This window comes from Pogona vitticeps, chromosome 5 (genome assembly GCF_051106095.1).
Source record: "Pogona vitticeps strain Pit_001003342236 chromosome 5, PviZW2.1, whole genome shotgun sequence".
Classification (NCBI taxonomy): Eukaryota; Metazoa; Chordata; class Lepidosauria; order Squamata; family Agamidae; genus Pogona; species Pogona vitticeps.
Window position 1 is genome coordinate 15,332,501 of NC_135787.1, and position 124,054 is coordinate 15,456,554.

General features: G+C 41.6%; 1 protein-coding gene across 1 annotated transcript; it reads left to right on the forward strand.

Annotated features, from left to right (window-relative positions):
• The first annotated feature begins 18,623 nt into the window (after positions 1 to 18,623).
• Positions 18,624 to 94,142, forward strand: MMRN1 (multimerin 1). Its single transcript, XM_073001959.2, has 8 exons — positions 18,624 to 19,509; positions 34,262 to 34,381; positions 41,733 to 41,839; positions 59,153 to 59,269; positions 61,558 to 61,731; positions 72,993 to 74,966; positions 84,133 to 84,279; positions 89,829 to 94,142. Exons 1-8 carry the CDS (start codon positions 18,962 to 18,964, stop codon positions 90,248 to 90,250), a joined length of 3,609 nt encoding a protein of 1,202 aa, XP_072858060.2. The 5' UTR covers positions 18,624 to 18,961; the 3' UTR covers positions 90,251 to 94,142.
• The last annotated feature ends 29,912 nt before the right edge of the window (positions 94,143 to 124,054 follow it).

The following is a 124,054-nucleotide window of genomic DNA, read 5'->3' on the forward strand; positions in this document are numbered from 1 at the left end:
GGGACAGACTGTATTTGTCTTCAGCATGGAAGGAAATGTCACTATCAAATTGGTCTTCTCAGCAACACTAGATGCTGTACCAAGTCCTCTATTCAGAGCACATTACCATATTCTCTCAAGACTGAAGAATGCCTAATCTAAATCATTACTTCCCCAGTTAAAGTAAACATGCTTACAGGGAAAGGACTGGTCCCTCCCTTGTCTTGGTGAAATCAGATGGTGAAATAAAGATCACACAGGAAAGAGTCCCTTCCAAAGTGTGCTGCTTCCATAGTACAGTCTGAAAAGGGACCCTTTAAAGTGATCCTTCCCTCTAGTTCCCATTGCATCAAAGGAAGGAAGGAAGGAAGGAAGGAAGGAAGGAAGGAAGGAAGGAAGGAAGGAAGGAAGGAAGGAAGGAAGGAAGGAAGGAAGGAAGGAAGGAAGGAAGGAAGGAAGGAAGGAAGGAAGGAAGGAAGGAAGGAAGGAAAGCAGCCTTGACCAAAAAGGTCAAGATGAAGCAAGAACTACTTTGTGACCATTATCTGGTCAACATCAAATAGAACAAACGAGAGAGCACTAGCTGTTCTCCAAAATGTGATCTAAAGCAGTGTTCCCCAACCTTGGGCCTCCAGATGTTCTTGGACTACAACTTCCAAAAGCCTTCACCACCACCTCTGCTGGCTAGGATTCTGGGAGTTGAAGTCTAAGAACATCTGGAGGCCCAAGGTTGAGGACCACTGATCTAAAGTATTGTCTGATCCTTAGTAGTTGCTTTCTCTACCTGGACAGTGCTTGTATCTGAAAAGGATAAATCTCCTGCGTGTGTGAACAAAAACCCTGGAAAAATTAGAGGTTTGTTTGTTCGAAGCCAAAGCCGCCTAGAGTGGTCGAAATGACTAGATAGGCGGGGTATAAATACAATAAATAAATAAATAAATAAAAATAAATAAAGTGTGCTGCTTATATACTATCCCATAGCGCTTAAAACACTCTCTGGATGGTTTACAATTTAACTATGCAGGCTACACATTGTCACTCCCCCCGCCCCCAATGAGCTGGGTATTTAGTTTGCTGACCTCAGAGGGATGGAAGTCGGAGTCAATCTTGAGCTGTTCTTCAGGTAGAGAAAGCAATGAAGGGGAGATGGGGCTGTCTATTTCTCTCTAAACAAATTAATTAAAACCAGACAGATAATAACTAACTAGGGCTTTCATATTCTTATAATAACACCACTCAGACCAACAGGTGAATTTTGAAAGCATTTTTTTCATCTTAAAGAAACCTCAGCTAGTTCTTCTCCATCCTTGACAAAGTAAAAAAAAAAATGAAAAGAAAAGCTTTCAATCAGAAGTAAAATATTGATGGAAAGGTTTTGTTTTCATTTCCCTTTTTCTTTTTGACATGGGAATTTCCTACATAGATCTTTCCATTTGTGAAGCTCTGGCTAAGAGATATGCCACAGGGCTTCCCAAAAGCAGACTCACAAGTGAGGCACTTCAAGGGAATTGCTAACCACTGAAAACTTCCCCCAGGGAAGTTTTAAAATCGAGTCATTTAAGGCTGGTATTGATTCGGTAAGAAGGGCAATAGTAAACCACCTGATTTTAAACACTTCAAAAATAGTGAAGTCATAAAAGCCAAGATTGTTGGCTTTTCTATTTTTCTTACAGTCTTTTAAGGATTATGGGCTATTAGGACTATGTGGTTAAGGGCCAAAATAAATGTGACAGGTAGGGTTGTCAGGTCAAGAGCATCTGATTCCCTGAGAGTTTAAAGGCGATGCCCTGAGACTAGACAATGGTCTTTTTGATTTCACAAGAATGTGCAGGCAAGGGTTTGACGAAAGGTTGAGACAACAACAACAAAAAGCTCCCGGATCAGCTGTTTTTGTATGAGATGCCTTTCAAGCCCATTTCTGTCTGTTCCTAGCTGGTTCCAGGGCTCACTGGTACAGCTTGAAGGTGATTTAAGGTATGTTGCATTCACAGAATATGGCCCACCAAAAAGTCAGAAATTAGGGGAGATGACCAAAGAGAGAGAGGTGTCTGTTGCATGTGTCTGGAGACATCTGAGGCATCTGGAGCAAGGCAGACAAGAGGAGCTTTGTGAGTTGTGAGCCACCCTGTTGCACAAACTCTAATGGTGCAAAGCCTGGGAAAAAACTCCTTGTTGTCTGACAATGATGTTTCCACCAGCCTTAGCTGGAAAAGACATGGAAGAAGCCCACTCATGCAATATGTATTGTAGGTAAGACAGAAAGAAATAGAAGCTGTAGCAGTAACTGTTTGGATTTTGTTTGCAACCTCACGTGCTGTCTGTGGGTTGTGTGACGGGGAGGGACTTTTCTGCGCTGGGATTTATTGTCTCTCCAGCACTAATTGTTCCTTCCAGCCTCTGAATTCAAAGAGAGCCCCACCCCTTGACTGAGGTTTCTATCCCTCCTTGAGTTTTCTATCCCTTGGTAGCAGTGGTTTGTTTGCTGTTGATCTGTTCAGTCAGTTGCTAGGTATGAGTGCAGTAAAGAAAGCAGGACACTCAAGCTTGTAGTTTCACACAACTGTAAGTAAAGAATGTCCTTTATTCATTCTCCAGAAATGTCTCAAGAGTAAGTTAATGGGAGTTTAAGGTAATGAAAAGGGGGAACTTGTACCTATTCTCCTCTGTAGATCTCTGTACTTGTACTGTGAGGGAAAGGGGAATTTTTAGCAGAAATTCAAAATTCTGCAACAGTAATAGGACAATCACTGCAGTTACTGGGTACATTTTGCTACCTAGGTAGCCATTGAACTCCCCCTGTCTTGGTCTGACTGCTAAATTAAACAGTTAGTTTTATTTGGATCCTCAGCCCATTCACTTGAATTCCCCTCATGCTTGGTTCCACAACTGGCTGATCCAGAAACAGATCTGGTCCTCTTCCTAGCTCTTGTCTGCCCTGCCTTTCTGACATCACCAGCTCTTGCCTGCCCCTTCTTGTGACGTTGATAGGCCCCACCTCCTGGTGCAGGGCGTGGCCATGAAATCTCAGCAAATCAGTTGTGGCTGATATGGTAATCCTAGGAAGATCTAGCAGTAGGAGCACAGCTCATTGTCCCTCATTGCAAAGTTTCAGGGATGCTTCCGCTTCGCTCTACATCACCTATGCCTACCAGGATCATTCTCCTCCAGCCATGAAGCTGAGATAATTATAATTCAGAAGATCCACCTTTCACCAATGGACAGGGCCTTATTGCTGTGTGCTGCTGAGATTGTGACACCAACATTTTTTTCATTCACTTGTTCTGTGTCAGCTGTTTTAAATAGTCCGCATTAAATTGTAAAGCACAGCCCTATGCTGCCTTGAAGGTTCAAAAATGTACTTAATTCGAAAGCAGTTTTCTAGGAATGGCTACCTCATTTTTGTTAGTTTGTTTCACCCTCAATGCGTGTGCGCCTTCCGCAGCTTTATGTGGCAAGTAGAAATTCAAGAAGAGAAGCCTTCCACCCATCAGTCACAACTGCCCTCTTGATTCTCTGCTTCTCAGATGGCTCGTAAAGGCACGAGACATCTCACTGAGCATGCAAGTGATGGGGAAACGCGTGCAGAGTGCGGGCGACATACAAGTCAAATAAATAAATAAATAAATAAATAAATAAATAAATAAATAAATAAATAGTGGCAATCGTATCTGCTCACTGCCTCGTGCACAGCTCTGCTCCACAGCTCCACAGAACGGCTGACCATACTGTGCAGGGAGCTCAGCTTTGTCCCATTACTGCCACTGTGGTGGAGTAAAATGACCCGCACACCTCTAGCAAAATGAGCGTTTGTTCCAGCCGCCTCCGGCATCCCGTTGCCTTCTTTGCACCGCAATGCAAGCTGACAGGTCAAAGTAAGCATTCAAGAGCTGGTTGTCAGCCAGCCTGGCAGAAAAGGAAAACTGGGAGGAAGGCAGAGAAGTTAATGTTGTCTTTGATGCTAATGACGGTGGTCATACAATTATCTTCTGCACAGTGGCCGCAGCTCGACACCGTGTTAGCAGCATTTAACCCCATTGAGATCAGTGAGTTTCGCTGCAAGTGCTGAGTTGGACTATTATTGATAGGGCATTTTGGAGGTCATGCTTTCATTGGGTCAGCATGAGTTGAGGGTGATTTGATCACATGTAACAACAATTGCATTTCTATCCATGTCTGCTCAGCAGGAAACCCCACTGAGTTCACTGGGACATACTGTCAGGTAAGTGGGTCTCACTGCCAGATAAACATGCATAATATTGTGCTCTGAATCTTGGTTGGATTACGGTTACATTATAGGCTAGCATGTATGACTCTGGCCACATTCTTTCAAAATGGATCAGGAAATATCCCTGGAAATGCTGTGAAGTTGTCTTCTATCATTGCTTCCAGGTGCTATATACAAACAAGAAAAATATGGTTTTCCCATAGAAGCTCAGAAGGACACCCAGGTTTGCAGACTGCAGCAAAATATGGCGCTTGGGTGAGCTTCCAGAAACCCTTAAGCACTTAGCATGAACACTGGCTATGTCAAGGGCTTCCTCTCTGTATGAAAGTTCTCCTTTTGCATAAAGCATTTCACTATCCCACACTATCCCACTCTCAGAAGTTTATTAAACATGGCCAGCAGAGGGCAACAAAGATTGTTTGGGTCCTGGAAGCAGAATCCTACAGTATAAGGCAGGGATCCCCAACCTTTTCCAAACCGCAGACCGGTTGGGGGTGGGGTCTATGCGTGAGTTGGGGGTGGGGTCCATGCGTGAGATGGGTGGGGCACACACGTCCCATGCTCGTGGAGGGTGATGTGCATGCTCGTGGATGGGCAGAGCACGGTCATGTACATGCGTGGATGGGCAGGGCATGCATGCGTGTGGGTGGGCGGTCCATGCGGGTGGGCATGCATGGAGGGAGTGGGGGGGGGGAGAACTCTCTCCACGGCCTGGTCCTGCCAAGGCCATGGCCTGATATTGGGCCACGAATCGGGGGTTGGGGACCCGTGCAATAAGGGCAGCTTTAAGGAATGGGGATGTTTAGGCTGGAGAAGAAATGGTTAAGAAGCAATATGATGGCCACCTTTAAATATTTAGATGGTTAGCTGATAGAACAAATGAGTTGTTTGTTGTCCCAAAATGGAGAAAATGAGCCAGGAGGCTCAAATTGCAAGAAGAGGGAGTTTCAGTTAAATAGCAGGAAGAGATTCCTGTTACTGGAACTTGTTTGACCGTGGAATAAACAGTCTCCAAAAGTTTTAAGCTCTTCTTTGTCAGAGTTTTCCAAATAGAATTTGGATGGCCACCTATTAATAGCTGAAATGTGTAATTAGGCAAATGGCATCATTTTTGGAATTGAATTGCTGTTAGGAAATTTTCTGTTGCATATTGATTTACATGACTTAGTGTGCAACAGATAAGGTCTATGGAGATTTCTTAACAGCAACCTGTTTCCAAAATTTTGGCCATTTGTGTAACTGTATAACAAGATTTCGGCCAGTGAAGATGTAATAATGGGTTTCCTGAACTGGCAAGGTGTTTGGGGTAGGTTACCTGTTGAGGTAACTTTGTGATTCTGTCTCATAACTTTCTATCATGAGGTGAAGACGTTTTAAAAACATCTGTTCAGCCCTTTGATTCTCCATTTCATCCATGTTTCTTTTAGCTTGTGCTGCTGTTTCAATTCTTGTATAAAAGCTTGATTTTGTCATTAACAACCTCTCCCCATGGAATATTGAATATGTGCCCTGGAAAGTGCTGCTTTAACTGAAAGGATGGACACCAGGTATTTTAAATGATTTTTTTGTTGTTGTGTCCCATCAAGTCGCCTTTGATGTATGGCAGCCCTATCAATGAGCGATCTCCAAAATGTTTTGTCCTCAACTGCCCTGCTCAGCTCTTGCAAGCTCAAGCCTGTGGCATCCTTTAGAGAGTCACTCCATCTCCTATATGGTCTTCCTCTTTTCCTAGGTTTGTAGAATCTCATTTCTTTCTCAGTACTGATCCAGTTAATCACCTTTTTGTTGTTTTTATCTTATTTACATCACAAAGAAAAGATCAATAACACCAATAACAGATTCTAGCAGCGACTTGATTCCTAAAATTACCAAAGAGTTCTTTCTTTTCTCTTCACACATTAGGTACACATATCTGGCGGACATCTTTCTGAGGAACGTGGATCAGTTTTGCCTCATAACTTTGGCTCTTGAGCATGATTTCCACTTTGAAAAATCTATGCTCAAAACTCATTAATTCCTTAGCACCGTTATGAATCCACCTAAGTATTTCATGTGTTAGAATGAAAGAAAATTGGTTCTGTGGCTTTGAGAGCTGTTCAAGCCACTTATCCCTGAACTAGAAGCTGGCAAACGCAAATGGTTTTGTTGCTGTTTGATGACTCTTAGTGTCATTTGTGAGTCTGTTGTCTGCAACAGCAAATTAGAAGGCTCTTTGGAAAGACTATAAGGACCAAGTCAACAGGGGATGAACAGGACATGGAAAAAAATATTTCTTCTACTATGAATTCATGCAAATCACCTTCATTTTGTTTTTATGCCAGTATGAGTAACCTAAAGATGAAGGATAATTTCATTTGGTCCACATTCAAAGGGAACCCATTTAATTTTAACTTCTTCAATTAATCTGTGGAGCTTTGAGTGTGTGAATTTTGCAATACAGCTCTCAGCTCAGATGCTGCAAACAAAACCCAGTGATGTTAGGTGGAGGATGTCTACAAAATGCTTATGTTATGGGAAAAGTATGTAGGAAAAGAAATGTGAGGTTTTGTGCCATTTAAAAAAATACTGCTAAAGGATGGATAAATGAAATCTGTAGTAACCATGGATCCCCAAATGTTCTTGGACTGTAATTCCAAGAAGCCTTTGTCAGCACAGCTAGTGGCTAAGGCTTCTAGGAGCTGAAGTCCAAAGATTGGAGAACCAAAGATTGGGAGCCACTGAATTAGATGAAATGGACATAATTAAGTACCTCTGAACTTGGCCAGAAATCTGTTGATCTCTCAATGGACCAGGAGTAACAAGGAAGACTTTTAATGTCAGGTAGGACTGCAAAACTATTTTTGGTCAGGTACTGTTTATTTGTTTGAGCTGAAATGAATTAGTGGGGTGGGTGGATAATTACTACATCACCAGTGAAAGAATATAGGATTGAACAATATACCTTGACTATGCCCAGTAAACATTGAGTAATGAGACCATGCATTTCCCATCACTTAGCTGGCATGATTCTGTCAATTTCAACATCTTTGGATGTCCAGCCTTTCAAAGCCTTAGTCTTTAAAAAAGAACATTCAATCCCATGCTTGGGTAGGTTCAGATAGCTCTGTTTTATTTGGGTTATCAACCATACAATCTTGCAAATGCACATTGGATTTTATGCATGCATATTCTTGAACTATCACTCCCATACTCAAACATCTCTAGGAGAAGGAAAACTCTGATTTCAAACCCCCTTGAGGTGCTGCCATTGCTGTCCATGCCATGAGGGAACAGGCCAGGTAGGGGGGACTCATTCAGCCCTGGAAGGCAGTCCATCTAGGAGAAGGAAAACTCCAATTTCAAACCTCCACTGCCTTGTGGCTATATCCACTGATGGAAAAGGCTTCAGGAGTTAACCACGAGGCAAAATCCAGAGCCAGAACCCCAGAGACAGTTCCTGTCATTCTGGCAACTCCTGCGACGTCGCTGAAACCAGTTGTATTGGCTCTTGCCTTTCCATTGGACTATTTCAGTGACATGGAGAGGGGGGTTTTGCCAGTTGGGTAAGAGCCTATCCTCCACATTATTTTACCCAGGCTTTGTGCCCTGGAGAGGACACTCCAGCTTCGCGTACAACGTCAAAACACTAGACGCTCTTCCAAGTCCTCCATACAGAGCAGGTTACCATAGTCTCTTGAGACTGAAGGATGCCAATGACTCAAACATCAGAGTTCATGCTCTGGTGATATCAGAGATGAACAGTATACTACCAGGCCAGCGAGCAGAAGATTCTATATCTTATGTAAAAGATCAGATGCAATTGGTGTGGCAAACATTATTGTCTTTACCACTGTTGCTCTGCCAACCTCTTCAGCCACTTTTCACTTTTGGCATATTTGGGAACCTGTGGTGGATTTCATATAATTGTAATAATTGCATGCTTTTCGGTCTATTCCAACTTTTGGTGACCTTTCTTAGGGTTTTCTGGGTGTAAAGTACTCAGAAGTAGTTTACCATTTCCTTCCTCAGAAGGCATTCTGGAACCATATCGCTTGCCCAAGGCCACACATGCTGGTTGTTTTTTTGCAAGAGACACAGTAAAGAATACACATTTATATCCTCTGTGTTGTCTTCTCTGTAAACATGCACACAAGACTTGCTTTCTCACACAGAAATGACAGTGTGGGTTTCTAGATTTATGGCTGCCACCAAACAACTCGTTTCAGCTTTAGACACATTTGTTTGGGTTGGGTTCTCATCAGTAAAATGAATGTACAAGTTTTTTTTAGTGTGTTACTTAAACAACAGCCGGTTCATTATTATTCTCTAATTATTCGGTCCAATTTAAATTACTGTTAGTTTCCCTGAATTTCCAGGCCAAGGTAAGAGATAGTTAAGTACTAAAATGTAAGGAGATAGTTACCATTTCCCCATCTTTGAAGACAATTTGCACTTCTACAATGATAAAATTGTGACTCATTTGTTTATATACAGTATACTATTGATTCTGCTCTATAGTTCTAATAGGGAACTACTAAATTAGCTATTATTAAATTAAAAGTAAAACTATAAATTATCCAGTCAATTAGCACAAACCATTTAATATGTAATCTAAAATACAGTTTTCATGTCATTAATATGTATATTATATATTGTTAGTTCCCTTTTTGAAGTAGTTCAGTCAAATAACTTTGAATTTGTAAAGTTTCAGTAGTAGTTGTTAGCTCCTACAAATATATGCTTACATTTTAAATGCTTGGTGTATTGCAGTTTATAAGGTTGACATTTTGAGACATTTTGATTATCTGCCGTTTCCCCTACCCCAGATAATTAACTCCATCTTCAGCTTAGCTGCAATCTTCAGAGCATCTTTGCAATCTTTCTTTCTCTGTTTGTGTGGGCGCTTGTAATTGCCTTATCATCAACAATATATTGCTGTGAGCTATCCTTAAAGTATGGGGGGATTTTTTGATCATAAATCACAATTAAGATCCCTTGCCTTTACAAAACACGTACCTGCTCCTGGTGGAGATAGAAACTATTGGTACCGGTTTATTGATGAGGACGAAAACATACGTCTGGTTTTTTTTAAAATTGTTCTTGAAAATAGTAGCTGTCCTCATGAGCACCTGGCCTTCCAAAATTAGCACTACACCAGTGAATTCACATATTATGCTATGCTGTGACAGTTATTGTTAAAATGCCTGATGCATTTTGACATAATACTTGTGGCGATTTCCTCTGAAGCCCCTATTCCCCCAGGCCTTCATGAGGTTCTCTCTTCTTCTTCTTTCTTCGCTGCCACCAGGTATTACTGCCTTAATACCATTTAATCATGGAAATATGTGTGCTTTAAAAACTAGATAGGGAAGTTAATATATGATTAATATTCAGTAGGTAAATCACAGGTTGCTAATCACTTGTATTTGAATCAATTCTACTTTAACTTTAAAACTCTATTAACTCTCTCTTCCATTCAGCGTTCTTACAGATCTCTAACTCACTCTTAGTTCACTTTTAAGTTTCACACACTCTCTCTCAGAATCACCCTTCATACTCCATACACCAGCCTTTATATCCAACCCCTCCCCCCTTAGCTCCGCCTTCTGCCCACTCATAGGCTCCTTCTTCACTGTTCATCCGTGACGGACAGGTGAGGGCGGGGCTGTTGGCTACAACAGTGGTCCTCAACCTTGGGCCTTCAGATGTTCTTGGACTTCAACTCCCAGAAATCCTGGCCAGAAGAGGTGGTGGTGTAGGCTTCTGGGAGTTGTAGTCCAAGAACATCTGGAGGCCCAAGGTTGGGGACCACTGCGCTACAATACTATTTTGAGAACTCTTTTTTCTGGCTGCAATAAGTAAGAGTCAACATATAAATATATGTACTCAAACATCACGAGACAGAATTATTGTGTGATATGGATCAAACCTGTCTGGGCGCCCACCCCTCTTTTAACCCTGAATATGGCTATAGATTCTTGCATGTTGGGGTTCTCCTTGTGGACATGGTGGACCACCTGTGCATCAAAGCCAACCACTCTACCACCGAATTCATGTATTAATCTGTGAAGTGTGAATTGGGTCACTTGGCCTAAAATGCAAATGGAACAAAATCCTTGGCCATCTCTTTCCTTCATCAAAAGCAAAACCTGGGGAAAGTACTGTAATTGCTTAGTTGCCAGATGCCCTGTTGAGAATTCAAGTTCCCCTGTTCCATCATCCTTTTTTTCTCCAGTAACATCCACACACTGTCACCCCTCCCTTGATATGTTCTCTCCTTAAAACTCAGGACAACACAGCTTATAAATGGTTGTGAATGTATATCACACGCCAGTTGCCATAACAACCTAATGCGGCACATTTTGACTCCTTGATCTCACTTATAGTGTCTTTTCAAAACTGATTACCCAGTTTAAGTAATAAATGAGGAGATCTGAGCTGCTGGTTGCTTTTATGTCTGCAGCATTATTCAGCTTGATTGTAAAAGGCCGTCTTTTCATGTTCTCCTAATTAAATTGAAGGTGATACTCGAAAGAGCCAATTCATATTGGATTTCCAGGCTTGCACATGGCTACGTTTACAGGTGAGACAATGTGTTAAGTTGCAGAAGTGCTGAACTGGGGGGGAAAAGCCATCTGTATTAGCTCATTTCACAGATAGGCCCCTGGGTTGGCTGTTGAGGTTTGATGAGTGAATTTGGAGTTGACCATAATTGTGATAAACTGGGCATTAAAATGGAGTCATGTAGTAGGCGAGAATTTCAGTTCTATTTCAATAAAAAAATCTACCAAAATTCACAAATGTGTTCGCATTCAGGATGAGACGAATGTGAAAGCTCTATGAAAAGCTAAAAATGAAATAAACTAACTGACAGAATTCTATGCTTCAAATTATAAGAAAGGAAATTTCAACAAAATATTAAGAAACATAATGTTCAAAGCCTGTTGAACAATGGAGTGGATGCTTTGGAAAGTGGTCAGAAGCACCACAGTACAATTAATAAATATATCAGGTTTCCCCCCTCAGAAATAGGCAATGTCAAGAGCATCCTTTGGAGCCAAGAAGGGAGGATAAAAATTGTACAAATAAGCAGACCTGCTATGATGGCAAAATTCAAGAATTGCTTGTTTGCAAAGAGAATTATATGTGAGTGGGTTGTTTTTATCTGTTGTAGACTGTAAAGAAAGAGAGAGTAGACCCATGAAATAAAATGGGAAGCTCTGGTAATTTTCCTAAGAAGGTGGAGTTAAGAAGAATCCTCTCACATGGCATACATACCTTTGTTTCCACATTTACCAGAAGAGGGTTAAAAATACTCAGTACAAAGAACATTTAGTAAGTTTCTGTTGCCATTAGTTTATCACAGCTCTGATCCTAACTAAGCATATTTGTTCCTTTAGAGCAGCCATTCTCAACGGGGGGCATATTGCAGCACGTTTGAAAGGGGTGACAGACTAGAAACAATTCTTCACACACCATCTTATAAGGTTCATTATGTGACTTATACAATCTTGATTCAGCCTATTTTCTCTCATATTGTGTTTACGGCTGTGGCCAAAACAAGATCAAGAACAGCTGCTTTAGATTTCACAAGATGTGGAACTTTAGTAGGAATGGAGAAAATGTATGGTGCAGGCCATGGGAGACTATTTTGCTTTCATCTTGAATTTGCCATTCCGTGTTTAAATTGTTTTATTACAGCAGCTCACTTGGCGAAGAAAAGAGTTTTACTGGGTCCTTTTTGATAATCCAGGCCATTACAGCTAGAGAGAGAGAGGCAATGAATTTAGGACATCTGACAGCATTCACAGTCTGACGATTGTTTTGCTAAAATAAGGTCCCTTCAAAAACAAAAATCTATGGGCTGTACTTGTGAGGTGGTTGCCATGGGACCACTATGAGAAGTGCTCCACAAATCCAATTCTTTGGGTGTATGCTGTACAACATACGTCTCAGACTCCAGACTACATGATTTATTTATTGTATGATTTATGTCCCATAAAACCGGGACTTGATTACAAGGTTGAAACAGAGATAAAATAATAAGTTCAGGTAAAAAATATAACAAGCAGGTCATGTTGGTATTGTACAAACATGAAATAGAAATCACATAAGTTGCCATGGTTAATTGATGAGGCTCTGAAGCATGCTGGTTGTGCGCCCAGTCACTCTCCCTACTGTGTGCCCAAGGGGCAACAAAACCATACCAGGCACCTTCTCCAGTAGGTATAGCTAGCTTCCCTGTCTTCTTGCATGTAAAATCCCAACAGGATTTTGGGCACCAAAGATTATGCTTCCTCAAATGCAATTAAGTTAATGAAGAGCCAGTTAGTTATGAGAAGCTGTTGGAATAAAGTCTTGACCTGCTGGTGGAAGAACAGTAGGGACGGTGACAATCAACTTCCTTTGGACAGCAGTTCTAGAACCTCAGAAGGTCTTCTCTTACTTCCCCACCAGATATGCCCATGAGGCAGCCAGACCCAACGAAGGACCTCGTCCAAAGATCTCAGAGCAAAGGGAGGCTTCTATGGGAGAATATGATTCTTCAGATAGTCTGTATTCCAACAATGTTGATCTTTCCTTAACAGCACCAAATATTTGTGCCGACAATTTGTGGAGCTGTAGTGACAGACCATGCGGCGGCTGATTTAATGCCACATTTTCTTTTGCACATACCCCACAAAGGCAGTTTTCCGATATCTTCTACTGGGCAGCCCAACTGCAAGGAACAGTTCAGATTTCTATATGCAGCATCCAGTGTTCAACAGCCCAGCAGAACCAGCCTCTATAAAAGTCGAATGATGAAATGCTATTGGGTTAGGACTGCGCCACTCCAGATTACAAGAGGGAGGTGGGTAGACTTGCTAGTATTAGTAGATCAAGCAGCAGCTAAGTAAATTTGTGAGTTAAGTCTGTGAGAATCAGAAAGGTTAGCAGAGTATGCTTCCCCTTTTGCAAAGAAATCATATGCATAATTATTCCGAGAAAAGAAGAAACTCAGTGCTTATTAGAGAAATACATTAACAGAGGAAAGATAACAGGAATCCTAATTTTAGTTGACCATGGTGGAGATGCAGGGAGCTATGCCTGCCCTCTCATTTCTTGAGAATAAAGGGAAGATGCAAAAATTGTGTAATTACATTGGGTAATTATGGTGCTCAATGTGCTTCAGGCTTTTGCCCCTCATCAGAGGCAGCCACATCTTTTAATTTATGGCCTAAAAATGCATTGACTTCAAAATAGATGCTCTTTGAGTATGGGAAGAGAAAATGTTCCAAGTTTCAAAGAGGATTAAGAAAATACAAAATGGAAATCTCACATGGAAGCAAAGTACAAGGGAATGGATTTTTGACTCTCTTTAAAACTAGATCTTTCCAATCTGATGTCCTACAGAAATGTGGGACTACAACTCCCATGCCATACTGTCTGGGTGATGGTTGGAGTTGAGGTTCAACAGATCTGGAGAATATATCCCTGCTGAAGGTTGATTCGAGCTATTTTCAATTAACGTTCATTTCTGCTTTTTAAGGAGACCCAACTGAAATATATATATTCTCAATATATATATTCTCATTAGGCAGCTTATTTGGGATTTTCTGATGCCCAGCTGGCTGTCCAGCTGGCTGGATAGCTCAGGGATTTAGGTATCTGGCTGCGGAGCCAGAAGTTGGGAATTTTATTTCCCACTGTGCGTCCTTCAAGGAGAGCCAGTCTATGTAGCTTTGGGCAAGCTGGAAGAAGGGAATGATAAACCACTTTTGAGTATTCTCTACCTGGAAAACCATGAAAAGGGTTGCCATAAGTCAGAAATGACTTTATGGTACATCATCATCATTGTTGTTCTTGTTGTTCTTAATCAGGCTGTCCATCTTGTGCAGAATAAGCACAATTCGAGAACTGGGGTGATATTAACTTGAAGCACAGGATGTTTCACAAAAGATGCATTTGTTGTACCAACATAGATACAAGTTGGCATTTACCAGACAAATAAATTATGGCCAAAAGCCATCCTACAGAAGCACTCTAAGATGCCATTTATCTTTGCCTGATGCTTTTCAGGCCCATTCTCAGGTGGGGAAAGGGGCTATAAAAGTCAATATTTGGGGGCTGCTGCAGAACCTTAGTTACTTTTTATTTACTAGCTTTGTCAAATGCCACCAACCTAAGAGGATGAGCAGATATGAAGACATTCTGTCAATGTTATCAAAGAACATGCCTCTGCCCTGAACTGAGCACCCTTCATCTAATGATGAATATTGGAACAGATGTTTGACACATCTAATGTTTTTCTTCTCAGAGCTAAAAAAATGATGAAAAATAGCAAATTGCTGGAAGAACCGTCTTTCCACTTGAGAGGCACTCGATCGATAGTGCCTGAAGACTAACAGAAAAAGTTTCTGTGATGGTTTATTCATTACCCTCATCTAATAGTTGTCTCTGACAGAGTTTAAAGCAGCTTAGATGGGACACCCACTGGTTTCCCAGGCCATATCTTCCTATCTTTTATAAAGCAAAATTAACAAGTACTTTGCAGTCATTGCACTCATTTCACAGGCTAGCAAGGTTATGCTCAAAATCCTACAAGGAAGACTTCAGCAGTATGTGGACCGAGAACTCCCAGAAGTACAAGCTGGATTCTGAAGGGGCAGAGGAACTAGAGACCAAACTGCTAACATGCGCTGGATTATGGAGAAAGCCAGAGAGTTCCAGAAAAATATCTACTTCTGCTTCAATGATTACGCAAGGGTCTTTGACTGTGTGGACCACAGCAAACAATGGCAAGTCCTTAAAGAAATGGGAGTACCTCACCACCTTATCTATCTCCTGAGAAACCTATACGTGGGACAGGAAACAACAGTTAGAGCTGGATATGGAACAACTGAGTGGTTCAAAATTGGGAAAAGAATACGACAAGGCTGTATATTGTCCCCTGGCTTATTTAACTTATATGCAGAATACATCGTGCGAAAGGTGGGACTGGATGAATCCCAAACTGGAATTAAGACTGCTGGAAGAAATATCAACAACCTTAGATATGCAGATGATACCACTCTGATGGCAGAAAGTGAGGAGGAATTAAAGAACCTTGTAATGAGGGTGAAAGAGGAGAGTGCAAAAAATGGTCTGAAACTCAACATCAAAAAAACTAAGATCATGGCCACTGGTCCCATCACCTCCTAGCAAATAGAAGGGGAAGATATGGAGGCAGTGACAGATTTCACTTTCTTGGGCTCCATGATCACTGCAGATGGCGACAGCAGCCCCGAAATTAAAAGACGCCTGCTTCTTGGGAGGAAAGCGATGGCAAACCTCGACAGCATCTGAAAAAGCAGAGACATCACCTTGCCAACAAAAGTCCTCATAGTCAAAGCTATGGCTTTTCCTGTAGTGATGTACGGAAGTGAGAGATGGACCATAAAGAAAGCTGACCGCCGAAGAACTGATGCATTTGAATTGTGGTGCTGGAGGAGGCTCTTGAGAGTCCCCTGGATTGCAAGGAGAACAAACCTATCCATTCTAAAGGAAATCAACCCTGAGTGCTCACTGGAAGGACAGATCCTGAAGCTGAGGCTCCAATATTTTGGCCATCTCATGAGAAGACTCCCTGGAAAAGATGCTGTTTTTGGGAAAGTGTGAAGGCAGGAGGAGAAGGGGACAACAGAGAATGAGATGTTTGGACAGTGTCATCAAAGCGACCAACATGAATTTAACCCAACTCCGGGAGGCAGTGGAAGACAGGAGGGCCTGGCGTGCTCTGGTCCATGGGGTCACGAAGAGTCGGACATGACTAAACGACTAAACAACAACAACAACAACCATAAGGAGATGCATTGCATCTTTATTACAGTTCAGAGCACATTGTTCCTAAATGTGCATTTATACCTAAAAATTAGCCCATGCAAATACAATGCCAGCCTCTGTTCTCTTTTGTCCTTTCTTCTGATGACATATTTCCTTTGTTTTGGCAAATACATAAATGAGGAACTCTGGGCGTGAGAGGGATGATGAGTTTATATCTGGAGATGGGTAGGGATGTGATAGATTTCAGCCATGTAAATTTTTCAGTTTTATGAAAAGGGAAGTAAGACACATTCTATCTGGTTCTTGTGGTTGGGGAAAATGTGTTATTACTGAAACCACTGGAACATTCAAAGGGTTTTTAAAAAAGAGAGAGATACAGAATTTCTTAATAAAAGAGTTGCGTATTGAAAAGGGAAGTAATGGCCTAATTTCCAGGAAGAAATGGTGCAAAAAGCTTCTGTAAAGTATTTTGTGCTTCCTGTCTTCCCAGGGACAGTTTGGAGGAAATCTCAGATGTGGTGAAATATGGAGGAACATACATACATACATACATACATACATACATACATACATACATACATACATACATACATACATACATACATACATACATACATACATACATACATACATACATACATACATACATACATACATACATACATACATACATACATACATTGCTGGAGTTTCTTTACAGTCTCACATGTTGCCTGGAGAAGGTGTGACTCCTGTAATTAAATCTAAGCCTATGATTGCTATCACATCTGGTTGAAATGTGCTTGAGATGAAGGGTAATTGATTCAGACCTCAAAACGCTAGTCTGGGCTCTGACTCTGCTGTTTTATCTCAGTCTGGTCTTCCCTTTCATGACTGCAAAGAGGGGCAAACCTGCTCCTGGTACCTACCTAGCAATTACCTGTTGGTGGAAGTGTCTTCCAGGCTCACAAAAAGTGAGCACTCTTGAGAGCGAACATCAGCATAAACACAAGGGATCTGATATGGCTGGCTTGGCTGAGATTGCATTGGCTTCCTTCCTGTTCTGCCCAGCACATTATTGATTGCTAGAGCTGTAACTTAGCATAGCCGCTGTGTTTGGCTAATCGGAGGTGCTTATATCATTGGCAACACTCCCAAGGAGCCCAGCTAATGAGATGCTGTCGGCTACAGTGTTGTGGTGAACCTTTATGGTAACTGCAGATTAATCAGGAGACCACTTCAGCAGCTGTCCAGGTGTACTCAGAGGAGATGACCGCCTTTCAGTTGCATGTAGTCAGTTGCTGCAGTTTTTGGCAGGTGTAAATGCACACATAGAACCACACACCTATTTCACCTTTGCAGTTCTCAGGAACATTGTACCAGCTTTTGATGGGTTAGCTTCCGTTATAATCAGCTGAAGGCAAGGTATTGCCCAAAGTGGAAAATCAAGATAGTACTTAACCACTTAGTATACATACCTGTTTTCCAGACCTTGGGAAAGTACCTTTTAGACTGGAACTCCTAGAATCAAGGAACTAGCATGGCTAGTTTCCATGGTGGCAGAGGGGTTCTGATAGTTTGAACCAATGAAGAGAAACAACAACAAGAAAACAACCATCCTCCAAAAAGTTATTTTTTTCAAAGGTTGCAAGATCATCCATCACAACAGAACATCACTTCAAACCAACCGGAACAAATTATCCAGCAAGTTACCATGGGTTCAGGCTGTGGTTTGTGACTGGTTATCAGAACAACGCTTGTTAGTATAATCTAACAAGACAAATTAAAAAAAAACACCCAACATTCTCTCTCTCTCTCTCTCTCTCTCTCTCTCTCTCTCTCTCTCTCTCTCTCTCTCTCTCTCTCTCTCTCTCTATCTATCTATCTATCTATCTATCTATCTATCTATCTATCTATCTATCTATCTATCTATCTATCTATCTATCTATCTATGTCTCTCTCTCTCTCTCTCTCTCTCTCTCTCTCTCTCTATCTATCTATCTATCTATCTATCTATCTATCTATCTATCTATCTATCTATCTATCTATCTATCTATCTATCTATCTATCTATCTATCTATCTATCTATCTATCTATCATCTATCTATTTACCGACCATCTGTCAGCCAAGGCCACTCTGGGAGGTTTACAACAAGTAATAACAAAGTCACAACATAGCAAATAGCAACATTAAAACATAGGGGCGAAAATCAAAAATCATAAAGTGCAGTGATGACTACGGTCCGAGTGCCAAAGAGGTGCTCGTACAACGGTATGACCCAATGTTGTTATGCAACATGGGCACTGAAGGAGATGGGACCCAATAAAAAGAGTTTGTAGTAGAGGGAGTGCTTTTCAGTGCCAAGCAGAGACCCTACAAGAAGATTCAGATTCCATTTTGGCAACCTCAAATAGCATGGAACCATTTCTCAAGCTAAAATATGGGTAGGGCCACATTTAGACAACTGTGAGAAAGAGATAACAGATCGCATCAAATAGATAAGTAACAATACATAGTGCTCCAGAGTAGTAAACACAATACTCTAAACGTTGTGACAGTATCCAAATGACACACTTGACATGTCCTGCAGCTGATTGATGTGAAAAGGAAGTTACTCAGCAATTCTTACTCTCCACCCATCCCTCTTCTAATGACTTTTACTGACACGTTGTTTCCATGTTCACGTTGTCCATTATTCCTCATCCTGTACCTTCCAAAAGACAATTCCTTTAGCAGTTCCCTAAGGGTTCCTCACTCCATAGTTCCAAGAGGCCAGGGGTTGCTGGGGAATCCACAGAAACAGGAAACGAAGCTTCCTCCATCCAGTTTCAAATGTTTAAAATCTGTTTCCTTTCTCTACCGCAAATAACATCCCCAGATGGGTGTCTGTGCAGGTTCATTGTGAAAGTGGCCGCTTGAAAGAGAAGAGGCAGAAGGAGTCTCCTGTGCAGAGGTCTATCTTAGGGAACCCGGTGAAGTTCTTATAAGGCAACAGGATGAAGAAGATATTATTGATATTGGTTTTACTATCCTTAGAGAAGAGCAGCACTGAAGCCAACTCAACTGCCGTGGTTTCGGTAACACTTGTGGATAACAAAGTGGAGACCACTTATTCTGGCTTGACTTTGGGTGAAACACAGAGCCTGAGAAATGGGTTGATCACACCCCTGCCTCCTGCTTTGGAGAGGTCAAAAGCTGTGCTGAACACAAGCCAAAAAGTGGCCGTAAAAGCCAGTTCTCCTCCAGTTACAGAAGGGATAAAAGGATTGCAAACTCCAGCAGTGACACAGCAGAAGAAATCCGTACTCTCCATAAGCAGCAGTGGCCCCAACAACAGCGTCAACAGCTCACCAAACGTGAAGTCACCGTTCCTCTCTAACAGCACAAGGATTCCGGCACAGATCAGTCCGAGAAGAAGTCCTCTTCAAAGAGAAGTTCCTAAAGGAGCAACTGTGAGCAGGTCTTCCAGACAATCGGGTTATGGCAGCATCAGCAAGCCGAATGCGGATCCCAAAAAGCCCAGCTTTGAAACGACCAGGGGAAAGTAAGCAGAAACGTTTTCTTTTTTCCAAAAATCTGTAATTTTTAGTCTGCTCAGTGTGTCCGTCTTGCAATGCAAATAGGAGTAAATTTGTTGGAAGTGAACATACTTCTGCTTGGCTTATGAAAGCAAGGAGAATATTATGGTTTTGTTATGGGATCTCTTTGAAAACTCCTCCTGATATTAAATATTAACAAGAAATGGTCAGTGGAAGGAACATGTTTTTAACTAAAGAGAGCTGGACACACTGAATGGCTAGAGCACAGTGATGGTGATAGCAATTGCAGTCTTGTAAATAGTTAAACAGTGGGACTCCCCTTTATTGGGAAGAAAATTAAACTGTCTATGTGCACAGTTAAGAGAATCTATAGTGAAATTGGTCCTATTTTTTAACAATAAACTAGCACAGAAGCAATGTATTTACACGCCAGCTTCACAGTCAACAGCCTGATAGTATAACTCCTCTCCAGAGATAAATTCCTTCAGAGCTCCATGTCTGAGTAATCAGATTGGCAAATGAAGCCTGTGCTAACTTCTTGATGACACATCACAGAGCAAAAGCAAGCTGGTCTATAAAGCGGAGAATTGAGGTAAGAATATCCAGGGATCTAAAGGTTCTAATGAAGTGATAGCTATATTATCTAGTTTGACCAATAACACTTTTAAATCTCCAGATGATGAAACTAGAGACAAAAGACTTGGTTCTTCTTGCATCTTCCCTTCTGCTCTTTTTAAAAATAAAACATTCCATCTTTGGTGTAAGATTCCATATACAAGCACAGATTGGATGGATGAAAGAACTAGGAATGAAAAAGGCAGGAGGTCTTACTGCTGACATTTCTTTCCTAACATCATTAGCCATTTAATGTCCAAGAGCCAACCTTTAATCATATTCATTTCTCTTTCTGTTTGTCCCAAGCTTCAGTGAGTAACAATGGGCCAAGTGAGATGTGCTGTACAAGAGATGTCACCAGGTCTCACAATGTCTCCCTCTGAAACAGATAATGCATCTATATAAACACAGTTATAGCAGTTTGATGCCATGTTACCTGCCATGCATCTATTCTATGAAATCCTGGTATTTGTAGCTTGGTAAGGAACACAGAATTTTCTTTTGTAGTTCAAGGGAGGGCAGGATTGCTAACTTCCTTGCCAAACTCAAAAATCTCAAGATCCCACAGGATGGAGCTATAACAATCAAAGTGATCTCAAACAGCTATAACTGTAGCATGCGGATACACTAAAGTAAGACAAAAGCAAGCATAATACTTATTGGGAGTTGCCAGGCAGGGCTGCGTCATATTCCGAGAATATATAGAGGACTACAAATTGCCCATCCTTGCATTCACTTCTACACTACATCATTTGTGTACTAGTTCAAGTAAGAAAAACCGGTGGTTTTTAACTATTGCCACAAGACTGTGATTCTAGACAAATTTGCCATGGAATAACAACAAATAGTTACATGTCATCAAGTGATTTCTGAGTTATGGAGAATCTTTAGAGATTTTCCAGGTAGAGAGTACTCAGAAGTGGTTAACCATTCCCTTCTTCTGGGGGAGTCCTGGAACTGCACAGCTTGCCCAAGGCTACATAGGCTGGTTCTTCTCCCAGGAGAAACAATGGGGAATTCAATTCCCACTCATTGGCTCCACAATTAGCTACCTAAACCACTGAGCTGTCCAGCCAGCTATACTCCATTACACAGACCGAGATTTACTTCACATAAACATTCATATAATCAGGCTATAAAACATACCGTTCCCACAAACAGATAAAACAATCTACCTTAAAAATCCAGCTTTTAATAATTTTTTTCTGAATGCATTGCTGAAAATAACATGAGTAACAGCAGCAGAATTAAGCTCTTTGTTCATGTGGCATTTGGAGGGACAATTTGTACAAATAATAAGAGCACTGAAATTCCCAGTGTTCCCCTTCTGTTTTTTTCATGCCGAAATAATAGCAATTGGCATTATATTGCAGAGATAAATTTAACATTATGAACCAAAGTGAGGTTTAGAGGATGGGAGGGAGAGAAGAATAAGCCTGGAGATACGTCCAACTGTTCCCAGAAATATTAAAGTTTCCCAGAAAGCAATATTAAAATGCCTTTTTAGAATATACCTCCCCACTAAGATGCATATTTTCTAGATTCAGGCTACAAAATGCAGAACTGATACAGCCAATTTAAAGAAGATTATTAAGGGGGAGGTGCAGAACTACCATCATTCGGGGGTGGGGAGCTATTGTTGCTACGTCTTCCTTAGACTCCATCTGGAAAAAGCTTGGTTGAGGTAATATTTGTCTATATCCTCCTCTGCTGAGCTCAAGGCAACATACATGGCTCTCTTCTTCCCACTGTATCTTCCTAACAACCCTGTGAGGCAGGCCAGACTGAGAGAGTGACTAGCCCAAAGTGAGTTTCATGGCTCAGTCAAGACCAAAACCCAGATCTCCCAAGTCTCAGTCACCTTAACAACCACACCACACAGCTTTTCCTCTCAGAGAAATAGATCTGTATTTCATGGGTAGCCAGAATCAGCAAATTAATTGCTGATGTTTCAGTAAATCAGCCAACCATGGACACTCTTCTGATTAGGCAGAAGAATGAGATGCTCCCCTCAGGCTGCAGAACACCAGGCCCCTCATCACACGGAAGGACCCTGTTAACAACACTCTTGGTCTCCAGAGCTCTTCAGGCTCAAATGGCATTGCTCTCAGGGGTCTCCAGAGCAAGCATTGTGGGCAGGGTACTCTGAGAGATCATGGGACAGAAATTCCAAACACTGTGTGTTGGGAGCAGGCAGCAAAAGTGCTGAATATCTGATGGCATAGTGGTTACATTGCAGTACTGCAGTCAAGACTCTGCTCACAACCTGAGTTTGATCCTGATAGGTTCAGGTAACTGGTTCAGGGTTTATTCAGCTTTCCATCCTTCCAAGATTAGTAAATTGAGTCCCCAGCTCATGGAGGGGGGGGAAGTATTCATTTCTTAATTATGTTGTAAACCTCAAAGAGAGTGCTCTAAGCACTATGGGACTTAGGGTGCTCTAAGTCAAAACAATGAACAAACAGACAGACGGACAGTCAGACAGACAGATGAAATAAGCAATTTGTAGGAGTAAGTGTCAGTTGACTGAAAGGGCACCTCTACTGGGTCATTTTGCAGAAGACAGAGTTTTATGTCTAGTCCAACTCCGTTTTAGAGGCAAAGAGTCCTAAAAAGGGGGAGAGAGGATGGACCAGTCACTTTGTCACAATCACCTGGTCACTATCTTTCTCACAAGGGTGAGCTGTTGCATTGCAACTCTATTTTGATTATTTTAGTTGTTATTTCAAAATCTGCATTTATGAATTCACAAAATACAATCAGAAATCTCTTTTCTGCTTGCCCTTCTTTTTGGGTGATGCTTATAAAGCCATCTCAAACTTCATTCATATCCGCAAGACTGCACCCGTACCAAAGCATAGCCATCTTGTGATTGGTCAGGGGCAACCTCCCAGAAATTTGGGGTGACCCACTCCAACATTCTGCTCCACAAACAGTGCCTACCTACACGAATGTTGCCAATCCAGAAGATTTGCACTTTGCCCACCCCTAATGTAGAAGGTGAGCTCTGTATCAGATCTGAGTTAATTGCTGTGTATAAGAACCTTGTTTCTGAAGCTTAGTTCTTATACAGAAACAATAATGTAGGAAGATCTACCAAAGCAGTATAGTCCAGCATTCCGTCAATACCGTGGCCAGTCAACTGTGCATGGGAAACATGCATGTGGAACAAAAGTAGCTAATTCTGGTACCAATTTCCAATTTATTATGCATTGTATGAAGATGTTACTTCCCTGTATCAGTACTGCTTCTCCCACTATTGAGCTTTAGCAAGTCTAGTCACCAGAAGAGGGGGGAAAGGCTTATCTCTATCAAATTTCTCCAAATTATGCATCCTTTTATACAGTTCTGTGTCTTCTGATTCACATTTTCCCACTAGTCAAACCATCATAAATGTTGTAACTGTTCCTCAATGGGGATCTGCTCTAGCCCCTTCATTTTCTTACAAAGCTCAAAATGGCTCTTTGAGCCTCGCTGAAATGTTGGTCTTTAAAATAAAGCCGTCAAATAGGGCCTTATGAATATTCTAAGGCTATTTGGAACCCTTAAATTAAACTGGCCCTAGTTCACACAGAATTGTAGCTGCAAACGCTCAAGAAATTTGTGGTCCAGGTAACATTTAACCTCCTCCTTTTCCACCGCCCTGTCTCCCTCAGCATGCAGAAAGAAGGAGCTATTATATAATCTGCAGCTGCTGAAGTCTAAGCTTTAAATAAAAATGTGGATTGCTGAAAACATACACAGTTGCTTACATCCTGCCCCCCTCCTGCAAAAACAACTAGAATTAAGTACAGGTTTTCCAAACCTCCCTCATGGGGAGAAGATTATTGGGTTTCATCAAGACATTGTGCACTTGTTTAACAAAGGGGGGAACTGTATGAAGAAGTCTAATTTGTCTCTCAGGAATCCTTTTGCTGCTACACTGAAGCTACCATGAGATTATAATTATAGGGGGAAATTATGCCTCGCTCATTTGAGTTCTTTGGTAAACTGTCTCGCTGTAACATTTTCAATATACTCCAAAGAGTATCCTCTTCTGGATGTTTGCATAAAACATTTTCATCTCAAATATGGGCCTCATTTCTCTGAAAGCATCCTTTATGTGTTTATCGTTGACAGTCCTCTTGACATTCCTGTCACACTTACCGGTGCAAACTGCACATCTTCAAGGCTTATTATATATTTCAACTTGAACGAATTAACTGGATGCTAATGAAGACAAAGGCCGGTGTTTCAAATCGCTCAGCTTAGGGATGTTGTGTATAGCCTTTTTGCCATGTTTTGTGCAAGACGCACCTGCTGCATCGTGTTCCACTTGCTCCCAGATGGAAATTTTATTAACACTCCAGGCAAGGTACAGGAAAATGCTGTGATGAATACCGCCAGTAAAATAGGAAATTCAACAAGGTACCTCTTCATTTTCTTAGAAGGAGCTCCCTAGCTTGCCACCTGTTGGGAATTGAGAAACAGTCTACATGGTGGCAAGAAACACATTCTACTAGTTTACTTTGCTGTGGATATAAATATTTGAGAGATGAGCTGAACACCTGAATATCTTTATTGGTTCAAAAGCAAATATGTCAAGAGTGGCAAAAGGTTCACAATATCACACCCACTTCCACTTCTTTCCCCCCTTGTTGCACCCACTTGCTTCTTTTATGATCTTCTCAGTGACTTCTGATGCTGCATGTGGCTTCTCTCACACAAAAATGTCTCACTCTTTTTTTTTTCAAATATCCAAGGTTGAAGCAAAAATGTCAAGACCCAGACGTGAAGGTTAGAAACATTCAATGGCATTGTGTGGGTAGCCAGCACTCGGAACAAGGCAACGATTGCGCCCCCTCGAGGTCACCTTGGGAAGCGGCTGGGGAGGGGGCTCAATGCCAGCAGAGCCCTTTACCCACACAGCCCCTTCCACAGGGCCTGCCCCCCAACTTTGTTTACACTGGGGGAGGGAGGCTGGGCTGCTCTAGGCCACCCTTCACCCTCCAGGCTACCTTCTCCAAGGAGGTGGATCCACTTGGCCATCTCCAAACCTGGCGACTGCCGCTATCCGCCCAGAGAGGAGAACAGAGCAAGTGAGGCAGCTGCTACCAAAAGAGGAGAGGAAAGGGGAGAGGAGGCTTTCACACCTTCTTGCCCACTGTCAGCTCTGCATCACCCAATGGCTCCGTTGCAGGGCTGAAATTTTGCACCCCTAAGAAATTTGCACCCAGGGCAACCACCCCTGTAGCTTTGCTCACACTGCACCACTGGAAGCATTACTTTTCAGCAACAGATATGGGGAGGAGACTTTAAGGAAGGATGTAGAAGAGCATTATCTCTACACTAAATGAATTCCAAAGTATGATACAATTCAGAGATACAGAAAGATAATTATTTTCATGGTCATATGCTGTCAAGGGACGTGGTGGTGCTGCGGGCTAAACCGCAGAAGCCTGTGCTGCAGGGTCAGAAGACCAAGCAGTCGTAAGATCGAATCCACACAACGGAGTGAGCTCCCGTCACTTGTCCCAGCTCCCGCCAACCTAGCAGTTTGAAAGCATGCAAATGCGAGTAGATAAATAGGGACCACCTCGGTGGGAAGGTAACAGCGTTCCGTGTCTAAGTCGCGCACTGGCCATGTGACCACGGAAGATTGTCTTCGGACAAACGCTGGCTCTATGGCTTGGAAATGGGGATGAGCACCGCCCCCTAGAGTCGAACACGACTGGACAAAAATTGTCAAGGGGAACCTTTACCTTTACCATATGCTGTCAAGTCAATTCTGACTTATGGCAACCTCTTTCAGGGTTTTCTGATTAAAGAATATGCAGAAGTGGTTTCCCATTGCATTCTTCTGATCGCACCCTGTGACTGTGCAGCTTCCTCAAGGCCACACAGGCTGGATTTACTCACAGGGGGCACCATGAGGAATAGAATTCCCAAACTCTGACTCCACAGCCAGATTCCTAACTCACTGAGTTACAAAGGACGGATAAATAGAAGCATCGTGGCATCGTGCAATAAGCTGCATACTCACATACAACAGAAATTTCTGTTCTCCCCATTTTAAAAATGAAAAAAAAAATGAACATGTTCTTTAAAGCTACACACACCTTATTTGTAGTGCTTGAAATGTTTTAGGTCTCTAGTTGCAGAGCCAGAGGCTTGGAGTTCAATTCCCCACTGTGCCTCCTTCACAGGGGCTGGACTCAATGAGCCATAGCATCCCTTCAAGCTCTGCAATTCGATGATGATGTTAATGAAATCTTGATATTCCCACCTCTGGGTGGGGGCATGGAGAGGAATGTGGTTGTTGAATAGAAGGAGGAAATAGTGTCACAGATTAGGTTATAAGGACAGAAGAGGAAAAAAGAAAGCTAGGCATGTTTGTCAAAGGCTCTATGGTCCAAAGTTGATTGTGGCTGTAAGTGTCACAGGAAGTGAATGATGATAGCAGAACAAGCGTTTGTGGCTAGGTAGTACAAAGTGTCAAGGCCTCAAATCCTGATGAAAACAGGGATGGTTTTTTCCCTATTAGTCATCTAGTACAACCTGTTACGGAGAAGCAAAACAGAGTTTTGGCTTCCATCCCTCTAAAGTGAGCAATACATCACAGCTATTTTTTTTTCCTGGCCTACCCCTTCATATGTAAAGAACCACATTTGAAGGGGCAGGCCAGGAAAAAAAAATTAGTTGTGATGTGTTGCTCACTTCAGAGGGATGGAAGCCAAAACTCTGTTTTGCTTCTCCGTAACAGGTAAGAAGCAATAAATAAAGGCATGCATAAAATAACAGCCATTCTAACATTTTCATTTGGAGGGGGGGGGTTGGATGCCACAGGAGTGAAACTGCTAATTGCTATTTTTTGTTCTGATGGTGTCAGCAGTGTGTTGCCACAGCTGGGTTGTTCCTCCATCTGAGGTGGAGCTGCTCCATTCCAGGGTTTGACGCATTTCCCCCCTTCACTGAAGCCATTTTTAAAACTGCACACCAGCTAAATTGCCTACTAAGGAATGTCTTCTTAGCATTAAGAAATTATTTTAAAAGAAACATGGGTGCGGAGAGAGATGGAGATAGTTTATGAGGCCACTGTGTACCACTCATAGTACTTGTGGTGTTGTTGTTGTTTAGTCGTTAAGTCATGTCTGACTCTTCATGACCCCATGGACCAGACCACGCCAGGCCCTCCTGTCTTCCACTGCCTCCCCGTGTTTGGTCAAACATTATTGCTTGTAAGGTCCTCTAATCCAGTGGTTCTCAACCTTGGGTTACGCAGGTGTTTTTGAACTGCAACTCCCAGAAACCTCAGCCAGCTCAGCTGGTGGTGAAGGCTTCTGGAAGTTGCAGTCCAAAAACACCTGAGTACCCCAAGGTTAAGAACCACTGCTCCAATCCAGGGTATGACTCGCAGTGTTAGTAGGACTCCAGCTCTTTATCACATCACAGATAGGTGGGTGGTGGAAAACACACAGTTGTTGTTACTATATTCAGACAGCAATCTCAGAAACATTGGGCAAGGCCCCTAGAAATCAGGGCTGCCACATCATCAGCATCCTGTTCTTTCAGATTTCAGAGCGAAAGTCTGAGACCTAAGAGCAGGCCCTCATGACGCCATGGGGGCCAAACCTTCAGTAAGAATTGCAAAATGGTGTCTGAGATGAAGCAATGTAGACATTCAGTGAAGTGTTTAGGATCCTATGAAGTCCAGAAGGAGCAGCACCTCAAGGACATATCAGGTGAAAACAAAAGAAAAACAAAAATAACGAAGAGAAAATCATTGTGGCACCTTAAAGATGAACTGCTATATTTTAATGTGAATATTTGTGGATAAGTGCACTTTTCCACGAAAGCTTACATTAAAATATAGCAGCCAGCAGTTAGTGAGGTGGGGAACATCTGATTCCCTGAAATTTAAGGTCCAAAGGGGGTCAAAGGCTCAGAACTGGCAACTCTACCGGCAATACTTCTGCCTAGATTTTCTGCCACAAATAATTGTAGAGAAACCATGGTGATGAAGGAAAAATGGAGACTTATTCCTCTCCATCACCTCTCTACACAACCCCTTGATGTTAATAAACAGGAGTGTGAAGCACCAATATCTCCACAGTGGTATGCTGAGTTGTGTGCATGGGGATATGTGAGCATATGATATTTGGGGGGGGGGGTGGTGTCTCCTTTTATATATCCACTTTTATATTGGGTGTATGCAAAGTCCTACTGACACTGGATCTGATAATGTCAGACTCTAGAAAGACTGTGCACCTCTGTCTTAACTGATGAAACCTCATGCAGTAAGGTAATTAACATTTTGCAAATATATCAGAAATAGGTTTGGAATCACTTGTGTGTTGGATAAGGTTGCCATCTGCTGACAAACAGTGGTAATTCATGAAGCCTAAGATCATGTACCAGAGTACTATACTCTCTCTCTCTCTCTCTCTCTCTCTCTCTCTCTCTCTCTCTCTCTCTCTCTCTCTCTCAAACTTTACCTCATGAACCAACTCACAGCATTTGGGTGAATGGTGGGGAAGAAACATCTTCGATTTGTTTCCTGTATGTGGAGCTCTTGATAAAGGCTAAAGAGAAAGCAAAAAAAGCAAACAAAAACGGACAAATATATTTATATGTTTCCCCTCCAGAACAATCAGACTTGCAAAGTACATTTGCTTTTATCTCCCAACAATGAATCACAGAATGATGCACAACTAAATGCAAGATATGGAATAAGTTGGGACAAACATATGTGTTTCACCGTTTAAGGGAGTACCTCTTCCGAATAGCTGCTAAGCATATTATCTACTTGGACCGCAATATTCCTGGAACCCATTTCATTTTCCTGCATAGTCATTTCAGCGTTCTCCCTAGCATATAGTGTAGCAACCTAAGTAATTCTCTGTCTCAAATGGAATTCTTATAATAATACCTAATTCTTTGTTAGTCCTAAGCTTATTCAACCCCCTTCTTTTCTTTGGTAATGATGCTCATGACATAACATTGTTCCGTCATCCAAAACGTCATAAATGGCATTGTAGAAGGAATGAAAAACAAAGCCAGCTGCCATTCTGACAGGGGGAGAAGGGCTTCAATTAGAACTAGGGCAGCTAAAGCCACTCCTCGCAAGAATCTGACACAAACTGCTGAAATTCTCACTGACTTCTTTACTCCCAACTCTCTCCTGCCACATCACGGAATTTTATTTTAATAATGATTATAAATGCAGACCCCTCCACACACATACCTCAGACATGCAAAACAATACAACAAGATTTCCAAGGAAATGCATTCCCTGAACAGACTGGAATCTATTGGTAAATTGCTTGTTGATAATATGAAATTAACAAGGATTGCTGACTCTCAGTGTGTTAATTCAGTAACTAAAGGGTGTGCTCTCCTATCCAGTATGCACAAATTATATATACGTATAGGCATCTATATTTGACTGGAATTTCCTTTGAAGTCCTCTTGAAGGACTTTCATCAAGGAAATACTGTAAGAGGGAATCACTCTGCCTTTCTTTTCTTTCTTTCTTTCTTTCCTTCTTTCTTTCTTTCTTTCTTTCTTTCTTTCTTTCTTTCTTTCTTTCTTTCTTTCTTTCTTTCTTTCTTTCTTTCTTTCTTTCTTCTTTTGGCCTTTCATAATTGGGATTTTTCTGCCTGCTGTATTTGACTATAGTGTGTCCATTCACTTATGTTGGATGAACTTGGACAGCAGTGTTTTATTCCATCACCTAAACAAAAACCCCAAAAGAAAAGGGATCAAAATCTGCAAGTTGAAGATAATCCTAATTTCTTGCCTACCTCACAGGTGCAGAAGGGAACTCGTCCCTGTCCAAAATGTTTGGTCTTAGCCAAAGAAAACTGGCATGTGATTCTCTCATTTCGTATTCATCCATCTCCACATGACTGGCAGAGGGATGGGGAAAATGAAAAGGAGGGAGCCTGGAGCAACCGAGGTGGTTCAGAGAATGCATGTGGAGACTGGCTGCTCTAAAACACATCAGCATGCCACCCACTCGTACCTCTGCTGCCAACCTCACCATATGCACGGAAGGGACAGGAGTCTAGCCAACCTCTCAAGCCAACTGATGTAGCTTTCTTTGGATTCCCTTATCGCAGCCAAGACACTGAATATTCTCTTGCTAATGAGTATTCAGTGTATCTCATTCTCTATTTCTGCAAGGATTTGTTCTCCATTGCCTTGGTTGCTTTCCCACACCATCATAGTTACTAACCATCAGAGAAGGCTCCGGAGAACAATGGGACTGAGACATTTGCCAAGTTCTCAACACTGACTGGTCCAAAATACCTCAGTGTCAGCACGTAACTGATGAATGCCTGCATTGCCAATTATGGCATATGTTTAAAGGTCTAGCCAATCTAAAGGGTTCACCATTAGAAGCTGTATTCTAATGTTACGCAGGGCACATTGAAGCACCAATATATATATCAAGACAGATTCCATTACTTACTGCTTCTGGTGAATAAAGTGTCAGACTTGGGAAAGAGTTCTGGGTTCCGATCCAAACTCAGCCCTAAGCTCCCAGCCAATCATGAGACCAATCACTACATTTCAACCTGAGCAGTCTCACAGAATCATAAACTATTTGAGTTGGAAGGGGCCTATAAGACCATCAAGTCCAACCCCTCTGCTCAATGCAGGAATCCAAATCAAAGCAGAGCTGATAGATGGTTGTCCAATTTTCTTTTGTTTGTTAATAATGATTTGTTAATAATGGAATAGGCTATTAGGCTATGAATGACTTCAGTTGTCAATTATCTTCAAGGTAAAATAGCATAATTGACACAAGGGGGCAAACTGCTGACTTCCAGTTTGCCCCCTTGTGTCAGCTATGCTATAAGTCACCTTGTAGAGTGACAACTGAAATTATCCACAGCATAGTAGCCTATTCCTTTACTAATGAACCATTGTCACTATGTCCATGATCTACATCCCAGCTTGGACCTGGGACCATTTATAAATATGGCTGTCATACAGCCTCACTCTTATGTCTGAGGAAGTGGAATTCATCCACAAAAGCTCACATTAAAATACAGCAGTTAGTCTTTAAGGTGTCACCGCTTTTTGTCTGTTTTGGGTTTTTTGTTTCATTGGTTGTTTCATTTTCTGATATACTTGTACTTAATATGGTTTGCCACACTGAGCCGTGGCTTGTGATGTCCGATAGTACGAAAGTATTTTCCACATGTGAGCGATGATGACAAGCTGGGAGGCCAAATACCAGCTGTGGGGCAGAGGAAAACATCAAGGATAGCAACGGATTCTTTTTTTGTGGTATTTTCAAAATCACATGGACTGCCACGGTGGGAGACAGGATTCCAAATCAGGAGGTCCTTTCTCTGATTTAGCCATGATTGTTGAATTTCAGAAGGGGGATTATTGTTGTTGTTTTTTAAATTCCAGTTCAAATTGACCTGACTCTCAACTTCTGAATCAGAATCAGATCCCAGCTATCAGAATTTATGTAGACCTACCTAAATATCCCAGCACTTTTGTTCTCTGCTCATAAAATGTTTTGGAGAACATTTACACACTTGTGTTCTGACTACAGTGGTGTCTCGCATAGCGACGTTAATCCGTGCAAGAAAAATTGCTGCTAAGCGATTTCGTTGCTATGCGATTTTAAAAAGCCCATAGAAACGCATTGAAACCTGTTTAATGTGTTCCTGTGGGCAAAAAACTGACCTTAAAGCGAAGATCCTCCATACAGTGGCCATTTTCGCTGCCTCTAAAGCGAGGAATCGGCGCGAAAACACAGCAGGCAGCCATTTTTTTCCTGGTGGCCATTTTGGAACCACCGATCAGCTGTTAAAAAATCATCACTTTGCAATGATCCGTAAGCGAAACAGGGAACCGATCATAGCAAAGCGAAAAAAACCGCATAGGAAACATTGCAATGCGATCGCTTTGCGATTGCAAAAAGTTCGTCGCTATGCAGTTTCGTCGCTAAACGGAGCGCCCGTTAAGCGAGGCACCACTGTATTCTGAAAGAAAATAGGTTTAGAGATGAAAATGTACATAAAAGAAAATAGCATTACTAAATGTGTATTATGACTTAAAATTCATTTCAAAATGCATATTTAAATACATACTGAAATGCAGATTAGATGCTTTTTTTTTAACAACACAGCTTCATATAAACAAGACAAAGTGCCCTTATGAGTAAACAAATGTGGAGGTGACAGAATGGATTGTTACTTAATTAGATCCAGCACAGATGAGAGGAGGAGGAGGAGGTGGTGGTTCTATAATAACAAATCATCATCATCATCTTTGATTTGGTTCACTTTTTTTTTCCTTACGTGGCTATATAGGAAAAAAGTATAACATCAAATCTAGTACACAAGCTTATTTAGGAAAAGGATGTAAACAAAGCTTCATACGGGAATATCGATTTCTATATATATTTACCAATTAAAAAGACTGTCCTGCTGCAAACCCCCTGGGGCTGCTGCATACACACAAAGAAAAATACAAAGGTGGGGAGGAAAACCATATCAAAATATATTAAATAGGAGATTTCTTGTACCTGGAATTAATTCTTCAATAGCTGCTCAACAACATGTATATGAAATAAATGCATAGAAATAGCCTTCCATTCCAGAGACAAACACAGATAGCAGTTTAGGTGGGAACATATTCACATCCACCAGTGCATAACTAACTCCTTATATTTGCATATAACTGCAGCACCACCATTTCCTGAATCAGTCTTTTTCTGATGATCTCGGCCTTCTCATGGTTTCTCCTGCCCATCACTGCAAGACACTGGGAAAGCAAATGGCTACTTCAAAGCGGAGGTGTTATGGACTTCTGTTGCTCAGTTAGGCTTTTATTCGGGATGTGCCATTCCCTTTCTCTTAAATTCCACCTCCCAGAATTCTCCCTGAATTTCCAGGCAGAATTCTGGGTGTTGCAGCCCACCCATCCACACATACAGATGCTAGCAATTCGTTCATCAGGAACAGGGCCTCGTACCTCCAAGTCTCTATAGCTGCTTTGGGTCTTGTTTCTTATTATTAACATACAAAAAAGTTATTGCTTGGGAATCATAGTCTCAGAAGTCTTTATGCTCCATAGAAGGTACCTCCTAAAGATTGACAAACGCAAAAAGCAAAGCATGGTGCTTATATACTGCCCCCAGGTGCTTAAAACACTCTCTGGGTGGTTTACAATTTAATTATGCAGGTTACACATTCCCCCCCCCCCCAACAATTTACTTCCCTAAGTTTGAGTCAACCTGGAGCTGGGTACCTGGGATTAAACCCAGGTTGTGAGCAGAGTTTGGGCTGCAGTACTGCAGTTTAACCACTGTGTCCCAAGGCTCAACTACAACTCCCAGGAATCATCATGTCAGTTTCTCCCCCCCCTTTTTTTTTTTTAATTAAAGGAAGCAAAGCCTGAGACAACCATGCAGCCTTAGAGATATGCCCTACTTCAGATGAGCGAAGTGTAGGTGTGTGTTTGTGAGCTGCAATTCCAGAATTCTGCCTGGGGAATTATTGGAGAAGACTGGAATTTGGAGTACAAACAAACAAACAAACAATAAATAAATAATAAATAAATAAAATAAAGCACCTCCCAAGCAATTGCTTCTATTATGTAGGTCAAAAACTGCAAATGAAAAAAAAAAAAAAGAAGAAAAAAAAACTGCAAAACAATGAGGGCCAGCAACTTGCCCAAGATATTTTAAGAAAGGAATGTGAAAACAGATTTCCGTTGGCTTGGTCTTCACTTAATTCCTACTATTTCCGCTTTATCAGGACTGCCGCAAAAAGTATGTCACCTCAATATTATTAAAGCAGGAGGGGAAATCCGTCCTGGACAAGATCCATTTTATGTTATCAGTGGAGGTGGTCGACATTATGGAACAAGTAGCTAGTTTTCTTGGGTCAATTGTTAGAGGGCGAAGCCCTGACCTTGAATGAATGTATTTGTTTCACATTCCCTGTTAATCCAGAAATCTAACAAACTAGCTTGACTATGTTTATTTTATATGCCAATAAAGGTTTGTTTTATTATTATTATTATTATTATTATTATTATTATTATTATTATTATTATTATTATTATTATTATTATTATTATTATTATTATTATTATTATTATTATTATTATTATTATTTTCTGTTTTCATAGGAACTGGTGCGCCTATGTCCACACAAGACTACAGCCCACTATAGTGGTTGACAATGTAGAAAGCTACACATCAGGAAGGAACAAGCAATGCACCTGGCTTACGGGACACTGTGGCGCAAGGTATGTAACACAGCTTGAACTGTCTGGGTGTGTTTTAATTAAGACCTATTAAATTAATGAAAAAGAGAGAATAGAAGGCCTGAAACATCCCAAAGAGACCTAAATCCTCCAGAAGATCAGTTAAATTAATGAAAAAAAAGAGAGAAAATAGAAAACTCTGAATCATTCTAAAGAGCCCTAAATTCTCCTCACAGAATTTCTTCCATCATCTTCCATTTTACAACAACAAGGCTGAGCCCACTGTGACAGAAGAACAATCAGATATCACGAATTACTCCATTCCAAAGAGAGGAGTAAGGAAAAGGGATTAAAAATTGTGGCTTTGCTTTAGGTGCTGGAAGAATTGAAAAATTCTGGGAGGTTTTAGGGCAGTGATGAAATCCAGGACTAGACTGTTACTGGTGCCTTTGCTCTTCTTCATGCTTTTCTGTTTCCGTTTATATACCACTTTTTCATGCAATGTGCTCACAGCAGCTTGCAACACAACAAGAAGAATACAAAAGCAAAAATCCATGTCAAAACAAGATTGCAACAATGCATCATTACGAGAACAACAATAAAACATTTCTGTAATGATAACATTTTAACACTCACAACACTATGAAACAGAAAATGCCAATCATTATTCTGTTCATATTGTTTATCAATAATTCATAACTCCTAACCCAAGGACAAATATGACAGACATCCTACAGCGATGCATTAACAGGGTCAACAAGCGGCCTGTTCCCCTTAAAGTACTGTACCAAGTTTTTAAAAATTGTGACCAGATGTTTGCAGCCTCCAATACAGTGATTTCGAACCTTGGGTTCCCCAAATGTTCTTGGACTACAACTCCCAGAAATTTTGGCCAGCACAGCTAGTGGTGAAGGCTTCTGGGAGTTTTACTCCAAGAACTGCTGGTGACTCAAGGCTGGGAAACCCTGGTACAACAAATGATTTGCCTCCTTTTGTTCTGGGGAAATTCTTACAGCTCCAAAATGATCCAAGACATTTTAGCATTGCGGAGTAAATCGCCACTTTAAATGCTTCTGTCTTTTTTTTATAGTTGCCGGTGTTAAAAGTCCATGATTCTGAGTTGTACGATAGAACTGAGAACATCCTACAATGTGTACTCTCAATGCCAGATTTAAGTTTTTGCTGCATGTTACATTCTTCATCTTAACAGCTCTGGGTCATCTCTATTCTGACTTTTATCACATAGCTATATGCTCCCACTGTTCATTCAACTAATTTCAAAGGTATTATATTTATCCACATGCTCTGCCTTTTCCTGTTAGATCTTTAAATCTTTATGCACTGATTACAAATTCTGTCAGTTGGTTTACCTTAAGTCTTCTCTCTGGCCAAGTGTGAGAACTGCAAGGACTGGTTTTCTTGACCCTTATAGTAGCAACAAGAATAGAAAGAACTGACATCATTCATCTAACATGTTTACCCCTTGGCTATGTCAAATGACTGATTACCTCACAGATTTTTTTCACCCTTTCCCCACAACATCTCTGGTGTATAAAACAAAGGAAAGGTTCCACCGTTATTTTGAAATTGCCTAGATATCAAAACAAAACAAAACCTTCCTCACCTTTGGCACCAAATGCTCCCCCCCCCTTCAAACAAACAAAACAGCACTAGTATATTGTCTTTATGGGGGAGCCTCTGATAATCAAGATGCAGTTTGATAATTTGGCTCTGCAGTTTGGCTAGCAGCAGCATGGGATTGTGTGTATACATTAGGAATACTGCAGCAAAACAGGTTTTTTCTTTTTTTGCATACATACTATCAATGCATTTTCACCTCAGGGTCTCATTTTTGTTGTGTTTTGTCCATGTGCTGTCAACCACTCAAAACATATAGGCGTTTTTCCTAATACCTTTCTGGTAAACTTGCAAATATTGAGTTGGCTCTAAACTGAACTGGGGATGGACCATACTAACATATGGCTGAAAATGGGGGAAGCCAGGCAAGAGGGGTTCAGTTCAGGCCTCTGCTCCACACAGACAACCCCCAGCCAAACCAAACGAGGCCTTTACCACTCACTGTCTTGTGCAGGGTTGCCAAGCCAATAGCACCACACACTCAGAAATGTCAAGGACAAAACCTGAGCATGGACAGGGTTCCTACTCCAGTCCTCTGAAGATGCTGACCACAGAGACTGGTGAAACATCAGGAAGAACAACCTTCAGAACACGTCTGAAGAGCTCAAAAAACCCACAACAACCAACAAAACCTGAATTTGGGAGCAGGCTCTTGTGATGTCACAGAGGCAGGACCTTCATGTTGTCACAGTGGATGGTTTATTGTATAGCAATTACCAAATAGTGTGGGTAGGTGGGTGTAAGATGCTCTTGTGCACCAAAGGTTGGGACAAAGTAGCCTCCTTTTTAGCCCTGTGTAGACACCAGAAAATGTGTTGGATACTCACTTGCCTCTCTATCCTCACATCAATTGCTATTCTGTATGTGGAGGGACATAGAGTCTCTACAAATGATCTGGGACCCTGGAAAATTGGGTTCATGTTGCTCCAAGTGGCTCTCTCCTCAGTCCTCTCTTCATGGAGCTTTTAAAAAATATCTCATGGATACTTGGGGACAGAATCCACATATGATGACAAAGAACGCACATATGAAAGCAACACAGGGTGCAATAAATTCTGCCTTAGAATAATTAGAAATGTAAAAACCTAGGGTCAGCTGAGATGTGGCTGGACTTTGAGGGTTGAACTCAAGTACCATCTCCTTCTAATCCAATGGAAGCATGGTGAGATTTTTGCAAGCGTAGTGAGAATTTTGCAGGACTTTCCAGACCGGTTTCATTCATTTTGCTGTTTTCCACTAGGTGGCAGGTTTGCATACCTATTAAGACATGACTGATGTCTAGGAACAATTTAAAATCTAGTCCATCTCCTCTTATAAAACTCAAAACCTGTTCAATTTTCAAGTCCCTTCTGCACAGGCTGAGATATTATCCAACCGAGATTAAGAGGAGGGAAAAATTGATTCCAGAAACATTTTGTATTTGAAATGTGAATGGATGTGTTTTCTTGCAGCCTTTTTATTCTTTGAGACAAGTCCAGCAGCATTATTTAGAGTTAGTTCAAATTTTAACTTATCATATTGGGTATAATAGAATCTCAGTCCTTGGCAATCTGAACAGTATATTATTTCCTGCTAGACTGGATATATGGATGAGGAATTTAGATGATGACAAGGAAAATCTCTAAAATATTGAGCTAGTTAGTAGAGGACTTAACTATTTTTTGCTTACTCAATAGCAGATGGTAGCCAGCAACATGCAAAAAAGAGCATTAGCACTGTATTCAGGATGTTATTTCTTGCATATTATCTTAGTGAAAGGTCTTTGTGGGTTTTGGTTCCACTGTGGACTACTTTGGTTTGGGGTGAATATTCATACAAACATGAATTCCATGAGAAATTTAAACTTTATTTGGGTATTCACAATACGGTTAAACTGAACACATGAGGAAGGGTAAGTGCTTGGGAGTTGGAAATAGCAGTCTGGCTGGGCAGGTCTCTGCTGTGTAGATGGGTTCCCCATGCATTCCTGAATCCCCCAAAAATCAGGATCCATGCTGATTTCAAGATTCCAGAAACCACTGTTGAAAAAAGTAATTTTTCAAGCTGTATTCTTCAGCCAACTGTTCTATTTTCCAATAGACTGCCCTTCCCTCTTACTTTACCTGGCCAATTAATTCTCTCCTTTCAAACACAGTCAAATCTGATATCCTGTGTACTCTAGGGAGATGAACTATTGTTTGGCTAAATGCCAAAACATTAAGTGATTTAGGGTCATTTGTGTGTCTCACTGGAGACCGTAGGAAGGAACAAAGAGCCTGGGGTACTCACTCATGCTATATAGCAGTACTCTACAGATCCCTTGTGTTAAATCTGGCATTTGTGCAATAAGACAATACTGAGATTTTTTTAAAATGCCATCTGATTTAAAGTGGGGTAAAGGAAACTGACCGCATCAGTACCTTATAATGAAGATGCTGGCCCCAGAAGAGAAGGAAACGGACAGCTTCATTCTCCAAAGAACCTAAGAGTCTCCTGGGGCTTAACAGTCATTGAGGTGGTAGGAAGGGTCTCAGAGAGGTCACCAGGCTGGGGCAGCATGGAGCTATGTCCACGATGTTTTAGCATTTGTACACTCTCCTTCCTCCACTCCCCAGCTTAGTTACATTTGTACGACTGAGCGTGTTTGTGTGCATAGACGTCAGAACTTAACCTTAAGATTTTAGGGCCTGGTTTGCTCCTTGCCCCTTCCTTTGGTTCTTCCTTTTTGTTAGTATGGGGATATATTTCATAATAGCTGTTTCCTGTTTCTCTTTATCTTGTATTATCTGGGCTGCAGATGAGCAAACCATTCTGACACAAACAATTCTGTTGAGGCCATGTAACTCCACTCTGCCAAAGTTATAATCATTTGTGGTTTCTCATTTACCAGAAGGGTTTTTCCCTCTTCTCATTGAGATCCAAAAATGCAGAAATTCTGACAGGGACACAGGCAAGGGTCTGAAGGAATATCCCCAGAATGACAATGGGCATCTCGGGAGTCAATCTCAGGCACACACCAGCTCAGAGGAACCAATGCATATCCCTCGTATATTCTCTCCAATTAATCCGTTTTCCCTCCAGCAATGAGATTTTCGCCGAATTGCATGCTTCAGCAATCAGCCTCGCAAATTAAGCCTGTATTTACCTTCCTGTGACCAATCACACACCAAAACTATTTAAGATAACAGAGATTAGGGAATTCCCATGCTATGACACAGCGCATCTAAATATGAGGTCTAGTTTAACCCACAGTGACAATCCAGCATGCAGTTCATTACTGCCCCTAATTTGGTCATCATTCCTTCATGCACTGTCCTAATGCACAGAGAGAAGAGTAGAGTTTCTGATGGAACAGCCTAGTCTTATCGTAACATCCCCATGTATATTGGCTCCCTCTTGACTTTTGTACTTTGGTGGGAAGGTCTAAAGGGCAATTGCAAATTCAGCTGAACACATTTAGAATTCTCTTCTCTGCGAGGAACCGTGGATTGTGAGGTTCTTAATTACATGAGAGTTTTTAATGCATGTCGTTCAGAGCACTTGGGCATATGCTGTTGTTGCCTCACTGTGACAACCAGCTTAAGTAGATATTTATCACTAATAAATAGGTCACAGATATGAATACATTTTGGAAAGCAATCTTCATGTTAAAAACACGTTTGTAGCAAACCGGGAAGATTTCTATAGACATACTCAAGCAGAAGCTTTGAGTGGTTGTGCATCTTTTGGGACCCAATTTCAAATTCTTAATGGCACACATTTGTATAGCTGGTTATTCACGGTCATGCTGAAGCTGAAGACATAATATTAGCTACTTAAATATGAATATTTACCCAATTTTCTTTCAGCCCACAGAACTCCGGTGCATTCACCTACCTATACCAATGTTGGGAACAGCAATTCAAACAGAAACCTCTATTGAAAGAACTCCAAATATGATGACTTTTTATGTGATTTGCTTTTTAATTTAAATTGTCATTTCTCTCCTTGAGTTTTTAATGAGATCATTCTGCAATAAGAAGCCAGCGTCACCCCTTCCTGTGTCATTTCTCATGTTTTTTGCCCCTTGTTTCTATTGAATCATCTGCATCTCTTTGGAAAGAGAGAGACACAATCCCCTTTAGCAGTTGGTCCCAAGTGTTATAACACAACATACATTTTGCTGACTGTGCCCTATGAAAGGAAGAACTACAAGGAGTGTGTCCGGGTTTGAACATATTCTTGATAATGACCTCTTTGATGGAGTCCGGCAGTGTGGCAAGCATTGGCATTGCTCTAAGAAGCCCTGGGCACCACCAGTTTGATTTTTCACAATGCCCCTGCACAATACTGTTCTAGGGGCATGATAGGAAATTAAAATGGAACACCCAGCAGGAAAACTGACAGTAAACACTGGCCATTCATTATGCAAAGTTTATGGGCTCTTGAGAATCCCCTGGACTGCAAGGAGAACAAACCTATCAATTCTAAAGGAAATCAACCCTAAGTGCTCACTGGAAGGCCAGATCCTGAATCTGAGGCTCCAATACTTTGGACATCTCATGAGAAGAGAAGATTCCCTGGAAAAGACCCTGAAGTTCGGAAAGTGTGAAGGCAAGAGGAGAAGGGAACAGCAGAGGATGAGATGGCTAGACAGTGTCTGCGAAGCTACCAACATGAATTTGACACAACTCCAGGAGGCAGTGGAAGATAGGAGAGCCTGGCGTGCTCTGGTCCATGGGGTCACGAAGAGTCGGACACGACTAAACGACTAAACGACAACGACGAATTTAAAAGATTAAAAAGAAAAGCCTAGTGGGACAATGTCTGGGTACGAATCTTTGGAGGAAACTTCTTGATTGGTCTGTTCACATGTTTTTGAAGTGTTGACTTCTGTTAATTCTATCAGGTGTCATCCACGTACATCCAATTGATCCGTTTTCCCTCCAGCAATGAGATTTTCTAAGAATTGCATTCTTCAGCAATCAGCCTCTCAAATTAAACCTGTACAGTATTTACCTTCCTGTGACCAATCACCCACCAAAACTATTTGGTGTGTGACAGTCAAATTCTAGGTTCCAGTTTGGACTCTTGGACTTTTCTTTGATCCATGAACCTGCCTGGGGTGTTGAGATCTGCCTTGTGCACTGAGTCCATCTCCTCTTCTAAGAGAGGTGGGTGGCAACAGGGTCCTTCCAGTTCTACCACCCCATTGCAGGAATTGTCTCCCCAGAAACAATTTGCCTAGTGCCACTTTTGTCTTCCTTTGAGCACCTAGAATTCTTTTATTTGTCCGGACTTTTTAGTAGTTTGATGCGCGGCTGGTGGCCTTATGCAACCAATATAGAAAACCGCCAAACTTACTAGAAGCGCTGAGCAAGTAAAAGTTTTGCTTTTCCTCAGAAGAAATCAAAGGTAGCGCAGGCAAATGTGATCCTTTACTGATCTTTATTGCATCATATTTGTTGTGAATCGGCTGTGCAATTAATGTTCAATCATCTGTGTTCATAAGTCTCTCTGAGAGCAGCTAAGAAGTCTATAAAACAAATACACAGAGAAATAAATGCAACGGTCTCTCCTGCTAATTTCAGCGGTGCTCCTGAAGTCTTTATTTGCACTAGCTTTGACATGAGGCTGTTCTGTGAAAAGCATTCACTTCTGGTCTTGCCCAGGATACAATCAATAGACTTCAAAAAAATAATCCCTCTGTGGCCTATTACTGATGTATCATCCTGTATCATGTCCATTCATCTGAGACAGACCCCTACTAACATTGGCTTTCCAAATCACCTTGTAGCTCCCAGTCAAGGACTCAACAAGCTTACAGGATCAAACATATGATAGTGACATCACTGGAATGGAAGTGCTGTCCTGGATACAGTGGAGCAACGTGCCAGCCCAAAGGTAGGAGGAATGGAAATATTAAGCCTTTCAAATGAATATTCTGAATCTGCCTACAAAATGGCTGCAATGGAAGCCATGTGTGATAGCTGGTAATGGAGGTCCTCCTAGATCAGAGCTAGGCAGATCTAAGGCTTATAGGATTTCTTGTATTTTCTACTGGAACCCCTGCGGTCCACCAACTGCAGGTAAAGGAACATAGTTGCTCAGGAAGGCAGACATTGTGTTTTAGCCTTGGTTAATAATCCTAATCCTAATTTTAGAACTGCAGATCTGGAATGCACCCTATGGATTATCGATTCAAGCCTCTTTTAATTAACATTGAAAGCCCTGATTTTAGAGAAGCAATGTAATATAGTGGTTAGTTACATGCCGGATTTAGGATTAGAACAGTGAAACCTAAATTCAAATCAGATCTGTAAGTGCCAGAAATAAAGTAAGGTGATTGTCACCTATTTATGCTACAGGTCAATGGTTGAAAATAGGATGAATTCCTTCTCAAGTAGGTATAAAGATATACCAGAAGAACAAAGAAAAATACAATAGACTAAGGAGCATGTTAAGAACCAAACCAAACCAAGCCCAGTTCTACCCAATTTTATCTACTTGATTGTTTGTGGGTTTCATTTGGTTTCTTTTTTTGGAGATTCTAGAATCTGGATTTTTTTTTTTAGAGTAGTGAGTATTGGGGAAAGAAACAATGGTTGCATAATATCATGGTGACGTCATCTCAGGCACTCTTGAGTATCTGCCTTTGGCCAACTGCAACAGTTCAAGTAAATGGAAAGACTAAGAACTGAAGAAAGAAGGCTTTGCTGTGTCAACTGAATGAGCAATGCTGTTAACAGTCCAGAAACATATACTATGGAGTGGGCAAAACTGAAAGCAGTGCATTGTATGATTTGGGCCAATTTAAAGCAGTGGTTCCACACCCTGGGTCCCTAAATGTTCCTTGGGACATCCAGAGACCTTCACCACTAGGTGTGCCAAGATTTCTGGGAGTTGTAGTCCAAGAACATTGGGGAACTCAAGGCTGGTGACCACCGTATTAAAGCAACTTGGATGAATGGGTTAAAGATCTTTGTGGACGGTTGTGTGCAGCTTCTACTGACCTTGATCTGGAATGAGAGGTGGAGCGAACTTCTATGAAAAACATGTTTTCACTGCTGGGAGAATGGGCTAGAGAGCATAAAACTACGTTTGAAGGATATTTATTTATTTAGCCTTAAATTGACTAATTCTGCCATTTTAAATAAATAAATAATCTTCATTGCTTTCCAGGCTACAGCCTTAAGGGGCTCACCATAAATAGCACCAAATTTTTTAAAAAATATGTGTCTCTATATTTGTTTTTTTGCTTCCACTGGAAGTGGCTGGAGATCCTGGAGTTTCCAGCCCAAGACTGTAATTGTTCTAAGCATTAGTGAACAGCATGAAACCTGGCTGATTCTGAAAAATATTCTCTGACAAATCGGCCAGAGCCAGGGAGTGAATCTGGCAATGAATTAATCTTCAGCATAGCTAGGATACTGGTTATTCAACTCTGGCAGAGAAAACTGCCTAGTTCAAGGCATCATTTCATAAAGTAATTACTCAGAGATATTAAATCATGGCCTCCTGAATGCCTCTTGTTTAAAAATTAATTCACCTATAGTAGTTTGACCTGCCTGACTTTTTAAGGTATGCTGTCTCCGAATATATTCCAGCCAGAGGGCATACGTTTAGCCACTCAATCCTATTCCCATTGAAGTCAAAGGAAATTTATATCCCAGGTTTCATTTGGATTAAGATTGAGGCAGATGGCAAAATGCCACATGGTTGATTGTACCAGCCACATGTAAAACATCCTTTATTTGAGAGGAGTCCTGTATTTTTTACAATTGCCCCAGTGATCAAATGCATGGCAAATGAGCTACAGTTTAACAGGCATATGACTGCTATCGCTTGCTTCTGGTCCTGTACAAGCTCCCCTTGAAAAATAAGATATGGCACCCACATACATATTTTAAATGGATGAATATTACAAGAAATGCCATTAGCTGCGGTAGGGAACTCAATCACTGGCAGTAGGGAAGAGACTGTGATTAAAAATTTATGTACAGAAATGTAGAGAAGTCACTGCTGTTCGCGTTCAAGAGCGGAAAGTCTTAATATTGGAAGTAGCAGAATCCCCCGTGGAAACAAGAGTGTCTCTCACACATGAAGGAGAGGAGACAGACGTTTAGGATAAACAAAAGCCAGCTCTGTTCATTCACTGTGGTTTTATCTCCAAAATCCCAGCCACGATGTGTCTGAAAACATTTTAAAGGTTTTTTTATAGTCACTGTGTTTTTTAAAAAATTATAAAACAGATAAACAGAAGGATGACTAATGTGAATGGAGTAGGTTAAAATGTACGTCGGATTGGATACCATGTTCCATGAGCACTTCCTGTAGTGGCCCAAGTTGTCCTAATTCCTGAGGCATGGAGGAAAAGGTTGCTGTCACCCCACTCCTCGCTCATTACAGCTGCTCACCCTCTGTGGAGAGTAGCAATGTAGTAATGCAGTTCATAACATTTTCTACAGTGCCAGCAAGAGCCCAAAGGCTTTGCTCTGAGGGACCTTTTCTTAGAGCCAGGCATTGCATTCCTCAGGATACCACAAGGTATCCTGAGGAAGGAGCCCTCAGAGGCAACGCATTTGGGCTCTGGCTCAAATGAGGCTCTACAGAACAGTGGCAATGGGAGTCATGCCAGGAACCAAAATGGTGTACTCGTCATGCCTTACTTCGGAGGATAAAGCTGAGGATGACCTACCTCAGCAGGAGAAGATGAGAAAAAGGCTAGATCTTTCAGCAGCCTGTGGAAGTTCCAGTCCTTGCCAGAGAATACCCATCTCTCCTGGAGATTATGATAGCACGTGTGACTCCAGATATGAGAACAAGAGGCAGCACGGATCTTCTCAATGTCAGACACAGGCAGCAAATAACAAATTAGAGCCAGATGAAGAAAGGAGGACTCCCAAGCCAAGATAAATACCAGTGCTCCAATTCAATCCCAGATTTCTGGAAGCAGCCTTTGTAATCACATTCTGCTCTATCCTTCCATGTATTGCATTGGCCCAAATTTCCTTTTTTGAGTTAGACATTTGTAGCTTTGCTCCTCTTTGCTTCCCTTTTGGTCCTGTTGGATCAGTATGTATGTGATATACAGCTTGACTACTGACACTTATCTTTGATTCTGTTCTTGCATGTTCCTTGAACCTTGGTTCTGAGTATTTTATGGTTGACCTGAACTGAGTCTTGACTTCCTCTTAGTCCTGTTTATAGATACAGTAGGACTGCTGTATCTCTGGGTGATTGATTCCAACCTTCCCGGCATGGATGTCAAAAATGCTGAAGTATCAAATGCTATACATTGCATGGTCTTGGGCTCTTTCTAGTGGCCAGGTTTGGTAAATACACCCTGAAATTACATATTCCCATGTTATGCAAAAGAAATGGAGAGGGGAGCGATTTCTGCTTTCCCCCTCCATTTTCTTTGCAAAATATGGCGGGGGAAAGCTGCTTTTTGCAATGAAAATGGAGGCAGAAAGCAGAAATCGCTTTCCCCCTCCATTTTCTTTGCAAAATATGGCGGGGGAAAGCTGCTTTTTGCAATGAAAATGGAGGCAGAAAGCAGAAATCGCTTTCCCCCTCCATTTTCTTTGCAAAACGTCAAGGGGGAAACTGCTTTTTTGCAACAAAAATATAGATGGAAAGTAGGAATCATTTCCCCCCCCCATTTTTTTTTTTTTTGCAAAACATGTAGGGGGAAAGCAGGGATCAAAGCGCTTTGATCCCTCCCCCCCTTACTTCCAAGTATAAAATGACCCTCAGTTTTTCTTTTAATTATTTTAGGAAAATGTGTCATTTTATACACGGAAAAATATGGTATTTCTAGTTTTTTTTATATATAGTATTTTCAGGAAGTGGATAAGTGAATCAGCAGATAGTGATCCTGCGGATAGGGGGTCATACTGTATTTACTTCCTTAGAACATGACAACACTTCACCAGTTCTGGTGTTGTATTACATGAATTAGCTAATTTTGTGTAAATGAAGGACTAGAGATATAAATCTCAATTTGATCAGTCTTTGCAGGTTAAATGGAACAGCACATGATTTTTTCCCCATCCCTATAACATAGCAAGATTTTCTGAAGTTAGTCTCAGAGAGATTTTGCAATTTCATTGATACAATTTTTTCCTGCACATTTTCTATAAATGCACAAACGTTAAAGTTGTGATAATTTGTGCCTTGTTACATGGATGGTTGAAAGTAGTAAGATCAAATGGATTGTTTGTGCCTTTTTGATCCAGCTTATTTGACCTTTTGATCAATGAGCTCATCCATTTATGTCTTCTGTGTGGATGCTGAACTACTAAGGATGCACAGTAGGACCATTGTATGTGTGGGATCAGTACCTGTGGTTGCAGATATCTACTGCCTGAAAATATTAAACAACATGCCCCCCCAGAAATAGATATTTACAGGGTGTATTACCAGAACTGGCCAGTAGAGGGAACCAGAGACTATGCTATATACAGGGATGCATATCCGTGGGTTTTCAGCATCCACACGGGGAGGGGCTCAGAAACTATCCCTCACGGATACACTGTTCCTACTGTAATGCATGCTCACTAAGTTTCTTGTCATTGATTAAAAGTGGAATATTGTTTCATCAAGACACCTGCTGAAAAAGAGATCAGCTGCTGCCAGTTTTTTGCTCCTGCTCCTGTCTGAGTGTACAGACCAGGACTCCCCCGCCCCCCATTAGCAACTTTAATGTTCACACATGCCCGCATCCGAAAGTTTTTCTTCACAGAAAGAATGCTTCTGCAATATGGATAGATCAGCTGTTGTCTTTGTGTGCTGAAAGCAATCATGGTGGGTGGCAGGATTAGTGCGCAGCCCTCATGTCATGCTAATGACTCAGTAGGGTAGTATGAAAGCTTAAACACGACAATTAGAGGGAAAGCATGAATACACATAATACATATATGAAATGATGTCTATACAGTTCTATATGGTTAACTTTAAGAACTCATCCAGGTTCCCTTACAAATGGGCCTGTTTTTGTTCTTACTTTCAGTCTTAACTGTTGCTGAGAAAAAACTATAGTTATAGTCGTTTCCCAGTAGATGGCTGTGCAGTGTTCGCAATAAAAAGAGAGACCACCTGTGGTATATAGAGCAGCACAGAAAGGAGAAAGAAAAAAAACACCTATACTAATTCCAGTGGGGCTTTGCTACAAGCTGTATGTTTGCTTTCTGTTATAAGTTCCTGTTATGTGAAAACAAAGAAAATGTGAAATCATCAGTTTTTCCGACACATTTTTTTTTTGGTGCACGATCCAGCCAAAGTTTAAATGGAATGCATTTGAAGCCCACGGGTTTCAATAGACTGTGTCCTTAAACCAACAGGCCCTAAACATATAGCACTTTAGATTAGAGATGGGGATATTCGTATACAAATACGAATATCTCCTCACAGGTGGAAATAACAAGAGTCCGGCCCCATGGGGCTGGACTTTCCATCCACTCATGATTTTGCCACTGCCACTGGCTCCATGGAGGCTTCCTATCACGCTGTTGCCCACAATCGATTAGCCAGTCCTGGCAGGAGGCGGGATGACAAGCCTCTCTGCTAGGTCGGAGAGTAGCTAATCTTTTGCTGAGAACAGCGCATTAGGAAGCCTCTGCGGACAGTCCAGCGAAATTGTGAGTGGACAGTTATTTCCACCTGTGCGGGGATATTTGTATTCATGTACAAATACGAATACCCCCATCTCTGCTTTGGATCATGACTGGGCTGGTCCTATCATTGGGCAATATGATGCAAGCATCCCAGGAGACAGAGCAGCAGCACTCCAGAGGTTCAACTTGAATCCATTCCCTCAGCCATTCCCTTTTTTTTGGAGGACAGAGCTCTATGTGCACCTGTCCTGCCCCCCTGTATTTAGCCTACCTTCCTCAGGTATGGTGAAGGAGCCTATCCCATTGGCAGTCTTGAAGTCAGATGCCAACCTAGTCATATGTGCATGGAAAAGAGAAAGCACCATCTTATCTTTTACTTTCGCAAACAAGATGCCTTGAGCTGGGTCCCCGGATCATGTTGTAGGTGGATTTTGACCCTAGACCAGAAGCCAGCCAATTCCAGGTCAGGCATGCGGAGTTGGTCAGGCCCAAAACCAGACCTCAGGATACTCCCTGGAATTCAAGGCTCACAAAGTCAGCAGGAGGTTGAAGCATCAAAAGCTGAATACGTTTTGCTTCTCAAGCTAGGATGGGATTAAGCCAATGGTGAGCCATGAGTTTTTGTTCCATAGTAAACCCTGTATTCTTCACCATCTCATATACATATATAATATTGTATTTGCGTGTGCATTTGTGCACATACCGCACGCAGACACTTAAACAGAAAATAGTGTCATGCAGAGCTTCAGGGTAATAAATCAGAAACAATGCTGTTAGCTGTAATTGGTTATTTTTCAGGCTAATGAGGAAGGAATGAACTTACATTTCAAAATTAATGCAATGAGTAGGAACAGCATTGCTTCCTCAATATAATAAATAACATATCCTAAGTACTTTCAGAAGTTACTTTTTAAATAAAAGAAAAAAGATGTTTTATCGTACGTGTAACTACAGCAGCAAGAATTTTATATGCCAAATACTGGGGGGAAAAGAGGAGACTCCAGTCCAGGAGTTAATAGAAAAAAAATTCTCAAAGCAGCAGAGATGGATATTTTAACGGAAGTATTAGAAGACAAAGAAATTGTTGAGGCTAGAAAAACTGGGGACCTTTGTATAATTGGATGAGTGATGAGAACATGAATGAGTTAAAATTATAAGAAAGAAGATATAAGATATAATTGTAGATCTTAAGAGCTTAGAAAAAATTGGCAAGATTAGTGTGAAGTAAGCTTAGTAAGAAAGCATATTGGTAAAAGTAGTAATGATACATATTGTTCTCTACTACATTCTGTATTTTTTTTTATTTACCCCAGTACCTTGTTCCAAATTCCCTTCCTTATGATCTTCCCTGACCCAATGGAAAACAATTTTTAAAAAAAAGAAGTTACTTTTAAAATAACATTTCAAGGCATTTGTAGAAGTGTTTGGCCATTTAATGACATTTTCTTATGAATTCTAAAGTTGTAGGGGTTTTTTTTTAAAGTAATGGGAAGTAATAAATAGTACCAAAATTAAAACAGCAAGTTACTTTTTAAACACTGTAGTAAGTAATGGCAGCCAGTTACTTTAAAAAATAACTTCCCACTCTGATGTTTTTTTATATATATAACAACAATTCTAGCTGGGGCAACATTGTCTGCAAACCTACAATTTTCTTCTTGTTATTTTACATGTGCTGTCTTGTGAGAAATAGGTCCACCTTGTTTGTGACTTGCTAGCATAAGCCACCTTGGAAATAAAGGGCAGATTTGGAAGGCATTAAATGAACGAATGTGTATCTTCTCATGCAGAATGCAGCTGCAAAGGATTGTCAAGTAGTTTATGTTTGGGAGAGTAAGACGAACGGATCAGTCCCACATGCTGCATGAACCAACTGTGTACCCCAGAATACTCTGCTAGCCCAGATTCTTTTGCAGCATGTGGAAAGTTCTTTGGCAAATATATATTAGTTGTACCGCAGACGATTTGACGATGGATACATTTTAGCCTTGTGAGGCAGTGGTTAAACTGCAGTACTGCAGCCAAAACTCTTGCTCACAACCTGGGTTCAATCCCAGGTTGCCAGCTCAAGGTTCACTAAACCTTCTAGCCTTCTGAAGTCAATACATGGACCCAGCTCACTGATAAGGCAATGTGTATCCTGCACCACTCCATAGGACTTATAGCACACCTGAGGGTGCTATAAGTGCTATGGAGTGGTATATAAGCAGCATGCTTTGCTTTTTTGCTTTCCCTAAAGGTAGAAAGTTAAAAAACCACAGCTCTAAACCATGTTGGGCATCAGGAGGCCCTATTGCTACATCAGGTCTTCTGTCCCCGGAGACAGATAACTGAGATGAGGATGGGATTTGTTCTAATTTGTTCTCTGTAGTTCATAAATCTTGTTTCTCATGACGAGCCCAATCTGACATTGCAATCTTTTGTTGAAAAGTTGCCATTCTTGTTTTGTTTTGTTTTAAATTCTTATTTGGTATAATTCTTTATAACACCCTGGTGCTGTTCATAAAAGGACAGAGAAATTATTCCTCATTTATTTTAGAGAGGGCTTCCCATACCATTCAGGATGTACAGCTCCCAAAAAGGCTGTTTATAAGATTACAAACATGCGAAGATCCTATTGAACACACACAACAACGGCCGCTCGTGCTTTTTAAGCAACAGTCACATTGGAATAAATGCTGCTTCTGTATTTTGTTGTTGTTGTTGTTGTTGTTGCCTTCTCCATGGGTGTAACCCTATTGAGATGCTTTGTGTTGTGATCTTGTACCTACTGGTAGTAACTGCGGTGGTGGCAATAACAGTTTGGGTAGGGTATGGTTTCAAAGGTTTATAACATCCAAGGCCACAAAGCAGCCTATTTTAATTGAAGATGCTGTGGACTGAGGCTGAGATCTTCTACATGAGCAACATGGCCCAAATCCAATTGCCAGTCACAACTAGAGTAGACCTATAGAGGCAAGAACTTTGCATGAATTATGTAAGTTCCAACAAATGTGCAGGTGTATTGTAATTGGAATGGAGAACTGGATTTAGACAAACGTTTAGGAAATGTGTGCCCCATGGGCTATAGAGAGCTCCCAGAACCCCCCAGCAAAACTCGATAGCCTCTCTTTGCACCTCCCATAACGTGAAAAAGTAGCTATTAAAATGGCTAAACACATCCTCAGGGCACGTCCAAATGAAGGAAGTTGGAGTGGTCTGGTTTGCACTTAAAAGGTTCTTATCTTTAGGGCAATCCATTTCATCTCTCACTTGAGTGATCCTTGTGGTCACACGGATCAATAATTCTTCTCTTTTTGATAAGGGTCCAGACAATTATTTGGATCGCTCTGATTTGTCCCCTTTTTGATTAATGACAGTCCCTTCCTGCTCCTTTCCCCACCTTTTCCTGCAGCCATCTTCAGTGGGCCACCATGACTTTCATTTTTCCTCTTTTGTTAAATAAAGTGACATAGTGAAACAGCAATGCATCTACCTAGCTTGGTTCACATAATACCACCAGTGTATCTCATTTATCTAGAATAGTGCTGGATCAATAGGAAAAAAAAATTAGAAAAATATTTTAAGTAATAGAGTAGACTAAAATAGAGGAGAGCATTTCCTCTGTCATTCCTTTCAATTCCACAACTTACCGAATAGGTCACAGGCTTGTCACCTCACAATGCCCTCAGCTCTAAAGGAGCAGGAGAACTCTAAAACGGGGTAGAATGGATTGCTCTGAGTCAAAACACAGATACTATAATTTGATTTGAACCAAAAAGCACCAAACCCAATCCAAATGGTGAGCTATATGCCCATCTGGATGTTTCTTCAGAAGCTTCAAAGTAGGACCCTTTCTGGCCCATTCTGCCTTCAGGCCTATTTTAGGCCTGGCAGACCTTCTGATCTGAAAATGATCAGAAGTCACTTCTGGTTTTTAAAAAGTGACTTTGCTAGATATAAAATAGGTCCAAAGGTGGTAGCCAGTTGCTAGATGATTCTGAGGAAGCAGTTGACCATTTTCAAGGCAAAAAGTTATGGGGATTTGCTGGATGTTGAAAATGAAACGTGGGTTCAGTCCTTCAGGGCCCCAAGGGGGTTGGTGTGACCCATCAAAACCTGAAAATTACCCATCCCTCACTAAAGCTCTTCCATCACTGAGTTGGAATTCATGCTTAAAGTGCATGCTCTGGTCAAATTTTTCCATCTCAAAGGTGGTAAACTTGTAACACCAGCTTTAAAAGTTTTTTCAGGGAGGGTCATCTCTCAAATGCTCTATGGCATTGAGATCTGGGGTGTAAATCAGAACAACCTACACCATCTTGAAGTAGGACAGAACAAATTTCTGAGACACATCCTCGCGGTACCCCAGGGGACCCCAGCAGCTTTTCTCAGAACAGAGACAGGTATGGTGTCCATTAAAGCTAGGGCAACGCTAGCTATACTCGGTTATTATAAGAGGGTGATGGATATGCCCGACCACCGTCTACCTAAACGTTGCATGGTAGAGCAATGGAAGAGTGGCGGCTGGGCAACCTCAGTTCAAGCCCTACTAAAATCTATATCCCTCTCTACAGATATTTTTGTTTTTTTCTGGTGTTAAAAGAATGTTGAGGGACTGGCTCTACAAATTGGATAATGACCAGGACTTATCCTCAATCCACTCTTCAAATTTCTCTCAGTGGTACCATCTGTTGAAAACAAACCACTCAAGGGTGCAATATTTACAAACACTTACTTTTCCCTCCTTGAGAACCGCATTCACAGAACTCCGTTATCAAACCATGCCAACTGCTGTCTTAGATGGCAGGTACATGAATGTACCTAAGCATCTGAGGCTGTGTATTTGCGGAGCAGGTGAGATAGAGGATGTTGTCCACTATTTACTTAATTGCCAGCTCTATCAAAACCCCAGAAAAAAATTTCTGGGTAACATTTTGGCTGCTCTACAGGTCGAAAGCCCCCAAACAAAGGTGGTCAGGTTGCTTTTGGATTGTGACCCATATATCACTTACAGAACAGCACTGTTAGCAAAAGCGGCCAGAAACATTCACGCTAATTCCCTGAGAGCCATTGCAATCAATTGTGCTGGAGACTCCCAGATATGAACAGTCTCTTATTATTTTATATCTCTGTGTTTTTATTCTGATTTTATTCGATTATATTTGTATTTTAAACAATTGTGACGGCTTTTAGCTAATACAATAAACTTAAACTTGGAATGTTGGGAAAATAGGAAGCATTAAATCAACAGACATAAGATTATAAATGTAAACACATCATGGAGTTGTGATTGGCCACTGCTTTCTCACAAGCATGTACACACTGGCTAAACCATGCTTGTCTCTGCATATTGTGTGACATGGCCCACCTTTAAATTGTGAACTGAGCTCTTGTAAAGAAAAAGTAGAAGCTGAAAGGAAGGTTGGGGGGTTATGAAATCCACAATATATCTAGGAAGCTGAGCAGTTTGTTGATTTAATGAGAAGGATATTAGATTTGATTGACTGTCTAGAGGAGAAAATGCCATCAGGCCGGCAGCAAATATATTTGGGAACAAAAGAATAGGAAGTGAAAGAATAAAAGGACGTCCATCAGGAAGTCCTTTATCAAAGGAAGGTAACTGATTCTACCTCCCCCTCCCCATCATAGATTATATCGTCACACTGCCACCTGATAAATCCTATGTAATTAATTGGGATGAATGCAAGTATTTAACTCCCGTTGACAGCTGCAGCCATATGAAGATAACCACAGCTGATGAAAATGTGAACAGAGCTTTCAGCTTATATTGTAGCTTTCTCTGCCGTGATAATAAGCTTTAAGGACAGGTAGATCTCACACACCCGTGTGGAGCACCTAATTGTTGCTTACTTTAATTACAGCATGTAAAACTGATTTGTGTCACCTTTCAGCACAGTATCTTTCTCGTGACAGTTTTTGATGTAGTTTGGATACTGTCATTCTGTCTGCCAGACGGAACACAGAAGGGACATATATCCTATATCGTGAGTCTTTAAAAAAAAAAAAAAGTCTGACAATCAGCTGCTCGGTTATCCTTCTCCAAGGTATCTCCTTCAATAAGTGTCTGTGGCAGATCAGCTTCAAATTCTGCGATCAACTCGACCATTTTGTTGTCACCAAAGGCTGAAGGAAATGATAAGGGAATAGTATATGGTGGTTGATACAACCGTGAGACACTGCCTAATTGCATGATATTGACACAGAATGGGAAGAGCATTTTTGTAAGATTTGCAGTGTATCTCCTCCCTTCAGTGTAGAAGGATTGACTGTAACTAGTCAGGGCACTGTCTGGGGCCATATTGATGGAGCAAATAAGGCAGAAAGGAAGGAGAGGCAATGCTTCTCCTGGAGCAACATTCATTCAGTACAACACATAGTTTACTATCAAAGAGCCCCATATTCCATTTATAGGATATTGACAGTTAAAAGCATCTTATTTCCCAGGGCTTAGAAAGATGATGAATCAAGAACATTAAAAAGCATTCAACATTTCAATTGATGACCATGGGGAAAGAGGTGGAGATGCAGAGCATGTGAGTCCAGGCTCCATTGAGAGCAACCTGAAACTAGGACCACCTTTACACTCAAAGCAAAAATACTGATTGAATCAAAGGTTTATATAACATATTTGGTACTGCTTGATCTTTCAGGTTATAAAGAGACCAGATTCTAGAACTGGGTCCTGTTATTATACAGACTTTTCTGCACAGAATAGCTTTAGGAGTTAGAAATCATGTCAACCAAGCAACAAACCTCGGCTCCTGCTTTTCTTTCTTCTTGGCAACCCTGTGACCCCCCGAGGCATTTATCTGCAAATAGCAGCAACCCCAGTGGATCTGTTGAAACCAAGATAAGAAGGGGGGAAAGAGAGAGTCAAACTATTTTCCTTAATCCTTTTGTACTTAAAGAAAGGTTTTTCATTTAAATTCAGTTTAAGGTCAGAGCTGAGAACCATGCTGTTTTTTCTTTCTCTCTCTCTCTGTTTCCTCCTACCCCAACGGCTAGGCTCCTATTTAGTCATATTTTAATACAGGAATGTTGTGTTGCTATGTAAACCAGGCATGCACACCTTGTGACCCGCTAAGCCAAATGCGGCCCATCCACCATAAATGGTAGCTCCCTGGAGGCTGGAGGAAACTTCTGGTTTTTGTTGTTGCTTGAGAATGCAAAAAGCAAAACAAAGATGGGGAGGGATTATCACGCTTCAGGCAAATTACAACACAGCTACGGTGGGCTGGGTTGGTCAAAGCGCAGGCCATGTGCCATTCGATGTAAACAGTGGCATTTCTAAGAGAGAAAAGGTGTGGTAACAAGGATTTTTCCCACTGTTTTTTTCTGCTGGGCAGCTGGGAATGTCTCTCTCTCTCTCTCTCTCTCTCTCTCTCTCTCTCTCTCTCTCTCTCTCTCTCTCTCTCTCTCTCTGGGGAAGTCACAGCATGGCGGGATTTGGGGAATTATGAGAACAAAAAAAATTAGCACATACTAAAACGTAGTATGTGCTGAAATTGTGAGGAGTCAAGTGCAAACATGTATAGTCATAGAACTGTGATTCATAAAATGATGTTATTGTTTGTGTACTCATTGTGACTGTTGGGCTATTTGCATCGTCGAGAAGAACTTAAGAGGCCAAAAATATAACACAACAGAACCAAATAAAATTGGGAATACTGATGGTTAGATGTTGCCAAGATCTTGATGGCAGTGTAACCAAGAAAGGAGAGTATGAAGGCATCTGTGTTTATCCCAAGTATGGGATCCACCCCTGGAACAGAGCAAGAGAATGACACAAAGAATCCCAGCCTACAGAGTAAATCCTAATTGAAACCTAGCCCATGGAGGCCTCTGGGTCACCCTTCCCCGAAGCCATATCCTTCCCCAAGGCCTGACCCACAAAGCTGGCTACTCTCATTTGGTGCCAACAAGTGACAGCTGAGTTCAGAATAATCCACTCCTTCCCTCACTTCTCAGTGTGGGAATTCTGGGTATGCCTCAATGGCAACTTAAACCTACACACCAAGTGCACATCACTGCTGTCCACTGTTAGGACTTATGGGGAGGTCTCCATTTTTGTAGAGGAGACCTAACAGAGGGCACTATGGCAGGGGTCACTTAAGCCTGACGGGGACCCCTGGTTCACTTTCTCCGATCCCTGAATATTCACAAAGTGCCACTACAAGGTCCTCTCAACAATTACTGATATATTGGCTGAAATCCTGTTGCTTGGTTCAGTTAATTGCAGCAATATAATATGCACACATACATGTGAACCCATTTCTATAATGTAGAAAACACAGCTGGTATGTTGCTTACTGTACTATAGAATTCCTGCTGCTCACACTTTCTGGGAAGTGTGTCTCTTAAGAGATCAACACAGAGTATGCTCAAGTATCTGGAGTGCAATTTTGTTTCTCCATTATTAAAAATGATACGGTTCTCTTGCATGTCCCTCGGGTAACCTCTCAAGATAGATTTAATTATTCCTCATTCTTATCTAGAGTACAGCGTGATATTATTAGTGATGGGCAAACTCCCAGTGGCCCGATTCAAAATGGGCTTGGGTAAAATTATATATTCTCAAAATTGCTGGATAAATTATAGAAAGTAAATCACTGAATTGGGCCCCCATTGTAGTCTTGGCAATATTATTGGTAGGATCAGCTGAGTTTTAGCTAAATTTTAGACATGCCACCAGGTGCCTGTTCAAGTTCCCCCAGACTCCAAATTTCCATTTTGTCAAAAGAATAAGTCTCTAGCTCTTACGAAAACACAGGTATAATGCAAAACATTTACGTAGTCTCTCTTTTAGCTGATTGTTTTCAGAGAAATTAGGATTTCAACATGATTAGCCAACGAATGAAACCATTTGCAATTTGTCAGGATCTTGCAGCTTTATAAACTGAGACACATCTTCCCCCAATTCACAGATGCATATTGCAAGAAAGCCTGGCCATAGTTAGTTTGCATGCAGCTGAAATCTGTCTGCAAGCAGTGCATAAAATGTAGCGAAGTCATAGGAATCAATGCTGGTTGGGAGATTATGGTTTTCCAAGCTATGATATTACACATTTTACTGGAATTTCAGAAAAATCAAGCTGCATTACATTTCCCCAAGCTTTTGTGAACTTACTTGGGAGCCGAGCTAGGTGCTTCCTAGGGGGAGGGAAATGTTGGGAAATAAAGAGGAGGATGACAATAAACTATGACAATAAACTTTGCATAATAGTATTATTGCTAATAGTAGGCTTACTGAGTTTACATTTGTTGTGGGTCTTACATTTCTTGAAAGAGGTTTCAGACAGTGGCAAGGAAATGACAGTGTCTTTTCTGAAGAACTCATTCTATATATATTTGTCTTGGGAATATGATGAGGTTCTTTAAACTGTTCACTTGGATATATGTACTACTGCTAAGTGGGTTTTACACCTGACTGCATGTGTATAGACAACCGATATACTTCTATTCAGTAGATAGCAGAGAAAGGCAAAGTTACTTCCTTGAAGGACAGTTCCCACAATCCACCAGCGAAGAACGCATGAACATTGGAAACAAATTAAAAGCAAGCTTTTTTCTAATTTGCCAATATCATGAAGGGGCTTATGAAGACAGTCACTTCACAATACTGGCAAATTAAATGCTTCCTTGGCTCTGTGAAGGGGTTAAGAAAGGGTAAAACCAAATGTTTAGGTGTGTATGAGAACTGCATCACTTGGGGGGAAAAAAGCATTCGGTATTGTATTACAAATTAGATAGGCATATTAAGATTGCACCAAATGGCATGCCAGACTTTCTAGCAATCCTGTTTAGCCCACTCCAGCCCACTCCAATTGCCACATGTAGACAAGCCGTATGTTCACTTTAATAGGCTCCTTGTGAGATAGTAGACATGGTGGTGGGGACATGGAGAGGAGAAAAGGGGAGCCTTCAACTGGATCTTATCAAGGAGCAAAAACTTAAATCAGCCCTTCTGTACATCCCAGGTCTCCAGTGTGGATCACTTTCCTTTTGAGTGAGGTGATATGTAGCTGCAGCCCACGTCTTACAGTAGCATGGAGTTTGACAGCAGTGGTACTGGGAGTAAAATTTCCAATTGCTGTTCCTTCTCTCTTATGTAGAGACAGAATAAAAATACTTGCTGGGTGTGTCTTTTAGCTAGTTCTGGACAATGCACTTTAAGAAGGATGGCCATAAACTGGAGCAGGTTCAGAAGAGGTCAACAAGGATGATGAGGGGGCTGGAAACCAAGCCCTGTGAGGAAAGACAAAAAGAACTGGGCAAGTTTAGCCTTGAGAAAAGAAGACTGGGATGAGATATGAGAGCCCTTTTCAAATACTTGAAAGGTATTCAGACAGAGGGGGGGGGCAGGATCTGTTCTTGATCACTCCAGAGTGCAGGACACATAATAATGGTCTGAAGCTACAGGAGACCAGGCTGAATATCATGAGAAATGTCTTAACTATTAGAGCAGTACGGCAATGGAACCAATTACCTTAGGAGATAGTAAGTGCTCCAAAAGTGGAGTTATTCAAGAAGCTTGATAACCATGTGTTATATCTGCTTTAATTTGGATTCCTGCATTGGCCAGGAGGTTGGACTCAATGGCCTTATAAGTCTCCTCCAACTAAAGTATTATTTGATTCTAAGATTCTATTTGCAGAGAGCACAAAACTATGGGGTTTCAAGATTTATCTCATGGCATTTCCACATCTCTGGAATGAGGCTAATGTTTTCCATGGTTGTGAACTACCTGTGCGCTTTTCCCTTAAATATTGCCTGGCTTCCAGACCTCAATTCTTCCATTTGAATTGTGGAATAGGAGGCCTACTTCAGGTTTATATTTAGACTTCTGCAAGGCAGCAGCACATAATGAAATAATGTACCACTTCCTGACATAAATGCTAGTTAGCAAAGCCTGCGTGTTGCCTGAATCCAGCCATTAAGTTTTGAGAGACAACACAGCCGAGGGCTTAGGTTAGGAGAAATTCAATCCTTCCCTTACTGCCCCCCAAATCTCAGCAAAGTTCTTTGCATGTGCTTTGGATTTTCAGCCAGTCACTCAGAAATCCTTTGAGCTTTAAGAAAGGGCAAAGTTGAAATCCAGATCTGAACCTTGCACGCTTTCGCAGCATCCCTAATACGAACCCATTACCTGGATTACCGTTCTTCATGATCACTGGAGCTGTGCAATGGGCACGGCTTAATTATTATGCCGGGCTTGCTCAGTGCCCTTCTTTAAGCCTCCACTTCAACATTAATCTTGCAGCTCTCCGAGTGTTCTTAATGATAAGGGAGGGTGAACCTTGCATTAGCACAAGCTTCTGTAAATCGCAATCAATTGCAACCTGAAGGAGACACTTATAATCCTCTCTGGTAAGAATTAAAGCTGTTCACTATACCCTACCAATATGGTGGCATAGCATGTGGTCCAGATGGGCAAAGCAGCTAACTGGGGAATCAGCACATATGATTAGGATTTAGCAGAGTAAGAAGTGGGCAGGGGACAGTGAAGGGCAGCGGCAACGATATTGCCATGTATTGGATGAAAAGTCATGCTGAATGTCTCAGTCATCCTTACCTTCTCCCCCCCCCCCCCATTTAGCCCAACAGGATCAATTGCTTATACATAGCAACCAAGCAGAGAGCAACACAGCTGTCAATGGAGAAACATTTGGAAACCAACAGCAGCAACAGCATCAGCAGGACCCCAGTGACCCAGGTCAGTGGTTGTAATTACTACAGTCCCTAACACAATGGTTGTCAACACTATTTATTAAAAACACAGCAAAAGAAATCCCCCTGGCCACCAAAAGCGACGCCATGAAGCGCCGGAGTCTCTTGCAATCTTGTTTCCTTTGTGGGCTCTGCTCAGAAAGGTTAGGGGGCAAAGCAGAATATTTATTGAGAATGGGTTTACATGAGCACTATGGTGTTACATGGAGAAATCATTGGGGGAAAGGGGGAGACATTCATACAGGATGCAGTGACCTCATAAGAAGCAATAAAAGCAACACAAGCTGAATGGAAGGGGGAATGACTCCGGGGCTGTGCATTAAATTATTATTCATGCCTGGATGGTATTAATTGTTGCCATTCAGTGGTCCAGAGATAATGACAGATGGGCAAGCATGCCTCTGGTACAGTACGGAATGCTGACATGATGCAGCATACCTTGCTCAACAGTGTCAGCAAGAATTATTCTGGGAATGGCAAAGCTGCATGGTGGTTTGTTAGATAAATCACACACATACCATGCCCTCTGACAACACAGAGGTTAAAACCCTGTTGTGCCATTATGGAGAGGGTGTAACTTTTGGAAGTGAATTGCCAGAGATGTTATTTCTTGCATACTGAGTTATGTGACTTGGCATGCAACAGATAAGGTCTACAGAGATTTCTTAACTTAGGGGAATTCACCTCTAAATGTTACGCCATTTGTGCAACTCTACAATAGGATTTTAGCCAGAGTGTCTATCTATATCAGTGATGGTGAACCTTTTTGGCTCGCATGCCCAAACTGGGGGTGGGGTGGGGGAACAGTGGGTGGCGGCAGAACTGGAAGAGTCAGCAGAAGGGGGAATCTCACATATGGAGGTGCTGAAGACCCCACTCCGGATCCTGGCCCGCCGCCTGTTGAAGCGCCAACACCGCAGCTGCAGCTGCCACCTCAGGATTGGCTGGGGGGGAGGAGTGATTCCTCATCCATAGTTCCTACCTGGACAACAGACGGAGCAGGCACTGGTCACCAGGAGAGTCACTAACATGATCACCCAACAATACGTGGTCTCCCGTACACGATCCTGCATGTTTTTTACATAGACATTATTAAATTTGCATCCATGCATCTCAGTCAAAGCTTGGAAAAGGGTCTTTTTTAGATGAGAACTGCCAGAATTTTTTAGCTAATGGGAGATAAAAAGTGGCTTTTCCATGCCCCGATAAAAACTAGCTTGTGCAAATTTTAGGTGCATCTGTTATTAAGCTGGCTGGATAACAAAGTGAGTTAAGTACCTGGCTGCAGAGCAGGAGGTTGGGAGTTGAGTTCCCAACTGTGCATCCTAGAAGAGCCAGCCTGTGTGGCCTTGGGCAAGCTGCACATTCCCCAGAAGAAGGGAATGGAAAGCCACTTCTATGTATTCTCTACCTAGAAAACCCTGGAAAGGGTTACTTTAAGTCAGAATTCAGTTGACAGCACATGATTATTAGATTGTTTGTTGGATTTCTATACCACTTTTCTCCCAGTTAAGGGACTCTCTATCCCCTCTTTTGATGATACTCCTCCTTTTTCTTAGTAGTGTTTTTAAGAATGATGGGATTTCACCAGGTTATGGTGTGGCAGCTCTGATGGTAGCTTCTCAGGGTAGAACTTGCTTTTCCTGTGCTATTCCCTGGGTCCCTTTTTTTTGAAGTTTTTGCTTGAGAGCAATGGAGGAAATTTGAGCAAACATAATGCATTTGGATAAGACTAGGATAATGGGGAGTAGGTGGACTGCATATCTCCAGGGAAGAGCAATATGTCTTTTCCCCTAATTGCCATTATTGAGATATGGCTTAATTTTCACAGTGCCAACTCTTGTTTGCACAACGGCAGCGAAACCAGTTCTTACAATCAGTCTGTAGAAATACAATGCATTTATTCAAACAGTAAAGCAGAATCCTCCATAGGAAAGCAACTAGATAGATGCTTCCACATTCCACTTTTGCTCATTAAATTTCTGTTAACTATTCAATACACTCTCCTGGAATTATAACTACTCTATAATGAATATGGATTATTCAGCAATTATTTGCTTCTCTGCTTGTATGAATGTCACTCATAACTCAGGATACATGACAAAAATCAAAATGCTCCATTCTTATTAATGCGGAAAGTTTTCACTCCACTTCAAGTAATTGGGCATGGAATTTGTTTTGGTTCTTTCTGCTTTTCTCTTGGTGATTTAATTCCTTTTGTGATTCCATTCAGTTACTTTCTTCTTTTGTTCCATTCTTTTCCTCCCAACATAGCAGTTGCACAAAAAATGAATGAGCAGATTAGCAGCCAGGAGATGAGACTGACTTTGCTACAGAAGAAGGTTGACAACATTTCCCTCGTCATGAGTGATGTGAGCAAGACACTCTCCTCTCTGGAAGGCAAAATCAATGAAGATAAGGGCAGAGACTTCCAGGCTTTTCTAAAAGGTAAGAGAAAGAAATTAATGCAATCACTCACCCAGTTAAAAGTGCCAGGGAGAGAGCTAAGGAAGGAAAACCAGAGAAAACCTTGAAAATGGACTTTAGTCTATCCTGTTCCATATTTCACCTTCTGCAATGGGAAGTGCATTTAGCTCTGTTTTGTTATTTAAAACACAGAAGAAGACAATAGCTGTTGTTGTTTTTAATTTCCCAAGGTGTTGAAGGCACTTTATTAAGAAGCCCATATTCTTATGCTGCGCATACTCATCCCATTTCTGATAAACAGATCATCTCATGGTGTTCTGGATTAGGTTTATATTTTCCATGCCAACAGCATCTCTTCCTGGCAAGAGAAGTGACTTGACTAGAAGGTTTTCCATACAATTTGCAAGATGATGCAGTAAGTGCACGGAGTGTAAGGACATGGTTGCATATGGTACATGTAAGATGCATGCTACTTAGGCAACCAGCCTAAGCAGCGTGCATCTGTTCAATAGCAACAGTTCAAAGGGATAGTCACATTCATTTAGTGCAGCAAAATAACAGAACGTCATGTGGTGCCTTGCACACTGTTGGCCTATCTTCAAAGCTCTGAAAACATACTGTAAGCATCTAAGTGAATTATAATCCATGAAAGCTCAATGTTATACTAAACTTGTAAGTCTTAATAGAGAAGGCACTGCAGTAATCCAAATTCAGTATTACCAGGATGTTTCATAACTAGTAAAAGTAACCTTTTGGGAAAGGGGGCCTCTCATATGTAGAATTTGTTTCTGAGTCTTTAACTTATCTTCATGTTATGTTCCAATGCCCAACTCCATTGCCATTTGGGAAGAAACAGAGCTGCTATAAAAGGCGTACTTTCAAGGTTGTAAAAGCCTTTGGAAGGCATCTTCATATATTACAGTTCTGTTCCTGATATCTTTTAAGGTTCTGAACTTCTGATGTTTGTCCCAGAAGGAAGTGGCAAAAAATGCCTTCATACTTTTTGTTTCAGTAGAGTGACCCTATTGGCAGTTATTATTTTGTTGGCATTGCCTTTCTTGTGGCATTCATGTATGGACAACCTTCCCTCTATTCTTCTATCATCCTCTCCTTTGATGTCTTCTAGATGTAACTTCAAAAGTTGTTTCTTACATGATCTAATAGTACTGCTTGTCTGATTTTTTTTTTAAAAAATAGTTAAAAGATTATTGCCTTATTTAGAATGAAACTTAATATCCATTTGCCTAAGGGTAGACCTCACTCAAACCAGCAGGACTTTCTTCTGAGTAGCCATGCTTTCTGTGTTTTTTAAGGTTGATTGCTATGTTTATTTGTTTTTGTATGGTATCAGCTACTTTGAGTTAAGACTAAGATGGGAGTATGAGAAGACTGTGAAATGTAAATAACTCTCGCATGTACCAGTAGATCTACATCAGGGGTGGGCACCATGTGGGCTGTAGGCTGCATGCAGATCCCAAAACCAGCAATGTGGCCCTCCAGTGCCCCCCCTTTCCTTTTTCCCTTAGTTTCCCACATCATTTGAGAATGTAAAGGCCATTTTGTTATGTTTTGGCAACCTTGGAGTATTTTAGGCTCATGGGGCTTTTAAAAAGAGAGAGAAAGTAACTTGGATTGGGGGTGTCGGATGTAACCCTTCAAAGGCGGAAGGGCATGTACAGTGTCTACATCTCTAGAGGTTGCCCACCCTTGATCTGGATATAAAGATTAGAAATATGTCGGGAACTTGATCTTTGTGTATTTTAGTATGACCTGATCAGATTTACAGATCAGTTCATACTGGAAAAAGAGAGGGAGGAAGGAAGGAAGCCCTACTGTCTCTGGAGTAAGAGGCAGAGAATATGGGAAGTAACATATTTTCCGTGTATAAAACTATACTTTTGTCTAAAATCTTTAGACTAAAAATTGAGGGTCGTCTTATACATGGAAGTAAGTTGAGGAGAGAAAAACAACTGGAGGGGAAAGCAGGGATCAAAGTGATCCTGCAGCGCTTTGATCCCTTTCCCTCTACACTTGCTAATCCCCATTTAGATTTCTTAATTTTGGATTAGAAAAGTGTGGGGTGACTTATACATGGGGGTGTCTTATACATGGAAAAATATGGTATAAATGAGGACTGGGTGAGGCAAGAAAAAAGCACAAAGAAAGGGGGGGAAGAGAGGGTAGGAAAAAAGAAGGAAGAAAAAGAGTACTATGGTGGGAGGGGACTAAGAGACAAGTAAAACTAAGTACTTCTATTTGTGTATGTATATGCATGTGAGTTTGACCAAACTCCGGGAGACAGTGGAAGACAGGAGGGCCTGGCGTGCTCTGGTCTATGGGGTCATGAAGAATTGGACACAACTTAACAACTAAACAACAACAACAACATGCATGTGAGAATAAATGAATGAATGAATGAATGAATGAGATTGTTTACAATGGGCAGCATCCCATTTTAAATTTTTTGAAACAGACTGTTTGCCACATTATTCAGCCCTTTCTGAAGCTAACCCCCAGTCTGCTCCCCATCTGCCAGCTTTCTCTTTGATTTATGTTTGTTATTTACAAATTGGATTATCCTTCGGACCATGTTGTCTTATGAAAGTGCAACCAGTCACCTCTTTTATTAGCTTTTCATTACAAGCCTGGGGACTAGGCAGAACTTGACCCTTCCAGAGGTACGGACTGTGTGTGTATATGAGCTGAGATGGACGGCTGAAGAGCCACTGTGTCTTTATTGCCACCTGATCTCACAGCCTCGTATCTGAGCTGTCTGGTAGGACTTAGAAAGTATTTGTTCTCTAGGGTGTGTGGATATCCTTTCCTCTATATTGCTCTGACAGTGTGGCAAACAGCTCTTCCATCAAAACAGTGCTGATTCTCATCCTCAATAACCCTTCTATCCAATTCACCTCTTCCAAAGAAAGATTATGTGCACTTTTCTGTATCATGCTTTCTTAGGGACGAAAAAGTATTTGATTGGTTTTGACAGTCTTGATGAAAGTCGCACTTTAACACCTTCTGAGATGCATTACATGTAGAGCACCTTGCCTTGAGGTTTCTCACTTATGTGAGCCTTGTTTGGTGTTTTGCAGAAATGAGATTTGCATAAAACCCAAATGTGCACATTTTAAAATAGAAAAGGCTAAAATGTGCATAATTGGAAAATGGGAGTAAACATGCTACAGTCCTTGAGGGAAAGTTGTGGGAATTAGGCAAAATGCATAAATAAATGCACAGGTTGAGAAAAGTGCTATTAATTTCAGCATGTGAGCCTCACAGCCTGATACAGAACAAAAATGGAAAGAAAATACAGGCAACATTTGAATTAAATTAACTTAAATTAAAGCAGAAGGACTTTCATACCCCCATTTGCTGTACATTGTTTTCCCTCAGTTATTCTACGTTCCTTCAACATACAGCCTTCAGGGAAGGTCAGGGGAGGAGAAGTAACTAAATCTTTGAGAAATAAATACATCTTTCAGAATCCTCCTGTGTGAGGTGAGCTTGAGGCTATGTGGGAAAGATGTTACTTATTACTCTGATGCCTGCTGACCAATGAGAAAGGCAGGCAACATACTGCTTCTAGAAGTTTCGGACTACACCACATAAAATCTCCAACCAGCATAATTAGTGATGATCAGTAATATTGTCTCTGTGGTATAAAACACCAACAGTTTCTAAACTTTGGCCAAGACTTCACTTTTCTGTAGAGAATTTCTTCAAGTAACTGAAGGCTTGATTTAATCTGTTTGCCCCTTTGGGATTGCACTGATTTCAACTGAAGAGGTTAAAATAAGCAATTCACTCCCCATCCCCCCACCCCCTGATCACATGAGGAAAACGTTCCCTACATATATTGCTGTTAGACCACTGCATACATTTCCAGTCACACAATGCACAGCCATTATCCAGTCATTTACCCAGCCAGCAGTGTAACTGCAGTTTAATTTCCCCTCGCTGGGAGGGTTGTGTTGTTTTGTTCCAATGACATATTGGGACATTTCTTACCAGCATTGCATGTGTGAATGTCAATCCCTTCAGGGAAAATGGAGATCGGCCAGGAGTAAGGCACCACCTCAAAGAAGCATCTCCACCTTGCAGGGCTCATCACAAGGGCAGTGGTGGGTATGCCCAGCCTTTGCCAGCAGAGGAAAGAGAAGGGAAACAGAGAAGGGAGAATGGCAGGAGCAAGGCACTGTCTCGGAGAAGCACGCCCACCATGCGGGGCTTGGCAGGGATGGCAGGGGGTAAGCCCGACCTTTGCTGGCAGAGGGAGGGAGGCAGGTATGGGTTAGGGACTTTATAGTTTTTTTTTTCACATTAAAAAAAATAAAGAAAGGGGCTGCACTGCCCCAGGAGACAAGACAGGAGATAAGTCGGCTCCATGGTGTAGCCAGCCATAATATTTCGAATAGGAAGAAGTTAATCACTAAAGTGAAAACAAGTGGGAATGTTAGCCCAGGTATATACACCATGTGACCTTGATTCAGTACAACAAAGGTGTGCAACGTATCACTAGAAATGGAGAACATATTCCTTGTGTAATCAGGAGTCAGGTCTCTAAAATAATAATTTCATCAACCATGGCTGGAGTCTATACTCTTTGGGATTTATCTAACTTTATTCCCCCTTCAGTTTGTTTTTTTCTGTTCTCTTTCTGCTCATCCATATCTTCTAAATCATATACTTGTGCAGCCTTTCTCCCCCTCTTAAAAACACCATGACCTCTACAATCCACTAATTTGAATATCATGTTTCCAACACTTTTGAAAACCAGGCTCAGCCAAGTACAAAATGCCCTTGATGGCTTACTTGGCTTATGATGGCAAACACTGCCCTTATGCTCCCTGCCTTCCTGTTTTCAGTCTACATGAGATTTATGCTGTCCATCCTCCCAGTGGATCTGTCATGCCTGCCACATTTGTGTTGTGCAACCTTCCGCCCTATTTTCAAAGATGACCTTTGCATAGCCTTATAGGACCTTTGAACTGTCCTCATCTCTCTTCTCTCCCCATTCCCTATTGAAAGTCAATGGGATAATCACTAGGAGAGAGGGGGAAATACCTTCTGCAAACATTGATGGGGAGGGGGTAGAGGATAAATGGCTTGCCATGACATGCCTCTATTAAACTCAATGAAGATACACTGCTGGGTGAAAAGGGCTATGGAATTGCCAGTGAATGAGAGACACAATTTTGCACTCATTTTCTTATAAAAAGAAGGGAAAATTCTAGCAGTCTTATAATGCAAACTGTATGGCAGCATACTCAGAAATAAGTGTGTCTAGGATTGTAGGCTATGAGCATATTCATAAGGTGACAGCCAGTAATAAGCCACAATTAGAGTAGGCCTGTTGAATCAATGCAATTTATGGAGAAGGACTCTCCAAATACCCACTGATCCAATCGGTCTACTCTAGTTGTGAGTTACTGATGGATTTCAGTCAGTACAGTGGTGCCTCACTAGACAATGATAATCCGTTCCACTGAAATCGCTGTTTAGCGAAATCATTGTCTAGCGAAAAGCATTTCCCCATTGGAATGCACTGAAACCTGTTTAATGCGTTCCAATGGGGAAGAATCATCGTTGTCTAGCGAAGATCGGCCATAGGAAAGCTGCTTTGTGAACCGCAAATCAGCTGTTTAAATAGCTGTCTTGCCATCTCTTCCTACACCTCCTCCTTATAACACCCATGGTAAACAAACCCTCTGACTGAACTCATGACAGTTTCTGCATCTAAGCCACAGAAGGGCTTACGGAGCTAATATCACTAACCACGGGGGAACACAGGATCTCTTTCCCACTTTGCAAATTTTATTTTAAAACCAATATTATTTTGCCTAGCTGCTTTTTCAAGCTGAAGGTAAAGGTAAAGGTTCCCCTTGACAATTTTTGTCCAGTTGTGTTCGACTCTAGGGGGTGATGCTCATCCCCGTTTCCAAGCCATAGAGTCAGCGTTTGTCTGAAGACAATCTTCCGTGGTCACATGGCCAGTGCGACTTAGACACGGAACGCTGTTACCTTCCCACCAAAGTGGTCCCTATTTATCTACTTGCATTTGCATGCTTTCGAACCGCTAGGTTGGCGGGAGCTAGGACAAGTGATGGGAGCTCACTTCGTCGCGTGGATTCGATCTTACGACTGCTTGGTCTTCTGACCCTGCAGCACAGGCTTCTGCGGTTTAGCCCGCAGCGCCACCGCAGCACCACCAAGTCAACCATAAATCCTCAAAATACAATTTGATTTCTAGAATGATTTATACACACACACACACACACACACACACACACACACACACACACACACACACACACACACACTTTATCTGTAAATGCATCAGACAACAAACACACCGTCTTTCTCAGTAGCCTTAAAATTTACCAAAAGGTGCAGTCCTGAAAGCATTTTGGCCTTTGCAAAATGTCCAACAACCCAGCACCATAGTTTCTTGCCATTCTATTCTTGTTTGTTGTTCAGGTCAAGAGCTTCGGATGGAGGGCACCAGGAGTCCTCCTTCAGGGCAAGCACTCTTATTACATTCCTGCAGAATGGAAGATTTTAATGTGCATGGTGATGTTACAGAACCGCTGTACGATGAGGCAATAATACCTTGGTAATGTCATATGCGGATGACCCAAGAATTTCTGTCTAGAAGATCATCAGAAGTACATAAAGCAGAATTCTAACTACCCACCATTAGATCCCAGGTTAATAAACAAAGGATAAAAAACTTTTATTCAAGACAAACAGGTGTTCTATAACCACACACAGAAGGCTGAGCCTATAATCTGAAAAATTAACACAGGGTCAAAGTAGAGATTAGAGCAATGCATGTTCCACAAGATTAACCTGCTTTTCCTCCAACAACTGGTTTCTTCAGAGATGCATGCAAATTAAGTCCATGTCTGTCTTCCAGTGACCAATCAAAAACCCGAACACAGTAAAGCCACCCAGAGTAGATTCGTTTGAATCTAGATGGGCAGGGTAAAAGCCAAACAAACAAACAAACAAACAAACAAACAAACAAACAAACAAACAAATGCATCTTTCTTCAGTGAGGCAGCACTTCTTAAAATGTCCTAAGCATCTACAGTGGTGCCTCGCAAGACAATGTTAATTCGTTCCACGAAAAACACTGTCTTGCGAAACCATTGTCTTGCGAAACGTGGTTCCCCATTGGAATGCATCGAAATCTACTTAATGCGTTCCAATGGAAAAATCATTGTCTTGCGAAAATCGTCCATAGAAAACATGGTCTTGCAGAATGCGGTTCCCCATTAGAATGCATTGAAATCTATTTAATGCGTTCCAATGGGGAAAAATCGTCGTCTTGTGAAAATCGTCCGTAGAAAACATCGTCTTGCGAAGCGCAACAGCGATCGCAAAAAACAATCGTCTTGTGGATTAATCATCCTGCGAGGCAATCATCTTGGGAGGCACCACTGTAGTTTGACTCGGAGACAGATAATAGTAGCGTAATAAATAGTTTTGTTAGTTTTGACAATTAAATGTTCATGCTTTGAAAATGTAAGCCTTTGGGGCTCATAACACACACCTCAAATACAATGTGAAAATTATAGCTCCTGAGTTTTTCACCATCTCAAATGTTAATCTGAGCAAGAAACTAATTCCCTTCTTATCCCACTTGTACTGTTGGGGAAGAGAGAGAATGTGGAATGTAGAAGTGTCCATAACTGGGCAATAGAGCAGATCTGAAAAGTTTGTATTCACTGGGTCAGGTCAAATAGAGGCACTGTAATAGATAAAACATTTCCCAATGCAGACTCGTAACCACAGCAGTAATCTCCAGGGAATATGCACTTTTCAAGGGCTACTCATGTAGCATACTTATGCTGAGAAGATATTTCCCTTCTTTCTCTCTCTCTTTCCCCTGTTATGTTGAGTGTTGACATGTAAAATCAACAGATGTGTTGGTATGAAGACTCAATTAAAATCCATATAGGCTCAGTATAAGCTCAGCTATTTCTTGATATCAGAGAAGTAGTTGAGCTTATTTCCAAGACTATTTGGGTGTGAACCAGAAGTTATATGGTATGAATAATATAGGACCCAAGAATGGGGTCAACTCAACTGTTCAGCAGAAGAAGGCTGATAGAATCAGAAATCGTCAAGATGTCCACCATTTTCTCTTAACATCTGCAGGCAACAGGTGTTGAGAGGAAATGGTGGAGGTCTTTTGACTGTTCCATTTGGCCTTCTTTACTAGTGCTCTGTCTTAGAGAAGAGAACTGACTATGATACTCACCCTACTTGAGATCTCCTAAACTGAAACCTGTTGCCTCAGGTGTGGTGGACAGTGTTCCACCAACGATATTGAAATAACATTCAGCTTCCCATCCTATCATCATCTATACATGTGAATGGGGCACTCTCTTTTCTTGTCCCGGGGAAGAAAATGTCTTGGGCCAGTCCAGATAGGGAAGTTCTGATTCAAATTTCATCTCATGTGCTTTGTTACACATGTGGAAGGCAAACAGCATAACCACTTTTCTCCCATTCCTTATGTGTAATGAGGCTGCAATAATGCTGGTCTACCTTACTTATAGCTGTGAGAATTAGAAATATTCAAAGCACTTTGAAAACTGAAAACCCTCTGTTTGACATATTACCAAATGCTTCTTGCTTTTCTTTGTGTGCTTTGTTATATTTGCCAGCTAAAAATCTTTGCTGTACTTGTATGGGGGTTAATACCTTGAAATAAGGGGATTTAGTTCAAAGGTATTATCTTGGCAGTTTGAACACAGTGTATTTTGTCAGGGGAAGTGGGATAAGTAAGCAAGTACACGTTATAGTTTTAATGTCCTTTTTCGGGGTCTTCTTTAGGTTTTTACAGGCGTTCTGCTCATGGATCCCTCCTCCAGTGCATAATCTACTGTGAGGGGATTATTCCATTTTTGTTCAGGGTGGCCCTTACTATTACACAATTAGAGACTGTTTAAGTTTATTTAGCCAATTAGCACTGGTTTAGGATTTGGCATGAGGTGAGGGAATTCATTAATTGACCCCCATAAGACAAGCCTTTGTTCTGATATCATGTGGTCACATGCAATTTCTGTCACAAATCCTCACATGTATTCCAACCAGTTAAGCTTTCTCTTTCTCCCTTTGTCTCCAAGGTTAGACAAAAGTTTGAAATTTCGATGTCATATTGTTACTCCAATCAGTACGCCAGCCTAAAATCTCAGTTTATGTAGCCCCTTGAAGTGTGCATGTATCTTCGTGCTTACTCTTCTATCCATACATATCTGGATTGTTTCTATGCAACCGGCTGTTATAAGACTGTCATTCCTGTATACCATCACTTTAATCCATAATCATCAATATTAAAGATGTGGCTGAATAGACTGAACTCAGTTGCCCTCATTCATTAAAGCTAATTAATTTAAATGATATCTGTTTGTTGCAAATCCAGCTCTCCATTCAGCTGTTTTACTGGAAGAGGGTTTTTTCAACATAGGATGGAAGGAAGGTGTAAAGAAATAAAGAAATCTACCACGGCTGTTTTGCATTTACATGCATAGGAGCAGGCAGCTATCATTCATACACAAAGTACCTGAGATAGCAACGGTCCTGCTACCTATTTCAGTTCACACTTTCAGACAGGATGGAAATCTCATAAAAGAATCGTGAGCAAGTATTGCATTTAGGGGTGACCTATCCCCAATTCTTCTCAATCAAAGCCTATTCACTCTTCAGAATGTGTGATGTGGGTTGATATAAATGTGGGGATTAACATTCTTACTGCTACTGCAGGGGAGCCAGGGTGAGTGCTAGGAATGAGGAATGTGCAGCTCTCTGGGTGTTTTTGAATTCAACTCCCACAATCCCTTACCTATCGCTCATGCTGGCTAGGGGTGATGAAGTCTGTACTCCAGCAACATCTGGAGGTCCACATCTTCCCCATTTCTGGTGTACGGCAATGCATTCCTCACCATATTTTTCTACTAGTCCCCTTTTTATGCACCTCCATTCTGCCAGAAGAAATACATCCTTTAATGTGCCCCATATTTAGAAAGGTGTCCAAGAGTCACTGTGGTAGTCACTCAAAATAAAATCATCAAAGTGTCATGTGGCAGTTTAAGAAATGCACTCTCTCACAACCTTTTCTAGTCTAGAAACGACATTGTTTGAGACATTAGAGATAGGCAGGTCACTTCATTTCAATTTCATTCAAGTTCTCTTTTGCCCCACCAAGTTTTTTTTCCTGTTCCTGTTCCATACTGGATTTCTTTTTCTTTTTCTTTTTTCTTTCTTTTCTTCCTTTTCTTTTTCTTTTTTTTTTTTTTTTTTTTTGGTAATCCACACAAAAATCTGTGCATGTTTCTAGGTATACTTATCAAAATGTATGCTTTGCATCCTGATTTTTCAATGTATTCTTTCTGCTGTGTATGTTGTCGAATGCATATATTCTCCATTATGAATAAAACATTCCTGAGGACATTTCAGGGAAACTGACTCCAAATGTTCAAATGCTTTCATTAGTAGGTGGTAATTTTTTTGGAAAAAAAAAGCTCTGTTCAAGTATATTTGAAAACATAGGAAAAAATACAGATGTGGACCCCAATCTGTATTCTGGTTCAGACTGCAGTTAGGGAAATGTTTTAAGTTCACACTGAAATATGAACTAAAGCATCACATGGTATTTATTTATTTATTTATTTATTTATTTATTTATTTATTTATTTATTTATTTGTTTGTTTGTTTGTTTGTTTGATTTATATCCCGCCCATTCTACTACTCTGGGTGGCTTCTGTGAATGTGCATCTTGTGTTTATTTTATGGCTGGGAATTAAATTGTTTTCATTATCTTTGTTGCTTCCTAACCACCCATAATTTCTCCAGTAAGCTTACTGTACATCGGGTGGAGTGATAAGTCCTTTAGAGCTTTGGCCTACCATACAAGAAATCATGGTTACATTTCACCTTGTTGTAGTTGTCTGTAATGGCGAGAAGCAGCACATTATAGATCCTCCCTCAGGACAGCAGAACTGATTAAAAGGATGAGAGCAACTAGCAAAAGTGCTATTCAAACACAGAACCCTCCTGAGATCAAGAAAGGTAATCATCTGTAGTCCAGGAGATGGAGAGAATGTGATTGCAATGTGATTTTCTCTCCTTCCTCAAAAAAGAGCCAGAAGAGTGGGAGATAAAAGAGGGGAAAAAATAAAAATAAAAAAAGAATTAGGTTTGCTTTAATACTGTTTTTTGTTGTTTAAAAAAACTCCTTTTCTTATATTTGTGTCTTTTCCTTCCCTAGATCTCAAGTCCAAAAGCATTACTGAACTAGTCAAAGAAATTGTAAGAGACCAACTGAAAGTCTTCCAGAGTGACATGCAAGAAACTGTGGCCCAGGTTTTTAGGATTGTGTCTGGTTTGTCTGATGACCTTGAGCGTTCCAAAGAATTGATCAGAAATCTGAATGCTTCCCACCAAAAAATTGCCACAGAGATAATAAATAGGCCTACACTGGTAGAAATCCAAGAGATAAGGAACCAGATCTTACATATTGAAAAGGACATGAGCATTACATGTGGCACGCCAATCAAAGAACTGCAGGAAAAGCAGAGGTCCATGGAAGTTGCATTGGAGCATCAAAGTTCAAAGAGTAATGTATACTATGAATCTCTGAACAAGACTCTGAGTCAAATGAAAGAGGTACATGAACAACTCTTATCAGCTGAACAGACCTCAGAGCAAAACATCCCAAAAGCAGGTAAATCAGTTAGTGATAACCTTACAGATTACATGATTAGTCTCCATGAGAAAGTGAAAACACAGAGTTTGATGGTTCTGCAGCTTTATGATGACCTTAGAGTCCAAGACAGTAAGATAAGTAACCTTACTGTAACGTTAGAGATCTACAGGGACAGTGTACAAGAAGAATGTGACAGCATGTTGTCCAAATGTAGAAATGACTTCCAAACGCAACTGAAGGGGATGGAAGAGAACATGTATTCCTTAAATAAAACAATGGAGAATCTGGAGTATTCCTTGGATGATAAGATGGACAAAATGAATGAGCAAATTAATGACCTCTGTTATGATATGGAGATCCTTCAGCCTTTGATTGAGCAAGGAGTTCCTTTCAGCTTTACCTCAGAGTATGAGCAACGGATTGAAACAGAAGCTATCTCCACAAAGCTAGAGAATTTAACCAGTGTTGTGACAGGGCTTCGTTTCACTGTTGAAGAACTCACCAAAAGTCAAAAGGAGCTTAAAAATGAAGCTCAGACTCACAACGAAGTCTCTGAAAGGCGTCTCGATGAATGCTTTGTTTTGATGGAAGATGGCATAAACAAGACAATGATGGTTATAAACAATGCCATTGATTCTATCCAGGACAATTATGTCCTGAAAGAAACATTGAGTGCCTTCAAAAATGAGACTGCATCCTGCTGCAGTGGTGTTCAGAAGTTGGAAAGCATATTAACATTAATACCTCGGTTCCAACAGATGAATGAATCCCTTCAGGTACTAGTCAATGAGAATCAAAAGCGCAACCTTATTTCAGAAAGAGTTAAGTCTCCTTCAGAACCTTCACATAGTGAAAACACCATCCCTCGTCTCAGCAAAGTTCAGCATAATTCAAACACAACATCATTAACTCCACAAGAACGTCAACAAGGCATAGGTCACCTTCATGAGAACCTGTTGCATCCCACAGCAGAGCAGGAAGATTATGAAGTTCGCTTACAAACAGTAGAGGCAAAAATAAACAAGTTTTTGGCAAACAACTGTGTCTCAGTAAGAAACGTCAAAGCTGCTGCAACAGAAAAGGATAAAGTTGTCTCAAACCAGCTTCAGACCTTGAGTTCCAGGATCAGGGCGCTTGAAGCCAAATCCATACGCTTTTCCGTGAGCATCCCTGTCTTAAACAAAACCGCCTATGAAGCACGCGGTTTGTGTCAGGCTATCTCTGGAAACATACAAGCCATGAATGCCAGCATTCCCAAACTAGTGAAACTGGTTTATCCAGAGAGTTTGCTGTTTCAGAAGGGCATGAAAGAACTCACCGAATCCATGCTGGAGGTAAAGGCAGAAACAATCCTGTCCAATCTAACCTGGTATGTAGATAAATCGCTAGCTGAAGCGGTAGACAATATCACTAAACGTTTGAAGGCAACTCCTGCAATTGCTAAAAAACCACCACCAGGAAAAAAGATGCCAGTGAACCCCAATACGAACCAAGCTGGACGAAGTCAGAGAAATGCAGATTCTACCCTAGAAGCAGGTAATGCATTTTCACATTACTAACAAAATATTGCTATGAGAGGTGGCTTGTGGTACAAGGAAGTGACATAAGGGAACTTGTGGGCTGAGCAATGGGCACTCAACATCAATAAAGTTGGGAAGGGCTACCCTAGCCACTGGCCAGCCATGAGGGAGAAGCATCTTGCCCCAAAATTTCATGCTTTGTACCTGCATCCTGTTGGGTCTGCAGTACTGTTTTTACTACTATTGTATTGCTATCTTGCTTCAGAATGAAAGATGTTGCCTGAACCTTGCTATTACTTGGTTTAGAATACAGCTCAACCTATCCATTCTTTGATGCAATAAGAACCAAACCCCTTTTTTCCTTAATAAGTTTTCTTGCTGCTCTGAATGGAAAATGAGATTCTGCATCTGCGTTAAAAATAGATTTAACTTAAAACATTGATTTGACTTTAAAATAGATTGTTAAATCGCGTTCAAATAGATTGTGAAATCTATTTTTAGTTGAAGTCCTAGACACTAGTGCTGCATTTCAAATGAAACACAAAGACACCTGGAAGGATGTGTTTTGCATCTCCTTTGTCTGACTGCAGACCCAAGAGGCTAAGAACACATACACTAGGACGTGTACTAGTACAACCTGCAATGAGAAGTTGGCATATTCTATTTGTTTGTTTGTTACCTTGGGTTGAGAAGCTTCTGGGAAGCTTGATTCCACCTTATCAGCTTGATTAGGTGAGTTTTCAGGCTGTACAGCTACAGAGCACTGGCAGATATTTAAGGATTCTGGGGTCTCAAACACCTGTTTGGGGGGGCACTTGTTTGGGGACACTTAAATACCTGCTTTTGGGAGCATCTGTTTAAACACACCTGGACAAAACGGAACAGATGAGTACAAGTTACTTTAGAACTTACAGGGAAAGGTCATAGCTGGCTAAAGAGACACTTGTGTCAGTTATACTGCAGATACATTGCATACAAACCCCCAGTAAATCCAGTTAGGAACATCAGGGTAGCAGTTATTTTCCTGCATTGTCTGTTCTAATGACTGAATTCAGTCTCCTTAGAGACACTGGTAATTTTGTTCGGCATTATCAGGGTTCTATATAATTTCCTGGCAGGGCTCTTAATGCAGGTGAACAGCATTATTTTCCCAAGTCCAAGAGAACGAGGGAGTGGAGAATCTGAGTTGCACTCTTAATTCATAGTCCCTGATTGCCTCAATGTTCCATTTGACTGTGGGGAATCCAGCCAAATGTTCAAAGTAATTAAGGGTGGATTGGCATTCGGGTCCTTAATTTAGTAGAGAAAAAATTGAATTTCGTTTGCATGAGATCCAGGAAAACCTAGAATCCTGATCAATCCAGACCAAACAGACACTAGCTATTATACTGAGCCAGCAGTCCAGAATCTTTTTTAAATGATCATTTTTTAAAATGCGGCTTTGACATTGTTTGGTGTACAATAAGGTAAATTGAAAAACAGCTAGGGCATTTTCATTCTTTTATGTTCCCCCATCGTCTATTTCTTTGCTTCTATTCCTTCCACCTCAGTGCACATGCTCAAGGCATGCCTAAAGTCAAGCGCTTGCAGTTCATCCGATAATCAAGCGCACATGAAGTTTAAAGTGGATTCAGGCTTCAATAATATTTCCACTTTATTTCATATCTGTCTACTTATTCATTCTCCCTTAAACTGCTGGAAGCATCTTCGGCAAGGCAGTGAAACAGCAGCAGTCAGCAGCTCCATGGCTAAAGTGCCTTGGCCTTTTGGCAGGTTAAAACCCATTCTTCCATGCAAAAATGGCTGCATTTCTCTCAAAGACGGTCCTCTACCATAGGCAGTTTTGCAATCAGTGCATATGCAGAAAAGGGATCTGTGAGAGCAGCAAGTCAGCAGCCTGTGGAAAGCACAGATGAAACTGACATAAGACACTGTCCACTAGCCCATCAGAGAAGGTAAAGTCTGTGAGCTGCATGTGGCCTCTTCCTAGGCTCTAAAAAGTTGTCTATCAAAAAAACATACACTGTTGTTTATTGATGTTGCTGCTGTAGTGGTAGCAGTGGTGGTGATGGTTGTTCTGGTGCTGATGATGGTCATCATCACCATCACCACCACCATGTAGAATGGGGCTGCCTTTGGATCCCCCAGTTTACAGTTCAGAACTTTGGGATAGATCCTGATTTGATCAGTGGTGATGCAAATCCTGCTCAATCCAATTTGTGCTCCAGGCTTGAATAGATTTGAAAATTCAAGTCATCAGCCCTTTCATTAACTGGCACTGCAAAAACCAACATGGCTATAACATCTTTCTTTTTGCATTCATATACATGACATAGCCAAAAGAAGGGCACAAATTTACCAAATTTCAGATTGCTAGCCTCGGAGGTTTGTGTACTGGACACTTTTAATGTTTGATCCCTGCCAACTCTGTGATCGAAGACAAATGTTAGCCTCTGATTGTACTTTACAGTTATTATTGAGCAAAACCCAGTGCCCCTTCTTCCCTCCTGACCACTATATTCCATAATTCCTCTGTGTTCTTTGGCTAGTTCCCCATATTTTAAACATCCAAATTACTGAATGAGTGCAAAGAGTCTTGGCTTTCTCCTGGGACCTCTTCATATTCCATTCCAATCTGGCCTCAAACAAAATAGCCCAGATTAGGCCAATTGGGTTTGAGATTCCAGCTTTAGCTGAAGCCAACACACAGGCCTACTGGAGAATCATACCTCCAGAAGCCTCTATGGGATGAGGTTATCTTTGAAAAAAAGATGTAGTCCTCACACATGTCTCAGCATGAATGAATGAATGAATGAATGAATGAATGAATGAATGAATGAATGAACGAACGAACGAACGAACGAACGAACGAACGAACGAACGAACGAACGAACGAACGAACGAACGAACGAATGAATGAATGAATGAATGAATGAATATGAATCATACTTTTGCAGACAGAAATAAACAGAGAGTCTGGAGCAACCTACCTCAAGTCCAAGAATGGACTTAAAATAAGGATAAAATAAAAATGCCCTCTAGATCTTCTGAATTTTTCGCCACTGCCTGGGAGGTTCTGTAGCTGTCTTTGACATAGAGCAGACCCTCAGAATTGTCTAGTTTTAATCAGAATGCTTGCATGGGAGTGAAGGTGGAACAACACCTACTTTCAGTTTCTTCTGAAGCACTACCACAGCCACTACTACCACCACTATCAACAACAACAACCATTACATTTATAACTAAGGGCAGAGTTCCATCTGAAGAAAATGCCTTGGGGGAACACAGATGTCAGATACCTGAGAGATTTCAAGCCTACATCAACAGAGGTCTCACCTGATCTCCCTCACACAGTTTAGTGTCCCTTCTTCTCTCTTTTCTCACAACAAGCTATTCCATACTATCTAAATCATACCATTCCCCCAGATGTTCTTTCAGTTTTAGTATCAATTTCTTCCTGAGAGAGAAGGAAAGACTCAGAAATTGATATCAATATGAGCCATAATAAATCTATTTGAAATCATTTGGGAGAGAAGATAATTTCTGAGTCTCAACCTGATAGCTTATCTCTTCCAGGGGAAGTAAAGGACCACTGAATCATGCTTAGCTTCAAATATAAATCCTGACACACTTTTTTTTTCCTGGACTCCAAGCCTTTCCTTGTTGCTTTGTTGTTCAGTGCCAAAAAATGCTTCTGTGAACGTGTTTCGCTCTTTGTGTTTTAATTGCGAAAGATTGATCGTTACCCTAATTCAGTTTGACTTTTCATGCTTCAACTTTGCATATTCAGTGCAATAGCACACAGACAGATGAAAGAGGTTTTTGTTGATGTTGGTAATTTGGTGCATTGGGTAGCAGAGGAGACTGACACTTTCTGATGAATGGGAAATGGACTGAGCACAAGAGCAGTTGCTTCCTTATTGCCACAGTACCAAGGAAGGCCCTCCCAAAACTGACCTCTTCTTATTTGTCGAAAAAAAGAGAGAACAGTTCATGTCCTCTCAGCTCATTCAATCTGAGGGTCTCTTTAGGTGATGGACAGCAGTCCTCAGTTCTGCCTTCCTTGAAGCAAAAACAAACCAGGGCATCTTTCATCATTGGTACTTTGTTTCAAGATTAGACTACTGAACAGCGGCAATGTGGATCTTTTATTTACAAAACACTGAGCTGGAATGTAGCACACCAGGCATCCGAAGGGCAAGCCTGTGGTACAGCCACCACCTGGCTGAGGCTAACTGCAGATGGGTTCACTTCCCTAATAGGAAGCTGTCTAACCAAAATCAGTCAGTGGTGATATAGGCTGGGGAATCCCCAGAAAACAAGGACCTTTGCCAGATTCCATATAGGATGCTTTCATTTTTGCTATAAGTGAAATTCAGGATGCAAATATAATTGATCATAATTAACAGTACCTTGATTTGTTAGCACTATAGGTACATGTTTCTTAAACAATCATACACCTACCACTGATGGGATGCAGATGCAGTCCCAGTGGTACTCACAATGGAATTATTGTTTATTTGTTTTAGAAAAAAATCTATTCTTGGGCTAAAATCTTGGGCTAAAATCTATTCTCTATAATACTATTGCATTTTTAATTTATTATCTTTGCATTGCACAGTTACTGTGGCAGTAAACATTTGTAGTCAACAGTACAATTGCAGTTTTCAACCACTAATGGAAATGTTATTTTCATTTGTGTTTCCTCCCAATAACTCTGCTGAAAATTTTTATGTTCTTAAAACCTATAGTAAATGGAAAACTTAATAACAGGTTATTATTCTTGGGGAACCTGCACTTTTTGCTTCTAACATGGTGGGACTCAGCCTCTCCCAGATGCAAAAGGCTGAGGGCTGCTGCTGTAGGTTTACATATATCAATATGGTGTGCGACGTGAAGTCCTTCTGCCAATTGCTCCAGACACCCAGTCCCACCTAGTAGTCTGAGGCCATTGGAAATATTTTGTTCTCCTTGCTGTGCTGCTGGGTACAGAGTGTAGGGGATTCTTCCACTTTAATATTCTATCACCACCACCACCAACTTTCTCAAAACCCAAACCTCTTCTCTGCATGGAACTCATTTGGGCTACACAAAGATCCATACTCATCTCTGAACTTTAGAACTCAATATATGATAGGATATATGATAGCTGCTTCTTCGGATTGTTGAAAGTGATGGGGCTGCCAGACTGATTCAGAAAAAACGAAAGGGAGGTAGAAGGATAATACGCACTGTGGTACACAGTGTTGTGTACTGGAGACCAGGGTTTGAATCCCCACTTGGCCATGAAAACTCACAGGAGGAGTGGAACTGGTAAAAGCACTCCTTAAATATCTCACTTACCTTGAAAGCCCTATTAGGGTCACTGTAAGTTGGTTCTGACTTGACAGCACATAAACAACCAACTAGAAGAATACCGGGGTTGTATATTGTATGTGAAGGGATGTGGTGGTGCTGCAGGTTAAACCGCAGAATCCTTTGTGTGCTGCAGGGTCAGAAGACTGGCAGTCGTAAGATCGAATCCACGCGATGGAGTGAGCTCCCATCGCTTTGTCCCAGCTCCTCGCCAACCTAGCAGTTCGAAAGCATGTAAATGTGAATAGATAAATAGGGACCACCTCAGTGGGAAGGTAAACAGTGTTCCGTGTATAGCCGTGCTGGCCACGTGACAACGGAAACTGTCTTTGGACAAACGCTGGCTCTACGGCTTGGAAACGGGGATGAGCACCACCCCCTAGAGTCAAACACGACTGACTAAAATGTCAAAGGGAAGCTTTACCTTTATATTGTATGTAGTTTGCGGATGCTGCTCTTTCACTGAAGGATCGCTATGTCACCTGCCAGCCTATTTTGAGTTAGATTTCCATTCAGGATCCATGTGTGTGCATCCCTGTCTGGCAGATTAAGGGTGAGAGGGTCATACAACACGGACTGGGATTCTCATCTTGATTCTGCTCTTAGAAACCAAGTAGAAGAGGGGCACGTTACCTCTACCCTCTGTGCTGTCTGCACTATTTCTCAGAAGAACACATTCTCAAAGACACTTTTAATATGGCTTAGGAGGAAAAAAGGAAGACATGCTAGACTCTTCTAGGATCCCCTCACCTCCTTGCAAAATAAAAAAAGTAAAAAGACAATAGATGTCGTTGCTGCAATGTGCTGTCAAGTCACCTCCAATGCATAGTGACCCTGTGAATGAGTAAACTCCAAAAGGTCCTATCCTTAACAGTCCTGTTCGGCACTCGTACAAAACTCAAGGCTTATGGCTTCCTTGACCGAGTCAATCCAGCTCATATTTGACCTTCCCCATTTCCCGGTAGTAGTCTTGTTCTGCAAGTCTGGTCTGTTCATGTTGTGTCCAAAGTACAGCATGTACTCAGTTTTGTCGTTTTTGCTTCTGGGCACTAAGTCATGGAGTCAATATTAGCTGGAAGCAGCTTAACAGCACATGACAATAACATAACTTTGCTTTTTAAATGGGCTTGGACTAAACAGCCCCCCAGAATATACTTTCAAGGGACCAATCTCTGTCAGCCTTCCAAATAGGGCACCATTTTAAAGTAAGATACATACAGTCAATACCTATATTCTGGGCATTTCTATCTGAGATATAAGTAGTTCCTTTGAAGAGTAAATGGACCCACTCCCCACCCATCCTGAATAGATTAGTGGGTCCAGATTCCACATCTAGCCCTTCAAACTCCAGGACATGGAGTTCAAAGAACGGACTACTGAGTATGAATCTTCTGTCCACACACCAAATCCCCACTACCCATCATGCAGAAAACAGGTAGGAGTCATTACTGTATTTTTCCGTTTATAACACACACCCGTTTATAAGACACCCCTCACTGTTCTAACCCCCCCAAATTAAGAAGTGTAGATGATTTCCCACCGCCATTGAAAAAGCCTTTCCTAGGGCTCTGTTACCATAGCAAGGGCAGTAAGCTTTGCCTTTGAGCCCTGCCACCTGTGGAAAGAGCCTTGTGAAACTCTGAAATTTAATTTGATTGTTAGGCAGGAAAAAAATGCTTCGTTCCCACCCTTAGTTTATAATCGGGGTGGGCAATATAGGAGCCTGCCGGCTATACGCAGCCCCTCAAAAGTGTGTTTTTGTGGTTCCAAGCCCACCTCAGGGCCATAGATTTTTCATCAAGGGTCTTGGGGGGGTCCCCTAAGGCCTTCCACCAACCAAAATGAAAAACAGGACATGTCCATTCAGGTACTCCCTGCTTTAAAAAAAAACCCAAAAACCTGCCTCCAGGCCTTGTGCAGCCTGGAATGGCAGAGAGGGGTAACATTTTGGCCTAGAAACCTCATGCCACACCTGATATAGAAGGCGCCTGCAGCAAAAAGGATTGGCTGAGCTGCAGCATTCAGAAAGCTCAAGGCCAGTATGGCCAGAGGTCCAGATCTGGAACAGACAAGGCAGGTTTGAGGCCCTTGTCTGGCAGTCAGTCCAGAATTGACATCATCTGGCCTAGACAGGAGCAGCATGAAGCTTCTTCATTTTTTTCCTGCTGCTTCTTTTTAAAACAGGCCTTCCCTTCCCTTTCTCCTTTACAGATCCCTGTGCTGTCTCAGGTTGCATTGTACCACATCACACACCTTCCATTCCCCCTCTGTCTGTTCTCCTTTTTTGGTGTTGAAGCAGTAGCCCCCGTACTCAGGGCTTCCAGCTACAGCAAGGGTTCCCAACCTTGGGTCCCCATATGTTCTTGGGCTAAAACTCTGAGAAACCTTCACCACTAGCTGTGCTGGCCAAGAGTTCTGGGAGTTGTAGTCTAAGAACATCTGGGGACCCAAGGTTGGGACATGCTGAGCTAGAGCAGTGGTACTTAACCTTTGTTACTCAGATGCTTTTGAACTGCAACTCCCAGAAACCCCAGTCAGCACAGTTGGTGGTGAAGGCTTCTGGGAGTTGCAGTCCAAAACTCCTGAGTAACCCAAGGTTAAGAACCAGTGAGCTAGAGTATCCTTCTGCAACTTGGTACTCTCCTGATATTTTACATAGTCCCTCACCATTGTCCTGCTGAGTTGGACTGTTTGAGGCCATCGTTCCAAAACTTGCATAAGCCACCACTGCACAACCTCTTGCGGACACCTGTGAATATTCAACAGCATGAATATGAAAATATGCTTCTCTGTCCTAGGTTTTATCATTGCGATAGATGGAATACATTGTGTCAGGGATGGGGCTAGGGAGGGAAGAAAAAATAATTACCTAAGTCAGACAGAAGCCTCTCAGTATGTTGTAGTCCATAGAGCTCACCTGTCTAACCTCGGGTAAGGAAGAGGAGGCCCATAGCACAAAGCACACAAAGCTTTGCATTCAGCCCAGCAAACTCAGATTCATCACCCTCGAAATGCTATGACAGAACACAACGGCCTCTGGAATAACTGGGCTGGAAATTAAAGATCGCTCAAAGCGCCAGTGAAGTGCCTATGAAGAGAGGCAATTCCACACATCTGCCAGCAATCAGCACTTATTCTGAAATAGCCTTTTCATCACCCTCATACCTACCTACCTCTCAAGTGTTCCTGGACTGATCTTTCAAGACTCAGAGGCCAGCCCACTTACGTAGCAATCCAGCTGCAAGAACATATACACTCCTATTGTCACTACGTGGAAAAGTCTGAAGAGCTGAGCATGTTGAATAGTCTCCAGTAAAATCATTTGTCTAATCCCTAGATGATAGAGCAGAGTGATCTGTAGGGGACAGTTCAAGGAGCAGTGGGAATGGATGGGGGTGGAACCCAATTGCCTCAGTCTCTTAGGCCCACTTTTTATGCATGCAAAACATGGAGTGATAACATGGTGGCTCCTCTGTATCTCTCCAGCCTGTAAGTCAGTAGAAGGGATTGTTACATGTCTGTTTATTCTGTTTCTATATAAAGTGACTTTTTCTTCATATAAAATGTAGATTTTTAAAAAGAAAATGGGGCTAGTTCTGCACTCAAACATAGGTCAAAACATGGGGTGGTTTGGTCCTGAATGGCAACTAAGAGCCATTCGTCCACCCCAACTGAAAATGTAGCTGTGGCAGTAAAGTTGCAGGAGTAGGAGGCTAAAGGGCATTTGGACTTTGGAAGCCAGATGTTGTAAAGAGTTACTGAAAGTCCTCTTGTTTTTATGCATGATCATTGTGCCAATGTATGCCCTTCTTTCCCTTTTAATCCAGGTGATTATCTGAGCTGCAGTAGCTCCCCATGTCAAAATGGGGGGACTTGTGTCAATGAGAGACAAGGCTTTGTTTGCGCATGCCGCTTTCCTTTTGGAGGGGCCAACTGTAGCACAAAGATGGTGGAAGAAAACACCCAAACCATTGGTAAGTATATGTAAAATCTAGCCAACACTTTGTCTCTCCTTTTCTAGGGGAAAAATTGGGTTGTACACAAGATTCACACAAATCACAAACCAGGCACCATATTGGCCTGACTTCAACTGATTTGTTTGAGGTCCAAAATCTAGCTGAATGGGCAGATTAGTGTCTCAGTTCCACAGATTTGCTTTTTTCCAAGATCAATCTACAGATTGATTTGGATCTTGGGCACAAATTAGATCAGATGTTCTGGACCAAACTGGAGTACATTCCAAAGCACCAAGCTGGCTTACAAACTAAATCCAGAGACCTGTGCACAACCCTAGTAAAAGACAGATATTAAAAGAATAAGAACTTCTTGTCTGCACCGGATTCTCTGAATGATGTTTTCCTATTGTCACAATCTTTCCTGTAAAGCACAAAGAACCCATAATCCTCTATTTTTATACATCCCACATCACAGAGTCTAAACCTTGGTTTCTTTCACAGACCTGTCAGTAACAAGCAAACCTAAGGTGAATAGAAGATGTTAGTCAAGTGCAGGATCGTAAATAGAAAAGAATAAACTGATAATTCCTATTCCAAAAATTGGGAAATTGCAATACCATAATATTGTTGTCTTTCAGACAACTAATGGCATGGCCTTGTTTCACATCTTACCTCTCTCTGCTGCAGCCTGGTGGCATGACTACCAAGGGGGCTAGCTGGGGGAAGTAAATTACTCAGTGCCACATACAGATATAAAGTCTCTGTTGTCTCAATTCTGCAAGCAAAGATTAAGATTTGGAAAGTTCTTTTTCTCACTGGTGTAAACAGCAAGAAATTTCCAGGAACTTTCAATAGAACCCCTGCAATGGCAAGAACAGTGTTTCATGTTTTTAAAATATTTGTTGTTGTGCAAACTGCCAATTTTTTGCACACAATTGCCTGGCTTTTCTGTAAAATTTTGTAATTTGCAAATTATAGGAACTGGTCCACATTAGCATTATTTCAGTTGTATTTCAGAATTTAAAGCATTAGATGGGTTGACCGTGTCTTTCTTAACAATCAGCCAATCCTTCTTTGCTCGTTCTATGCTGTATGAGTGTGCAGGAGTGCTTTCTTTCTCAAAGGGAAGGGATTGTATGGGCCTTTTAAACAACTTGTAAAGACTGAGAGAGAAAGAGAGAGAGTAAATGAGCTTTTTGAAAATCCCTCCTTGTTGTAGGTTGAAACAGCCTAAATTGACAAGAATAAGGAATTTGTGGATTATTCTTCCCCATCCATAAAACTAGCAGACATCCCTGTGGAGCTTCTAAGAAAGCAGAGGTATTACTTTTTGGACAGCTTAGGACAGTGATGGTGAACCTTTTTGAGCCCAAGTGCCCAAATTGCAACACAAAATCAACTTATTTATTTCAAAGTGCCAATACTGCAATTAAAACCCAACTGCTCGCGCACTGCAAGGGTTAAATGCTTGTGCCCCCCCCCATGGACGGTATTAACAAATAAATACTTACTGGTCCTCCAATCCCCCATTGGGCTAGACCAGTAATTGTCACCATTGCACTCCTCCACTGGACCACCGCACCAGCAGACAGGAGTGCCGAAATCCAGGATCGGAGGATGGGTAAGTATTTCTCTATGGCAACTTATGTCTCGTGTGCCCACAGAGAGGGCTTTGTGTGCCAGCTGTAGCACGTGTGCCATAGGTTTGCCATCACTGGCATAGGAGAACTTGTTTCATAGTTTAATCATTCAGACATTTTGTTTGTTCCATGTTCCCAGTAACTTAAGATGTTTTTTATATACTGTACATCTTTGGAACAAGGCTGAGTGGATGCTTAACTGGGAGCAGCAGTCAGATTTCCTAATGAGAGGCCAGCTCCAGATTCAGGTGGTCCTCAACAAGAAGTGTCAGTTCATCCCTCTCCCTTCATGGCAGGCTCACCTGGCCATGAGAGGGCCATTATTTTGATTTCTCATAATGCCTCCTACAGTATCACATTGGGGCACTGGGAGAAATTAAATGGCAGCTTTAAGCTTCTTCTGCTTTGTTGAAAAATGTGCTTGTTTGTTTGTTCTTAAGGAATTGCTCAGGCAGGGATTTGACACGGACCAGACTGGGTCTAGGATCCCAGGAACTGATGGAGAATCAGGAAGTATCACTCAATTTCAGAACAACAGGTGTCTCCTAGCCAAATATCCACCTATAATTACATTTTCTGGATGCTCATTATTATTATACCATATGTAAATCAGTTGCAAACAATAGTGTTATCCACAAAGAAGTACATTGGGTCTTCCCTTTTGAATCTAATCTTGTTCTGTGCAACCAAGGGAGTTCGATTTAGGCTTACCACTTTTTATTTGGTGCCCTCTCCCCTGTTCTTTTAACAACTGGATGATAGACGGAATGTCTTTCTTGTCTCTGTATTTCTTTGCTGGAAAACCATTTACTGCAGTGGAGCTGGCTGACTTTAATTTCAGAGGTGCTGTGAATCCATTGTGCAGATTTTAGGCTGTGCGGCACATACAAACATGTTATATTTGTAGAAAGGTGAGACACAGCCTTAGAGAGAGAAATAGCATCATGAAAGCTTTTCTTACTAAAGAAAAGCAGCACAGTCAAGAATGAATTTTTCTTGCTGGTTCTGATTTTAAAAAAAGAGACAACCTTTTCTTTGTTGGTGCGTTTGACGCTAATTGTGAAGAAAATTGCTTTCTATACAGTACTTAGGAATTCATTCTGCTTTTCCTCTTCAGCTTCTTGAGAACTTGACAGGAAGCCTGGGGGGAAGTTTACAACCACCCCTGTGTCTGTTAGATAGATTTGGTCCCATTTAAACTGGCAGTTCGACACAAGCAGAAGACAACAAAAGGCAGAAGGGGTTGTTATGGCTGACATGGGGAGAACGTCTGCAATAGCAGCCTCCTGCCCTCCATTTAAACTCATTTTCTGACATGATGGCATTATGCCATTTTCCCAAGCCCTGCTGCACAACATTGTTGGTTGAGTGTAGATTTGGGGCAATTCACTGTGAGATGACAACATGGAAGAAGAAAGATGGGAAGCCACCAGCTGCAACAACAGAGAGAGAGAGAGAAGACGATTTATTAGCGTAATGAGTTAATTCCAACTTTTACATTTCCTCAGGGGCAGAACAGCAGATGTTTTTTTGAAGAAAACTCATCACAGTTATGAAATATTTCATATAATGGTTTTCACTGTAAGAAATATTTGATAATGATGAGAGGTGAGAAATCTTAGAAGGTTCTTCCTTGAGGATGCAGGTAGACATGGCTCTGCTTTTAGAATTAAGAACTATGTCAATTGATTTTTCACTTTATCTACTTACTATAGGTATATCTACTTTCTCTCCAGTAAGCTAAAAGCAGCATCCATGAATCTCCTCCTCCATAAGGTGGCATCAGAGGATCTGTGTGGAGTTGGTCTGGCTAAGAAAGAGAGAAGGGCAGGTCCAAGTATAGCCAATCAGGCCTTTCATGCCTGCGATTTAAAAATTGAGATATGAGAAAGTGAAACTGGCAGAATCATCTATAGCCAGTGGACTTTGAATGCTTAACTTACAAAAGTCTGGCTTTTGTAAGTTAAACATTCTTTTGTATTCAACCAAGATGTTGGTGTTGAGTTCGGGTTGACCCCTGCTTTCCCCACTCCATTGTTTCCCCTCACATTTAATAGTTACGAAGTGTCCATGGTCTTTCCTATGCTGGAAAAATCTGTACTAATGGAATGTGGCTAGTGTGGATGGTTGAGGAGAACGTTGTCTAGTTCGTATTTGCTCAAAACTTTTCAAAAATTTTATAGATTCCATTAGAATTCTGATAGAAAGAATTTGAGATTTAAAACAAAAATCAGATGTGGAGAAAAGCCAATTGGGTAGGTTTAGGTTTTTGAAAATCACAAATGGCATCACATCCATCTTTGTCCTTCAGCAAGATTCATAACAATGTAACACAGGGTTGACTAAAAAGTAGTCTTCTGTGCAGCTCTGAAGTTTCCTCTTTATTTTTGAGCTCCATTGAACTATAGGGATGAATGAAAGACTTAAACCTATATATGTTTTTTGCATTAAAACACTTGATCTCAATCTTTCATGTCTTACATTCCAACCCATCACTTTTTCAAAGCACCATGATACAAAAATACATTTTGTTTAAGAAATGCACTTACATGCTTGCAATATTAAGGAGGAAAGAGGAGAAAATGGAAATACAAAAGACTAACACATTTGTTTTCATGTGAGCGTTCATGGATCAAAATCTACTTGTTGAAACGTGTTAATATATTAATATAGCTGTTATTATATTAATCACATGTGCTACGTTTCCAAGAACCTAAATAATTGCAAAGGTTTTGCTTGGGGATATGTACAGGTGTCCAGAGTCACTGCTAGGATGCCAGAAGGTCAAATATTAGTAATTATTTATTCTTTATTTATTTCATGCATTTCTATACCAGTGACTTAGTGCAAAGCATTACTGTAAGCGGTTTACACTAAGACAACACAACAAAATCTTCCATTATATATACCAACATCCTCTAAGTAGTGAAGACCATAAACAAAAACAAATGATGGTGAAATGGGACATCAATACAAAGTTACCGTATTTTCCGTGTATAAGACTATACTTTTGTCTAAAATCTTTAGACTAAAAATTGAGGCTCGTCTTATACACAGAAGCAAGCTGAGGAGAGAACAAAAACAAGTGGAGGGGAAAGCAGGGATCAAATCAATCCTGCAGCGCTTTCATCTCTTTCCCCCTACACTTGTTGAGCCCCACTTATTTTTCTTAAATTTGGATTAGAAAAGAGGGGTGTCTTATACATGGTGGTGTCTTATACACGGAAAAATACGGTAACTTAGATGAGAATGTTCTTTAGTGCCTCTTGAAAGATGTTCTTTAAGATCTTCCTAAAAGTATATCTGTGAAGATTCTCAGTCATCTAGGTGAGGTTATCTGGAAGTTTGAGTCATGGCAACTGGACTTCTTTTATATTAGGTTTTATTAGGTTTCGCTACTCATCCAAATAGCGACTGAAGAAGCTACTTGGATCAGTGGCAAAACATTTCAACCTAATAAGAAAGAAGTCCAGTTGTCATGACTGAACTTCCAGATCCTCATAAAAGATGGGAGAGAGGAAGCCAGACATATTTCTACTTGGAGTCCATTCCATAAGGAAGGGGCCATCACCAAGAAGACGTGATTCCTGGTGACTGTCTTCTTTGCCTCCCTCGGTGTGCCAACCCAGAAAAGTCAGACCTGTGAAAAATAGTTCGACAGGCTGATTGATATTCTGAGAGAGAAACACTCCCACAAATAAGAAATCAGCAAGTTCAGTAAGAGATGGTACACTTGCAGGAAGACCAGGATATTGAGGAAGAGAGAATTTTTAGCAATTGTGATAAAGGCCTTGCATCACACCATTGCTGCTTCTGCATGCTTGCCAGTACTACTTGTGCTGCTACTTCAGAACCACTGCAGGTGAAGACTTTGTTCTCAAAGGATCAACAAATGTATGTATTTTTATATTTTCTTTTCCTTTGCAGATTTCTCAAAAGGATCTTACAGGTATGCACCAATAGTAGCCTTTTTTGCCTCGCACACATATGGGATGAATTCTCCAGGCCCGATTCGATTCAACAATCTGGACGTCAACTATGGCTCCTCCTATGTCCCAGCGACTGGAAGGTTCCGTGTGCCATATCTTGGTGTTTATGTTTTTGAATATGCCATTGAATCAAACAGTCCTCTCATCTCAGGCTACCTAGTGGTAGATGGAGTAGATAAGCTAGCTTTCCGGTCTGAAAATCCAAATAATAACAAATATGTTGAAAGAGTGGTTACCGGTGATGCCTTACTGGAACTCAACTATGGACAAGAAGTCTGGCTCAGGCTGACAGCAGGCTCTATCCCAGCCAAATATCCACCCATAACTACATTCACTGGATACTTATTGTACCGTACATAAACCAGTTGCAGACAAAACTGTCAGCTGCAAAGGAAGCACATTGGCTTTCCCCCTTTGCACTTAAACTTATTCTGCCTGAAAAACTGAATCTCATTTAGGATTGCCACCTTGTCTTTGATAGGTCACCAGTGCTTTTAATAGAGGTAGGATAGATGCAAACTAGACACAAAAGAACTATCTTCGTCTCTGCTTCCCTTTGCTGGAGAACCGATTTATTGGCTGCATTTCTGTCTATATGCATACAGCTGTTAAATACAGAGAGATTTTACCGAAAGACAGGTGGTAAACCCAATCCCATTGCATTTTTATCTGAGTTTCAAATTTCCCAAACTGCTTGTTACTTCATCTTGTATTGGCTCAGTGAAAGACTTTGTAAATAGCTCTCCTGTTTTTCCAGGCACTGCACTATATGAACTATTTCAGTATATCTACAATTACCCAGTTATTTGGACCACTGCAAAAATAAATGTTATCAGCAGTATGGAGGTAATTTCTATTCAGAAGTTTTCAGTGCTCTCATAGCATAGACTTGCAAATATCTACTTTGATTTATGCCATGATTCACTAGTCCCACAATTCACTAGTTGGAGCCACCTAAAGAGTAGTGGCTTAGGAATGGGAGTTGGAGACAAAGAATTAAGGGACTGCCCCCCGAGCACATGCCCAGGAGCATTCAGATCCAGAACTAAGTTTGGTTTTGTGGAAATATTCACTCTGGATGCCCTCTATTCCTCATCAGTCTAATGTAGGAGTGTGAACAGCTCCTTCCATTGCAATCCATGTCTCCATCTACTGCAACTCATACAAGGTTCTGCCAGAGAATTCTGATTGACCTTCTCCCACTATACCATAATACGCTCATCTGTTCATGCATCACAGTCCTGTTTCTACTAGGAGGGGGCAGTTGCTGAGGGGAAGGCTGTCAATAGAGTGGGAAGGACCAATATGAGAAATCCTAGCTCTGTGGGTTTAATATCATGGAATTGCACCATGGATGACTTCTGATAACCCACTGGATCTAGTTAGGAAGTTCCTTTGAAGGTTTGGATCTTGGCAAATTGCTGAGGTTTCATTAAGTCTGGCTTTTCATTTGCTAGATTTTTTTAAAAAAAAGAAAAAACATTTAGTTGATGGTATGTGTAGTGTTTCATGTATGTATACACAAACACACACACACACATATTTACATATTCAGTTGGCTTGCAAGCAGTATCAGATATTAAAAATCTTTATTCTTGTTTGCTCACACTACATTTTGTAATTAAGCAGACATTTTGGGGGGGAGGGGGAAGAATCTTTATTTAAATACTGAAATTCTAGAAAATGAACCTTCTCATTATTGGTGTACTTCCTAAAATCTTTTTAAAAAATTGACAGGCACATATTTAACATAAATAAATTAATCAGATTCTTAATGCAAGAGTGATACTTTGACAATACTGAAAGATGATTATTTTTCATGCTTAAAAAGATATTGTTGTGGGGGGGGGGAAATGCCTTTAATGAACTGCCTATTTAGAGGGAAGTATGTGATTTGCCAAACACCATCACAGTACACTATTCACAGGGGACAGCTTTGATGAAAATCTTATTTTTAAATCTATATATTTAATTTGTGGTTAGGAAATTAAACAATTAATCGCATCATTTAAAAGATTAACACTCTCGTTCTCCTTGCTTTGTGGAGGACCAAAGTCACTGTTGTGTGATGAGTAACTCAGGAGCCTTTCAATGTCAGGCAAAAGGGTTGCTGGATACCACAATCACTCCTAAGAACCGTTTCGGCCCACCCTATGTTTCTTTTATTAATCCTGTCTTCTGTTTATAAAACTAAATCTTTGGCACGCCATGAACCTATATATTCCAGCATACCGTCCTCCAATGGCATACCACATCTTTCTGTAAATACTTAAAATCCCAGATTTATCACTAAACTATCCTAGCGTATCATTGAATTTTATCAGATGTTGTGCCCCCGTGGCTAAATCCCTCCCCACCTCTTGTATGACTTTGTCAGTTTAATAACCTGTTTAGTCCTCTATATTCCTGCTATGGATAGGGCTAAATGGCGTGGAAATTACGCTGCAAATGAAATTCAAATGACCCACTGGAGACTGCATCTCTCTCTTTAAATATGACTTTCTTTGCCCTTCCTGCCCTTCCTACTAAATCCTTCAAGCCAGGACTCTATCGGCACAAATCCTAATTGTTTTCTACCAAACTCAATTTTTTGATAGGCTCTTGCTTGTTATTTCCCCCACATGCTGCCCCTTTTGCAAACAAATGACATTTCCCCAGGGTCAGCTTCTGACCTCTGGGTCTTTCAGAGAAATGGGACAAAGGATCTCCCGTAAGGTGTACACACCAAGGGTACACCAATATTTTAAAATTTCACTTGGTTTGCTTAGTGAACACCCCTTTCCATAATTATCCTCCTTTTGTACCTTGTTGATTCAGTACAATCATATTAACAGATGCAGTTGTATAGGTTTGATATCCCAGGAGTTAGACTATCATTCAAGAATAGTGGAATTGTTTGGAGAGTTCCATCACTCATCTCAAAACACAGGGATGTTTTTCTTGTACCAGTTCGGCAGTTTTCGGTGTGTTTCAGGAGCCTGAAAGCTCTCTGTGATGTGGTCTTGTGACTAATGTCTAAAATATCACTATACTTCATCTCCCACAGCCACTCTAAGTTATTTGTTAAGACTAAAGCTTCCAGAAGTCCCTTGGCCCAGTGGCCATGCTGACTGGGAGATTCTAAAAGTTATACTGTAGTCCAAAACAGTAACTTTTACAAGCTCTGAATCCAAAGTTCATTCTTGCAGTGATTTTAAATAGGTTTGTAATTACAACCTACCCTGTTTCCCCCGAAAATAAGACCTCACCTAAAAATAAGCCCTAGTATGATTTTTCAGGACGCTCGTAATATAAGCCCTACCCCCAAAATAAGCCCCAGTTAAGTGAAACCCCTCCCTCCACCATTGTGCAGCATTGTGCAGCAACCAGAAGAAGCTGACATGACTGTATTTGAATAAATGTAGATTGTTGTACATGGAAAAAAATAATAAAAGATCCCCTGAAAATAAGCTCTAATGTGGTTTTTGGAGGAAAAATTAATATAAGACCCTGTCTTATTTTCAGGGAAACATGGTATGTATCATAATTGTGATCAATATTAGACTGGGATTCAGAAAATCCAAGTTCTTGTTGCCACCAAGCCATGACACCTCTTGGGTAACCTTGGCTAATCACTCTCAGCCTACCTCAAAAGGTTGTTGTGGGAGCAATACAAGGAAAGAGCAAGTAATGTACACCACCTTGAGGCTCACTAGAAGTCAGGATGTAAATGTAATCAATAAATAAAGCGAATAAAGATCTAGAAGAAAAATGTATGGACACTTATGCGCCATATACTGATTCACATAGCATGTAAAGAGCTTTTTGTGGCTTCACTTCAACTGTTTGATCTGCCTTCATCCTATTACAAGTCACACCTCCTGTTTTTCATTCCTAAGTACAGTATAGCTCTATTCATGCATTATTGTTATACATACAACCAACACGTCTGTCTGGGTGAAGGAGCTGTGCTGTCTTCTCTCATTCCCAACACCACACACCACACTCATTCTAAATCATCAGGAATCCTAAATGTTTGAAAATGTGTGTACAGCAGTATCTGTGAAGGCTAGCCTCTTCCAGACACTAACATGGGATCTGTATGCCCAAGATTGTTGAGAGTGGGGCTAGCCAGTATAGCTTTGTTTCTTGATTACCTGTTGTTGCTACTCAACCCCTGATGCCTGAGTAAAGTTGTTTGTCTGATGTGACTCCTGACATCTCGATATGATTCTGGAACGAAAATAAATGTATTTTTCTCTTATTAATAATTGGGATTATATCTGTGTGCTCATCATCTTTGTAGTTGTCATTTCCTTGCATCTAATGTATCTCAATGTGAATTCTCTCCTGATATGCCATTGGTGCCACAGTAAAGATATGAGGAAGACTGCCTTTCCCCCCCTGCTTATATTTCCATATCTGAACACTGAAAGGAACTAATTGGACATCATAAATTCCTGACAGCAAAGCAAACCCATCCAGCTGTACCGCTTGTTAGTTGCAATCCTATCAATACTGCTTCTATTGCACATTACCGGATATGTCTTTGGAGGCTGGAGGACCTTTACTAGTAGTCTCTCATCCTGATCTAGCTAAAGACACCTTCCCCATGTTTTTCAGCTCTTTCATATCCATGCATGGTATTGCTAGAAGGCCATGGAGACAGACATGTGCCAGTGCACCACCTAGATTGTCTCTCAAATGCCACCCATTGTCAATGGCCACCCATGCACCTAAATATTTCTGCACATTCGATCTGCATTAGAGTAAGCCAAGGAAGGGGTCACGGGGCGATCGGCTGCTTAATCTAAGGAAGCATTTGCCACTGAATGTAACTGCAGATCGATACAATCAGTAAGGTTAACCATTATGCAGAAGAGACTGAAATCAATCACTCCAGGCTCCCCTGGAATTTCCTCTCCGCCCTCCCTACTCCCCATTGCTACTTTCCTTAAGAGTAAGTGCAAATAGCACTCCTGCCGCACATTCTTTTTTAAAAAATGTTTTATCCAATACTCCTAGTGTGGCAAGTGCTTATCTCTACCCAGAGCTCAAAAAGGTATCCAAAGCCCCCCCACCCACCCAGTATACAGCAAGCCAGCTTCCTCAGTATATTTGGATAGCCCAATTACCATGGCAACAATTTTTATCAGCTTTGGCTTTGACAAGCCCATCCAGTTTCTCGTGGCACTTTGTGCTATTATTTCCTCACTTATGCCAAAGGAGCCATTCTTGAATGCAGTTGCCAGCTCTTCACCTTTCTATATGTGCTGTTGTGAGCTGCAGGTTTTATAGTAAACCAGGTACCCCCCACTTTTTGTTTTTTTTGCTAGCTGTCCCAGTTACATGCCATGTTTACAAATCCCTGGCAGTGAACGGAAAAAGCAGTTGCTGACCTTGACCATGCCATTGTTTACATAGATTCTTAACTTCCCTGCAATGAAATGAGTCTAGACTCACTTGCAAAAAAGGAATAGAAAATAGCCATGTAGTCCTTACACAATTTAAAGGCAAGGGGATGTGACAAAAGGGTAGATGATAAGGATAATCACTCAATAAATCAAAGGGAAACCCTCTCCCACCCACACCCACAGTCTTGAAGCTCAGCCTTTTGACCAGAAGACAAGATGCTTTTCATGAAGAAGGGACAGATGAATCTCTTTTTCACAGTCCTTGAGTTAAACTCCTGTTGGTCAAATGTTTGGCTGTGGTCTGATGGGAAAATTTAATTTAGGACTGCACAGATATAAATGGCTGACCATTTCCATTGGTTGCAGGAGCCATTGGTTCTCTAAAAGAGTGAGGACACAACCCGGTTAGCCCAAGACATTTTGTTGCCTGTGGAAAAAGTCAAATTCCTTCCCCCAGAAGGTAGTGGGACTGGCAGGGGAAACTTAGGCTGTGGTCACACTAGAGAAATGCCCCCATATTTTCTTGCATTTTCTGCTTCCTGTAGAGTCATGTGCTGCAGTCATGTGACATATATCCCATTGTAGTGGTTCATACTTTTTTTAACCATCCTACATTTTTTAATTAGATGTGGTACGTTCATTTACACCCCTGCAGAGGGGCATATCCCTTTTTTTCCTTCTGCCCCTTCCCCCCTTTAAAAAATTTTGTGCAGGTACATTGGTGTGCTGGCAAAACATCTTTGTTGGTCACATACTGATAGGAGACAGTTTTTCCTCTTTCCACTCTGTGTTACCCTCCATGGTGGAGAACCCACAGCCCTTTTGAGAGAAGCATGCTAACATGCCAACATTCCCGCTTGAATTTAAACATGCCAGGCATAAAGAAAACGAATCAGTTTTGTAGTACACATTCAACAGAACGTTAGTTGTATTGCATGATGAAACATGGAACAAATATAGTAGTAGCCTCCTAAGTAGGCTGGATTTAATGCAGATAGCATGGGGGGGGGGACAAAAGAATCGGTAATGGCCATGCATCACCTGAACCAGGAAAAAAACCTCAGTTGGGGTTGAAACTCCCGAGAAATAACTTAAAAACATTTTGCTGGTGTGACCTCAGCCTACGTTTGACACTTGTGGAAAAACAACATCCTTCTCCACACCAGAAACTGACAGTCTAATTTAGGGAGCAGAGAGTAGGCTGTGTGGAACACATAGCCCTGTCTTCAACAAAGAAGAAACACCTGCGGGGTGCAGCCGGCTCCATTCAGCTAATCATCTGTCACCTAGGGCAACTGCTTCACTTTACCTATTGGTGGGGCCAGCCTTGATACCTAAAACTGACCACAGACCTGTTATACTGTTGGATCACTTGCTTCCATATGCTTTCAAGGAAATATTTCAAACAGAAAATAGGATCTAAATACCAAAGCATATCTACATACTAACCCATATCTAGGAAAGCTACAATTTCCTCAAGCTTTGGATCTCTTTCAGACACAACAACGCTTTCACTGGGAAATAAAAAGTAGCAAGTATTATATTAGCATTGTTAATTATGTGCTGACAGGGTACTTTGCATTTTACAAGACAAAGATAAAGATGCGGTTCCTGGCCTGATGAGCTTGTAATGTAAAAATCAAACTCCCATCGACTGATCATACAATGAATGTATCACCCAGTTACCTAGCAACTTCCAAGACCTGATTAACCCTTTTTTAAAGGGTGTACAACACTTAGAAGAGTGAATTCCCAAACGATTTTACCTAATCTTACGCATGCCAGCTTCATGCTTTCCTTGTCTTAGGCCAGTTGTTAACAGGAACTCTCCTTGACTGTTAATCAGGGCAAGATAGTAGCACTTCTGCTACTGATAAAATCGTATGAATTCAATGCCACTTTGTCCTTTTCCCCCCCTTTCAGTTATTAAAAGGGGCACCAGTTGATGGGAGTTTCATCATTTTATAATTCTTAGAAATAGAACACAGAGGCACATAAACACAGAGAATTTCAGTGATATCCGAAATAGACTCAGAAAACATTTTCCTGGGGAAAGTTCTGATATTTTACATTTTTTTTTCCACCAAAAGAAGATTACTTTGCAGATTTTTTTTTTGCCCGGAATATTCTTCCTCCACAGTACTTCAAAATATAGGTAAATGGTTAAATTGTTTCTTGTGGACCACAGCGGAGGATGGTTTGTCCTCTTCCTGAAAACACTCATAAGGTAGTAATCATAAGGTAGTAGTAAATGTTCTCATTTAGCAGCTGGGTAAATGAAGCTCCTCCACCATCATACATGAAATTTCATATGATTATGACTTAATGCACATGCTGTAGAATGCTGTCCCGTCTTTCCTGTGGTAGTATCTAAACAAATCGTGAACCTCCTGTAATGTTCACATCTGACATTCTGGTTGGTTTGTCCCTGAGCTATTTATTTATTTATTTGTTCCATTTTAACCCTGCCCATCTAGATTCAGGAATCTACTCTGGGCATGTTACAGAGTATAAAGATAAAAACATTAAAATAACTATGGCCATGAGCAAAAATCGATAAAGAAAACAGGATCCAAGATGGAAAAGAAGCTATATAATGGGAGGGGGGAAGGCCTGCTGGAAGAACCAAGTCTTCAACTTGTTTTTGAAACAAGTTGAACAAGCTAGAGAAGTGAACCAAGGACAAACTGTGGGTTATTCCTCTTGGGGGTTTTTTTTTGGGGGGGGGAGCCAGATTACCACATTCAAGTGTCAAAGAAAACAACCTTGAACAAAGGGTACTCCTGCTTGTAGGAAGCATGATCAAGCAGCGATAGGATTGTGCAGCCTCGTGCAAAATAAGCTTGCATTTGCATATGGAACTGGTCACAATGGTTCATTCATTGTGTGGAAGAATGTGAAAGTTAGAATCTATAACTGAGACAAGAACTGCACCAAAATTTGTCAGTTCTCAGCAGCTGCTGTTGCTGATGCTTCTTCTTCAACCGTCATCATTTTCAGGCCCCAGAATGTGCCAGATAACTACACCATTTCTCTCCAGTAAGAAATCTGGTTCTGAAAAACAATAGCACTTATTCTCCATTTTCTTTTTAAAAAAGATGGGGGTATGAGGTATTAGAATAGAATTGGGGTCCAGTTCTCCTAATTTGGGGAGGAAATTTTTAAAATTTGGAGAGGAGTCATTTTGGGAGAGATATCAGTTATATGCATATAGCTTTTGAGCTGCAGGGTTCCTACCCCTGATTTAAATGCAAGTGCAAAGTTACTTAATTGTGCATATTCGCCAGGGGTGTGTGTCCTACCGTTTGTGAGTGACTACATGTATCCACCTTGAGCGGGAACAAAGTTAATATCCATTAAAAGGATGTTAAATTGAAGACGCTCTCTCTTTTCTAATGTGACAAAGGCTCAGTCTAGAAGGACCAAGGTTAATGTTCTCATGACTCACAGAAACACACACGAAACTTGCCTCTCACTGTTTTGAGGGCAACCCTGGTGTAGGAACCCTCGCAAGCCTTTCAGGTGCAGGGCAATGCCATTCAAGAAAGGTGAGCCCCAGCGAAGGCTCAATTTGTCTCCAGAAGAAATCCTGGCAGAAGTGAGAGGAAAGCATTGTTGGGCATCAGCCTCTTGCCTTGTTATCTGGAGGCAAAGCCAGGAGAGTGAGCAATTAAAAACTCCCATGACAAAATTGATAGACGGCTAGAGAGAGGGAATCACTCTCCACTCTATCTAAACAATCTGACCTCGGCAAATTGCTTTGCAAGAGGAAAAAAAAGAGTTCAGTGACCCATTACTGTAGTTCTTATCTCTTTTTTATCATGTAGAAAGACATGTACGTGAGGGAAGGTTGTTTATGATTATTATTGCTAGGGGTAATCTGTGTTACTCAACCGTATCCTACCCAAAGGGCCCGTTAAAGCTCAGGATGCTACTCTTAAATTCCTACCCGGCATGGTTAAGCAGCTTGTGCATTTTGCTGAAGTGGTGAAAATTAAGTGTATGTGATAAAGAATAAGCAGGTTAGAGAATTTAAATAAGAACAAGATGTACCTTCAATTTTTTTCCCATTGGTGTCCATTTCCATAGGAACAGATCACCTCACAATTTGTGAATTCTATTTTAACACCCAGGATGGCTGCCAAAACCAGGCAAGCTCAACATTGAGTTGCAGAACAAGACATTTGCCAAATCACATATTATTTCTCAAGTGGCAGGTTTCTGGCATTATAGTTGAGGTACATAAGCATGACCAGACAGTTTATGGTCCATTTCCATAACTAGCTTCAAGACATAGGGATCTTGGAAAGATCTAGGATGATGTAGTGGCTAGAGAGACTGGGACCGAAAAATCCAGGTTCTATTTCCTAATGAGTCCAACATCTCTCTGGGTGACTTTGCTTCAGTCCCTCTCATTCAGTCCAATTTATCCAACAAGGTTGTAAGGGACAGAGAGTAGCAAAGAAGAAGCACCTTGAATCTGTAGCAGGAAATGCAAGATGCACATCTGAAGACGGATGCTACATCTAAATTGAGGTACTACATTTTAAGACAATATGCAGGCTACATTCTTTAACATCAAGCTTCTTTCCTCTGACTTTTTTAACATTATGCTAGATGAAGAGTGTGTTGTTTTAATCCCGAAAGTTTGCACTGAGATTTCTGTGCCTTTTTAGTTGGCCTAATAGAGGTACTGGGAGGATAGATCCTGAAGCTGAGGCTCCAATACTTTGGCCATCTCATGAGAAGAGAAGACTCCCTGGAAAAGCCCCTGATGTTGGGAAAGGGTGAAGGCAAGAGGAGAAGTGGACAACAGAGGACAAGATGGTTGGACAGTGTCATCGAAGCGACCAAGATGAAATTGACACAACTCCAGGAGGTAGTAGAAGACAGGAGGGCCTGGTGTGCTCTGGTCCATGGGGTCACGAAGAGTCGGACATGACTTAATGACTAAACAACAGCAATAGAGGTATTGCCAAAACATGGCTTTGGAAGTATAAATAAAATTGGCTGGAAGTGAACTAATTTATCCCTTACCTACACAGTCATGCAAGTTAATAGTGGAATTTGATTAAAAAATAATTGATATGCACACATGAACTTGGTGTTAGTTTGGTTCCAAGGAAGGAACCAAAAAAAGAGGTTAGCCTTGTTTACTATACAGATGATGTGTGTGAAACATTTGGTGGATTCGGTTCATATTTCAGTTTGGAGCTGGCTGGAGAGCACAGTGAATTGTGATATCTAGATACTGAGAGTCTAATTCTCCACTGTGCTTTCCAGGAGGTAAGTCAGCCTTGCGCAAGCTACACAGTCCCAGAGTAGCCCAATAAACCACATCTGAGTACTCTCTATCTAGAAAACATGGGGAACGGTTGCCATAAGTTATTATTATCAGTGAAACTGGTGGATTTGATCTGCAGTTTTGGGAATTACACTCAAAATAAATCATATTTCCAAGCTCAGCTGTTGAGTGTATTTTGCAATGCTGCCTACACTTCCAAATCAAAACAACATTCAGTCGCAAAAGGCCTAGAAGTCTGCTTCCAAATCCAGATATAATCACTATAAAATATAATCACATCCATCCATTTGCACCAAGGAGTTCTCTGAATGAGTCATCACAGAGCAAACACCGCCAACAGAACTTTCATCTTATCCAATAACAACACTGTCAAAATGCCTCTGAATTGAGACAGTTCACATGGTCAGCTGCCAGTTGTCAAATAATGAGAAATCAAGTGAGGTACAGTCATGTGTGAATCGGCCTTCGAATTTCTTGGTTGACTCAGTGGAGCAGGCTTTTTGTACAAACACCCATCTCTTCTGCTCTCTTCTTTTGGAACAGTGCTGTTCAATATGTTTAAAAAATCCTATTTGAAGGCAGATAAGGTGGGCTGATGTTGGATTTTTGGTCTGTTCCAGCATCTTTTAAATCTATGATTTTTTTTTTTGATGTAGTAAAGCATGTATTTATAGGCAATTTCCTAACAAAATCCTGAAACGTCAGAATTAAATAGGCACTTCCCTATCCATTCTGAAGAATTGTACACAGTCGCAATTTTATTGTACCCGTTCTGATAAAATTATTTTTGAGGTTTTAAAAGGTACGCTACTTACCTGCCTAGTTTATTCTAACACCACAATAGAGGTGGCAAAAGGGTTGGTATTATGATGCCAACAGGAGTTGTCAAGAGGAAGGAGAAGAAAAGACACATTAAAAAACTTTTATTTTGAGTTGAAAAGTGAATAAAAATGTTGAAGCATTAAAAAAAACTGTTATTCAGTGCATCACTTCCATGTTATGTTCTTTTAAAATCTGGATTCACACACACACACATCGCCGCCCCTCCCAAAAAAAGAGCTATGGATGGCTGAACAGACATGCAATGCTTTTATCAGAAAAAAAGAAAATGCGGAGGGAGAAAATGTTAACTTCTTCTGTAGAGAAAAGAAACAAGCATTTTTGACAGCCAGTGCTTTAACAAAAGCAAGAAAAAAAACATTGTTTTCTGCTGCTGGATATAAATGTGTTGAGGTTAAAAAAAAACCCAACAATGTTGCATTATGGGTAGAGCATTTCTCCTGTACTCTTTTGCCTCTGGAACAAAAGTAATTGGCCTGGTAATTAACTGGTCGCTCAAAATGTACTTCTGAGTTTGTACTTCTGACATTCTACGTATCTGAAAATTAAAAGCATACAGTCTATTCTCCTGGTAGGACGATATGAGAGGCAAACATTTCAGCCACTGTAGTAGCACTGCCTTGCAAGGAAATGCACTATTTGATTTTTTTTTCAAAATCCTGTTGAATTTCTGCTAAATCCAGTAAATGTAAAGTTAGGAAAATCTGTCCCTTGCCGTTTCTGATTTTTCCTTGTTTTGTTGTTGTTTTGGGTTTGGGTTTTTTTCCCCTGTTACTATTAATTGTACAAATCTGTCAGTTTCAGTTTTACATTTTCCAGGGTTTTTTTTTTCTAAATTCGTTAATTTGGAAATAACCCCCTGACACTCACACTGGGATGAACTTTCATGCACATTCTCCCTAACACATACATTATTAAATGCCAACAACTTCAACAAAGGGCAATTTCAGGGTTTTCTAGATAGAGAGTTAAGAGAAGTGGTTGACTATTCCCTTCTTCCCAGGGTGCCCTGGGACTATGCAGCTTGCCCAAGGCCACACAGGCTGGCTCTACTCACAGGAGGCAGAGTGGAGGATTGAACTCCCAACCTCTAACTCTGCAGCCAAATGCCAAAACTACTAAGCTACCCAGCTGGCCTTGGCTCACATAGACACACCTGGCTCAAATATAAGTGTTTTTGTACACATTTGGAGAATTTGTACACTGGTTTTCAGTTCACACATTGGCTTCAAAAGTGTGATTTAGGAAAATCTGCACAAAATGCACACCAACCACTTCTATTGAAAGACATGTTGACTCAAGAACAGTCTGGAGAGATTCCAGAAGTTCTAGGTCCAAAAAGTAACTTTTTCAAGCTCTACTTATTAATTTAACAAACAAAAGATACAATCATGTCACATGCCTTTGGAGTCTTTTCTCAGAGCCCTTAAATGCATTGGTAGGAAAGAAAGAGAAAATGAAAAGAAAATGAGAAAGAGTCCTGATTGCTCCACATCCAGTCACATCAAGCTAGGGTTCAATGTTTGATCAATAATGAGCAGGTACATTGGTGAATGCACTCTGCTTTGTACAATATTTGGATTTGTTTATGTGTCCCTATTTTACAGAGGACAGAGCTGATCAGCTCAGCTCAGTGCTTCCCAACTTTGGGTACTCAGACGTTATTGGACTACAACTCCAAGAAATCCTGGCTAGCACAGCTAGTGGTGAAGGCTTCTAGGAGTTTTAGTCCAAGAACATCTGGGGACCCAAGGGTGGGAACCACAAGTGAAAGCTGGTCCATAAATAAGGCTGGCTGCCAAAGAATTGATGCTTTTGAATTGTGCTGGAGGAAACTCTTGAGAGTCCCCTGAACTACAAGGAGAACAAACCTATCAATTCTAAAGGAAATCAACCCTGAGTGCTCACTGGAAGGACAGATCCTGAAGCTGAGGCTCCAATACTTTGGCCATCTCATGAGAAGAGAAGACTCCCTGGAAAAGACCCTGATGTTGGGAAAGTGTGAAGGCAAGAGGAGAAAGGGGACGACAGAGGACGAGATGGTTGGACAGTGTCATCAAAGCTACCAACATGAATTTGACCCAAATCCGGGAGGTAGTGGAAGACAGGGGGGTCTGGCACGCTCTGGTCCATGGGGTCACAAAGAGTCTGATACAACTTAATGACTAAACAACAACAACAAAAACACCCATTATCTTCTTTTTTCCCAATAGCCTCCTGAATATTTTCAGGTTGTTGAAGAATTCTGGGGCTGATTTTTTTTTTTAAAAAAAATCATGTCATTAAATATTTCTCTATGCATAAAATTAATTTTGCAATATACATGACATTCCCAGCTCCAACACAGGCATACAAGATAAATAAAAGATAGCTAAAATTTAAAATTTCATTTTCATTTCGCGAAATACTAATCATTCTGTAAAAATCAAATGTTTAATTTCATGCTGAATCATTGAATAATATATGACTAAACAGACTTCATTTGCTAATTTCTACCTTTATTTAAGTACTGTATGTATTCAGACTTACTTCACTAAGGAAGCAGGAGTAACAGAGTTCTGTGAGGAATGACAGACGTCAGCTTCATAAACAACAATTAATATGTAACTTCTTGAGCAACAAAGGCCTTTGTCCACTATAATAAATAAAAAGAGAAATAATGAATGGAAGGTTTCTTCTACAAAATAACACCGATTTTAAAAAGAGTTGCAGTTAGCCTTATTGAGGTTCCTCTTTAGATTTAGTGGTCTGGTGCCAAATTTTGAACAAATGGCAATTGGGGGGGGGGAGAACCAGAGGATACTTGGTGCCTGAATTAAGCCAATGCAATTTATTAGCCACCTGCTGTAGCCTGTCAAGGAACTGATTAATTTCCCAGCGTAACAACAGAGGGATAGGACATTTTTGGCCTGAGGTGAATCAGCAGAGGTTGCTCTCACCAAGCAGTTCAAGGTGCATAATATCCAAAGGCAGCTGAGCTATTTGGGCATGGAAGCAGAAAATCCTTTAAGCTGCTCTCTCCATCCATGGCAGTGGGGCAGGGGGAATACACTCCAGAACTCAGAAATCCTACTTTTTCTGAGTTGCATCTTCCTGAATCCCTCAGTTAAGGGGATTGACCAGAGCTTACAAAAGTCACCTTTCTCACTGTCAGTCCTAGAATCTCCCAAGCTCGGTGGAAGATTCTGGGAATAGTAACTGAAAAAAGTAATTTTCCAAAACTCTAGTAAAAGTGGTATAATAAAGGATTAAGTACCTAACAATATTTTGCCCTTTTATACTCTTTCATGACATCCAAAATATATTATCCAAGAAAGCTGCACTATTTTGCCCCCTGGACTTCAAAGAGAACAAACCTATCCATTTTGAAAGAAATCAACCCTGAGTGCTCACTGGAAGGACAGATCCTGAAGCTGAGACTCCAATACTTTGGCCATCTCATGAGAAGAGAAGACTCCCTGGAAAAGATCCGGATGTTGGGAAAGTGTGAAGGCAAGAGGAGAAGGGGACGACAGATGACGAGATGGTTGGACAGTGTCACCGAAGCTACAAACACGAATTTGACCCAAATCTGGGAGGCAGTGGAAGACAGGAGGGCCTGGCATGCTCTGGTCCATGGGTCACGAAGAGTCACTTAACAACTAAACAACAACAACAACAACAAAGAGCAAGCCCTGGGGGGGGGGGCAAGCACTCGACTGGATGTAACACAGAGCTATTGGGCTGTGTTTGACATGGTGAGCCCCGATTTGCATAGACCTGCCTTAATTCTCCGTCTTCCTTTGTTTCCATTGTGTTTGTACATCAATGAAACAATGTGCAGCAAGAAATAATAGATTATAAATATGCAAATAGGGTACATCCGTGTTAAATGGCTTTCCCATTTATACTAACTTATTTTTGTCTTAATGCTTTGAGAGGTCGCCTCAACCATTTAGAAATATATGAAATTGCATTGTGTTATCTAACCTGCAAGGGAGAAAATGATAAAATACAAGGACTCACACATGCACACACAAAGTACTGTACAAAGCTACTAGGGTGGGAAATGCTGATGACATGAAACATTTTTCTTCTTCTAGAAAAATAAAGATTGGGGAAACTGCATATACTTAATTTGCTGCTCGCCTAGTTAAGATCATTGGGGGAGAAAAGTGCTGACAATGACAGGCCAGATATAAAGCCGCTTCTCAGCTAACAACCTTAATGAGAAATTTTCTGTCTGGGTTTTGATCTCTCCCCAGCATGATGGCTGCCCTTTTGCAGACTTGCATCCCGATCATGAGCTCATGTATACCGATAACAGAATGCAGCCAGCCTCGGCATTGTTGGGCTTGTCTATTGACGGTGACAGTATTGATTGGAGGAACAGTGTCTTCCATGAGCCTCGGTATTGTGTAAAAGTGGTGAAGAAAATCTTGTATTATATACCGCAGAGGTAGGCAAAAAAACAAAAACAAACATTGGCTTATGAGTTCCATTGTGCTATTCAGACCAAGAGTGCTCCAAAGATCCATCAGTGCCCATGTGTTTTGGGGGTGGGTGGGAGTTTGGTTTGGAGAATATGGCATTCTAAACCAACCACAAAGCAAAAGCAAAGCGTGCTGCTTATATATCACCCCACAGCGCTTCAAGCACTCTCTGGGCGGTTTACAAGTTAATTATGCAGGCTACACATTGCCCCCCCCTCCGGGAGTTGGGTACTCATTTTACCAGCCTCGGAAGGATAGAAGGCTGAGTCAACCTTGAGCCGCTACCTGGGATTGAACCCCAGGTCATGAGCACAGTTTTGGCTGCAGTACAGCGGTTTAACCATTGCGCCACGAGGCACTGCGATGGAGACAGTTCAGGAGAACTGGCAGTAAAAGGGCTCCTCTCAGGCATCTCATGACCAGGGAGAGGGGGCTGCTTCTGAGAAAGAGAGAGAGAGAGAGAGAGATGGACAGACATCTCCTAAACAGTTTTAGGTTTACCTCAATATGTGGCAGAGTGCCTTCTCCCACCCAGTTCTGCCATAGTTCCAGGCTGGGCAGTTGAGGGGCCTAACGCCGAGAATGAGGAACCAGGCCTTCTCGGCAGTGGCCCCTCAACTATGGAACAACTTGCCCGTGGAGATCCGCCTGCATCCCTCTCTGGGTGTCTTCAGAAGTAAATTTAAGACTTGGTTATTTGGGCAGGATTTCCTTCCTGCTGTATCTTAAATTCACATTTTAACATCTTAGATTTATTGCGTTTCATGTTTATAGGTTTTATTGGTTTTACTGTTTTTAAATTTGTAATGCCACCCAGAGTAGACCTTTGGTCTAGATGGGCGGGGTAGCAATCTAATAAATAAATAAATAAATAAAATCTCCATCCAGATCCTGAGCTGCCCCAGTTCAACTTAAAGGTTTTGTTGACAATGACTTGCAGGGTGTCTCACCAAATTGTACATACAATGCTACTTTTAAAAACAGAACTGGGCGCACATATACACGCATATCAGGGAACCAAATATTTACCCCACATCTATACAAAAGCACTGGGTAGTATAAGAACATGTGGCATTTCACCAAGACCATTTAGTCCAGCCACACATGGTAAAATCAAGCTTTCTTCTCTAGCTGCAATAATGCTTAGGTTTTAATTCTCACCTAGAGACTCAGGAAAGCATGGCAATTCTCTTAAGTTTCACCTTCAGCTGGTGCCCTGAGAGCTGGCAACCATAAATCTAACATTCCATTTACGGAACAGTTGACCAGCTTACCGCAGCATGTCCACAAGGGGGCCGTGAGTGGAAATGGACTCTATGACTCACACTGAGCAAAAACTAATGCATAGAAGAGTATGGTAGAGGTGACACATAGTCATCCTGACTAGAAGCCATTGGTACCCCCTAACCAGAGGTGGGATTCAGCAGGTTCTCACCTATTCTATAGAACCGCTTCCTAAATGTACTGTTGGTTCTTAGAACCGTTTGTTGGCCTGAGATGAATGAAGGAGGAGGGGCCAGGTGACCAGCGGCGAGCGGGGGGAGGGGCACACAATTAGCTGCCTCCCTTCCTATGCCACACTGAGCTGTCTGAGGTGGGGTGTAGGTGAGAGAGATAAAGCCCTGGAAAGAACAGAGGCGTCACTGGGGAAAGAGGGGGGAGGATGAGTCCTTGACGTCACTGGAGGAAAGCCCATGGCCTCGAGGCAGAGGGTGTGTGTGATTGACAAGGCATGAGGGCAGGACACAGAGGGAAAAAGTTTTGGGGTGAGACCGCTTCAATCAAACAAACAACCATCCTCGTTTTACTATGATTTTTTTCAAGTTAAAGGTACCACATAAGACTGTTGCTCTGCCTAGAAACAGTTTTTTTAAAAATCCCAGAGAATATCCAATGCATGAACCAGTGACAGTCTCACTGATCCACGCAAGCAAGGTATGCAATAGAAAAGTCACTCACACCACAAAGAGATGAAACCTCCAAGCCTCATTTAGAGTAACAAAGAACTCTTCCTCCTGCCCCAAAACTGACAATTTCGGGAGACAAATGGCACACAGAGATGGCCCACTCTGTTAGAAGGAGGAAGACAGCTATCAGTATTTTAACACTAGTAAGACTTACTATTCTTGAAGGCCATATATCCAGGGCCAAGAAAGGAAAACACATAAACATATCAATAGATAAGGGGAATTGAAATTCTTCTCTCCAGACATTCAGACGCATCTTGACCACAGGTCAACATGGGAGGTGGGTGGGGGCTGGAGGGACTCCGAGGGGGAGGGACCATCATGAGAAGGCAGCATTCTCCAGAAAAGACATACATGAGAGCATACTAATCAAGCATTTGTTGATATTGGCTGTTGTGGGTTTTTCGGGCTCTTTGGCAGTGTTCTGGACCGATTGAGGTGGTGGGGTTGAGGTGGAGTGGCAACAGATTGAAAAGAGACCATACCTTCCAAGCCAGAAGGAAGTGGGGGGGGGGAGAAGAACTTCTCAACAGGTGTGCAAAGGCAGCCTCCAGGTAACAACAAGCAGGGCTATCAGTCATTTCAGGAGCAGGAAAGGGGATGGAAGCAATTTTTACTGGTGAGCTATAGGGTGAAATAGGAGGTAAAGGGAAGGAGAGATGTGTCAGTTCTCTGTCAAACCTGGTCATAAGCACCCACTGTGAGGTGTGTGTTTGTGTGTGTGTGTTTGGCACATGCCCATGGTGAGGTTAACAGCAGCGGCATGCCCAAACAGATAACACTTATCCAGATATCTTAATCATGTGAGAAGTAGTTGTGATGATAGGCAGTAGGGAGACCACTGTAGAAGAAACTCTCATCGGATCCCACTGTCCTGGGCATGCATTTGTTTGTTTGTTTGTTTGTTTGTTTGTTTGTTTGTTTGTTTGTTTGTTTGTTTGTTTGTTTGTTTGTTTGTTTATTTATTTATTTATTTATTTATTTATTTATTTATTTATTTATTTATTTATTTGCCATTCGGGCATAGAACCTGTTGTTAATTTATTTGAATCCCACCACTGCCCCTAACCCCCATGAAGTTACCTAATCTGCTTTTAAAGGTTGGTCAAACAAGCCATTCTCTAAACTTCTGTTGCTCTGAGAAGGACTTCCTGGTTTAAATCTGATCTCCCTCTCTCCCACTGAGTCCCTCCTCCCTCTCTCCATGTCCTGACAAAACTGTAGTTGCGTTGTAACATCTCCAGGTCATGCTTCCTTCCTACCTCAGAACTCCCTTCAAACCACAGGATATGACAAAATACAGTATGCAGTTGTAGCACAGAATTACAGTCAGAAGCAGTGCCCGTCACAGACTACACCAGTCTCACAAAATAAAGGATATTCTGATTGGTAAATGGAAAATAGGACACTAAATCCTGCTCCCCTGATGTGTGAGGCAGGCCCACTGCATCTGGTGAGTTTTGCTTTTGAGGAGATCTGTGCTGTTCTTCTCTCTATCAGTTCTCAAACCAATTGCCCCCATTTCTTTAGCTAACTGCTAACTTTATTTCTTCAGGCTTTCTGCTATTTAGGTGGTTGAATCATTCCTCTGAGGGTTAGATTAAGGAGAATGTGTGTTCCTGGCAGTTAAAAATGTTTTCCTCCCAGTGATGGGATTTCTTTGGAGCTTCATGCCTGAGCTATCAGACTTTCACATTAAGCCTAAGTTTATCAACTGGTGACCTTCCTGCTCCAAAACAAAAGACTCTGGAATGCAAGAGAAAGAAGTGACAAACGTCAGATACTGCAACAAACAGATGTCTTAAAAGAGGATCACTTCTAAAAACAAGAAAAGCATATCATATTCTTTGACTCTTAGCCTGCATTAGTGGGGAATTAACCCAGGACTAATCCAAGCATGGGGAAAAGTTACTTTTTATGGACTGAATCTCTCCAGATTCCAGGATCCCAATCCAAGAAAGTAACCTTCTCTACCTATAGACTAACTATAGGAGAGAAACAAGATGACACTTTTCTATTACCACTAGCACAAGTCCATGAAGCTTTCCCATATAGAATCTAGAGGTTGTATGCATAGGTGCTCAAGGCTAAGATGGCACCATCACCACCATCCTGCACATTCCATGTACAGAAGTGAACTGGACTGGCAACTGAACACTGGCGAAAGGGCAGCTTTAATCTGAACCAGTGGTTCCCAACCTTAGGTCCCCATATGTTCTTGGACTAAAACTCCCAGAAGCCTTCACCACGAGCTGTGCTGGCCAGGATTTCTGACAGTGGTAGTCAAAGATCATCTGGTAACCCCAAGTTGGAACCACTGTTCTAGTCCAACACACTGACTACTACACCATACTATCTCTCGTGGGTTAAGATTTGCTTATTTCTGTTTTGTGGGTGAGGTAAAATTATAACCAAGGGTATTCTGGCTCAAGCTGTTAGCCACTTTACTGCACTACACCGGCTCTCAGCTCTTCTGTTTGTGCTGTGATCAGTTACATGCCGCCTGCCAACAATGGTAAATGATCACTGACTAGACGAATCTGACAGACGCTTCCCCAGAGATTCATGAACTGTGCTTTATAGCAGGTGGATGCACAGCAACATCAAAGCCAAAGAATTGTAAACTGAAAAATTATAGCTTGGGGAGGGTGGGGATTGAAGCGTGTGGTAGCTGTAAGGTTGAAGGAGAAACCGAAGCAAGATGTATGCCTTTTAAAAAAAAATGAGGAAGAAAACCCAATTAAATTGTTAAGCAAAATAACTTACTGAGAATTCCTTATTAAATCTGGATAAATGTACTTCCTGCCTTGTGCATGCCTTTAACAAGGAATGTTCTTCTGTTTCCTGCTCTCTGTTATGATCCATTCAGAAGAAAGTTATCTTATATGAGTCCTGTTGAGGAAAAAAAAACTGGGAGCCAGGCTGCACATTGTACCTGAATGACATTTAACAACCACCCTGAGGCAAAAATAGACTTGAGTCATTATTTCTCTGAGACTTCATGAAAGGAGCATTCAGAGTTTGTTGGGGGATGCGGAAGTTTAATTAAGCCACTCTGGACAATTTTATCCAAATGTTCTCCATTATTTTTGCTTGTGGAAGCTGTTATCTCCCCTGCCCCGTATTCTGGAATGACACTAGTTCCAAGGTGTAGGGAAGGATGTAAAATGAGGGCTAGACTCCCAGCACTGCTGTGTAGCAGTGGGTGAAGGAACTTTGGGGGATTAAAAAGACATTGTATTACTGCTGGTAATGATAGAAAGACCCACCCCCAAGAAGCCTTCCCGTGGCAAAATTTGGTGAAACAATCCTCTTGCACACACTGATCTGACTTTCCAATGAGTTAAATCACTATTTGCTTTTCAGACAAACAAACCCAGCTTTCCAAGCAACACGAGTACTGGCCAAAATCAGATTAGTTACTCACACCAGCATAATGCAACTGGAGCAAAATCTGGTAAGAAACTGACCCATGTTAAAAAATTAGCTTAGGCACTTGCTGTTCCATGATCTGGTACACACCAGCAGATGCCTGTAGTGACTTCTTCCTCCTCATCATCACATGTCATCAAGTCAGTTCTTACTTTTGGCGAACCTTTTCAGGGTTTTCCCAGTGAAGAGTACTCAGAAGTGGTTTACCATTCCTTTTTTTTCAACTGGGGCCATCCTGGGACGAAGTAGCTTTTACCCATGTACAAGAACACACAGGCTCTCTCTGCTAAGGCATCTCAACCTCTGGCTCTGCAGCCACATACTTGTGGCATTTTACCGCTGAGGTTAACACTACACTGGTGTCAGAACATAATAGGATCTTGGTGCCGATTTACCATCTGAAGACCTCCTTGTATAGCTCCATTAATTTAAACTGGGTTAGCCAATTCCTGTGATCATCTGCTGTGTGGGACGAGGTGTCACCTTTGGAAAGATGCTGAGTACTAAATGTTTTCTGCTCAGGCCTCTGAAGGAAATCTTTTCACTCGATTGTGCTTCTATTAACTCATGGAAGATTATGGTCCAGTATTCCAATATGTAATATCATCCCCCACATCCACAATTGTTGTGTATGCCATTGTTTATTTCGTCTGTTTACTTCTATGTGCTTGTGTAAGCACATAGAAGACATTTGTTGTTGTTGTTTTATTTTATTATATTGTTTTATTTTATCTATTATTGTTAGCTGCCCAGAGTAGACTTCGATCTAGATGGGCAGGGTATAAATCAAATAAATAAATAAATAAATAAATAAATAAATAAATAAATAAATAAATAAATAAATAAATAAATAATAAAACTGTAGGATTTCAGGATTTGTGTGAAGAAAAGATATAGGATGTTTGTTTTTTAAAAACAAGACTTTAACAACCATGTGTGATTTCTGCAATTAACATATTTTGCCTCTCCCAATGGGTTATTGCAGAGATATGTGTTTCATCAGTCAGACTTGCAAATTAAGCCTGTATTTTATTCCAATGATCAATGATAAAATAATACAAAGTTAAATGCAAAACATGAAGTGAAGACTGGAAAGAGCACCTCTTCTAAATATGTGCTAAACATATTAGCTGAAATTCTGTTGCTTAGCATAGTATGTCACAACTAGAGCAGGCCCATTGAATCAAAGAATGGGAAACAGATGTAGGAGGAAGGAGCCAACAAATTAAAAGGAAAAGCCACTGTACTCTGCTGAGGACTGCACAGTCAAGGGTATCAGATGTGCAAAACAGGAAGTCACAAAGGAAAAACATTGTTTGGCAGCTGTCCTCAAGCCAGATGAGAAACAAAACAGAATGCAAGGGGGAAAAAAATAACAAAAAAACAGGAAAGATAAAGAAAGCTGGTGGCTCAACTATTGAGGAATTATAGCCGCAAAAAAAGAAAAAACCCTTTCAAAATGACCACAGCTTATCTTGGTAAGTGCACAGTATGCCTTAGTCAGACTATGCTGTAGTTCCTTTCACCCAGTCTTCTGTCTGACCAGTTTCAGCTGCTCCACAGGATGTGCACTATATTATAAGCCATTGAGTGCTTCTGGTTCATTTCCAGTTTTTCACTCCAAATTTCCCACAATCATAGGCTTAGGTAATTCTGAACTATGGAAGTATTAGCAGATTGATTGCGTCATGTACTGAATTGGTTTGTACTTTTTTCTTTTTTTAAAAAAAATGTAGACATTCTACTGGCGTTCTCAAAAAAATTTTTTCAAAGAAATATCACATTTAAACAGCTTCTCAGAATAACCTTGTCCTTCTCCCTAATTTGTCCAACTGTCCACCTGCTCCCAATCCACCAGTCTCTGAAAGCAGGAGGAAAAGAGCAGGAGAAAGGAAAGGAAAAATGAAAATAAAGTAAATAGATGATAAACATATCTAAATCGAGGGTTTGCACAGTATTACCACTGGCTAGTGGCAAAAGGCTAAGATCATCCAAACTTTTGTGTTTCCAATCACTATGTTTGGCTCTGAAAGCTGGACAGTTAAAAAAAGCTGACAGGGGAAAAATAATTTCATTTGAAATGTGGTGCTGGAGGAGAGCTTTGTGGACGGACAGCCAGAAAAATGAACAAATGGGTCCTAGATCAAATCAAGCCTGAACTACTGTATGAGAAGGCAAGATTCTCTGCAAAATAATGTTGGGAAAGATGGAAGACAACAGGAAAAGAGGAAGATCAAATATGAGATGGGCTGACTTTCTAAATGAAACCACAGGCTTAAGTCTCCAGGAGCTGAGCAGGACTGTTGAGGACAGGGGATTTTGGAACTCTCTCATTCATTGGGTTGCCATAGGTTGGAAGTGACCTGGCAACACATTATACAAGAAAAAGCTGTAGCAAAATCTTCTGAAATTTTGAAATTTCAAATTCATCCTAAGCAGTCGAGAAAACACCAGTCCTTCCTGGAAAACATTTGAAGAAGCTGGATACCTTATTTTACTGTTTGAGGTTGTAGAGCAGATGAAGCAGAAGGAAGTAGGCTTATTCCATTATCCCTGTAAAAAGAAAAGCTGAGGTGGCAGTTTTTCATCAGGGCTACATGAAATGCTTCCATCTCAACTGGTTATGTTCAGGAAGGGAACATGGATGAACCACAGATAAGTCTGCTTTTTCTTCTTCTTCTTCCCACCGGATGCCTTTTTTCCTTTTGTGCCATGTCCTTGTAGACAGTAAGCCAGAGACAAGGCTGCAATATTACAGATTTTTATAAGCCACTTTGAAAGTTGCTTTTCTTACAGTGGAATAAAAATAAAGACCAGTGAATTTTAGGCAAAACTAAAGATCCAATATTCATATTATTTTATGTCCGTTTAATATTTTTGAAGAAGCAATGTGTTTGACTCCCTAACTCTTCTCTTCCCCCCCCCCTTTGTTTTCTTCATCCACTAGCATGAGAAAATTAAGAACACTTAATCATCCAAAGTCAGACAAACAGCCCATGTAGTCCAGTAGCCTTTCCCCATAGTGGCTAAACTGACAAGCGAGACTAAGGGTGGAGTCAAAAGAACCCCAGTGATATTGATTTTGCCATTATTTAAATTGTTTTATCAATTTCCATTCACATGATACACCAGTAACATCAATTCATTTGGCCAGCCAATAGTTTTCTCCCCTTTGCCAGCATGGCCTTTTAAAAACAATCCAATCCCCCTTTACTTCAATCTTTATTGTTTCAGCGCATGTGAACGTTGCTGTCTATTTATTTTGTGAACAGATCAGGTTAACAGGACCATTGAATAGTAACCTCACTTGCACCCTTTTTAAAAATTGTTATTGCTATTTTCTTTTTCTTTTATATTTTTTCCTCCACAACAGTGTACTGAGGCATCACTTAGACCAGTAGTCCCCAACCTTGGGCCTCCAGATGTTCTTGGAATACACCTCCCAGAAGCCTTCACCACCATCTCTGCTGGCCAGGATTTCTGGGAGTTGAAGTCCAAGAACATCTGGAGACCCAAGGTTGAGGACCACTGATTTAGACAATGTCTTCCCTACTGTACCTATTGCCCCCACTTTTGTGTGGCTTGTAGTTAATTTTCCTCTAGCTTTTCAAGAGCCATTCAAGCCCTTTTTAATGTTGCCCTACATTTATCGAATGACATATCCCACCAGCTGGTGCATTGACTAACAGGCGGAAGTGGCAGGAAAATGTGATATATATGCTGTTTTGATGATATATTACTTATTGTTTTTTAAAGAAAATTTTAGGGGAGCAGGGGCCCAAAAGCAGGACAGAAAATGAATGAATTTATATGACATGGCACTTATAATCTATAGAACCAGTACAAATAGCAAGAAATGTACCAATTGAACTGACAGACATGTGAACAGGCCCCACATTATATATATTACGTGACTACATACAAGTATATCAATATTAAAAAAGAGGAATTAGAAAGATTCAAATGGTCCATATGATTAGGGCCTTAGATACAAAAATATTGCCCTGTTTGTGTTCTCCAGCATCTGATGAACAGAAGCACACAGGCTGCAATACTGGAGATAATATATACGTAGCTGTCACAACTAGGAGCCAGTACGGGCTGAAAGAGGCAGTCAAAATCAGAAATGGAGTTTTCATCATAATGAATGCCTTTTCCTCAAGTCCATCACAGTGCTGTGATCACTGGAAGATGTGGAAGGTAAGGCAAGTGAGAATCAAACAGTTCAATGAAGGTTAGTGCCTTGAACTATGCTCAGAAGGCTGGGGGGGGGACCATGGATGTCATCAAATTACAGGATAATTGCTGTTTCGGACTACAACTCCCTGAGTCTCTCAGCCTGCTTTGCAACTGGCGGGGAAAATATGGGAGTAGTATAAAAAATATTTTTCCTGCTGCTGGGTGTCATGTACTTCCACTCTTAGGAAGACTTGTCTAGCAAATAGAAATCACAGTCAAAGATGTGTGTGAAAATGGAAGGAAAATGTAAAAAGTTATTAGTCATTCATCCATGGGTAGCCTGGGCAATAAGATCCTGAAACTGAGGCTTCAATACTTTGGCCATCTCATGAGAAGAGAAGACTCCCTGGAAAAGACCCTGATGTTGGTGCGTGCAAGAGGAGAAGGCGATGACAGAGGACAAGATGGATAGACAGTGTCATCGAAGCTGCCAGAATGAATTTGACCCAACTCTGCCAAAGTTGGCAGGTGTGTTGGGAAAAGACATAGAAAGCTCCCTTGTGATTCTGGATTCTCTGAGAACCTGGGGGGAGCTTTCCTGGGGGGTCCTCTTTGTGACTATATAACTCAAGGGTCCATGATTCAATGTTCACCACACTTTCAGGCATTGTAGAAAAGTGTCTGAGAATGCTTCCCTCAAATTTGGCATCTCTAGGTGATTGGGGGCCAGTGTTAAATCTGTTTCAAGTGCAGGTGAATCAACAGAATGATCGTCAAAGAATATTTGTATATTCATATTTGTTGATCTACCAACCTTGATGAATAAAAGATCAAAACGAATCACCATTTTTTAAATTTGTCTCCATCTCTATTTAGGACCTTGCTACTTGTCTGAGCACCTCTCCTTCAGAACAGCCTCCCATCCTGCACACACCTCCCAATCCATGATGTTATATGTACCCACCTCAAGAGAGACCCAGAAACCAACAGCTAGGAACTGGGCCTTCTCAGAGGTGGCCACCTCACTGTGGAACTCTCTGTCAGTAGAGGTGTGACAGGCCTCTTACCTCCTTGGCTTTAGAAAACAAGTGAAGACATGGCTGTTCACTCAGGCCTTCCACAGCCTTTGTTGTTGTTTAGTCGTTTAGTTGTGTCTGACTCTTCGTGACCCCATGGACCAGAGCATGCCAGGCCCTCCTGTCTTCTACTGCCTCCCAGAGTTTGGTCAAATTCATGTTGGTAGTTTCGATGACACTGTCCAACCATCTCGTCCTCTGTCGTCCCCTTCTCCTCCTGCACTCACACTTTCCCAACATCAGGGTCTTTTCCAGGGAGTCTTCTCTTCTCATGAGATGGCCAGAATATTGGAACCTGCACTTCAGGATCTGTCCTTCTAGCGAGCACTCAGGGTTGATTTCCTTCAATATGGATAGGTTTGTTCTCCATGAAGTCCAGGGGACTCTCAAGAGCCTCCTCTAGCACCACAATTCAAAAGCAACAATTCTTCGGCGGTCAGCCTTCTTTGTGGTCCAGCTCTCACTTCCATACATCGCTACTGGAAAAACCATAGCTTTGACTATGCAGACCTTTGTCGGCAAAGTGATGTCTCTGCTTTTTAAGATGCTGTCTAGGTTTGTCATCGCTTTCCTCCCAAGCAGCAGGCGTCACAACCTTACTCCTGGTTAATTTTGTTTCCTTTAATTATTATTATCCTGCTGTTTTGGGGGTAATTGTCTCTGTTTCACCACTAACTTCTGTATCAGCTGGTTTATTTTTTTTTTTTTTTGTATAGGATCAATTTTTCTTTTGTTCTGTGTTTTATTTGATGTATATTAATAAACGTCATTTTATATCTATGCTATTCTGTTGTGAGCCACCCAAAGCAGTGGTTTGGTCACTAGATGGGTGGGCGTAAACATTTTTTAAAACACATAAAAATACGCATAAATACACATTAAAAAAAACGAGTTCCATCACAAAGGTTTAACCAGCCTTGGCTATTCTGCCTGCCATCCTGTACACATCTCCCATCTGGCACTTGATATGCTCATGTTAGGACCCAATATTTTTCTTTCTCTCTCTCCCCCTTCTCCCCTTAATTTTTCAATTTAGGCTGACATCTGCTGGCCTAGGCTAATGGTTAGGCAAACAGTGCTGAAGATATCCCCATTATCCCCCTCTCTTTTTTTGTCATTTCTACAGTACTTAGGAACAGCAACCAAACCTCTTAATTACAGAGGAAATCCACACAGAATAATGATTTTGGGGAATGGAAAAGGCTTGGAAAGGAACAATGGCTGCAGAGGAAAATTAGTTGGGCATAATACACTATATGCATTGCAAATGCAGTGTGGTAAGTTCTTAATACAAAAAGTCAATAGGACTAGCCCTATATGGGCCAATTAAGTCTATCCATAAAGGGTGCCATTTAATGGCACCACACTGTGGGTCATTATGGGAAGTTAGCATGCACGCCCCCCTCTTTTAACCTCAGCATAGGACTGAAAATAATGGGTGTGGCCTTTGTGGCTGGCAATGACCTGGAGTGGTTTGATCTGACAGAAGGTAATTTACGACAAAATACTTGTCTTTCACTGGAGCACAAGAGACACTTCCAGTAATTAGTGGCAGTCCAAACAGAGAAGAACTATACTGCTGGTGACAGAAGATTGACATGCAGTGTAAAATGAACATGTAAAAAAGGTGTTTTAAACAATTCTTGTGCATAACACATCAAGTTGAAAATGGCACAATTTCGCAGCAAGAAAATTCGGCACAATCCAGCCCATGCTGGTTGAATTCCAAGCACTAACAGCCAAAGAATAGGTTCCTGAAATACACTGCAAAACAATCAGATCAGATTTTGCATATACTGTACTGGTGTTCTGTAGAATTTGAAAAGCTTGCATATTTTGTTCATTTACAGTTTACCCTACCATGTAGATTTACAGTTTACCCTACAGTTTACCCATTTACAGTTTACCCTACATGGTAGATATGCATGGCCTGTGGGAAGGTAGAGTTTTAGCTTTGAAGGAGGCTGAGCAGAAGAGCGTGTCAAATGGCGTGCTAAATCTTCAAATCCTATCTTTACCGAAATTTGATAAATTGGAATGACAACTAACATAGAACACTTCCACACTATTAGAGAGGAGGCCGGGTAGGTGGGGCTCGTCAGCCCTGGAAGGCAGCCCATCTAGGAGAAGGAAAACTCCGACTTCAAACCTCCACTGCCTTGTGGCTATATCCACTTATGGAAAGGGCTTCAGGAGATAACCTCGAGGCAAAATCCGGAGTCGGAGTCCCGGAGGCAGTTTATATCATTCCGCCAACTCCTGCGACGTCACTGGAACCAATTGTACTGGCTCTTGCCTTTCCACTGGACTATTTCAGTGACGTGGAGAGGGGGGATTTGCTGCTTGGGTAACAGCCTATCCTCCATATTATTTTACCCAGGCTTCGTGCTCTGGAGAGGACACTCCAGCTTCGCATACAGCGTCGAAACAACACGGGAAGTAGCAGTTACCGGTTATAAGTCCTTGCTCAATTGGCATAGAGCATGACGCCAGGGGCTACTTCTGACGGTGGGAGAGGTCATTACACCTCACCAGGTAGATACCGCCCGCCTTAAGCTGGGCAGCCCCCAGCCAGTAAGGTGCTACCTCGCCACGGTCTGTTAACTTCACGGGGTGCGTGGGGTTTAGGGTCAAACCCGACAAGCAGATCGATAACTGTGCACCATGCAACAATCGTAAGAAAACGCCTGCCCTAAAGCTGGGCACCTGGAATGTACGGACAATGACCCCTGGCTTTCCTGACTATGGCTTTCCTAACGACCTGCAAGAAATAGACAATGTGCGCAAGACAGCTGTCATTGACATGGAACTGAGTAGACTGCAGATGGACATTGTTGCCCTGCAAGAGACAAGATTGCCAGACTCGGGATCTGTCAAAGAAAAAAACTTCTCATTCTTCTGGTAGGGAAACCATCGAATGAGACCAGGGAATATGGTGTTGGCTTTGCAGTCAGAAATACTCTTCTGAGATGCATTGTTCCACCTACTGTGGGGAGTGAAAGAATCCTGTCTCTGCAGCTCCACTCATCAGCAGGACCAGTAACCCTCATTAGTGCATATGCACCAACACTGTCATCCACTCCAGAAGTGAAAGACAAATTCTATGACGATCTGGCAGCTACTATCCAAAAAGTCCCTGAAAGAGAGGCACTGTTCATTCTTGGAGACTTTAACGCTAGAGTTGGTGCTGATCATAATTCTTGGCCCACTTGTCTAGGCCGTTTTGGCATTGGAAAGATGAATGAAAATAGCCAACGCGTGCTGGAGCTTTGCTGCCATTATGGTCTTTGCGTCAGCAACACATTCTTTAACACGAAGCTGCAACACAGAGTTTCCTGGAGACATCCAAGATCCAAGCATTGGCATCAGCTCGATCTAATCCTCACTAGACGTTCCAGCCTTCCTAGTATTACAATCACACACAGTTACCAGAGTGCTGATTGTGATACTGATCACTCCCTGGTAGGTAGTAGAGTAAAACTGCGAACAAAGAGAGTATATCACACGAAAAAGGAAGGAAGACCACGTATTGACATCAGCAAGACTCGCGATCAAAGAAAAGTGAAAGAATTTGCCCAAGCACTTGAGGAAGCCCTTCCAGGTCCGGCTAATGCAAATGCACCTGAACGATGGGAACACTTCAAGAACACTGTCTATAACACCGCCTTGTCCACCTTTGGCAAGAAGACCCAAAAGATGGCTGACTGGTTCGAAGCCCATTCAGAGGAGTTAATGCCAGCCATCGAGGTTAAGAGAAGAGCTCTAGCAGCATATAAAGCCTGTCCTAGCGAGTACAACTTGCAAGCTCTTCGAGCTGCTCGCAGCCAAGTCCAACAGGCTGCCAGGAGATGCTCCAACGATTATTGGCTCCAGCTCTGCTCTCATATATTTATTTATTTATTTATTTATTTATTTATTTATTTATTTTATATCCCGCCTATCTAGTCGATAGACCACTCTAGGCGGCTTACAACATGGGATAACACTATAAAAACAAAAGAGTTACATAATAAAAAACTTTCAACCACTGGGTTAAAACATTAGGAAAGAAAAGAGAAGGGGATCAGGAATTAACTAGGAGGGAAGGCCTGCCGAAACATCAATGTTTTTAATTGCTTTTTGAAAATACCGAGCGAGGGGGCCGCGCGAATATCAGGGGGAAGGTTGTTCCAGAGGCGAGGAGCCACCGCCGAGAAGGCCCGATTTCTTGTCTTTTCCTTCCGGGCCTCCCTCGGCGTTAGGCTCCTCAGCCTCACCTCCTGGCTCGCGCGAGTGACACGGGTAGATCTTGGTGGTAGAAGGCGTTCCGCCAAGTATCGAGGCCCTAAACCGTTTAGGGCTTTGTACGTAAGCGTCAACACTTTGAAGTCGATGCGGAATCTGATGGGCAGCCAATGCAATGTGGCCAGAGTGGGTGAGATATGTTGGAATTTTTTCACCCCGCTGAGGAGTCTGGCCGCCGCATTCTGCACCATCTGAAGTTTCCGCAACAGCCTCAAAGGCAGCCCCACGTAGAGCGCATTACAGTAGTCTAATCTTGAGATTACGAGCGCATGCACCAAAGTGGTGAGCGCCCCAACATCGAGATAGGGCCGCAGCTGGGCTACCCGCCTAAGATGGTAGAAGGCGGTTCGGACCACCGACGCCACCTGGGATTCCATAGTGAGCGCCGGGTCCAGATGGATCCCCAAGCTGCGGACCCCATCCTTAGCAGGAAGGGTCACCCCCCCAAAAGAGAGGGAGTTTCCCAAGCTCCCGACTGTGGGGGCGCCCACCCTTAGTACCTCCGTCTTGTCCGGGTTCAGCCTCAGCCCGTTCTCCTGCATCCATTGCAGTACGGTCCCCAGGCAGCACTGGAGGGACAGAACGGCATCTCCTGCGGAAGGTGGAAATGAGATGTAGAGCTGAGTATCATCAGCATACTGATGACACCGAGCTCCACACCCCCTGATGACCCCACCCAGCGGCCTCATATAGATGTTAAACAACATTGGGGAGATGATCGACCCCTGTGGAACCCTGCAATTGAGATTCCACGGGGCCGAGACGCTCTCCCCAAGCTGAACTCTCTGGGGACGGTCCTCCAAGAAGGAACGGAGCCAGGCCAGTGCAAGGCCCCCAATTCCCAACTCGGAGAGCCTCCCCAGGAGGATACCGTGGTCGATGGTATCAAAGGCCGCTGAGATGTCGAGGAGGACCAGCAGGGACACGTTGCCCCTGTCGGCCTCTCTCAGTAGGTCATCACACAGGGCGACCAGTGCCGTTTCTGTGCCGTGGCGCGGCCTGAAGCCCGACTGAAACGGATCCAGGGCATCTGTTTCATCCAGGTGCGCCTGAAGCTGGTCGGCCACCACCCTCTCCACCACCTTACTTAGGAAAGAAACATTGGCGACGGGCCTATAATTGCCAATTGTGTCAATACAGTTAGCAGCGGACACAGGTAACATTAAAGGAATGTATGACGGTATCAAGCAGGCCTTAGGTCCAATACAGAAGAAATCTGCTCCCTTGAAGTCTGCTACAGGTGTGCTCATCCAGGACCGAGCGCAGCAGATGGAACGCTGGGTACAGCACTACTCTGAGCTATATTCCAGAGAGAATGTAGTAACCGAAGAAGCATTAAATAACATTGAGTGCCTACCTGTCTTGGAAGAGCTGGACAGCGAACCAACCCTAGCAGAAATAAAAGCGGCCTTGGACTCCCTCGCCTCCGGCAAGGCACCTGGAAAGGATAACATCCCTGCTGAAGTGCTGAAATGCTGTAAGGAGATCATCACCATTGAACTGTATGAAGTCTTTTGTCTCTGCTGGAGGGAAGGTGGAGTACCACAGGACATGAAGGATGCAAACATTGTCACATTGTACAAGAACAAAGGAGACAGGGGTGACTGCAATAACTACCGTGGCATCTCTCTTCTTAGCGTTGTAGGGAAGCTGCTTGCCCGTGTTGTTCTGAAGAGGCTCCAGGTGCTTGCAGACAGAGTGTATCCAGAATCACAGTGCGGATTTCGAGCAAATAGATCCACCACTGACATGGTATTCTCCCTCCGACAGCTGCAGGAGAAATGCAGGGAACAACAACAGCCACTCTTAGTGGCCTTCATAGACCTTACAAAAGCATTTGATCTGGTTAGCAGGGATGGCCTTTTTAAAATACTTCCCAAGATTGGATGTCCACCTCGTCTCCTTAACATCATCAGATCTTTCCATGAGGGAATGAAAGGCACTGTAGTTTTTGACGGCTCAACATCAGACCCCTTTGACATCCGAAGCAGAGTGAAACAGGGCTGTGTCCTCGCACCAACACTTTTTGGGATCTTTTTTGCTGTCATGCTGAAGCATGCCTTTGGAACTGCAACTGAGGGTGTCTATCTCCGGACTAGATCAGACGGAAAGCTCTTTAATCTCTCTAGATTGAGAGCGAAGACCAAAGTCCAACTGAAATGCATGCGGGACTTCCTCTTCGCAGATGATGCAGCCATCGTTGCCCACTCTGCTGAAGACCTCCAACAACTCATGAATCGTTTCAGCAAGGCCTGCCAAGACTTTGGACTAACAATCAGCCTGAAGAAAACACAAGTCATGGGCCAGGGCGTGGACTCACCTCCTTCCATTACCATCTCTACACAAGAATTGGAGGTTGTTCATGACTTTGTGTACCTTGGCTCAACCATCTCTGACACCCTCTCTCTGGATGTCGAGCTGGATAAACGCATTGGCAAAGCAGCCACCATGTTCTCTAGACTCACAAGGAGAGTATGGCTCAATAAGAAGCTGACGACACATACAAAGATCCAAGTCTATAGAGCCTGTGTCCTAAGCACACTCCTGTACTGCAGCGAGTCCTGGACCCTTTGTGCACGGCAGGAGAGGAAGCTGAACACGTTCCATATGCGTTGCCTCTGACGGATTTTTGGTATCACCTGGCAGGACAAAGTCCCAAACAGAGTAGTCCTAGAACGAGCTGGAATTTTCAGCATGAATACATTACTGAAACAGCGATGTCTACGTTGGCTTGGGCACGTCGTGAGAATGGCTGATGGTCGGATTCCAAAGGACCTCCTGTATGGAGAATTAGTGCAGGGAAATCGCCCCAGAGGGAGACCACAGCTGCGATACAAGGACGTCTGCAAGCAAGATCTGAAGGCCTTAGGAATAGACCTCAACAGATGGGAAACCCTGACATCTGAGCGTTCAGCCTGGAGGCAGGCACTGCATCGCGGGCTCTCCCAATTTGAAGCGACCCTTGCCCAGCAGGCCGAGGCAAAGAGGAAGTCACTAAAGCAGCAAAACCAGGGAGCTGGACAGGGGACAGATTGGATTTGTCTTCAGTGTGGAAGGGATTGTCACTCTCGAATTGGCCTCCTCAGCCACACTAGACGCTGTTCCAAGTCCTCCATACAGAGCACGCTACCATAGTCTTTCGAGACTGAAGGATGCCTAACTAACTAACAGTTTACCCTAATAAACCTATCGCCCACTGGTGGATGTTGGAACTTG

Coding starts and splice junctions, on each gene's coding strand:
- MMRN1 (XM_073001959.2), top strand. CDS start 18,962: ATGAAGAAGATATTATTGATATTGGTTTTACTATCCTTAGAGAAGAGC. Junction 34,382..41,732: donor ACGGGACACTGTGGCGCAAG/GTATGTAACACA, acceptor ATCACCTTGTAG/CTCCCAGTCAAGGACTCAAC. Junction 59,270..61,557: donor GCAGGACCCCAGTGACCCAG/GTCAGTGGTTGT, acceptor CTCCCAACATAG/CAGTTGCACAAAAAATGAAT.